Raw genomic sequence first — 144,179 nt, forward strand, 5'->3', positions numbered from 1 at the left:
GGATCTATCTATCTATCTATCTATCATCAGAGAGATATTCAGTATAAGAAAATAGCCCACATGATTATGGAGGATGAGGAGTCCCAAGATCAGCAGTTGGTGAGCTGGAAACTCAGGAAAGCCAAAGTGTAGCTCCAGTCCAAGTCTGAAGGCCTGAGAATCAGGGGAGCCGATGATGTAAACTCCAGTTCAAAAGCTGACAGGCTTGAGATCCAAGATCTGATGTTTCTGAGTCTGAAGGCTAGAATAAAACAATGCCCTAGCTCAACTGGTCGGGCAGGAGGAGTCCTCTCTTACTCAAGGGAGGGTCAGCTTTTTAGCTTTATTCAGTCCTTCAACTCATTGGATAAAGCCCACCCACATTAGAAAGAGCAATGTGCTTTATTCAGTCTACCAATTCAAATGTTAATTTCATCTAAAAACACCCTCACAGATACACCCAGAATAATGTTTGACTAAATATCTGGGCACCCTATAGCCCATTAAATTTGATATGTGAAATTAACTATCCTAGGGATCTATTTGCCTATTACCAGGCATTGGCTGGAACAAGTAGTAAATTATCCTGATAGTGTTGAGCTTTCTCAGGTAGGCATTTTAAGGGGTGGGGAGGGGGGCTGGGATCATCTGAGGGACACAGCCTTATGCTTCTAGAAGCCATGCTGGAGTTCAGTCATTTCCTAGTGCAAAGGTCCAGATGGAGTCATTATGTGTCAAGAATCCTGTAGTACTCAAGCTTTGGAATTTACCTTTCAAATTAATCCATCTGGAATGTGTACTATTTGCATATTTTGAATGTTTTAGAATGTAACGACACAATTATTTTTCACCATAAAGCAATACTGTTTTCCTCACATTATCTAATAAATATTCTCTCCTTTTCCCTACTATTTTGATGCCATTTCCATCACATATCTCTTTGTTTCCAAGTTCTCTCTTCTGATCCTTTGACATAATTTGTTTCTACACCAGTGCCATGCTTTTGTTGTTACTTTGGCTTTTTAATATAACTCAGTGACTATAGGGCAAATATTCCTTCTTTTTTCTTTAAAAAAATTATTTAGTTATTTGTAGACCTTGTTTTTCTTTGTATGGTTTAAAATCAGTGTGTCAAGTACCTGGAAAAAGTATTGTGAAAATATTTATTAAAATCATACTGAATATGTAGAGTAATTTGGAAAAAAAGTGGTAACTTTAAAAACTAAGTTAATACCATCAATGAAAGTGACATAACTATATCTTTTCAGGTCTTCTTTTGCCTTTTAATACTATTTATAAATCATCTTTATAGGAGTCTTGTATTCCTAGTTTAATTCCTAAATACAACCTAATTACTGTTTCTCATGGAATTAGTATTTTATTTTTATTATTTTTTAGGTAAATGACATTGACATAACAGAAAGTGGAGGGTTTTTCAATTTGTCTTGCATCCAGCAACCGTGCCAAACTTCCATATTAATTCTAAGAATTTGTTCTTTGGTTGTGTTTTATATGGGGATGATCTCATTTGTAAATCATGACAGTTTTATCCCTTCCTTTCCAAATCTGATCACTGTCCTCTTTGTCTTCCATTTTGTGTATATTCTGGCCAGGATTTTCAATGGTATGTTGAATTAGAGCAGCGGCTGTAGACTTCATTGTCTTGTTCCCAACTTTAAGAAACTGCATCTACAATGTGACTATTAAGAATGACATTTGATTCACGTTTTTGGTTTTGGTAGATTAAAAATATAATTGAATTCAATGCTTTATTTTTATCTTGTATTTTTTTGGTATGTACCTATTTAATCATGATGTATTATTAAATAATATTTCTTTATGATTTTATACTTATATGAACAATGGGCCATAATTTTCTTTCCTTACTGTTTTTATTCTATTTTGGTATCAAGTTTTTGTACTTTCATAAAATAATTAGAATATTATTCCCCCTTTTTTTCCTATTTTTACAAGTTACTTATATCAATAGATTTATTAAATGTGCTTCACAATTTTGGAGAAAATTTCTCACAAAACCTTATGAATCTGGACTTTTGGTGTGTGTTGGAGCATTTTAAAAAATTTTTTTTAATGTTTATTCATTTTTTTGAGAGACAGAGATGGAGCATGAGTGGGGGAGGGACACAGAGAGAGGGAAACACAGAATCTGCAGCAGGCTCCAGGCTCTGAGCTGTCAGCACAGAGTCTGATGCGGGGCTCGAACTCACAAACTGTGAAGTCATGACCTGAGCTGAAGCCAGAAGCTGAAGCAACTGAGCCACCCAGGTGCCCCTAGAGCATTTTAAAGTTTTGATTACCAATTCAGTTTTCTATTCATCAAAATGTTGGCATTTTGCACTTTAAAAAATATATTTCTTTCATTCATGTTATCACATTTAATAAAATAGAACTGTTAATAATACTCTTTTCATTATGTTATGGAGGCTGTAAATTATGTCTTTTTACCTTATTCTGCTTATTTGGGCATGAATTTTTTTTCATTTTTCTTTAATTGTCTTCCCAAACATTCCCTGTCTTATTAAACTTTTGGAAGAAACATCTTTCCAATTTTAAAATATTCTCTACTTGTTCATTTCTTCTTCATTATTTTTTGCCCTTTATGTATCATTCCTCTTAATTCTTAAGGCAAATGCTTGATGCAGTTGTCTTCTGCCTCTTTTGTTTTTTGAATGAATGTATTTAAAGCTATAACTTTCTCTCTTTTTTTTTTTAAGTTTTTTTGTTTGTTTTGTTTGTTTTGGTTTAGGTCCCAGAAATGTATTATGTTGCACTTCGGTTGTTTAATTTTAAGCATTTTCTGTTTCTAAATTTTATAACCCCCAAATTATTTAGTAATTGGTTCTTTAAAAACTACAGAATAATGCAGGATTTTAAAAAGCTCTGTATTTGTTATTAAGTCTTAATTTTATTATTTATTCTTCGCAATTATTGAGGGTTTCTTTTCCTCAATGAACTGTTCTCTGTTAGATATAGTTTCATATATATCCATACAGGTGCACACACATACACATACACACAGGAGGAAGGAAGGCAGGGGGGAGAAAAAGAGAAGAAGAGAGAGGTACAGGAGGGGGGTGGGGAGGGAAAGAAAGAGGCAGTCCCCTTTTCTGTTACCACAATTTAGTTAAATAACACCAGTCCCTCAACAACACAGCTCAAATTTCAATTACCATGGCATGTTAACTATGAGTAATTGCATAAAGTTCAAACTTCACTGCTAGCTTTTCAGTCCATAAATCACTACGTAAATAACAGATACATAACTAAGTGACCAGTCACATCACTTCTTTCAAAATCTGTCTGTAATTGGTCACTGCGCGTCTGTTACTCAGTTTTCACACAGACGGCCAAGTGTGCAGTTTTGTGTGTTGCCTTCCTGTCTCCCAGTGAAAACCCCATATACTAATACACGCAAATGGATAATCAAAGGAGGGAATTAGGAAACAAAGATAAGCTTGCAGAGAAGAAATGGAAAGAGACGAGGCTGGAAATGAAATTCAAATTGAACATAAGTAGAATTACAGAAAAAATAGGTGGCCATGGGAATGTTTTCGCTGCCACTGTTGGAGAGACTGTGGATACGACGCCAAAGAAACTTAACGAAGGCGAACTTATGGGCGTAAAAAGGGAAAGTACGTCAAAAAGGATGCAGAGACCTCAGAGGAAATGATGCCAGCAAAACTTCACATTAAAAGCACTCTGAAAGATCATTTCACAACATGGAAAGTGCACAAGATAAACTGTTGAAAGCTGTTCAAACATAGGAAAGAGTATGACAATTCTCCAAAGCATAAAAAAGATATTTCCTTCATACCATGTTATGCAATGAGATGAAGGCAAGCGATACCCAAATTACTCTTGATAATTTTTTTTACAAGGAAAATACTAATTCCCAATTTTCTAACGTTTTAAATTACAGTGTACTAAGTAAACATTAGTTTTACTATTTTTTTTATTTTCTATATATTTCCATCTGCCAGTAATAGAGTTCGTAATGTTTTGAGAAAACAAGCCCACATTGGGCTCCACACTAACAGTACACAGCCTGTTTGGGATTCTCTGTCTCTCCTTTCTCTCTGCCCCTCCCGTGCCTGATCTCTCTCTCTCTCTCTCCCTCTCCCTCTCTCAAAAATAAATAAATAAACATTTAAAAAGGAAAGAAAGAAATGTGTTATTCAGAGTGGCTATCTAAACTCGAACTCACATATACAACTGCCTGTTGAAGATCTCCACCAGGATCAGCTTCTGGGACATGTGACCTCTGCAGCCACGGGGGCCACATGCTTGGCTGATGTCTTGCCGTTTTCATCCCGAAATCTAAACTAGGGTCCCACAAATGATATAGCCAGTCCTGGTCTCAACGTTAAATGTTACATGCCCATATCAACTTTCTCCCTTAAGCTTCTCCTTTCCAGTGCTCCTTGGCTCAATAAGGGGCAGCTTTTCACTCTTTGGCCTTCGCCAGAGACCCAGGACTAATCTTTCTTGACCCCTGCCTATTCCTCACACCACAGACCACTAATCTTCAAGGATTCTGGATCTTAGGTCTAGGATCTCTAGACATCTAATTCTTTCTAATCTGTTTGCTAGCACTTACACCAAATGGCCATCTTTCCTTGTCTGCTCTACTGCAATGACTCCACCTTCCTACCCATGCTTCCTGTGCCCTATTTCTCTCTCATACGCAGGTACAGGGATTATTGGTCTTCCGGCACCACGAGGCTTACAACCAATGGGGAATGTGGAAGAAAAGTAACTGTAAAATACGATAGACTGAAATACGTGCTAAACCGATGATTCAATCATATGCTGTAGGACCCAGTAGGAAGACATCTTTAATTGTGACTGATGGGGGAAAGGGGTCAGGTAAAGGAAGATTTTCATTTTAGCATTATAAGGTTGTGATGCATTAATTCTAAAACATATTCTAAAATTTTGATTTAAACATTTTTTCTCCTCAAACTAACTCCATGTTTAATCTAGATTTCTTATTGATAATTAATTTCGCAGACCTGATACCAATTGGTAATGTGTGTTCTTCCTCTAGTCTTTCCCTCTGTAATTCATCCTTACGTTGTTGCAGAGTTTTTCTTTCTAAATTGTAAATTATGCCACTCTCCTGCTGATATGCCCCCAGCGAGTACATAATAAAGCCCTTCCTCTCTAGAGTAGCATGTGTGGTTTTTCACCAGCTGGTATCAGTATCCTTTCTAGCCTCGTTCTCAACTCCCTGTCTGTCCCTCCATTCACACTCCCCATCAACCACTGCATCTGATTGAAGAATGCCCTGACCACTCTCCTTGGGCTATTCTCCAGCCTGGAGTGTCCTTCACACCTGTGTCCATCTGGCAAGCACCTATTGTCTTTTCAATTCTTACTCATATGCTATATTTTCTCTGTGCATTTCTCTTAGCCATCCCTTCAGCTCTTCAACCTCCCACCCCAGGAAATAAATCATTCCATTATTATATATACAGTGCTATTATAGTATTTGCTATATTGTATATATTGTCAGTTTCAAGATGCACATTTTTTTTACACTTTAATATCCCTGAAAACAGATTGTGCCTTATAATGGCAAAAATATTATTGTTGGGCGTAATTTATTTCTTAGTGTCACATAAAATAATGGTGCATCTTACAATTGATAGCACCTTAGATTAGATAAAATATGGCAGTTCTTTATTATGAATCTGCCTCCCTTTCTAGACTGTGAATGCCTTATGTACTGCAATACTCTAATTCACATAAGGCATAATATATATGTATTCCATAAGTAAAAAGTTGTCTAATTGAGTGGGTGGTACATGCACTTCAGCACAGAAGATAGAAGAAATATTAAAAGTTAATATAAATGGGGCGCCTGGGTGGCGCAGTCGGTTAAGCGTCCGACTTCAGCTAGGTCACGATCTCGCGGTCCGTGAGTTCGAGCCCCGCGTCAGGCTCTGGGCTGATGGCTCGGAGCCTGGAGCCTGTTTCCAATTCTGTGTCTCCCTCTCTCTCTGCCCCTCCCCCGTTCATGCTTTGTCTCTCTCTGTCCCAAAAATAAATAAAAACGTTGAAAAAAAAATTAAAAAATAAATAAATAAAAGGTAATATAAAATACAACTAAGGGTACATGGGATCTATCTGTACTGTAATTTGCAACTTCCTGTGAGTCCTGATTTATTTATAATCCAAAATCTTTTTGGGGGAATAAATCCACAGAAATCCATTAAAAAGATGGCATGGTTTGACACCATTGTAGACTGAAATCTACGTGACATATAAGGACTCAATAACTAGTCGCTATTTTACATATTATTGACTGGTCCTTGACCTATCACAATTATCTTGGTCACGTAACTGGCTACCAGAATTTATGGGGTATCTATTCAAGGCCTCTTGTTGTTAATAGACATTCCCTATGCCTTGATGCTATGACCATTCTGTGCCACACACACACACACACACACACACACACACAAAATCTTAACTTCACTTTTAATCAAAAAAGTGGCCTCCTCCCAGTAGTCAAGATGCACAGTCTATGTAATAGTTAAAATTCCAAGTCTCACTTAATGTTAAATTCCCTTCACCTCCACCTCCCACCCCTCACTGGGTCTGCTGCAGCAGACACAGAAGACTGATAACTTCTTTCCTCTCCACTACACTTCTACTCACATCCTTTGCCCTTCTTTCTTCTCAAGATGCTTCAGGATTTTTCTAGGTTGGTGGGGGAGGCAGCACAGGTATTAAGTGGGAACAAAGTCTACTTGACTGGCACCGTGGCAAACAGACAATGGATTCTTCCAGGACTGGAGAGTTTTTAGACTCGACATTCTCAGGGCTTTGCAAATGGGCAAACCTGACTGTCTTCCTCATGGGCACCTTTGTGTGTTTCCCGTGGTGGGAGCTTCCTGGTGGACAGCCGTCTTGGCAAGGGCAATGTCTTCTAAATGCTGAATGTCGTTAGCCCTCAGCGTAGCCCAGTTTCTCTGCTCTGCTGCCTTAAGTGGCTGGCACAGCCTGTTGCCTTTGAGCCCTGATTATGGTCAGCACCAGACCCAAACATCAGGATCATTAGTAAGCTCCTCAAATACAAAGCCCTGCCTCCCACAAAAGTGGAGACAAGGGAGAAGAGGCCCTCCCTTATCCCCTGTTGGGGGTAGGAAAAGAGGGAAAATGCCACACTGTTCCAATATTTTACAAAGTTAGTAGCCTCTCTACTTTCTAACTTTAACCCTTTCATATGTTCAAAGTAGCTGTTTGCTGAGGTTTTTAAATTCGTGGTCTGCCCCCTCCTTCGCAAGTTTTGCCCTGTGTCACTTTACCTGCCCTCCATGGCATTAAGGTCCCAGCCAACTTGGAGGTACAAACACTTTCATGTTTATAGCAACAATTTGTTCTGTGAAAAAAGAGCACGAAACACAGGATATCAGGGCATCCTGTTGTTAATAGCAATGTCTTTTCTGGACAAGGGATTTTTGAATAATCAGGAACTTTAAAAAGATCAAAATCTTTGTGTTTGTTTCCAAATCACATCATGTACTCATTTAAGATATTTAATCATTTTAACATGTGTTCAAGAATATCTATGTTTCTGTCAAATGGAACATGAGAAGTGAGAAAATTTCAATTATAAATTAAACAAAATTACACCAAATAGTATTAAAGACAAATACATATGATAACATAAGTTATCTTTGTACTTTAGCTGAAATTCCACTTCAAGAACTTTTATTGAAGAGAATATGTCTCAACAATGGCACTTCATCAATATTTTGACATTTGAGATGTAAGCATGAAACATACTTTTAAAACAAGTGAAATAAAATCTGTGGACAATTTTGAGTGAGTTTTACATCTGATTCTGCAAAGATAGCAAGGATTGTGTGTATATGAGTGCATGTGCATGTGTGGATACACATTTATACATATATATTATGTATGTGTAATATACATATATATATACATATATATATTACACATACATATATATATACATATATATAATATATACATATATACATGTATATATTATATACATATATATGTATATATGTATATACATATATATGTATATATATAATATACATATATATAATATATATATACACATACATATATATATACATATATATAATATATATATTACACATACATAATATATATACCTAAATAAACTATGATCAGACCTTGCTTCTAATGTATATTGAATTCCTAAGATATCTTTCTGAAGTGGCTTTGTGTGATTTTGATGATCTTGTTTAATAAGGCATTTAAAAACAAAACGACAAATCTGAATAAAATATCCACTCTTTAAAGTCTAAGTCAAAGGCTATACACATGGAAGGCTGAAAAATAACCAGCTTTTAAATTCTGTCCTTTCAACAATACAACTGCACTTTCAAATGTGCTTTGTTGTTTTCTTTTAATTCACTAAAATTAATCTTATAGATGTAGATGCCAGATTTGCATTAATTAAAACTCTACTGTAGAAGCCAGGCTTAATTGCAATCAAATTTGCTTAATTATGCATGGCGAGAGATTCCCAAACGAGAAAGGTTTTAGTAAGGATTTTGGTTTTTTGCATTGACAAAATAAATTGAAATTGTCATTTTTTGTGTTTTATGTAACACTTGTAAATAATTTGTGGAGCACCTTAAGTCTTCTATGTAAAGCAATGTTATTGCTTAAGTAATTATAACAATCTGCATTTTTCATTGTTAATTGTGGGTGTCAGACTCATTAATTTTAATTTACAGACTGTAATGAAATTAAGAAAATTTTATGCTGATCTGCTGAAACTTGTCTTACAGGAAGTTGTTTAATACAACTAAAGTTTGAAAAAGTCAAGACTCATTTTTGTAATTTGTATTTCAACCAATACAATCATTCCACAATAGTTTTTCAGTAAAATCTGGCTTCAATATAAAAGCAGATTATTGTATAAACAATTTTGGTTTTTAAAAATCACTTGATATTTCAAGTACAGTAATAATTCAACTTCTATGTGAATTTAACTTACAACTCCACCTTTGGTCAAAGAAAATCTGCAAACATTACAATATAGTTTCAATTCTATCCTATTTGCTTTCTATAGGGAATCATGCTATTGGAGGGAAAAAGACAAACATACCAAAATTCAATTTAATCATTCTTAGATCAATGGATTATCAGTGCACTATTTAACTTACATTTCAATGTGGCTCACCCTAGTTATTTTATCTCAGATATCTGTCAGATACCCATAGCTTTAAAAACTACAACTGTAAAACTTGATTTTCAAATGTGGATTGAAAACAAAGTAATTCATTTGGAGATTAGTACGGCATACATTTTAAATAAAGAAAGTTAATGACAAGGAAAAATGCTAAATCTTTTTGATTTCATGTTAAGATGTTACATTCTGCTCTTAATGCCTGTTTAAACTTCAAGTGGTATGATTATTAATATAAAAATATAATGGAAACAGAAAGTATCTTTCATGCCTATTTAGTAGTAAGTCAACTCTTAGCGAAATTAGTTAAAGAGCCTTCACCTCAATTATTATTCATCCAATTAAAAATTCTAAAACAATTACTATAATTCTGCTTAAAACCAAGCATGAAAGTTTTGTAGTCAAACACACTTAGGACTGTTGAATGTCTCAAGAAGAAAACGACAAAGCAAAGATCCTTTCATCATTAAGGCTAACCTTTAATTACAGGTCCTTTTAAATCAAGTTATTCTAAAGGGGTGAAATAAATCATCAAAAAGGTCTTGGCGGTGCATCACTGTACACAATACCCTACAACCAGGTATTGGTGGTGGGTCAAAACTTTTTGCCTTTATTGACTTAATAGGAGACATAATAGAGATAAAGAATGCCCAAGGCAACATACCAAATACACAAATAGGTACCAAATACCTAAAGGAGGTTTCCCATAACTTATAAACAATGAGAAATTGTGAGAGAGTGAGAATTCAGAAGAGCACTTTTTCATCCAAGACTTTAGTTTGAGGACTCCTTTTGCATTTTGTTTACCCTGACGAAGGCTTCAAAATCCGCTCATTACTCTTTCTTCATAAGAACATTTGCTCACTATTCCATTTTTCCCATTCTTAATCCCAACCCATTTTCACCTGCCCCTGGGGAACCAAGAAACTCTAGTACCCCAAATACATTTTTCTGTGATTTTCCATATATGTCTTTAGGATATCACAAAGGTCTTCTTTATTGAGATTCATTTGAGAAAAAAAATAGGTAAGATTTAATATTCTATCACTTTTTCAGAGCACTGGTACCAGTATATGCCAATGCACTAACTGAATTTGTTTTCTGATGCTTCTTACACTTCAGAATAATTTTCTCTCCTAATTACGCTTTTGTCTGTATTTGTACTTAAATTTTCATTATTAATTTGCGCTCTCATTATGAAGTCATTTCTTTACTTTCTTGTCTCCCCATCACTCTCTGTTCCTAATTCCTATGTACCTTTTCCAGCCATATTGTCACCCTTCTGTCACTCTTTGTTGCCCATATCCTGTATTCCATTCTCTGTCCCATTTCATCCTGTCCTCTCTGCCCCTGGTTTCACCCAGAGATGCTATTATGGTGATTGATTTACACAGTGCAGAACATTCCATAGGTATCATATTGCTACACAACATACACATCCCATACAACAATAAATCTAAAAATAACTAGCAAACGGAGACGTTGAAGTTGAGAGTTAAAAGTGCTAACAGGGTCAACTGGTATAGTCATTGTGTGGATGGTGGTTTCACTACCTTGGAGACAAATGGGCAAGAGCCAATAGAGCTGGGCACTCATGATGAAATCAGTAATAAATCAGACACAGAGTATAAGCATGAATCAAATTACTATACTCAAATAAGAGCTAGGCACAGACTTGAAAGGAAAATATGTCATTTCCTTCCCTTTCCCACCATCTCACTTCCATCCATCTTTTGTCTCTTTTACTTGATGTCTGTCTTTCTCATTCCCACCTTTGTTTTTAAGTTTCCCTTATTCTATAATTTTGTAAAGCAGCGCAATTCATGCCCTAATCCTGAAATGCTTATGCTTCTTATTAAATGTAATTTGATGTGTTAAGACCAGATTTCAGTTCCCTAAAGAGTCAGGTGTGTAATGATGAATAACATCTGTATATCTTAAGAAGTGAAAGCCCGTTCACTATTCAGAATTGGACAGACATCACATCCAAAGATAATTTGTAATCTTCATATGGACCCTAATAAGAGCAGTCTATCACTTGCGGGAAGATGTCGCTTTTTTGTTCTTTTCTCTTCTGTGCCTAGACTCACCTTGTTTCAATTGTTCCTTCAATCACTCCGTAACCACCCTCCACTAGGGTGTAGCCACAAGTGCCTCTGTGTTAAACCACTTGTGAGACATATTAAGCGTGACCTCAAACAATGCAGTAGAAATATTGATTCGTGGGAAGCAATAGCACCAGACAGAATGAGCTAGCTGTTCTCTTAAATGGGCCACTCACTTGAGGCCAAAACGCAGGTTAGTTTCAGAGAAGAGGCAAAACAATAAATAGACTTTGCCAACTTCTTACTTTTTCCTTAAGTACTTAAAGTTTTTCTTTTTATTATGGAAAAGCCCAAACATATGAAAAAGTGAAAAGAAGAGTAACTGAATCTGTGTACCTATCACACAGATTTACCAATCGTTTCTCCTCTCTCCCAATTTCTCCCGCCACTGTATACTATCTATATGCACAGACATATTGTATAAACCCCAATGCACTTTTAACAAAGTGTTATCGTCTCTTCGGTTTAAAAAAGAGCCTTTTATTGGGGTGCCTGGGTGGTTCAGTCAAGTGTCGGACTCTTGACTTTGGCTCAGGTCATGATCTCACACTTCCTGAGATCGAGCCCCGTGTGGGGCTCTGCACTGCGGACTAGGACCCTGCTTGGGATTCTCTCCTTCCCCCTCTCTCTGCCCACTGGCACTCCTTCTCTCTTTCTCTCTCAAAATAAACATTTTCTTAAAAGAGCCCTTTAGAGGTGCTTGGGTGGCTCAGCAGGTTAAGCATACAACTTTGACTCAGGTTATGATCTCATGACTCATGGGTTCAAGCCCCGGATTGGGCTCTGTGCTGATAGTTCAGAGTCTGGAACCTGCTGCAGATTCTGTGTCTCCCTTTCTCTCTGTGCCTCCCCAGCTCATGCTCTGTCTCTGTCTCTCTCAAAAATAAATAAATGTTTAAATATTTTTTAATTTAAAAATAAATAAATTTTTTAAGAAGAGCCCTTTATCTTTCAAATATCAGGGAAAGCTTACAACAATGCCATGCCATTTCAACTGATAAAAAATATTTATTGGTGCCTACTGTGAACAAAAAACTCTTTGCAGTGAACCCCACCTTTAGAAGTATCTGGTGCCCCTCATTTTGAGTCTATTCAGCATTTTTGAGAGGAAATTAATTTGCATTTGTTGGTTTTTCTCTGATACAAAGGCACAGTTATTGTCTATCTAGAACTCTCACCTTCAACACGCAGTTGGTATCACCTCCACCATTTTATCTTTACATTTTCTTTGTTCTTATACAACTGTATCTCTTTTACTCCTTTATTCATTTTGGTTAATTTCAGGAATAGATAGGTATAAGTTAATCTTTTATGCCCCCACATTAATGTTTAAGCTATTTTTGATAGCACATTCCATGTGACAATAGTGGGACTCTGACTGGCAAAGAGGAGAGATCAGAAAAATTAGATTAGAGAACAGGCATAAGGAAAACATTTCTTATACTTATATTTGTTTCCTATTCTATATCAATTTTTTTCTTTATATTAACAAAGCCATATTCCTAGAACTCTCTCTATTTTGATTAATGATATATTTGCAATTGGTGGAGAGATACAGCAGAGAAGAATTGTATTACATGTTCCCTATGCAGTTTCTTCCTTTTCTGGGAAAATGTCACCTACAAAACATACTGCCCTTTTACACTATTTATAATGAACATTTTTTAACAACATCTGTCTCATGAACATGTAAAGTAGGAATCGTGTATGGGCGATATAACACCATCAGCTGCATAATGCTGGGGAAGAAAAACATGTTGACAGAACAAGCTGAGAGTGACCTATGACTCTATCCAAAGCAGTTGGGACCATTGAGTGAGCCACAGAAATCATCTCTTCTCATGTTTTGTTCTAGTTGTAATCTAATTGATTTGTTTATACGCCGTGGAAAACAACACTGAGTAACTTAAGATTTTTAGAAGAAGGCAATTTAATAGAAGAATATTGGGTGGCTCACAGAAAGAACATGAGACTGGAGAACTCAGCTTAGATGCTGGGCAGGAGCAGGGGCTCCTCTGGGAGACTGGATGCAGGGTCCACTTATCTTTTCCGGCCAACGTCATGGGAATGGTAGAATTCCAATCTTGTCTCCTTTCTTTTATCCCTCTGCGCAAGGTTCTTAGCCCCTAAGGGGCCTCCTGGCTACCTCTTTGTCAGGTGCCTGTCCTTGCCTATATCAGCCTGAGGAGAAACATTTGGCTACAGAGACTTCCAGGGAGCCCCTCCTTCCACCCTGGTTGCTTGCTCTGAGGGAGGACATGGTACCCTAGTTAACGATACTGCCAAGACAACAAGGTCATTGCCAAAAGGAAATGTGTGTGCTGTAAATAAGGGAGGATGGCTATTGGCAAGGCAAAATAACAAGTGATTACTCTGCTCCACTATTTTCTCTTTCAATATAAATCTATTAGTAATCATTGTGAGGATGAGAAAACAGCAGACATTTATGAATAAAATAAGTCGTCAATTGAGTTATTAACTCTTATTTTCTTTAGTCCTATTCTGCCTTGAATAACTACATTCTTAACATCTTGCTAAAATCTTACTGTCTTGTTCTCCCCAAGAGTGAGCCCTCCCCCATGTAGTCTTTCTACACTGCACTTGATCTTCCTCAGTACTCCCTGAAGTACTCTGCACCCGAAGCAGTTTGCTCGTTCTATTCACTATTGAAAACTTGGGATTGTGAGCAAGTGATGCTGTGGAAGCAGTCCATTACTCTTCTCTGTGTTTCTTTTCTCAGCCTAAAGGTACAATATTCAAACTTTAAAAGAAAAAAATCCAATCTAGGAATATGTCCCCCAAACAAGGCATTTCTAAGTGTAAGGGATGATACCTAATAATAATACCTCATATTTATAGATAACACTCTTACTGATTGTCAGAACACTATACACTATATTCGTTCATTCTACAAATATTTACTGAGCTCCTAGTATGTGCCAGACATGGCCGGAGCCTAACTGTGTCTTGAAGGCAGTGCCATGGGATTTGCTGTTAGATCGAACGTGGGGTGTGAGAAAAAGAAATCTAGCATGACTTCATTGAGATGTAGGTGGAGCCTACAGAGGAAAATCAGTTCAGTTCTGAAAAAGTCAAGTTTAAGAGTATTTTTGGATGTCCAAGTATAGATGTTATAAAGACAATTGGACTTTAGTGGAGAGATTAGGTTATATTTGGAAGTTGTCCACATATTGGTAGTATTTAAAAGCCATGTGCTTAAGTGGAATATCAAGGGGGAAACATAGGCAGAGGAAAGATCGAGTCCAAAGTCTAACCCCTGTGTCATCCCAGAGCTATATGAGACTAGGGCCAGGAAGATAGAGGAAACCAAGAACATGTAGAGTGCTGGAAAACAGATGAAGAAAGGATTTCAGGATAGAGAAGTGATGGTCTTTGTTAAATGTTGACAGTAAGTCAAGTCAGAAGAGAATTAAAAAATTGACAATTGAGATTGCGCCACACTGGTGACCACAAGAAGAGTGGAGTCAGCGTGTGTGTTTGGGATAGGGGCGAGGTGCAGGGAGGCTGACTGAAGGAGTTTAAGGGAGAATGAGTACAGAGGAATTGGAGACAGTGAATATTAACACCCTTTTAAGGAGTTTGTAGTAAAAGGGTTCAGAGACATAGGAAGTATCTTGAAAAGAAAGAACCAAAAGAGAACAAGCAAGAGAAGGCACTTTAGTATGGGAGAAAGGATAGCATTTTTCTCTGCTGAAGGAAGAGGTCCAGGAGGAAGGGAGAAGCACTTGCCATGGAAGAAAAAGGGAGAATCACTGCATCAATGTGTTGAGCAAAAGAGAGTAAACAAGTAAAGGGCGTGGTGTTTGCAGGAGAATGGAGCGTCAATCCACAGTAACGGGAAGGTACATAGAGCAAATAGACACAGTTCGGAGGTGGGTATGGTGGTGGGCTTTAGAGAAGATTTATTTTGTGCTGATTCTGCTAACTCATTACAATAGGAGGCAGCGGCATCAGTGGAAGTATTGGAAGGTTTCTCAGAGAGTACTATGTTTCAGTGTAAGATTATAAGGCTGTTTTTTACTGTAATGACAGAATCTGGGATATTTGGGAAGTGACTATGAAGGGTATAGAGGAAGAACAGGAGGAGAACCAAAGAAATGATTGGGAAGCTTTGCCTCCTCATGCCTTCACTGCCAGCTCTCCCTGGATTTGTCCTCCCCCCACCCCACCACACTCCCACACTTCCACCTCCAGAAGGACCACACCAAACCAGAGCACCTCTTCACTTTGCAAGGATCTTAGCAATTAGCTCATTCAGCCATCTGCTTTATTAGCATCCCTTCTCAAGGTGTTTCCTCTCCCTAGAACACTATTCTCCTAGATCTTTGCCTGGATCTTTCATCACTCAGATTTCACTTCTAATATCTTTTTCTCAGAGACCACCCCAGACCACCCACTGTGGTCTAAGTGTTCCTGTCCCTTCAAAACTGGAAATTCATCTCTTGATATCCCTAGGTCTCAGGGGTGGGGGTGTTTTATAAGCAAAATTAGGAGGCTGGAGACTTTTGATCTAATTCTAAGTAATTTTTATTTATCCTTTCAAACATGAGAATGGTTTACAATTATGTGAATTCAATTTATAAATTATTTCAAATTTTATACCCTGTGTCTTCCTGGTTGCTCTCCTTTGGACACACCCTTATGGAGGCTGGGCATCAGCCCTTTGTTCCCAGTCATTTCTTTTTTTTTTCATGTTTGTTTATTTATTTATTGAGAGAGAGAGAGAGAGAGAGAGAGCACACGAGCAAGGTACAGGGCAGAGAGAAAGAGAGAATCCCAAGCAGGCTCTGCACTGTCAGCCCAGAGTCTGATGTGGGGCTCAGTCTCATGAACTGTGAGACCATGACCTGAACCATAATCAAGAGGCTGATGCTTAACCAACTGAGCCACCCAGGCACCCCCCACCACTGTCATTTCTTAATCTTCGTGCTTGTATTAGTTTCCTGTAGCTGCTGTAACAAATCACCAAAAACTTGGTTGCTTAAAACAACAGAAATGTATTCTCTTATGGTTGTCCAGGCCAAGTCTTAAATTAGTACCACTGAGCTGGAATCAAGGTCTACCACAGAGGTCTGCTTCTTCTAGAGAAGCTCTAGGGGAGAATCCATCCTCTACCTCTTCCAGCTTCCAGTGTCTTCTGGCAACCCTTGGCTTGTGGCTGCATATTTCCAATTTCTGCCTCTGTCTTCACATCGCTTTTCCCTCTTCTGTTGAAATCTTCCTCTATCTACTTCCTATAAGGATATATGTGAGCTGCTTTTAGGGCCCATCTTGATAATACAGGAGAATCTCCCCACCCCAAATCCTTCACTTAATCACATCTGCAAAGACCCTGTTTTATTATAAATTACAGATTTTTCATTTCTGTATCTGGAATCATTTAAATATTTTAACAGTCTGATTCAATGGTGTGCTGAAGCTGGCTCATATCAGCTCACAGATTCGATTGTTAATTTTTCAGGCATTTTGTGAATGGTTGTTAAACATAGCCATCATGAAAAATTGAAGTGCGTACATTCCCAGTTAGAGCAATCTTAATAAATAACCAAAGCTTATCAGTTCCTAGTAATTTTACTAGATTTTACTATTTCAATTCTCTTCAGGTCATCCATCGTATATGTATGGTGGAAATAGTGTGTAATGATGTGCTGTGACACATCTCTTTCACACTCTGCATTTAGTGATTTCACGTTAGTGCCTTGAAATTAGGCACGGTGGGGGTATTTACACCATGGAAATCAACATATTTTACAAGTCAGAGCTTTTGTAAAAACTTTTCACAGCACACTCCTTCTAATTACTGTAAGAAACTATGTGAACTTTAAGCCTAAAATTAAGCAAGACTTGAGGAATTGTTTTCAGAGAAAAACATCCTTTTTGGTTTCAGGAGATACCTTCTCTATCTTCAATAAAGAAATTTGTGGAATACCCATTTTCTCCTGGAAAAACATGTCTGACTTTATGGGAACACTCTGATAGAAGTGCTAAACAACATGAATTAGATGTAAGTCTGTTAGAACTAATTCACTGCTCAAGAAAAGAGATCAGCAGAAAATAAAGGGAGATAAAATTTAGGAAGCTAATAAGATGATTGGATTTTCTGACAGGGTTAATTCATTTGTAATAATGAAGAGAATCTGGACTACTGGAGGGGAAACACGCTTTTACTATATAGAAAAGTGTTTACATTACATATATCTATTGCTGGGATTTCAATCTTTCTTTGAAAAAAAACCTAAAGCTTTCCTGGGCTAATCACCTTTCTTATCTTCTTATTCTGCCTAATTAGTAATTATAAATCGCCTATTTTAAAGCAAGATCTAGGACACAATGAGAATTTTTAAAAAGTTAAATCAAGCTGGGCTGAATGCCCAGAAAAATTACAAATTTAGTTTAACACTCCTGGGATTTCTATGTATGTCTATGTGTCTATGATTGGGTTTATTAGACATAACTAATTGAAAATAAAAGATAAAATACCTGGAAATTAAACTTCAAATAATGTTAGTAAGTGATAAGAAAGCATTTTTTTAATCAAAGTTCAATGGACAGAAAAAGGGTCTGTCAATTAACTGAATTCAAGTTTTCTTTGAAAGAAATTTAATGTGTTCGACTTGCCTCCAAGTTTAAAATTAATACCTAAGATAGAAAACTTACTCCCTAAATTCAGTACTAAGAAACAAGCTTAGTTTGTTAGCCCTGACTAGCAGAGTCAGGGCTAGACAAAGTTGTAATGGAGAGCAGACAGGAGTTAAATAATGAAAATAAAAGGACAGGCAAAGGTTCTAGCAAATGGAGCAGAAAGAGAAAAAGAATGAGGAACATATAGGATTCAGATTATCTTTTGAGGGATATTCTTAGGCAATGAACGTCACAGTAGTGTCTCCTTGCCCTTTGAGTAATTTGACTAGCCACGATTCTCAGCTGTTTAAGTGTATAAGATTCTTAAAGACTGTCTTTGCTTTTTCAGAGTGCCTAGCATAGTGCCCTACTGTCAGTGACACCCCATAATTTATCACTCAGTGTTTGTTCTGGAAATGTCAGAGGCTCTGCTTTGGGTGGATCAAGCCAAAAGAGCCAAACCAGCGAGAATGCATACCCTAGAATTATCCATGACCACCACAGCATATCCATATTAGATGCCTGCCAAAAGAAATTCTACTCAAAGGAGAATCAGCTGGAAGGCAAGAGAACCCTCACGTTGGCCTGGGATAAAAAGTGTTCCAGATGTACATGAGAACCGCACTGTGTAGTACGCTAGTTGTAATATAGTTTTGTTTTTGTTTTTGTTTTTAATGTTGTCTTGACCTACTCTTGAGGCCCTGGTGGGAGGCTGCTCAGCTTCTCTTCTCGAGGAGCTGATTGAAGCCACATCCCACCAGGGGCACCTGGGTGACTACGTTAGTTAAGTGTCCACTTTGGCTCAGGTCATGGTCTCACGGTTGGTAGGTTCGAGCCCCACATCAGGCTCTATGCTGACAGCTCGGAGCCTGGAGCCTGCTTTGGATTCTGTGTCTCCCTCTCTCTGCCCCTCCCCTGCTCATGTTCTGTCTCTCTCTGTCTCAAAAATAAATAAACGTTTAATGCATATATATATATATGTACTTAAGCCTCAACAACAAAAGTAATTTTAAAAAGCTCAGCAAGCCGCATCCCTTGACACCACTTCTCAGTGCTATTCTTTCCTCAGAGCCACCAGTCAGAAGAGAGGAGCTCCAGAAGGAAAAACTGATCAATTGCCACAGGGACAGGGCTACTACAAAATTGCCCAGTGCTCTTGTTGTGGCTGTGACTTCTGTATCCTATCTTTAATCTCCCAAAAGCCATCTTAATCTAAGATTCTGGAGGTCAAAGAAGCATTTTGGTTTATTCTAGGAGCTAGAGGTAAGTAACTATTAGCAATGGGGAAGTAACCCCACCATTATATTAAAAAAAAAAGATAGAAATAAAAGAAAATCCCGTAACCCCCCTTAGTTTATCTGTAAAACCTGAATAATGGTCCCTAGGTCATTAGATTAATACAGTTGACAAATGTATAGCCGTTAGTCTAGTTCTTGAAACAATAACCTTTCGCTCATGGTGGCTATATGTCAAAATTAAAATTCTGCTCCTAAATAAATGTTAGTTAACCACTTCACGTTACCTTTCATACCTACGTCTTCCATTGTAGGCTCGTGGCTCTTACCCTAACAAATCCTTTTTACCTCATCAAGCAGCAAACAATCCACTCGGATATCTCTTTCCTTTTGATTACTCTTTGTACATCTTCCTGGTACTAGGGAAATTCCACTGCTTCAACTTCAGACTCCACTTCCTCACTTTCAAGGTTCCAGTTTCCTGGTTTCTTTCACCATTGATTTCCCTAGCTACATATCTGTCCAGTTGTTCCCAGTCTCTGTAACATGCTTCTACTAATGGGATCAGCCCAGCCCCTGCCCTATAGCGCCTTGAAGGAGCCATTCCTAGTCTCACCGCTATGCTTCTTCCTGTTCCATAACATCCTCCTGGAAGGCCTTTTGAAGAAGTCTTACTCCGTCTTTAAGGCCAGTTCAATGATACATTTTCCATAAATTTTCTTTTATCGCATCAAGATTATCTCTACTTGTCTTGACCTCCCCTTGCTTTCTTTGCGCTTTTGTTATGTTTTGCTTGATACTATATGCCCTGGAAATGTATTTTATACCCCCAAGAAAATTATAAACATTATTAAGCAAAAATTATCCCATTCACTTCTCTTCGTGGCTTAGCACTTGGCACTAACAGTGTTCATTAAAAATTTGATTGCCTGAAAATAACATGCCTATAATGAAAGCTGGCATTTATGGAAGATTTACTTTGTATCCAGCACGTGCCCTTTATATGTAATCATTGCCCAAAAGAGCTATTTTGATGGTTATCAATTATTGCCATTTACAGATGAGTAATCTATGGCAGTGTAACATTAAGTCCTGTGCCCAGGACCGTAGCATCAGTGAGCCCAGCAACAGCCATTTACTGAGAGTCTGCCTTTCTCTCTTGAGTCCTCCTCCAAGTATGCACCAGTTGACTGACACATTGGTCTTTCTTTTCTCCTTTGCAGAGTCCAAGTTCATCCCCATCTCGGAATGCTTTCACTCTTGTTCCTTCTTAAAAGGGTCTTCCTCCATATCTTCACATCATTGTCTCATTCTCATGACTAAGCCCTGAATGTACTGTTATCTTTTCAGAGAGAACTTTCCAGACCACCTGAGCCACAGTGGTCCCCAATTAGTCCCCACCATATCATGCTATGTAATTTTCATAACACTAAGGAAAGCCCCAAATTATGTCATTATATATTAGTTATTAACAAAACAAAATCCCTGCCATCATAGAATTCTGTACATTTCACTTAGACTACCCAGGCAAAAGTTTGCTCTCTGTTTAAGAAGTGCTTCTTAAAATTACAAACCTAGGTCAAAGAAATAGTATGACCTATTTTTAACTTAAAAAATCTATTATAAACTTTTTTGTTCTATTTGCCTTTTAATATTTTCCTTTTTGCATTCAAAGTAACAGATTTCTTTCAATTATAAAAATTACTATAATTCATATGAAATGTTGTCTTTGTAGATAGAAAATGGTATAATATTGCAATTTCATACAGTCCAGCTGACTAGCTTTAGAGATGTGTAATCTCAAGACCCCAACTGCAGTTTTCTAGACCTCAGATTGCAGTCCTCTGAGTTATCAGACTTGGCGAAAAATTACCCTCTCTAATAGTTTACTTGTCTGAACAGACTACAGTTGCTTTCCACACCACTCAAAATAAAAGTCGTGTGCTAAAGAGAATTCTGGTTTATTTACCTTTGCTACATTTTATGGTAGTAGGTGTTGTGAAATAGTTAAACATTAGCTTGATTGGGTTGATAAAAAAGGGAAAAACACTTTGAAATAGGCATGGTTAATGGCTCCTTTTTAAAAGCAAAATCTAACTATAGGCACATACACACTGAGACACAGTGCATCCATCAACCTTAGAAAAAGGTTTCTGGTCTGAGTATTGACATGCAAGATAGTGGCAGAGCTCAAGATAATGGAGGAGCTTTATTCCTAGAGTGATGTTTTTAACTGGGACTTCATCGATGTGCAAGGTTTCCTGAGAGAAAATAACAGATCAAAAATGGTTGATTTCCTTGGGTTCACAGATTTTTTTTCCTTGACAAATTATGTGGAATTTTCCTATAGGTCACTAGATTTCACTAATTCTAACTTCAGACAACTTTAAATTATTTATGCAGATTATCCAATTTGTGGGACACTTATAGCATTCATTTTAATTTTTGCCTTGTATATACCTAAAAACTGACCCACTTCTGAATCAACCCTTTCCTGGATATCCACCAGCATGAACTCAGGAAATAGCACCCTAAGTAAATCCAAATTAAGAAGGCAAATCATTCTAATTTAAAAGTCGTATCACCCACTCTAAAATACTTCGATATTTCATATTATATTAGATCATTTGTGAGTATATTCCTTTCATAGGGTGTGATTTACCATCTTTATTTTCAATGTTTTGATTCAATGTTCTAAATGTTTATTTACCATCTTCAAAGAATTACGTGTGGAGTTGAGATACACTTAGAAGTATCACAGTATAAGTTTAATACTGTATGGTTTGGATTATAGTCATGGTTTACTGAAATAGAACAGTAAATTTCTCTACTCATCATTTTTATACAGATCAGAATTAAAATAGTTAGTAGAAGCACCTGAACATGAATGATATTGCCAAGAACTGCATTTAAGAAGTAAAACCTACAGAAATAAAAAAGAAATCTAACACTGATAAAATCGTAGTTCATGGAAGTTCATTGATTAAACCACAGTTCATAACAACTGAGAAGGATTCTTTTCAACTCATAAAATACTTTCAAATATAAGTATTCCCTGAACTTGTTCTCAATCTATGTTTTTATTTATTTGAATTTTTAAAGGCTGGTATTGTCAGGTGTTTCTTGCTCAGCCAGAGGCTAAAATGAATATCTACCCAAGGAGGATTCTTCATAGGTTGAATGTTTTGAAAGCCCGCGTCAGAGACAGGATCTGGTACCTGGGACAGAGAAAACTGTGTGGAACTTCTTGCAGGAACAAGAAGAGAAATGCATTCATAACAGAACTTGGTGTTTCATGGGGAAGGGTAGCAGCAAGGCTAGAAAGACCAGGGGGAAATACGCAAGCTCTGTGGAGCTATGTGCTGTGTTATATGTTGTTATGGGCTGAACAGTGCCCCCACCCCCAAATTTGTATTGAACTCCTCAACCCCAATACATAACAATGCAACCTTTTTTGGAAGTAGGGTCTTCACAGGAGAAATAAAGCTAAAATGAAGTCATTAGGGTGGACCCTAATCCAATATTACTGTTATCCTTATAAAAAAGAGAAATTTGGACACAAAAATGCATAAAGGGAGAATGCCGTGTGTGTACATGAGGATGGCCAACTACAGATCCTTCACTCACAGTCTTCACAAGGAAACCAACTCTACTAACAGTTTGATCTTGGATTTCTGGCTTCTGTAACTGGAGACAACAAATTTCTCCAGTTTGAGATGCCCAGATCGCAGTGCTTGTTATGGCAGCCCTAGCACAGGATGGGAATGCTCTACCTTGTGCCGCCTCCATAACAGCACCTTCAGCACAATTTACATTGCAATCAATTCTTTTAGTGTCAAGGAATCATTTTCAAGGGACCTAAAGAGCTTCTGAATTCTGGATATTTATGAATGTGTAACAAAAAAACCACAAATGGACAGCAGACGCCTGAGGTATTCTACCTTCTCCTCACTTCACGCTACCGTGAAGAAAAGTGCATGATGGAAAGCAAAATATGCAGCCTCTTCTAACCTCCATCTTCTTCCTTTCTACACCCTCATTTCCCTTCTTAAGTTTCTCTACTTCCGTAGCGCTGTGTAGTAGAATGAGTCTGAACATTAAAATTAGATGAGTACTTAAATGCCAGCTCCACCAACTATAAGTTACTTAAATTCTCTGAGTCACAGTTTCATGATGTGTAAACCAGTATAAAACTTGCTTTAATTGTCTTGCTTATTAGGGGTGCCTTACTGGCACAGTCAGGTGGAATAGGTGACTCTTGATCTTGGGGTTGTGAGTTTGAGCCTCACATTGGGGGTAGATATTACTTAAAGATAAAATCTTTTTTTTTTAATTTTATTTATTTGAGAGAGGAAGAGAGAGTGCATGCATGAGTGGGAGATGTGCAGAGAGAGGGGGCAAGAGAGAGAATCCCAAGCAAGCTCCGCACCAGCAGCACGGCTACTCAAACTCACAAACCATGAGATCATGACCTGAGCCGAAACCAAGAGTCAAATGCTCCACTAACTGGCCACTCAGGTGCCCCAAAATCTTAAAAAAAAAAATGTATGTATATAAAAAAAAAAGTCTTCATCTTAAATAAGAGGAATAGAAAAGCAGGCTAACTGACACTACAAGGAAGCAACCAGCCAAATGCAAATTGTGGGATACTCTACAGGGTAAATGGCCAGGTTTTCTTCACAAATAAATGGCATGAAAAAGAACAAAGTGACACTTAGAGATTAAAAAGGGAGAGACATATCAGCCAAACCCTGTGTGTACCACTTACTTGGATCCAGATTTAAGCAAACAAATTGTAAAAAGATTTCTTTTGGTGAACTGGTGAAATTTGAATGCAAATAGATATTAGGTAATGTTAGCAACCTATTATTTGGGGGGTTAGCTTTGTAATTGCTATGGTCTGTGTCATCCCAAAATTAATATATTGAAGTCCTAATGCCCAAAGTAATGGTATTGAGAGGTGGAGCCTTTAGGAAGTGACTAATGATGGAGCCTTCAAGAATGGGATTAGTGCCTTTATAAAAGAGGCTTGAGAGAGACCACTAACCCCCGCCCCCCACTTCCATCATGTGAGGATACAAGAAACAAGGATACAAGTTCATGAAAATAAGAAACAGTCTTCTAAAGAATTCCCAAAGAAAAATTAAGATAATTGGAAATTAATTCCAATGATAATACTACCTGTAAAAACATGGATGTGGCTAACAAAGTACTCATCAGAAGAAAATTCAAAATCTTAAATATTTCTATCATTAAATAAGCAAGAATGAAAATAAAAGAACTATGCAATTAAATCAGAAAACTAGAAAACAAAACAAAAGAAGCCAAAGAAAGGATGTGACATTATAAAAATAACAGCATGAAAGGAATTAATTGGAACATAGAAAAGCAATAAAGTTTTAAATAACACCAAGATTTGATTCTTTGAAAATATGACTTAATTAGAAAAATTCTGGTAATACTAAAAACAAATAACATATGTAAAACATTAAGCACAACATTGGAGTTACAATCATTTATAAAATATTTTAAAGATTATAAATAAAAACTTTAGGCAACTTTTTGATAAATCATGAAAATTTAAATCACCAGAACTGGCTCAAAATGCTACCTGATCCATGGAATGGGAGAAATTAGAATAGTTATCAAAGAACTACCCCTCAAAATGGCACTGAGCTCTTTTTTTTAAATAGATAAGTTCAACTGATTATCCATTCAAGGGATAAATCATTCTTGCCTGCATTTAAAAAGACACTTTGAAAAAATATGAAAACATTCTTCAACAGATTACCCAGTGGAGAAAATATCAGGGAAATAAAATGGTAAAGCCAACTCATTTAGGAACACCCTTTAAAAAATTAACAAATCAAATCCAGCAATATTTTAAAATTTTAGAATACTGTGACCAAGTAAGGATTATTTCCAGAATGCAAAGATGGTTTGATCTTAGGAATCTAGCAATAGAATTCATCATATTAATATGCCAGTGGATAAAAATTATATGATCATGTCAATATATGCACACAAATTCTGTAAATTTTAATAAATTTAATAAAATTCTACAAAAATTCAGAATCAAAAGCCTTAGTAAAATAAGAATATGACAAGTTTCTTACCGTAAATGAACTGAATAATCGATTGAGAGTTAAATGTGAAAATCTACCACAAACCAACATCCAGGATCCTGCTGAATGTTAGGCAGTAGTCTTTCCTATTAGAAGCAGAATACTACAAGGATGCCTACCAACATCATTTTGGAAGTACCAGCAGTGAATTGTTAAGCTGGGAAAAATATTATGAATATTAGAGATGAGGTAGCAAAGCTATCATGACAACTGTCTACCTGAACAACATAAAAGGAAACAGATGAAATCTGACTACAACTAGTAGGGAAGTTCACAAATATGACTAGTTATAAAATTAACCTATGTAACTCAATTCCTTTCCTAGATAATAGCCTTTGGGAATCTGGAAATGGAAAATGATTCCATTCACAAAATAAGCCAAAATATAAAATACTTAGGGGAAAATATTTAAGATATGTAGTATTTTATGGAAAAAAATATAAAATTCACTAAGGAATATAAAAGAAGGTGTGAATACCTTGAGACATCATATATCTAATATAAAGCCTCAATATTGGAGAGATTTCAGGTTTCTCAAAATTGATGTATAAATGTAACAAAATCATGTGTGATTTAGCATAATAGTTAAATGCACAGACTTTGGAGACAGCTGAGTTAGAATTCCAGATCCACATCTTACTGTGAGATATTGGATAAGTTACTTAACCTCCCTGAGCTTGTTTGTTCAGCTTTAAAATAGTCATAAAGGAATATCTACCTTGAGGGTTGATGTGGAGATTAAATAAACACTACATGTAATATCTTCAGCATTGTGTCTATATCATAAAGATTAATAATGTTGGATGGTATTATTATTATTTCACCGTGGCCAATGTGTCTTAAACATTTTCTATAAAGGGCTAAATGATAAATATTCCATCCTTAAGGCTACATAATTCCTTGTAGATATAAAATTCTTTCTTCTTTGTTTGTTTACAACCTTTTAAAAATGTAAAAAACAGGGGTGCCCGGGGGACTCAGTTGGTTAAGCATCCAGCTCTTGGTTTTGGCTCAGGTCATGATCTCATGGTTTGTGGGTTCAAGCCCCACATCAGGCTCTGCACTGACAGTGCAGAGCCTGCTTAGGATTCTCTGTCTCCTTCTCTCTCTGTCCCTCCCCAGCTTGAGCTTTCTCTCTCTCACACACAAAAGAAATAAATAAAGATTTTTCTTTTAAATGTAAAAAAAATCATTCTTAACAAAAGTCTGCATAAAAAATGGGCCATGGGCCAGATTTGGTCTGTGTGCTATTGCTTATAGAGCAGTCCATGTTCTAAACAAGTAAAACAAATTTAATCTCACTAATAATTAGAGAAATGCAAATCAAATGAAAGTTATCAAGTGGGTAAAGATTTTTTTTAATACCCAGTATTTACGAAGACATGAGAAAATGGGCAGTCTAATACACTACTGGTGAATTTATGATTGGTGGACATTTGATGCATCAAAAGACTTAAAAGTATGTATTTTCTTTCACCAAGAAATTCTATTTCTAGAAATATTTCCTAAAGAAATAATTTGAGACATTATTATATGTTTGAATAAAGATGTTTAACTCAGGGATGGTTGCAATATTGAAAAATCAGTGACTACTTAAATATCTAACCATGGGGATTGATTAAATAAAATATAGTGCTTCCAAACAATGTAATAATATGCAGGTATTAAAAATAATGATGGGGGCGGGGGGGCTCATGGATGGATCAGCTTGTTGAGTGTCCAACTCTTGATTTTGACTCAGGTCATGATCCTAGCATCGTGGGATCAAGCCTCACATAGGGCTCTGAGCATGGGATTCTCTCTCTCCCTCTGCCCCTTTCCCCAACTCACACATGTACTCTCTCTCTCTCTCTCAAATAAAAAATTTTGAAAATTAAAAAAAATAATGATAGAGTATATACAGCCTTTTTCAATTGAAAAACAAAGACTAAAATCATGCCATAAAGGGGCACCTCGGTGGCTCAGTGGGTTAAGCAACCGACTCTTGATATCAGCTCAGGTGGTGATCTCACAGTCGTAAGATCGAGCCCCAAATCTGGGTCCACCCTGAGCATGGAGCCAGCTTGGGATTCTCTCTCTCCCTGCCTCTCTCTCTCTCCCTCTCTCTCTCTCTCTCTCAAAATAAATAAATTAATTTAAAAAAAATTGTGCCATCTAAAACCAATGCAAAGGAGCTGGTGGAAAAGCCAGGTAAATAACTCTGCATTGAGAAAACATCACCTTGGGATGACTCTGGGTGTCTCTATGAAAGGTTGGGCATCACCTTCAGTGCCTACAACAGAAGAAAAACAAACTAAAACAACCACAAAGTAGAGTAGTGAGTCTACCAGGAACAAATCCCTTCCTTTTTTTTTTTTTTAAGGCATCGTGCTTTTTCAAAATCTTTTTTAAATGTACAGATCCAATGTAACTATTTTTTTAGATTTTCTTAAAGACTCACTTAATAATCCATTTAAGGCTAGTGAAAAACACATAGAGTTCATGGAATAGCATTACCCTTTTCTAGGAAACTCCTTCAGTTTTCCGATCTCTTTATCCACAACATATGCTCAGAACTTTGGATTTGGGTGAGATTTCTTCAAGACCAGAAAAACTGTGAAGTAAGCAAAATTTATCACCATCTATTATAGTAATCTCATTGACATTTTTGCATGACTTCCTCGGACTACATCCATTTTCTAACCCCAGTTACTCAGAGGCCTGCACTATCAGAACTAGCCATATATTTTATTGTTTAATGAATTCGTGCCACTGCGGACAAGTAGCATGTTACTACCCCAAGGTAACTGGTGAGATTTTAAACTTGGCTTCCAGGGACAAAGGACACGCTGGAAGCAATGCCTTTGTTCAGCAGTTGGATCTGAGGCACCTTGGCAGGCTGTTTGGGTAGGATGACAAAAAGGCCTTAATGTAGGATGCCTACATGGAAGGCTTCATTGGAGAGAAATCTACATTCAGGTATAATAGGTGAAGTTAATACCATTAAAAGACCTTATAAAAATTTATATCTTAATAGGCCCCTCTGCAACCTACACCTTGCCCTGAATAATGAGATAAAATTGTGGCTGAAATTTCCCATCTAGATTGCCAGTGAAAATTTACAGCTGTTTCATCATGTCTTTTTTTTTTAAGGTCCTAGCATTTGCTGAAGTTGTTTTTAGTTTTCTTTTTTGAGAGTTCCCTGCATCCTTCCCCTTTTCCACCTTCCCTTCCCCCCATTCCCCCACCACCCAGGTCCTCCTTAAGCAAGGAGAAAACAGAGACACCCAGGCCCCTAGGGATTTTTTTTAATTCATCTATCTAACATAGTGAATGCACTAGAGGTTAATTAGATGAGCACATTTTACGATTCAAAAGAATAAGAATTTCAGAGTAGTGCAAGGACGAAGGGGGTGAAGAAAACCCGTCAGGAGGATGGTAGGAAAAAAGGAAAGGAAAAAAAAATGCAAAATGAGCAAACAGAAGTGGTAAAGCTACAAGACCTTTGGTATGATTCTTTGATGAGCAATTGTATGCATGACCTTCAGAGGAAACTTACCTATTTCACGATTTGTTGACAGGCCGGTGTGTGACATTTTGACTAAAGGACCTAGTTACATTGTGAAGAGAGGAAAGTACCCTTTAGGTAAGGAATATAAACAAATGTCTTCAACTCAGACATTTTTGAAAGAGCTCAAGAGACTCCTGCTAAAGTGCGTGCGAATGACATCCTGTCCTGCTTTCAGAAAGAAAGACATCTCTGAAACAATGTGCTCACTGCTAAATCATTTTCTCAGATTGAAGCAGGAAAATACAGGATATAATTCGGTCATCTAATACAAGAATGAGAAAAATGCAGCTACTCTAAAGGAAGTGAATTTGGGAAACAAAAAGGCAAAAGGAGTATGAAGGGAAATTTTACATTTCAACCTGGCTTTCTAATATATAGAAGCATCCTTAAAATTTCTAATCCAGAATAAAGATAACAAAGGGAGGTTGATATTTCTACTCATCTCTGCTATAAAGGACATTTGGAATGTTCCTGCTTCAAAGGCACTGTTTAAGAAAAATTAGAATATTTGACAGAGATTGAAATCTCTAAGGAGAAAGTTATGAAACATCTTGAGAAAATTCAAGCTCACTAGAACAGCAGGAGTGGATGACATTTAGCAATTAACTCCAAGGAAATAAAGAAATGCGCAATAGCAAAAATGCTGATAGGTTTTGCATAAAACAAAGTAATCTATTTTGGCCTTGAACAGCTGTTAAAAGTTCCTTCAAAGTCACTAACTAACTAGCAACCAACCGCAAATTCCTATCATCTATGCGCTTCCTATGGAAAAAAAAAGAAAAAAAAAAGAGTGAAAGAAAGAAAAACGGGCAAGCTTCACACTTTACAGAGCTTTGTGAGAGGGGAAAAAAAGAGGTATTTTTCTTAGTCAAATTTTAATAAATGATCCTAGAGAGGGCTTTGTAAGCGTGGCTTTTGGTGTTTCTTCTCCAAAGGTAATGCACTTGCTGCATAATTCTATCCAGCACATAAACCTTTCCTTGAATCATCAGGTCCTGCAAGATGAACATCCTGGACATTTATGAATGAGATGCTCTAATGGGCATCTCAAGTTCTCGTGCTAAATATTTTATCTTATATAAAAGGAAATTCATTAAAAGTATGTTAGGCATTCTTTTAGTAGAATAATATTGGATAGTTGATATCAAAGAGGAGCTATACTTTAAATGATTTAAATTCTTTATTGCTCTTTACAAGTGAAAAGTCATTATCAACTAGCTAAGGGTTCCATTTAATCACAAGTAAATATAGTAAGGCAATCACAAGCATCAAAGAAAAATCAAGCTTCAAACAGAAGCCCACAAAAAGTTTCTGATTGTGAAAAGTTAATACACTCTAAAGAAGGTTTTTGACTTATCTTGATAAAAAGCATTCCATTGCTGGGGTTAAAAAAATTCCATATGTGTCTTTGTGAATATTACTGACAGGGTTAATTATGTATTTTAATATCAAAGGTATAATTATTGTCTATATATGAATAAAAGTATATATTTACATTTGTAATCAATGTAACCTAACCATTTTCTTCTATGCTTAGGCTACCAAATGCGTGGAGTTGTACCAAGATTGATCTAACAAGACTAAATAGTGAGCTTTTTGTAAGATATGAATAAAACTAAGAAGATAATGATCGTTTTTATAAAGCATCTATATCAAGTCATTCCCTCCTGTGCTGGGTCCACCTATTCAAATTGCCAACTCTTTACTCTCCACTTAGCTACCCTTCAAAACAATCTCAAGTTCACCCTCCAATTCACAGTGATCTCTCTTTTCTCTGAAGCCAGGCGCTTAAAATTTATAGCACTCATTTGGTAATTAATCATGTAATGACCTGTGATATTTCTTTAATTGATATTATTTAATCTCTCTCTCTCTTTTCTTCCCCTTCCTCTACCCCCTGACTTTCCCTCTCCCTCTCTCTCTCTCTCTCTCTCTCTCTCTGTCTCTCTCATCTTTGAAACTACATTTTAAGCTTTTATGGGAGCAAGTGTGCAGTAAACTGCCACGTATGACACATTAATGCATGGCACACAATACTGTGGCTTGCATTCTGTAAGTGCTCAATAAAAGTTTGTTGACTTAAAAAGTGAGTGTAAAAACTTAACCTTATACTGGAGGCCTAGAGGTACCTGCAAAGACTTGATTAAATTGATGAGCTATGATCTGAAGGATGAGACATGATAGGTAGCTAGACCATAGGATGTCTCCAGGCTTAGCAATCTTTCAGAGATGTGCCAAATCTGCATCCCGCCACTCCTTCCCAAGGTCAGGTGCACGCCAATGCCTTTGGGAGAAGGAAACTTTGCAGAGTCTCACAGATCATTTACCCACCTGCTCCAACGGAGGCCACCGTAGTATGAAACAGCTTTGAGAGTCCCTTAGCAAGAGAACAAAAATGCCAAGAACAAAAACCAAGAGCTTCACGGGTCCTTTGGTGACCTAGAGTCACGATGGAGGGAGAAGAGGGAACATTAAGAGGTTTCTTCTTATATCTCCATGTTCCTTTTAACATCTGAGCACTCTAAAAGCCTAAGTCTTAATTATCAGCTAAGAAAGCACAGGGCTTTTCATTTATAATCAAGTGAAAGGATAATGAGACATGAGGGAAGGAAGAGAGTTTCTGAGAGAAATTTGGTATCCAACAGACTTCTTTCTTACATTTCGCCCATGACATTAAAAATATCTCAATACTATCTCAGACATGAAAAGCAAAAGGCATTAAGAGTTTTGTGTGAAAAACAAATCAGATTGAATAAAGAGAAACAGGACTGGCAGGGAAAGATAAAACATTCCCTCAAACCTTTAGTTCTTCTAGCTTCAGCCAAGTTATACAAGTAGAAAGCCTAATGAAAGGTTTACTGGAAATTTAGTCACCAGTGGTACCCAGTCAAATCTAAGAATACAGTAAAATATCAAAATCTCAATGTTCACTTTCCAGAAGCCTAAGTAGATTCTGATAGATCTTGCATCAAATGTTTGTAAGTTTTTTTAATTATTGTTAATGCTTATTCATTTTGGAGAGACAGAGAGAGACAGAGCACGAGTTGGGGAGGGGCAGAGAAAGGGGGAGACACAGAATCCAAAGCAGGCTCCAGGCTCTGGTCTGTCAGCACAAAGCCGGACCCGGGGCTTGACACCACAAACTGTGAGATCATGACCTAAGCCAAAGTTGGGCGCTTAACCTACTGAGCCACTCAGGAACCCCCAAATGTTTGTAAGTTTTACCATAAGTTTAAAACCATTGGAAACCACTCTAGTATTCTGAGGTGGAAAGAAAAGAACCAAAGCCATAATTTTAGAATAATAATTGAATGTAGGGATATATAGAACTATATATAATTGTATAACTTTGTCCATGACTCCTCTGAAAACAAAAGATGCATTTACCAAAATATTTAACATGAAATTTCAAGGGATTCAAAGACCTACAAGTATGAAACCCAAAGGAGCCTATAAACTTCAGATTAAAAATTCTTTTTGCCGATGGAAAGGCCAGCCATATGGAGGCTGGTGAGAAAGCCACTGGAGTTCTCCAGACTTGTGATATCTTTCCTATATCAAATATTGGCTGTGACAAGGTAGTTATTAGAAATGGTGTAGATGCAATAAGTTTCCTTTGACTGAATATAGGTATGATAGGCAGAATAATGCCCCTTCCACCCCAAATCCCTGGAACCTGTTTATATTGGCAAAGGAGAATTAAGGTTGCAGATGGAAATAAGATTGCTAGTCAGACAACCTTGAGATGGGGAGATGATTTTGGATTGTCCAGGTGGTTCCCAAGGTAATCTCAAGGGTCTTTATTAGTGAAAGAGGGAAGGAAGAAAATCAGTGTCAGGATGGTGTAGTGCGAGAAAGACTCAAACTGGCCATTGCTGACTTTGAAGATGGAAAGGACACAAGCCAAGGAATGCAAGTGGTCCCTAGAAAGCTGGAGGAGGTAAGGAAATAGATTCTCTAGTAGAGTCTGTGGGAGGAACACAGTCTTGCCAACATCTTCATTTTAGCCCAGTGAGACCCATTTCAGAACTGTAAGATAATAAACTTGTGTTGTTTTAGGCCAATACGTTTGTGGAAAACTGTTAACAGCAGCCACAAGAAACTAATACAACATGCAAGAAGAAATGGAGAAATTCTCCTTTGGTGGCTAGCCTGGGAAGCCAGACAGATTGGTAGATGAGTCTTTTCTAGGGAAGGTTCAAAGAAAGCAGAGCAGATCAACATTCCAGAATTCTAAGAGGATTTGATCTGAAACCTGCTCATTAGGAAGGGAAAGTTAAATATAAGTAAGTAAGTAAATAAATAAATAAATAAATCCAAGATAAATCGATAGCCCACTTCAATAAGCACTTATTAAACACCCGCGGCCTGTGATTCAAGGTAAAGTGCACAAGATCAATGCAGGTGGGAAAGTCCCTCCCTGAGTGCCAGGGAGGAGGCTTGGCTGGAAAGCTGCTTTTTGATGGCAGAACAGAAACGGCAAAGATAGAAATCAAGATGAAAAAGTGACTATCTCCCACTTTTCGCTCTTCTCTTCCACAAGTCCGTGCATCAGCTGATTTCCCACCAAAGGTAAGATATTTGACTATAGGTACGGCTGTAAGAATCAGAGCAACTGCCCTTATGAACAAATGCATTTCCCGTAAACTAGACAGAAATCCTAGAAGTGGTTTTCTACATTACTCAGTTTGTTTTCCTCACACACCAGTCTCCTCTGTATCCCTCCTTTATCTTTGCAAAACTCAATTTGACATTGGCACCTACACTGGTAGGTTCTAATAAGCAAGAAAAAACATAATTTTTCCCCCAAATCCATAGACAAACATTAAGTGTCAAGGGCAGATTTTTTTCCCTATAAGTTTTGAGGACCACCTACAACAGCCATGACAGCTGTGCTAATCGAAAAAGCAAACGAGGCCACAAAGGACTGTTCTTTGACCATGTAATCAATTTTCCACTCAATGCATTGTTCATTCTTGGAGACTTTAATGCCAGAATTGATTTTAACAGCCATTATAGAAATACTTAAGTCAAAGGGCTTGCAACCTTTTTTAGCATGACCAATGGAATTTTTTAAATAGATATGTGAATAAATCATTGAGTATGATTCATATGCTTTTTTAAAAAGGTTCTTTGAGTCACTGTCCAGACATATTCTTTACAAGTAGTCAGGTGCACTAAAATCCCATACTGAGAAACAGTGCATTAGCTCAGTTTATGCTTATAAAATTATGTTTGAAACATTTGTATACCATTTTCAGCAGCTCCCAGAAAATCCAATAGGTAATCAGTTAGCATATAATGGATGATCACTATTCAACATGAAATCTGAGGAAGAAGTTGTGTAAGCAGTCTTGATGACAAAATGCGACCTTAATTTGTGTGCAAGGCAGACAAACCTTGGGAATGAGGAGAGATAATAAGGAAATAAGTAATTGCTGCTCAAGGTGACCAAGTTAGGAGCTCTTCCATATGAAATAAAATGTTGAAAGAATTAATTAAATGACTTTATGTATTTTTCAAATATCCAAAAAGCAATATAAACTAACTAAAATCTCTTGCTTATTCACATTGCCTCTGACTAGAGTTACTTAAGGACATTCCATGTCTGGAAACGGAAATGTACATAAGATGAAAGCTAAGTCATAACTAATGTAAAAAACAAGCAATCTATTGGAAAAGGGTGCAGATTTACAGACATTTTACATGTGGAAGTTTTTATAACAGATAGTAGAGCTTCTAATTTGTATTCTCATGGCAGACAAATTTCTGATAAATTAGTGTGCATTTAAATTATCAAAAACAAGGTCACCCAATAATAAACTGTTTTCTCCAGGACTTTACAATTCTGTTGAGTTTATATTTGGCTGAAATGGCATAGAATTTACACCACATTATTGGAATATTGACAGCTAAATCTCATGAGTAGGACCCATCTATCTTACTGTCTTACAGACACGCACCAGCTTCCAAAAGACCTTTGATCCTCCACGGTGCAGTATATCAGGGTTCAAACATTGTCATCAGAAGGTGTGTGCTCGGAGTTTGTTCGGCAGACGGTTATTGTTCAAGGAGTGAGCAGTGTTGTTATAGCACGAGCAGGCATTCATCAGAGTTCTCAGCACCACACCCGTTCTTAAGGAGATGTCCTTAGGTGTGAAAGGGTGCCCGAGTGACACAGGCATGACATCCATGTTAGCAATCAGCATTTATCTAGAGTTCTGCATGCACCATAAAGCAGAGCTTTAATTCCATTTTTGGTTTCAACTAGGAACAAAGAAGGTGGACAAAGGATGATGTCTTTTCTCATCTTTGTTCAATGTCAATGTTGAGCACCATTCATTTATCTTTCAGCTCAATGTGCCTTCTTCCTAGGTTTCCTATTCAATAAAAGCAAGAACAAAAAAGATATCCAGTGTAAAATCATTTCAGTTTCATTCCAACAAAATTTAGAGTTAAAGTCCCTAAAAATGTTCATTCTTAACATGCGCATAATCCCATGAGGGGGGAAACAGTGTATTTATTGATTTAATGGTCAATAAAAACTCACAAGTTGAATGCACTGTGAACTTGCATCTGATATTGTGAAAGTTACTGATATTAAAAGTGCATTAAAAGTCATTTATAGAAGATATTGAGTGAAAATTTCAGGGAAGGTAAGAGTTTGAATTATTTTCTCTTTGAAGATCAAGAGAATAAGTCAGCTTGACTGATAATATTAGATGATTTAGAGTCATGAAAAAGATCTATTAGAGCATGCATTAAAAATGGCCTCACACCCCTCCACAGGGCCCCAACCGACACAGGAAGCAATCTCAAACTGGAAACTTTCAGTACTCTTCAGGGAGTTGACTTGGTAATTTGTAGTCTTAACCCTGATTGTATAAATGAAATACATTTAGAAGCCTCTTAATCTTCATTTGGGACAAAGTGTGTTCTTCAAAAATCCAAATGTGTTTTTCTCATACAATATTCCCTTTGTACACCCTCTGTCATTTCACCCTGAAGGGCAACGTGTATTTTTGACTGAATCTGCAGAATGCTAAATATAGGTTCAGCCATGTAAATATTCAGACATTTCTGAACTTTTTGGTAGTTCGGTCAAGTATTGAAATAGCGGTAACGCACATTTCTGCATTGGGTGGTGATATTTTGGATGGAACGAGTTATGTTCTCTTGTTCTTACATCATCTTAAAAGTGATTTGTGTACACTGACCTATGTTTCATGAGCTTCAATAAATACTCGAAATTTTAAGGTTACAGATGTGGGGAATATTCAGGACAGTTATCTACAGGGTTCTCAAAGAATCTTTGTCAGCCAGATGGTTACCGACTGAATGCCTTATTTCTAAATGAGAAAGCACCAACATCAATGATGTATAAACTTCCTCTTTTTTATAAGCAGGTAAATGCCCAAATTCTCGCTGACAAGCTTGCTGGATTAGTGATCCATGCAGGCACAACAGCAAATAGTACAATACTTGGGCTACTGTTAGGAAATAGAGCACAATTAAAGATACAAAGGCAATTCCCTTAATTTATACCCCAAGATGACCCTGCACTTCTTACCCTTTTAAACAAACTCCTATGGATAAGATTACTCCATGTACAAATCTAAACTTCATTGGTTAATAAAACTGCAAGTTCAATCGTAATTGCTTTGCGATGCTTTCTACATGATAAGCGCTTTCCATATCTGATGTTTTTAATCTTCGTAACTCTATGCACCTACTATCGTCATCATTCCCACCGTGCAAATGAAGAAACAGAAGCACAAAGAGGTTCAGTAACTTGCCCACAGTCTCACAGCCAGTAAGTGCTAAGTCTGCACTTCCAGTCCTGCTATGGACTTTTGTTTTTTTGTTTTTGGGTTGTTTTTTTTTTTTTTTTAGAGAGACCTTGAGTTGGGGGGAGGGGTAAAGGGAGACAGAGAGACAATCTTAGGCAGGCTCCACGCTCAGTGCAAAGCCCAACTCAGGGCTTGATTCCATGACCCTGGGATCAGTTGAAATCAGGAGTCGGATGCTCAACCAACTGAGCCAATCACGTGCCCCTGACCTTTCTTTTACTGGCCAGTCTTTCTTCTGCTTTTGCTTCCAAAGTTGTATAAAGCTGTTGAAATATTGGTTAACTTCCAAAGAGATTGTATTAATAAGCACCTAGTTTAAAATCCTTTTTCCTGATCAAACTGCTATCTACCACCACGAACAGACCTGCTTTACTTCTCTCATTTCTTGCTAAACCAAACACATCTCTCACTTAAAGATATCTTATGCTTGCCCTGCATGACCTTGAGGGTTTTTTTAAAGTTTTATTTATTCAAGTAATCTCTACACCTAACATGGGGCTCAAACTCACAACCCCGAGATCGAGTCAGCCAGGCACTCCTGTATGAGGTTGACATTTACTGCCATTTAATCCGAGAATTATGAATAGTGACAATAATATATGGTTTCCCATTCTTGTAATTAGCATTTTAGTTTGAGTCTAAAAAGATTTTTTTAATAAAGTTTATTTTTAGTTAGTTTTGAGAGAGAGAGAGACAGACAGAGAGAGAGAGAGAGAGACAGAGAGTAATCAGGGGAGGGGAAGACAGAGAGGAACACAGAACCCCAAGCACTGACAGTGCAGAGCCCGATTCAAGACTCGAACTCAGGAACTGTGAGATCATGACCTGAGCCAAAATCAAGACCCAGACACTTAACCAACTGAGTCACCAAGGTGCTCCTAAGAGAGATTTGTTCTGTGAAAATACGTTAAGGAAGCCTAACTCAAACTTGGCTTCGGCAAGCCACGAAGGGAGGGTTCTCAAGAGCGCCACTGGTACCACTCTTTGCAGCTTCCAGAATCCAACCAGAAGAAGGAAGGGTTTCTCTCTACCCAGCAGGAGCAAGTTGCCCCCTCCTCCCCCGCAGCAGCCAATGAGAAGCCACCACCACCTCCATTTCTCCTTTTCCTCCGAGAACTTTTGTTGAAAACAATCCTCCCAAGGGGCACCTGGGTGGCGCAGTCGGTTGAGCGTCCGACTTCAGCCAGGTCACGATCTCGCGGCCCGTGAGTTCGAGCCCCACGTCAGGCTCTGGGCTGATGGCTCAGAGCCTGGAGCCTGTTTCCGATTCTGTGTCTCCCTCTCTCTCTGCCCCTCCCCCGTTCATGCTCTGTCTCTCTCTGTCCCAAAAATAAATAAACGTTGAAAAAAAAAATTAAAAAAAAAAAATCCTCCCCAACTTCCCCTTTTCCTCTGTAAAAGGGGGCTCTCCTCCTTTGTTCTCTGGCCTGGCCTGTGGCTGTCCCCAGTTGCTATTCCTGAACAAAGTTGATTTTGCTGGCTGAATCACTCACCTTTTTCTTTTTTTTTTTTCTTTTTTTTTTTTTTTTTCAACGTTCATCCATTTTTGGGACAGAGAGAGACAGAGCATGAACGGGGGAGGGGCAGAGAGAGAGAGAGGGAGACACAGAATCTGAAACAGGCTCCAGGCTCTGAGCCATCAGCCCAGAGCCTGACGCGGGCTTGAACTCCGGGACCGCGAGATCGTGACCTGGCTGAAGTCGGACGCTTAACCGACTGCGCCACCCAGGCGCCCCACTCACCTTTTTCTTTTTAAAGGTTAAGAGTTCCTTTTTCTTTCCGGGGACTCTCATTTTCAAATGATCTTTTTTTTGTTTCAAATCATTATCTGGACTTGAGGATTACCATCCTCCAACTTGGAGGGAGCAGAGCCGGGTAGAAAGGGAGATATTTCCAAAGGCTGCCCAGCACCTGTGTATTATACCACAGTCAAAAAGCGTCTCCGTTTCTCTCCTTTGTGACCAGGCCTGGCCCTGCCTCGTTGGGACGTCAGGGAAGGAAAAAACGGTGAGCAATCTTAACTTCTGGCACACACCCAGGCAGAAAGCCTAAAGGTCTCATCTTTAAATCAGCAGTGAACGGTGCCCTATGAGGCAAGCAGCATTAGTAATGCAAAAGCTTTACTTTAGAAAACCGTTTAGGAAAATGAATGGTGCACCTCAAGAGTGGGGGCAAGTGTAGAAACGACTCCTCCTACCGAGGCCAGCCACGCCCACCTGTCTCCAGCCACGTCCCTTCTTCTCACAGTGAACCCCGTCTTTCTTAACCACCCCCCTCCAGATTTTCCCTTTTGTTCTCAAGACTTTCTCCCCAGTCCGTGAGATAGAGCACATAAAATCACAGAAATCACTAGAGCGGATAATCAAGATAATAGTTTGTCCATAGACGTTAGTCCTAGTTTATATATTGTTGAAAATGTTGCAAGAGGAGCGCAGCCAGGTGTGGCTTCGTGCCCCAGGAGAGACGAGGCGAAGGCTGCGGGTAGCTCTACCGGCTGGGTCGGAGTCCAGCCAGGTTAGAAGAGTACTTCCCTCAGAGCAGAGATGAGGGACTGATGGCCTAGCAATCGAGACTGCTGTGCAGGCAGATAACTGGCACCCTGCACCATAGCGCGCGGCCTCCCAGCCAGAGCACCAGAATAGGACGGCGTGTTGAGTTGATAAACACCACTGATCACCAGACAGGCTCTCAGCAATGCCTGTGGACAGCGACTTCTTGAAGTGGTCAGCTTCCAGGCCTCATTTGTTCCATCTGGCAAAATCTGAACCATACTGATAGAAAAGGATTGTGTGCCCCTCACTAAAAAAATTGACCATAGTTCCTGTAGGTTTTACAAGATATATATTATAAAGGAGTCCACACTGATCTCACTTACAAAGTAGACATTTCTGCAAGAAATACATAAACCGGATCATATTTTTAAAACTCAATGTCTCTTGAGTTTCAACTTTGCTGCCTTAGTCTTTCAATGCAAAGTATTTTCTTTTTCTTTTTTAGTGTTTTTTAAGGTTTATTCATTTCTGAGAGAGAAAGAGACAGAGAGAGAGAGCAAAAGGAGGAGGGGCAGAGAGAGAGGGAGACACAGAATCTGAAGCAGGCTCCAGGCTCTGAGCTGTCAGCACAGGGCTCAAACTCATGGACCTCCAGATCATGACCTGGATCACCAACTGAGCCACCCAGGTGCCCCAATGTAAAGTATTTTCTCAGGACTTTGTGAACCCTTTGGTATGACTGTGTTTGGAAAACTGGGGAAAAGAAAAGACAGTCCTATTAAAGGGCCACAAGCACAGAATTCATTTCATATTAAAACGTTACGATGTTTAAGTAAAGACTTGTTACAGGAGGAAGTAAAATATGTTTAATTTTTTACTGTTCTCCAAAAATAGCAAGTGATTTTGGTTGTGAGATATCCTCTCTGAAATGCCTATAATAATTTTTACTAGCATTGCTTGCTTTTTGCTTCAGCATATCTATTTCCTCATATATTACATTATTAATATTAAATTGCCAAACACATTTTACATGAATTTTTCAATCTATGTCTTAAATATTTGGGCAAAATCATATAACATCTGTCCCAACTATTCTATACAATAGAAATTATAGAAAAAGCACTCAGAGTTGAAATAAAGGCAGCATAAGCTTAAATTATAATCACAATGTGAATTGTGATTAATTCCATTTGGAATATAATGTGATAGGTGTGAAAATTATGAAGTATAAAATCTTTCACTGGAAAACATTCTCTTGAATTTATAAAATAGTCAAATTAAGAATTCATCTATCTATTTCTTTTCTTCATTATGCTTTTCTGAATTGTCCAACTTTTACAAAACATAAATACTTCTTACTTTTTAAAAATTAACAAAAATATCAAACAAATAAATACTTTGTAATGTCCCTCTGCCTTTGAAACCTTCAGCAAAGAAAATCCAAATTCACATTTAAAGAGACCACTAGACTTCCATTTCTGACCATACAGTAGACTGAGTTATATATATATATATATATTTTTTTTTTCCATGTATGATACATTTACTAATAATAGAAACCTATCTCTCACTTTCATCATCTTAAAAACTTGGTAGTAAACTTTAAGCCACATCCCCCCATCTTTAATTGCACAAAGTTGCACAAACCTTTCTTTGCTGTGGTTTCTTATTCTAAATTACAGGCTCTCTTGAACCTTCCCTGATCCTACTCTGTGAACAGGTTGCCTTGATCACTATTACTACCACATAATAGAATCCACATAAAACCTGAATTGACAGGTGGCTTGCCTCAGTTTCATGTGTATTTACATTTATTCCATCAACATGAGATTTCCAAAGAAAATAAAATTAGAACTCACCCCAAACTCGAAATTGCCTTTCCGTTTCCTATTATTTAAATAACTTGAAAAGCACTATTCAGCAAGGAATTTTGCTTACAACGAAATGGTAGAAAACACAGAAACAAACAGCTAGCTATTTATTTCAGTCTTCAGCTTGCTTTCGTTTTTAACTCTTCCATACGGAGCCCTTTCCAACTCTCACTCAAAAAAGTAAGCAGCAAAAATAGACATCTCATCTCTGTTTTAAATGAACAAATAAATAGCTTTGCTTCCTTTCTTATCATCAATTATTTCTTTTAAGTTCATCAATGGTCTGACTTTTGTACTTTGTACACGTAGCAAGATCGCAAAGGGACTCTCTTTCTGATGCAGACTGCCATCACTCGTCACTGTCATCCATGCAAGTAGTTGGCATCCAGAACAGCTTTCCATATCTTTCCACTTCATCAAATCCCCATCATTTTCTAATCACACATGAGAGCATCTTTTTTCCATTTCAACTATTAAATTTTCTTTTCTTCTGTTCATATTTAATTCCAATATTATTTTAACTCTGAAATGTTGTCAGTTGTAGCATGCATATAAAAAGCTATGTAAATGAAGCATTATTGTGTAGATAATGCATGTGAATAACCGTGCAGAGGCTGTGCAGCCAAACCAGAGATGCCTGTAAGGGCACCCCATCCAAAAAGGACTGGGAGTATCCATTCTGCCTAACTTCTGACTGACCTCTCTGCTCTGCAAGTTGCCTTTACCTGTGTAGATGAACATCGTTAAATGACAAACAGAGTTATTTTGATGATACACACAAATATTCAGAAAGGAAGTGCTTGCAATACACTGTTGCCCAAACTGAAGAACTCCTCTCTGTGAATAAAAGTACTTAGCAGTCCTATCAACTGCTTTGTTCTTATGCTAAATCATTTCTGCTACTTGCTAATGGGTCAGTTAAAATCACTTTCATTTCTACCTAGCCAGCAAATTCTAGTTCCTCTCTGCAAATGAGACATTGGCTATTTGACCTCATAAGAAGAGTATCATGAGAGTTTGGGGGCAGATGATTTTCTAATGTTAATGATAGGAGACCTAGATTTCTAATTGATCTCAAGCTTTATTTAGTGAAAATACATATTTGTATAGGAATATAAGGACTTATCAAATGCTGAATTAAATATTTAAACATAAATCTGTGTTTGCTGTCTCAAAGTGTTAGAAATTCTTTTCCCTTTACTTACATGGGTGCCATAAATTTTACTTTGAAGTGTACAGGTACTCTCTTTTTCCTACAAATGAGGTCATTATTGATTGGCCTAGGAAATGGACTCCAGAATGCTCATTTAAACTCCACTCCCTTAGGAAATTATAGCATTTTCATAATAATAATAAAAATAAAAATACTTTTAATACAGACTTGCATGTTTCCTCTCCTCTGTTCTTTTCTGAAAGTGTCTTAAGCATAGCCTAGCTTTAAAAAAAAATTAAGAAGACTTGAGTCAAAATAATCAATTTTGAGGTAGTAATATCAATTTCCTTGGCAGAGTTGTTGAATAGAGTATTTATTGACTGTGAATGTAAGTTACTAAGAAAAATTAGTGATATTAGCAAATGGTTGTACTATACAAATCCCTATGATAGGACAATGGCTCATCATTCACAGGACAGTCATGAAAAACATTTTTGAACAGTCTGAAATGATATGCATTGTTTCTTTTTTTATATATTAAATATAATTTACTGTCAAATTGGTTTCCCAGTGCTCATCCCAACAGGTGCCCTCCTCAATGCCCATCACCCACTTTCCCCTCTCCCTCAACCCCTCCCCATCAACCCTCAGTTTGTTCTCAGCATTCAGGAGTCTCTTATGGTTTGCCTCCCTCCCTCTCTGTAACTTTTTCCCTCCTTCTACTCCCCCATGGTCGTCCATTAAGTTTCTCAGGATCCACATATGAGTGAAATCGTATGGTATCTGTCTTTCTCTGCCTGACTTATTTCACTTAGCTTAATACCCTCCAGTTCCATCCATGTTGCTGCAAATGACCAGATTTCATTCTTTCTCATTGCCAAGTAGTATTCCATTGTAGATATAAACCACATCTTCTTTATCCATTCATCAGTTGGTGGACATTTAGGCTCTTTCCATAATTTGGCTATTGTTGAAAGCGCTGCTATAAACATTGGGGTACAAGTGCCCCTATGCATTAGCACTCCTGTATCCCTTGGGTAAATTCCTAGCAGTGCTATTTCTGGGTCATAGGGTAGGTCTATTTTTAATTTTTTGAGGAACCTCCACAATGTTTTCCACAGCAGCTGCACCAGTTTGCATTCCCACCAGCAGTTGATTTGCATTGTTTCTTTCCTTAGGATCTTGACTTTGAAAAATCTCAATTGACTTAAAAATGTATTCAACCTCCTTACTACTATCCTTAGTTTAAATTTAAAGAAAAAGATCTAAGACTTCTACATTAGGAACTGTAAGACATTCTTCTTTCCTCTTCCCATTTCACCAACTGCATGCTGAAGGTGACTCAGCAAACTTCCCTGAGGCCCTTACACTTGGGCTCTTTATGTTTGAGAACCTGAGTTATGGGAAAACTTTGGTCTAATGGAAATCATTTGGCTTACTATTATCTTACATTAATTTACATGGCCCCATCAGTGTGCCTGCTGATGGCAAGTCTCTTTTTGTGCTAAGTTACCAGTATCTACAAGATAGACAGTTTTTATTATTCTTATCCTTCTCCTTGCCCCCTCTTCCAAAATTACTTTCATTCACTCCTGGAATTTCCAACGTTTGTTGTAAAATCCTCCATGAAAGCATTCTTTTAAGAATCTAAACATTACCTGGTGAACATTTAAAGATATTCTCTTTAAATCACTTCTAAAATGCCCACCATGGGGTGCCTGGCTGGCTTAGCCAATTAAGCATCTGACTTTGGCTCAGGTCATTATCTCACAGTTCATGGGTTCGAGCCCAGGGTCTGGCTGTGTGCTGACAGCTCAGAGCCTGGAGCCTACTTCAGATTCTGTGTCTCCATTTCTCTGTCCCACCCCAGCTCAAGCTCTGTCTCTGTCTCTCTCAAAGATGATAAATAAACATTAAAAATAATAAGATTAAAATAAAATAAAATAAAATAAAATAAAATAAAATAAAATGCCTGCCGTGCCATGATTGGCCACAGTCAAACTGTTCCTGGCACTACGGTCAGAGCTTGGTGTCAGAACAAAATTGACCATGCTACTTCTCAGACTAGGCTTTTTCAATGACCCCCCTCTACCCTTAGGATAGAGCAGCAAGCTTGTTACTATAAAATGTAAGGCTGTTCAAAACGTGACCTTCTACTCAAAGGTTACTAACTATTGGCAACCTTAACTGATACTTCCCACAGGCTTTAGTACTCTTCCTGCCCACAGCAATGTATACATACTTCTGTCGTGCTACTCATAATTTTGATTCCAATATTCAACAAGTTGTTCTCTCACATCTTACTGTTATCTCTAGTAAGTTATTCATCTATATTGCTTCAGCAGCTAGAACAGTGCATGGCACAGAGTAGCCATTCATTTCCTGGTGGACAGAATCTGGCATGCCAACATCATTTGTCGACCACAAATTTTGCTGCCAAGTCACCGTCCTTTGTTCCTTTCTTCCTTCAGCCAGCAAAACGTATAGAGTGAAAATTTATTAAGAATATTTATTTCTTATATAATTGATTGGTATTTAAACCCTTTGTACCACTTCTACATTCTTTCCCCCATAGCAGTCATTTTTAGTCTTTTATTGGTTACTTTTATAACGTTGAATAATATGTAAATGGCTTTACTTCTTGAGTCATCAGTAGGCCAATTTCCTGACTCCCTGCAGTGAAAAATAAGGATACCAGACCTCCTTTCTTTACCTGTAACTTTCCTTTCCTCCTTTCAACTTCCAAGTTCAGCCATATGGGCTTTTCTTTTAATAAGAGTAATGGCATTTATGTTCTGTACTGTAAAGCATAATTATGTCCCTCAGCATAATTTTTGTATATACAAAAATCAATGGCTCTATTGTTATGACTATGTAAATATTATGCACTATATAACCAATAATGTACTACGATTGCATTTCCTTTTTTGCACAGATTTATCATTTTGCTTTGTTTTTCTGGGTTTTTTTTTTTTTTTGCTTTGTTTCTGGAGTTTCTATGTGAAATTTTTTTCTTATATTGACTGTCCTTATTGCTTCCTTAAATTGTTCCATATTTTCAAGGATAACATTGAACAGAGATAAAGGTGAATATCTGGGATTCTCTTTTTTTCCCAGAAACCTCTCTCTAGTCCCATACCCATCTGAACTCATCACTCTCCAGAGCACCACTAAATCTTGAGTCAACCTTCAACATGCTTCTAGATTCTACATCTTCCACTTTCCTGATTTAAATGCCTGGAATCTATCTTCCAGGAACTTCTAAAGAAAAGGAGATAAATCTGTGTGCCTTTCAGACATAAAAATATGTCTCCCCTAGCTTCAAGTTTCATGGAGAGATTAGCTAGGTATGTAATTCTAGATTGAATCATTATTTCTCAAACCTTCAAATGCATTGTTGTATTAATTTCTTGCATCCAATTATGCAGATGTGCCGTTGATGCTAATCTGTTATTTGTTGTTTTATAACTGAACTGTTTCTTTTTGAGAAGCTTTTTAAGTCATTACATTACCCTTGGTGTTGTGACAACCTCACCATTATGGGTCTACGCTTTTCCTCCCCCACACAATGTTATGTTAGGTATTGATGCTTCTGTTTAAGGAAATTGTCTTTTATTACATCTTTTTCTCTTTCTTAAATTGGTTCCATGCCCAGTGCAGAGCCCAATGTGATGCTCAAACCCATCACTCCCAGATCAAGACCTGAGCCGGGATCAAGAATCAGACATCCAACCAACAGAGCCACCCAGGTGCCCCTTTTACTATATCTTTGATGGTGCTATTTATTAGACATTGGCTTACCTGCATGGATTTTGTAAATATATTATCTCTTATCTAATATCTTTGCCCTTTTAATTTACTTCTCACATGGTTTTCTTGTTTTTTTTTTTTACTTTGTCGAAGCTTGTGTTAAAATTCTGATTTCTGCAATCACATTACATTTCCAAGATCTCTTCATGTAGAGCCACCAGTTGACTAAATAATAAATAATCAAAAAATGAATCTAGATAAATGTTAGCATTGGAGTGTAATAAAACATTACAATGTTTTATATAGCATAAGACAACTTCTCAAATTTCAAGTAAAGTGTAAGTAGAATGGTCACTGACCATACTGATTACTTTTAGTTTGCTATTACTAAGCATCGGTGGACTGGTGAAGTAAAAATAAACTCAGAATAGTTTATCTTTATAATCTAAATTTAATCAAGAAAATACATTGTGAATATGTTTCTACTCTCAGATTTATTTTCTTCATCTAAAACATGATAACTAACTATTACCTAGCCCATTAGTTATGGAAAAATCAATTTATATATTTATGAGGAATTAAACATTAAAAAAATTGCCTTAATCTTTACATCACTTGAATTATATTATCATACAGTTATCAGGCTTATAAACTTTACAGATCTCCTATTCACTAATCCACTGACACTGTTTGGATATTGAACTACTATTAAGTTTAAAAAGGTTTTAACATTCTAGCAACTTTGGAGCTAAAATTTCCGTGATGTTTCATTATGTAGTTAGGTTTATCCAATTTATACTCTACAAGAAGAAATCCATTGAAATCTACCTTTATTTCATTGTTTATTTTTTACATGCTTATAAACTTGCCCTTTCCAAAGATTCAAAGAATGCAAAATCGGAGAAACAAAAGGAAATTGATTATATTATGATTCGAGCCAGGTGCCCAAAAGTAGACACTGATTTTTTTTTAATTATATTCAGTGCAAAAAGAGATAACACGATCCCTATTTACAGTAGTTCATCTTGGCCTTTAATCATTTGTTTATCCACAAGACTATTGATTGCCACTTCAGCAAAGAGAACCGCAGTGACACAGGGGTAAGAAGAGAAGCAGTGTAATTCGGTGCTGTTGGCTGTTGCACGCGATGAAACTATAATTCACAAAGTGATAGATAACAGAAGGTAATTTTATGGTTACTAAGAATGAGTTTGCATTTGTTTGTGTAGTTACTATATAAATTTATAGATGCATTTTGTTTGTATCGCATTTTAAATTTTAGTGGCTGAGCAGGAAGAGGATTGAAGTAGTACAAGGAGTATGTTCATGAACTCCTTTAGCAGCCACTTGTAAAGGTGGACTGTAATTCAACATGAAATAGGTTCAGAATGTTCCCACAAACTCATTATAAATCAAGCTGCTTCGAAGGTATGGTGTTATTAAGTTTGTTTTTTGATTTTCTCTTGCCCTTCCTCCATCATCTTATCTAGAAAAAGAGTTTAAAGGCAGGAAAAGTAATTCAGCAAGGACCTACTTTTAGTGGCTGAAATAAAAAGAGTCTTGCTAGATACATTTCACTAAGCCATAAATGCAGTTCCAAGAGTCAGGGATTTTTTTTTTCCCATATCATTGACTGACTTTGTCATCTGCTATCTAGCCAAAGTTTGATAATGAAGCAGTTAATTTATGCACGCAAAATTAGACGTGTATTTTGGACGCTGTAGATTGTTGGCACAGGAGTGCAACTATAGTGATGAACCTCAACTGATTCCAATAATGATGCTGCCGGTTGCCTTTTGTGCATTAAGCCCAGTTAAAATATGTCAGGAGTTATAGAGGTTTACTTTTTGTCCTTGTATAGATGCTGGAAAATCATTTAATATAGATCATTATGGTTTATATGTGGAAGCTTCACGTCTTATAATAAAAAGTAGAATTGAAGCTGGTAAGAGCAATCTCAAATCTACATTTAGAAAATTATCCAAACATCACACCGTAGGTCCTCTTGAGACTGAATTGCTTGAGGACAGGAATTATGTTTCACACATTATAATGGTTGGCACCCAGTTGATTTTCAATGTATGTATATTGAACAGGACTGGACTAGACTTTGGAAAACCTGTTTCATGTAATGAATGGTTTTCCCTAATGCTTCTTAAATTCTCAGTGCACATTCTTACCCGGTGAACAAGCTATTTCCTCATTCTGAGGTGTCCTCCACATTAGTCACCATGGAAATTGGTTCCCCCTACATCTTCCAATCTCTATCCTAGAACCTGGCATGAAATAGGCATTACATACTTGTTTACTAAACAAAGAAGAATAAATGTGAAACATTTGGTAGCCATAAAGTATCAGAAGTCTAAAAAGTTAGAGTAGTGGAGAATTACACACTGTAAAAGCTGTCTTCATTTGAAGCATGAAATCCTAATTATTGCTCATTCAGCTAATTACTTAAACATTCTTTAAAAGTAGATTTAAAAGATTTCCAACTTCAGCAATCCCTATGCAAAGCCAAATGAGCAAATGACTACATAAAGATCTGAAGAATAAAACTGTTGCACAGATGCTAAATATTATTAGGAATAGCTTTTATGCTTAATGAAATTAAACAAATCAAATATGTGTTTATTGAGTGAATATTATAGCTTTAGCCCGAGCTGCATCCTTAGGACATTTTTTTAAAATGTGGCATTCCCTGCTTCTAGAAACTTTGAACACAGCTATAAGGAAACAGTCTAATGAAGCAATTACAGATCAATGACAGATTAAACCATGACATACCAAATGGGACTAATCACTCTTCTCTAAATGCAATCAACATTTTCCTACCTCCCTACACTTGAACACAATATTCCCTGTACCCAGATTGCCTTGCACCCATTTCTGCACATCCCAAAGTCTAGTCTTCCTCCTCAGTTCATGCCACCTTATTCTAAAGCCATTCTTAGTCACACCACTAAGAATCACTGTGTCCTTTCTCCACAACGTCACTACTCTTTGACCTATAACCCACAGTTGGCATAGTCTCCTTTACATAACAAATTTTCTTTTTTTTTTTTTAATTTTTTTTTCAACGTTTATTTATTTTTTGGGACAGAGAGAGACAGAGCATGAACGGGGGAGGGGCAGAGAGAGAGGGAGACACAGAATCGGAAACAGGCTCCAGGCTCCGAGCCATCAGCCCAGAGCCTGACGCGGGGCTCGAACTCACCGACCGCGGGATGGTGACCTGGCTGAAGTCGGACGCTTAACCGACTGCGCCACCCAGGCGCCCCTACATAACAAATTTTCACATTGACTCTTCATACCTAGACTGAAAGCCCCCTAAGGATCAGAACTTACATACGTGAGAATGCCAAGCAGTGTCTGGCACCTAAAAAATAATAATAATTTCTGTCCTCCTCCTTTTCTTCTTTGCTTCTTTTGCTTTAGTAGGCATTTTTAAATAATCGCTATTGAGTGGCGTAATAAGTTGAACTCATACCTGGTATGATAGAAGTATGGAAACTAATATGGAGTAGAAAGATGGGAGTTGTAGTGATCAAAGATTATTTCATAGAGAAAGTCCAACTTCAGCTGGAATTTAAGGAAGAATAGAGGCTATACAGAGTGACTTGAGGAATAATAAACAAGATCTGCAAAAGTATGAATGCCAGAGGTTACTTGTGTAGGGAACTGGAAGGCCAGCACTATTTAATGTCACATTTGGGAAGGTTGCTGGAAATATGGCTGGAGATGGGGTAAGGTAGATGTCAGAGGAGCCTGATAGTTGGGCACAGTGCTTTGAACAGTAAGGTAACAGAAAGATACTGTAATCTCATGATCAGAGGAGAGAAAGAAAGAAATTAGAATTTTCAGGAAGCCTAATCTAGCAACAGAGTGTGGCACAGAGTAACCAAAAGAAAAAAAAAAAGGATAGATTGGATAAGACCAGCTAAAAAGGAGCTATAGTAATTAAGAATGAAATAGTGAGTTTCTAAATGAGGGTTACAGCCATATAGATGGAGAATTTAGAGATCAGTCTGAAACAGATGAGATAAATGGAATATGAGATCAGCATATCAGATAAGGACTTGGTAACTTTTTATATAGAGAGCAGCGATTTCCTTTCTTTCAAATTTATTACCATGTAAACATTTTTACAGGACTGACACAGTTTTTGTGGAATCTTGTTTTGCCAAGTAAGAACATTAAAATAACAAGGCAACACCTACCATTGCCATGTTTTCATGAAAAAGAAGATATTTTAACACTAAAAGGCAGCGAGGATTTTCCTGTATTCTCTGCTACAGGTGTTTGCGCGCGATTTTCATTGCCCTGGAGTGACCCCCATACTCTTTGAAATTCCACTTATCCTTCAGGACCACCTCCAGAATCACTTCTCCATGAAATATTTCATGATAAGCATGTAGAGACAGTGGAATGTGGTTACTTGCCCTATTGTGCATATCACATTCTTTCTCATATTAAATGTATTTATTTGCATGATTGCTTCTTTTATTACAATGTAAGTTCTTTAAAGACATTCACCTTAAATTATTCCTCATTGAGTAGTTGGCACAAAATGGGTGCTCAATACTTTTGAAAAGGATAAAAAGTGATGGAAGGACTTCTAATCTCAGAGCAGAAAGCAGATAGCAGTAGTGAGAGAAATGGGAAAAGGAGCTGGTTTGGAGAGGAGGTGACAGGGGTCCATTCTTGATTTGTTGGATTTTAAGATATGGATTAATAACTGGGATAGTAACAGGAAATATTAGTAATTTGAAGTATGAGTGAAATTCTAGAAACTGTGCTCAAGTATGTTGTTATCTACCTAGAAAGAATCTTTGAAATAGATAATACCTTGCTGGAGTAGGACTGAACAGAGAAGAAAATAAAATATGATGAGAATTTTTGGCGACTACCTGTCGCCAGGGGGGGAAAAATGAAGAGAAACTGATGGAAGATATGGAAAAGAGGAAGAGAGAGGGAGACCAGTAAAAGGCATTGTCCTAGAAGCCATTGAAGGACTGGCTTCAAAGACTGGAGGTCAGTACTCAAACGCTGAAGAGAGTTACCCTTCATGATTTCTACAAGCAACCCTGGTGAACAAAATAAATAGTACTAAAACTGACTGCAAAGTCTGACTTACAGCCACCATTAAGTTATGGCCTTGAGAGAAAAAATCAAGTAAGAATACATTACCTGTTGGGATGTTACAAAAAAGAAACAGCTTCACAACAGCTACAAATTGTAGAGTAGATGCTTCACAACACTATGTCAATGAAAATAGTTCATCAAGAAAGGTTATATATAATTCTGGTTCAATGTACACTAATTTATTTTTCATTCCATTTTTAATGAATTCGCATTAGAGAGGTTCTTTTGAAGTCGTAATGTGTTATTTTTAATAATTTATTTCTGAACTTTAAAAATTAATAATATTTGCACAGGGCCATTTTATAATCACAATATGGTACTTCAAGGTGTGAATTATGGTACAATAACTCATAACTTGTGCATTTCAACAAGCACTCATCCTATGGCCTCATTCTTAGCAAAGCAAAAGGTATGAATTATTATGCAATAACTCATGCTTTGTCACATATTATTACTTAATTATGGAGGAAGAGGAGAATTTCAACTAATTTCAGTCTTAAAAAATCTAACATTTTATCCTTAAGAAAATCTCAGATGCTTATTTGACACAATTGAATCACTTTACGTCTTTTTCCATTCAGACCACTCTGTATTAACTTTTTATAGCACCTTGCCCTACTTCTTGCAAATCTCGGGAAATCTGTAATAGAGAAATTGAAGATCCCTACATAGTTCTTTAGCCTATCTTTAATAGAATCGTTCATTTAGAGCCAAAAAGAAACTATATTACTTCAATACTTTTTCAATGTATTACAAAGAAAACAAGCAGGAGATAAGGGAGGGGAGGAGAGGGGAGGGAAGGGGAGGGAAAGGAAGGCAGGAAGGCAGGAAGGCAGGAAGGAAGGAAGGAAAATCAGGTTAAAGTATGAATATCTATTAACTATGATGATTTTCTGATAGAATTTTTAAACAATTGAAAATGCCTTCAAGATAGTACAGAATATACTTGTCTCTAATCATTAGAAAAGATCGTATATAATTTCCAGAAAAGGATATAAATATTCTTTCAGGACCGTATCTCAAATAGTCATTGGATGATAGTGAAAGTTTCCCTTGAAATCCAAAGCAATGAAATTATTTAATGCTTCCTCTGGTGTTAAAGGATTTCTTTTTCTGCCCTTAAGAAGTTTACAGTGTAGAAAGGGAAATGAAAACAGAAGACTAGACATATTACAAAAGACAAATAGCAGTCAATAAAATAGCCTAGATACCAAATACTGTAAAGTAGAAGGGCTCTAATCTTTCAGATACGTCATTAAAGAATGATGTATTAAAAACTTGTACAGTTTGTGTATTAGAAAAATGAATAAAAACTCAGAGAGAAAAAGATCATGTGCCTGTAGAGAAAACCACCATTGCTACTGACCAGCTAATGCTGATTGATCGATCAGTCTATCTCCATTACCACCAGTCAAATCAGTCAACGAATTGATGTTGGAACTTTGTTACATAAACTTTTTCAGAAGCTAGTCTTTTCTCCTACGTTACCTATGATCTCCTTCTTATTTGCTCTTTTTATGGTATTTTTTTTTACCTTAAAATTAAAAGTGTGAATATCAGTGACCTAAGCCTGGAGATCTCATACATTTAAACTTTACGGAACCTCAATCAATATAAAGAATTTTGGTGACACCACTAAGAAAACAGCAGGATAACACAGGGAGCAAAGCCATGCTTCAGAGCCGCTGACTTGCTTGACTTACCTTGAGCTTTTATGCTAAACCATTAACACCTTCTAACAAATCTTTCTCTCCTAAGGGATACATTGGCCTCTCATACTTCAGTTTAATGTTCCAGTGATGGCTATATAATCTGCCAGTATACCTCCAAAGTAGCAAAACAAGGTGAGTGTTTTCAATTACTTTTTAAGATCTCTGATGATATAGCAGCACTGTCGGGTATCAGCCCTTGGTCTCTTTCAAGCTGGTTTAAACTCAGTTCATCCCTGTTGTCCTGATTTGTGTATATATATAATGTCATGTGCATATGGTCATGAATTACCAGGACCCAGGAGGAACCAGGATACATGTTTTTATATCATTTGTGACATAGCCAGTGATTATATCAATAGACTTAATAGAGTTCATTGTTAATGTAATACTTATTAAAATAGGACTTTGATATTAACCACTCACGTAATGCTTTATGTAGGTTTTGTTTTAGTTAGGTTATGTGACACAAAATAAATTTTGTATGTTTTTTGGTAACACATATACCCAAGATAAAGCAGTATACTCCCGTAGTCACAGATGTCTTCCTTACACGATAAAGTTATTTTATCTAGAGTATTCATAAATCTTTTGAATTTTTATTTAGACAAAAAATTGATAAACTTAAGATAATCATGGTGATCACTACTTTGCTTAAGGTCCCACTCTTTCTGTGTTCATGAATGCTTTAAAAAAAAGCTTTCTTAAAGAATAAATTATTCATTTAATGAGAACAATAAAAATAAGATGTTTTTCTTCATAGAATGAGATAAATTCCTAATTAGTTTTCTGATTTGCTGAGGTCTGGATCTCATTTAATATTTCCTGGTTCTGAATGCAATATAGTTTTATATACTCTAGTTAAAGAGCTATGACAAGGAGTTAAATGCCACAGCAACAAACAATTAAGAAAATTAATCTTTTTAAAGGAAAATAAGGGCAGAGCAGTGAGAGTTCACCTCAGAATGGCAAACATTGGATGAGGAAAGCAGATTACTAAAATCATATTAAAGTATAATCAGACAGTGTATAACAACATTTATTGTTGCCATGTGTTTCTACCCCATTCGCTTAGCAAGATCTATCACAGATGTCCCTACTAAGTCCTCTTCAATACACATACAAGATTGAACTCATGGACCCACACTCCCTATGAGAACTTTCCCTGTCACGTAGAGAAAAGAGCTTATTCGTAACGCACAACAAAGTTACTCCTGCAGGTGTGGGGAAGGACCACTGGCATAGACCCCAAAGCTGCTTCATCTCATCGTCTCCTGTTCCCATCTGAGACAAATCCTTGTCTCCAACCACCTTGAAAATGAATTGGTGAACTCTCTGATTGGTACAATTTATCTGAGGAATAAGCTAGCTAGCTGATCTGCAATATAAAAGGTAAGCTGGAAGAGCAAGCGATGTTTGGTGACTTTCCAAGTATTTCTAGAACATGTAAAGAAAACGACCAAACTAAACAAACAAAAATGTAGCTCATGCTCTTTTCTCTAAGTTTGTCCAGTTAGTTAGTTTGTATTATTTAGGTCTTTGTGGTTATTTTTCTGTGTTTATCACCTAATAGTTTGAATGCCTCTCATAGAAGGAAAAGATAATTCTTGCAAGCATTCTATCTTCTGTGCCTCTAAATAAATAAATAAAACTGGTTAAAGAGTAAAACCCCAAATATGACTCAATTAGCAATCGCCAACACTTTTTGAAAATTTCTCCATAAAACGGGTTACTTCATAAGTGCACACGCCATTTATTTTTTTGAAAAGAGCTATGAAGTCAATTATTTTATAGTACAGTAGCCTATATTCCTATAATCTAGCTAAAACTTAGCAAGGTGGTTTGTTATATCCTTATAAATGTCTGCCCTTTTAACATGCTGTAAATGCATTCTAAAATTTGTGCTAGGTTCTGGTTGTTATGGGGAAGAATTAATGCATTCTATTAAATTTAACTTTTGCTGAAACACTCTTACATCAGCTAAAGCTTAGAGCTGTAACTGGAGACTAGCTTCCACAGCAATTAAGGAATAAAATACCTGGCTTTTATAATCCATCTTTTGTTCTGGGAAATGCCTATACTTAAATCAGTATGGTGTTAGACAAGGACTTGTGACCACTGAATATTTAACTTCATCAAAATCCATCCATACTCAGTGCTTTGACAAGTCCGTTACTAGGTAGGTTATTATTTAAACAAGCGGGAGCCTTTCAGTTAAGCGTATACTGTAATCGGTCAAGGGATTAAACTATATGTTTGCTCAGAAACCTACTATACTCCACAACATACAGAATGAAATTCTTCAGCCTAACATGATGGTCCAGCCCACCATCCCCTAAACCTATGTCCCATATTTAGCCACCTTCATCTCTTTCAAAAGCAGCGGTCTATTCCTATCATTCTACTCCTGGAATGCCCTCTTCTTATTTAAATTCTTCCAGTTCTACAGCTTATTGTAAATGCAGTGTAATCCAGGATATCCCCAACTAAAATTAGCCTTTGGATCTTCAGTATATAGCCCCTTTTCCAGTCTGCCTGCTTCTGGTGCAAGTTATATGAGTGCTTACCTCTCCACTCACACCACATCTAAGATGTTAAACATCTGTTCAATAGAAACACAATTTGAAATATGTTCTTAGGTTTTCTCTGTAGCTCAGTACCTTGGACATAGCAGGTGCCTGTTAAATATTTACAGACTTGAGATAGACAGTAGAGTGTCCCTCCATTAGACTCAGGTTAAGAGGGACTGCTCCCCTCTGTAGCCCTCATGCTTTAGGGGTCCCTGCATATTACAAACACACATGCAAAACTAAATATTTTTTAAAAACACAAAGGTACTTTTATCATTAGGATCCATCACTTACCTTTGGCACAGCATGACTCCTAGTGTTAAACATCTGCTCTGTATCTAATAGAGCTCAGGCCCCACAGAAATACTTCTCTGTGTCTCTTTGCCCAGTGTCCTTACAACAAGACAACTGTGTTACAGTGTCCTAAGCTTTGTAGGTTATGCAGTAACCAGAAGCACTTAGGTTACAAAGAAGACATATTAATTAAATTAAATTTTTCTTCTCAAAGAACATGAATACAATATTACATGGGGAGTATTGTTCCTCAGTAATGCTCATCAGCTTTTTTCTTGTTTCTAAAATATCAAATTGAGATTCAGCTTTGTTTAAATGCTTGTATTGATATTCGTGAATAACTTGTATTCTTACTTTCAATAATCAATAATTTTAAATTGCTAGAAGAAAATAAGTGTTTATAAATAGAGTACATTTAATTTTTTAATTTTAACTTTTTGTAAGTATATTTTTGTGAAAAGTAAAATTAAATTAAAAATTCAAATTTTATACTATTTAGTGATTGCAGTGGCAAAATTAAGAAAGGTTTTGTTTATGAATTTTTCTCACTGTTGTATTTTATAATAAAATATTCATTTTATTATTTGAAAACATGTATACAAAAACATACATGTATAAAAGTTACCCATAACTTAATCACTTGCATTATTTAAGATTTAAATGGAAACTGGCCAGTGTCTACTACGGCTAAGATTTTTGTGCATAGCCTTCTAATCTTTCCAGTGTATTTTCCTGATCTTATACAGACATATATTCATACCAGCACATATGCATTTTTGAACAAAAATTTGACTTTTGAAATATACATTCATCTGCCAACACAATACCTTCAAATTTCCAAAAGCAAAATTTAAATGGAGATTATGAAAAGAAAAAGAGTTTTTTCTAATTGCTCTAACCTTCTCCAAGTCATCAAAACAGAATCCTTTGATGCTAAACTCATCTGGTTTCTTTTCTTGCCTTCCTAAATTTACTATAGTCTAGTTTTCTTTCTGGAATTGAACGCCCTTACTGATACACTTCCATACACTACCTGTCCCAGATTACTCAAGTCCTTTTTTGGAAAACAACTGATACACAGAAATTAACCCCTATTTTTGGAGCCCCGTAAGTAGAAACCCTAAAACCATCTACGGAATAAAAAAATTAATTCCCCCCAGTGGCCACCAACAATGTCACCTAAAGTCAGTGGCTCCCATAAGAGAATCAGTAGACTTCTTAAAACTAGAAGATGGATTTTCAGTTTTGAATGAAAAGGAATGACCATTCTGGAGTCTAAAACTCTGTCTTAAGTTCAGACAATGGTTGGACTTGTCCACAGTGCTCAACTGAGGGAAATGCGAGAAAAAAGCAAATGGCCGAGGTTCTCCTGCAGGCCACGAGTCACTTTCACCATCAGAAGAGAGGACGGGGAGGATTTCTGGACAGCTATTTCCAAACGGAAGATTTCACCCTGAACTCCCTCCTACATTTAATCAACTGCGTATGTTGTTTATTGCTTCAGTGCCGTGAACATTATCGCTTAACTAAATTGTTTCACTCTTTGTCATAAATGCCACATCTCTTTAAAGCCATGCTTTATTTAGTTAAAGTTTGTTTTATCATTCACAAAAAGTATTATTAAACTGAATGGGTGACTATTTCAGCTCAGGTTAAAATCAATAATATTTAGTTGGGCCCTAGGTGCTAAATTCTGAAACCCCATGTTTTGCACTTTGCAGCGGCCCTATATCTAAACATCACTGACGGTTCTTTCTCCTGTATTCATCTATGATTTATGGCTGTTCTAGTAGGTGGGACGAGGCTTCAAGGCCTCCTGCAGTGTTTAAGCTTCCAATAATCAGCGGAGTTTTCGTTTCCTACTCTTTTTGAACTGAGACTGTCATTCTCAATTTTAGAAACCCATTTAAAAAATAGAATTTTTAAAAGTTCAGAGCTTAATCTGTTTTCTGAAATGGTTAATATCTGACTTTTTTGGGGAAAAAAATGTACTCCTGTAAAATAGGCCCTCGAATTTCACATAAAATAAAGTCAACTTAGGTCCTTGAATAAAGATTTTTAGCTCTTTCTTAATTCTTCTTTACTCCAAGATAATCCAATGAGAGATGAAGTCTTCAAATGCCTTTAAGCGGTTTCAAACATTAAAATTTTTTTAGCAGCAAACTTCTCATTCATGAAACTATAACTCACGCTTTAAGGAATGGTGTTTCTATTTTCCTATTTAATTTACATAATGAAAATAGTTATAAATAACATTATCACAGTACTTAATATCAAAGCCTAAATGATTACTAATCGCTTAAACACGGTAAAAGTTTGTCATTCACTCACTATAAAAATTATTTTTCATTATGTTGGGCATGTTGGAAACAAATAGCAAAATTTTACCAAAAGATACCCCCCAAAAATGAGACCTATGTTTTTAAAGAAAATAAATTTGCAATCTAAATTACTGCTAACTTAACAACAACAACAACAAAAATCACCCAAGGACTAATTTGAATTACTAAGGTGTATTTTGCCAGAAATCATCTTTAGAAGGGGAAGCACAAATATTCAGTTTCTGTAGCTGTATTACAATGTCAGCATCCCTTTCTATCAACCTGTCTTAAAAAAAATAATTGGTTTTTAATTATATTAGGATTTGTTTATTTGTTGAAACACTGATAAGAATGAAATTCAAAAAGTCCTTAGTGATTCCTCTTAAGTGCTTTATATTTTTAAGTCATTCTGTCCATTCAAGTTCAATGTGAAAAGAAGTAAATGCAAACACTACAAACATACTACTTAATACTGAGAATGTGAAGTATGTGCTTTAAACCTATACTTTTACCTGTTTTGAAATATAAAAAAATTAGAGAACAAAGGGTTTACTTTTAACAACTCTGTAGGTCATGTGATGATTGTACGTACTTTGAATCTTTCATTCTTTTAACTAACAGACTTAACAACCAAAAGGATAACTTACGTAATTATTTTCATTTATCTAAATGCTACTCGGCCGTGCGAGTTGTGTAAGAAATTCCTAAAAAGAATTCAAACAGATAGTCCAACTTGCCTTAAAATTAAAGTCCTGTGTGAAAAAATCTGAGGGTGTATACGGAGAATCTGGCCTCCTTGCAACACAGTCTCAGAAGAATAGAGACCAAGTTCCTGAAATATTGAACCCGATACTGAAATACTTGACTACATCATTTTAATTGTCATTAGTAAGGATTTACATCTAAAAAATCAGAAACACTTTAAGATTATTGACTTATACCAAGGGATGTTCAAAAGTCTCCCTTCCCTTTATTTTCAAACTTCTATTTGTAGGGAAAGGAAATAACCTTTACTGTATAGTAGGTATAAAAGGAACCAGATGATTCATCTCTGTGAATCTGCTTGTTGAATTTGATGGATCATTCTTAAAAGCGACGTTGCTAATCTTCAGGTTTTCTTTTTTAGGTTATTCACAGATCAGTAGGTTTTCCAGCTAATACAGGTCTGATGCTCTTCTGTCTTCACACATGGTATTCATCATATCTTGACAAGAAAAGACCTTCAGTCTACAAATAACCTTCACTGAAGTAAGACATGTAAGTGGGTTTCTTTATGAAAGATAGATTTTATGGCTGAATAAAAAACAACTGTAGTTAAAAAGTGTCATTGCATGGCCTTATTTGAAGATTTTTCCTTCAAGGAACTTTAATGTTTGTTATTGAAACTACTAATAGAGCAAAAAAAAAAAAAAAAAAGAAAGAAAGAAAGAAAAAAAGAAGAAGAAAGAAAAGAAAAAAGAAAAAGAAAGTATTAAATTACTTTATCATTAACCACAAACGCAACAGGAAGGGTTGATCAGCTCTGTATTTTATCATTCTGAAGCGTTCAGCCTTTAAAATATTTAAGCATCCACATTAGTTCTTGTCAAACTAGCACAAAGCAGTGCATAATATGACCCACATGTAAGAGCAGAACAAGATAAGAGGTTACAGTCAGGGTGAAATTTCCACAATGGGATCGCCCTGCACTATAGATCATAGTTTGGCTTCTTGTTTCCAGACAATTACTAAATGAGGTTGAGTGTTTTCTTTATGTTTTCACTTGGTCATGCTAAGAGTTTAGTTGATATTGAACTTCCAAGGATGAAACAATAAATTTGAGGCATCCTACACACCCTGTATTATTTCATATGGCCAATTAGAAAAACAAAGTTGATCAAATTTCATGGTGTCAGATAGCGTGATAATCTGGGTTCTCATGGTACAAATGACAGCTTTAAAGAAAGTATTAAGAACTATTAAGGTGGGCAAGCACCAAAATGATTTCTCACTGAAACTACAGTGTCTGAAGAATCCCTTTGCATAGATCCTACTGTGCACTGATTGAAAGAATAGCTGAGACAATTCCTTAAGACACTCTTTAAATTCTGTTATTTTTCTTTAACTATATTAACAAAACCCTATATAAAACAAAACATATCAAAATATGATTGTCAGTAAAATTAGTGTAGGGCATTTAAAAGCACAAAATTTTGACCCTACTATATGGAATGAGGGAAGGTAAGGAGGAAGAGGTTGCCAGGAAGGGGTTAGACAGTACTAAAAATAATAATCCTACCAAATCTTAAACCTCTATTTCCCACAGACATTTATTAGATATCCTGTCCTTGTCTAGCTTTTAATACAAACAATGGTCCTGGGGGGAAAAAATACCGTTAGTGACATATAAGGAAATTTCACAGCAATAGGGGTATATCTAGTCAATCTACCCCAACTTTTAATCCAGCATTCATTCATTCAACAACCACTGAATTCCTGATATATATGAGTTGTTGGAGAAACAATGCTTAACCAGACAGATAAAGGCCCTACCTTCAAGAAGCTTATATTACAATGGAAGAAAAACCAATGAACAAAAATTATATATAAAACAATGACTGGCTCTTCATATGCAATACATAAAATAAACCAGATGCTGTAACGAAACAAATTAGTTAGGGCAGGTTTCTCTCAGGAGATGATATCTAAGCTAATACCTAGAAAGAGAAGGGGTTGGCTGATTATCTGAAAACTAGGAGAAAGGCGTTTCTTGCTAGAAAACAGTAAGTACCTGGAAAATTCTAGAAACAGAAATTTAGAAAAAGCCGGTACAACTGAGCATTAATGACTAAAACAGAGTGCACAAAATAAAATGGGAGAATCAGCCCCTGTCTGCTTAATAAATATTTGGGTGTCTATACCTGTCTTTAACATTGAACATGAATAATTTAACACAGTAACATCTCTCAGTTGTAGATAGAATTATTACAAATTTATAGAAATTCTTACGGGAATACCATAAATGAAAACATCAATTGATAGACTTGTGGTAGTATGTTTTTAATTATGCAAGAGGACCTGAGGAAATAAAGAGCATTCAGAAAAATGGGTGAAATAAGATATATTTAACTTGAATCCAAAACAGTATTACAGATATGATACTGATATTTTAAAGTATTTTGTGACAAGCATATATAAAGGGCATAATGATTTGGACCTCTTTCTAAAATAACTTCACCGGTCCTAACCCTCTGATTCTGCTTGCCAAAGCTTTATTTTTTTTATTTTTATTTTTTTTAATGTTTGTTTATTTTTGTGAGCAGAAAGAGCTCAAGCAGGGGTGGGGCAGAAAAAGAGGGAGACACAGAATCTGAAGCAGGATCCAAGCTCTGAGCTGTCAGCACAGAGCCTGATGCGGGACTCGAACTCACGAACAGTTGGATCATGACCTGAGCTGAAGTTGGATGCTTAACCGACTGAGCCACCCAGGTGCCCTGTAGCTGGAATAGTACTTACCTTCCCCATACATCGTTGAAGACCAGCCTCAGCAGAGAAGAGGCCAGCCTAAGATCTACTTTGAAGTCCTAGAGACCGCCAAAAGCTCTGAGAAATTTCACCTCTAGTCTCTTTCTTCATTTGTTCATTCATTCGAAAGTTCTTTATTGAGCACCTACTATGTACCAAGCACTATCCTAGACATTTGATACTCATCAGTCAACAAAACAACAAAATGCACCTGCTTTCAGAAAGTGTCCTATCTATCCGCAAGAGACAAACATTAAAAATTAGCCATAATAAATGACTAAATTATATGGTACTTTAGAAATGATAAATGCCATGGAAGAACGGGTTACAAATTTAAGTAAAATGACGGACGTGAGACTCCTCGAACGGGGACTTGAAAGCAAAGACTTGACTGGAAATTGGTGAGAAACATCTGAAGGGAAGCACACTCCAGGCCAGTCCCTGAGGAAGGTAGGCCTGGCATTTCGGAAGAAGAGCAAAGGGCTCTAGTGACAGTGGCTGCATGAGCAGGGGAGAGAGTAAGTTCGTCCTCTCTGGTGCCTGGTGCCCGTGAAGTGGAAGCCCAGCATTTGAATAAAGGAAAAAACCTGAAGCAGCAGCCTAGAAGAAAGGAATGGTGGTAGCAAGACTTAGTTTGAATTTGCCCTTTGACAGCAAACATGATGTTTTACGTAGAATTCTGGTCACAAATCAATACAAACATGAACATACTCTAAAGATCATTTTATTCAAAATCATCATCATTATCACTCTTTAAGGGTGATTCCATCACCACTACCCCAGTGACCCCCGACATGCTCAGGCCTGGCTCAGTCTTTCCAAGACTGTGCATCTATCTGACAAACTAATACTGGTCATGAGACAACCAAGATTCTTTCCCTGATCAACCTCTAAGCGGCTCCTTTTTTCCACCGAGTCCTCAACATTCGGTCTTCCTTTGTCATCTCCGCATTGTCCGCTTTTAGCAAGAGTGCTGTGAAGACGGTTTACTCAGAATCTCTCACTCTCCAGATCCGGGCACTCTTGATACCAATTCAGGTTCTTCATCCTCCACCGCCCCTGGGTGATGTCTGATTACACTGACCTAACTTCAGCAAGTATCCTGTCAGCGAGCCAGAATCCCTGCTTCCCCGCACATTTCCTCTGAGTCGTTTTCCATCCACTGGCCCCCTCCCTGCTCCTTGGCTAGAAGTTTCCACTCTTCCTTGTTGTGTTCAGATTCGAGCCCAATCTCTCTCCCACTTATAAGACCCCGTTGCAGTGGTTGCTACCCCTATCACGATGCCCTTCCCTTCAATAAAATCTGCCTTGCCACTCTTTACCAAGCATCTTCAATAACTCTCTACCACCAGCCGAAATGATAGGGACACCCAAGAAGCTGACCAAATGCTGGAACAAAAATATGCATGGTAATCCTTTGAAAAAATGTGGTAAATCCATGAGGAAATACAAGGTTGTTTAAAAAAAAAAAGTGCATTCAGGCACATCAACTGTCAAAATGGCACAAATGATTAAAGAGAAACCATGCAAATAAAATCCAACGTGTAAAACAATCTGTCTCGTCTATCAATGGGCAACACTCTATTTTGATTTCCTTAATTAAATTCACCCATTACAGTCAAATTTGGGAGGAAAAAGTGTTACTGTGTTTCAATATTTTTAAACAAAGAGGAAATCTTTTCACAAACGGTCGACTTGAAATACTCCAAAAGACAGTAGATCGTTCCATGAAGCAAAGTGCTTTTCTCAACAAACCAACAATATGTGTTTATTGCACTGGAGCCCAGGACCACCACATACGATTACAGTAAAAGCTCTGCATTATTTCCATCTGGCAATGAGAACACAAGATGTTGTATAAACTACCAGAAGAGCTCTATTTCATTGTAATTAAAATTTAGTGTTACACTTAAGCAATAAGGCAACTCCAGGAGATGTGATTATCATGAGATAATGACCTTGGGGTGTTGCAAGGCATACAAGGAACCAAATGCCTCCAATCCTCTAGGGGGCAAGATTATTTCTACATAACAATCTCCACCTCCTCTTCCTTACCCTCCCCTGCCCCTGAAGCTGTATGATCGGTGAAAGAGGAAAGCTAGGGATTAAGAGCACCAGTATGATTTCTGCAAGAAGAGGGCATTGGGGACTGGTATATGACAAAGTTAGCATTGTAGAATGCTGAAGCAGCAGTTTCAAACGAGTTGTGTTGTTTGTGCAATAATTATGCAATGGCTTTCGAATTCTCTGGACACAGATAGAACTGTCAGTGATGTCATAGGCATGTAAGTAATCCCCAGCAAGGGCACAGATCTAACCTTTTCCCCCTGTTTTGGTTTCGTGATTTCCATTTCATAATAGCAATAAGGTATGACAGGTGGTGCAGTTCTTGAGGGTTTATTACACTTCTTGGGTGGTTGAAGCCACTCAGCCTTTGGCCCAAACCTCTCAAGACATCTGAGATGTATAATAATTCCCCCAAAATGCAATGCCTGTCATGTCGTATTGCTTAATTGCTTTGTACTTACCAAGTAATTCTTTTTAAAGTGAATGCAGAAAACAGTGCTTACTTTAGAGTTTATCCTACTGGAAACTACTTCTCTAATGGGATAATATGAAACAATTTCTACTATAATGGATGAAGGAATATTCCATTATGCTGTTGTTATAAACTTTAATCTGAAAGGTCATTTGAAGCTACGGAAAATGTTTATATTTTATAATGGTTGGTGGAAAAAAGGATAAACTAAAACTCAAGAAATTAATATAAAATAAGACTATCTTCAATGACAGCTCATGTTGAAGAGTCAAGTACCTCAATGATTAAAGAAAAATACCTCAAACTCTTCCATGTCAAAGAGGTGACAGTGAAATTTCATTTATAAATAATGTATTTTTAACAGTTTTTTTATCTTTTTTTTTTTTATTTTAGAGAGAGAGAGAGAGCACAAGTAGGGAAGAGGGGCCGAGGGGGAGAGAGAGACAGAGAGAGAGAGACACAGAATCTCAAGCAGGCTCCACACTCAGCATGGGGCCCAGCTCAGAGCTTGATCCCACGACCCCGGGTTCATGACCTGAGCCCAAATCAAGAGTCTGACACTCGGGTGTGCCTGGGTGTCACAGTCAGTTAAGCCTCCAGCTCTTGACCTCTGCTCAGATCATGATCTCACAGTTCAGGAGTTCGAGCCCCACATCGGGTTCTGCACTGATGACTTGGAGCCTCCTGGGATTCCGTCTCTCCTTCTCTCTGTCCCTCACCTGCTTGTGCTCTCTCTCTCTCTCTCACTTTCTCTCTCTCTCTCAAAATAAATAAATAAACTTAAGAAATTAAAAAAAAAAAGAGTCTGACACTCAAACGACTGAGTGGCTCAGGCAACCCTTATAAATAATATTTTTAATGACAGAGCTAGGGAGACCAAAACAAAAGCATTAGATTTTTTTTAAATTTTTTTTAATGTTTTATTTTATTTTTGAGACAGGGAGACACAGAGAATGAACAGGGGAGGGTCAGAGAGAGGGAGACACAGAATCCGAAGCAGGCTCCAGGCTCTGAGCTGTCAGCACAGGCCTGACGCGGTGCTCGAACTCATGAACCACGAGATCATGACCTGAGCCGAAGTCGGCCGCTTAACCGACTGGGCCACCCAGGCACCCCCAAAACAAAAGCATTATAAAAGGGAACACTGAGGACAATGTTTTTAAATAGTAACATAGAAAGAATTTGTGTATGTAAATATATACATATTTGTACAAAATAACGTAATGCATGGGCAAACTGAAATGATAAAAGAGTAGAGACATAAAGTATTAGGTACTTTTTTCTGGGTATGAGACAACCTACTAAATGGGGATGAAATTTAGACTTTCTTTGCTCTCGATGTCATTTACCTGTGTATAGTCATGTCCCAATTAATACATTAAACTCTCCACTTAAGTCACAACAATTTTTATTTCTGTTGAGGCTGGATCAAAGTTCACACTAATATATGAATCTAGAATACTTTGGGGTGAGCCTTTGCATTCTTGAAATTCAGGAAATACTATGAAAAGAAGAAATACTAATTCACATGGCAAAAATGTGAATTACTAATTCACATAATATATTTATACAAATCAATGAATACAGCTCCGTATAGTAATACTCTCCGAATTAATGCCTACATCTAGTCTACGAAATGGAGGCATGTGACAAAATAATAAATTACATTACAGAGTCTCAGTCTTGGTGAATTCTCTCAATGCCATGCCCTCCAAACATTTTAGTCAAGTATGGCTCAAAGTGTGGGTGGCAGACTCAAGTCTTCTCAGACTTGGTATTTGCTCCAGGTCTAGCCCTGAGCTGGACCCCACATTGTCTCCAATCCATCCTTTCCTTGGAGAACCCACTTGGAACTTCGACTCTCATCTCTTTATTGGCAAATCCTATAACCTTGGCCTACATCATTAACTTTCTCAGTCTAAATTCCATATTTTAAAAAAGAGATGTCAACACCAGCCCTATCACAGAATTTTGGGGAGACAAGTGAAATAGGGTATGGAGAAATGTTTTATCATTTAAGGGCTAGTCAAAACCATTTCAAGTATGTTGGTGATGATTGTTTTTGTTATTATCACTTTTGCATTTGATTGAGCATGGAAAATTGGTGACAAGCACATTTAGGGACCACTTGGGGAAACACCAAACTAAAGGGGTAAAGGAGGATGGGCTAAAATAGGAGGTCCATTCTTTTTTTTTTTTTTTACATTTTTTTAAGTTTATTTATTTATTTTGAGGGAGAGAGGGAGAGAGAGAATAAGTGGGGGAGGGGCAGAGACAGGAGAGAGAGAATTCCAAGCAGGCTCCACACTGTCAGCGCAGAGCCCAACACGGGGCTTGAACCTATGAACTGTGAGATCATGACCTGAGCCAAAACCAAGAGTTGGACACTTAACCAATTGAGCCACTCAGGCGCCCTTCTTTTTTTTTTTTTTTTTTATTTTTGTTAATGTTTATTTTTGAGAGAGAGAGAGAGAGTGAGAGTGAGCATGAGTGGGGGAAGAGCAGAAAGAGAGGGAGACACAGAATCGGAAGCAGGCTCCAGGCCCTGAGCTGTCAGCACAGAGCCTGATGTGGAGCTCAAGCTCACTAACTGTGAGATCATGGCCTAAGCCAAAGTCGGATGCTTAAACAACTGAGCCACCCAGGTGCTCCAGGAGCCACATTCTTATTTCTAAAAGTATGAGGGAGGGGGATGGAAAAGAATAATTTTAAGAAGTTATACTAAGACAAATCTTTAAAAATATAAACAAAAAAAAACTCTGATTACTAAATTTCACCTTTGTTGGAGGGTATTTGCTATTTCTTAGTATTGGGTTCTTCTGTGAAGCCTGTCTTAATTGAAAAGGAGATAACAAATGTCTCTTGGTATTATCACCCTGTGTCAGTCACTTACTTTCCTGCTATTTCTTTACCTATACACATTTTGCTATTTTCATTGTTCATTATTATATTGGCCTAACTACTGTGGATTCTGTTGTGTGCTCAGATCAATTCTATCTTGTGTTATTAACTAAAGACAAAAAAAAAAAAAAAGATAATTATCTCAGATAATTATACTGAGAAGTGTTAGTAGGTGTTTTGATGGTAAGGAAACAACTTTTTATTTAAAAATTCATTTGTAACTACTGTTAGTTAGGAAACCTACATATACAGCACCGAAATTTATAAGCTTGCTTGTTTCTCCTTCTATATATACAAGGAAGTCTTTTTTTATTTATATTACAATTGTATGCTTTTTGTCAAGTATAATTACTTTGTTCCTCTTTCTATTATGTCTAATTTTTACCTACTACTAAAACTCTTTCTCGAAGGAACTTAAACTGTAAGTGGTGATTTATTTCAAATTCCTTGTTTAAGAAGCATTCTGAACATGAAGTACAAGAACACGGAGGAAATTCTTCACTCTGTCTAGGTAGATCAGCTAAACATAATTTGGAAATAGATTTTGGTGAAAGCAAAGTCTTTCTTCCATTCCCTCTCTTAGTGTATTTTTTCACTATCAATAAAGAGTTTATCTCTCATTTGAGTTCCTAAAATTGTTTCCTTCATTTTTTTTCTTTTTTGAAAAAAAAAAGCTGGATTCTTAAGTCAGACCTGCCAAGACAAAATAAAATTAGAATTATCGAATTAATGAAGACAATTTATAAAGCAAATTAGTATAATTCCAACTTTCTCAAATCTTTTTTCTTCAATGATATTTGTATCTATTAAGGTAAGAGGGACAAATACGGGGATTTTTCTAAATCAAGTACACCCTTAGCAGGAAGTATTTATTCACTTCTAGGAACCATTCAAACACAGTCTTTTCTAATATCCACCCAAGGAAATAAACAGGACGATTTTTCTACGGATCAAAATTGTATTGCAAAAAGAAGCCAGGTGAACCTGATCTAGACAACTAATAGCCAACACATGTCTGCCGACTATCTTTCTATCTTTGTCTATCTATCTATCTATCTATCTATCTTTTTTTAATGTCATCTGGACAGAACACTGTTTAGAATGTGACAATTCATTCAGGCAGGAAAACCACAGCTCAGGTTCCATCTGTCTGTTCTGTCAACAACTTAACACACACGTTCAACACCTCATCACATCCCCAAGGTGATTATGACTTCTTGGCAACGATGATGGTGGTGGTATTGCTGTGCAGTTGCATTACTGATGTAGTTGTGTCGTGGTTAACCATGATTCAGTAATTCTTGAAAGGACTGTGCTTTCTAGAATGCTCAGTTCTTTCGTGCACTTTCCAAACAGTTTCATACACACATTCTGGCCTTTTCATTTAATTTTTCATACCACTGGTTCCCATTTTCTATCCCACATCTAACATGGTGACAGGTAATAATTACACATTTGTCATGGGATAAGAAGTTCTTCAAAGATTTCCCAAGAATTCTCATAATAGCTGCTTGAAACTTCGTTATAGTCTTGTACCAGACGGGGTTAGTATGAGATTTCTTCTCTTAAGAGTCCACCTGCACGGTGATTCCTTAAAGGTCAAAGATCATTCAGATATACTTCTTTATTTTTTTTTTATTAAAATAATGAAATGTGAGGGCTTAAACTTTAGAAATACCTTTATACCTTGAGGTCTTGTCATTGTTATGCAGTCTACGTAATGCAAGATCTTGATGTCTGCTATGAATTCAAACAGTGTAAGACTTTTAGGCAGGGAGATTTAGAAGATTTAGGAGACGTTTATAGGATTGCCAACATGAGGACAGGTACTACTCCATATTTACCTTTACACTGAATGGAATGGCATCTGGCATTTTAAAAAGCTAAGTATTTGTAACCGTATTCACTATGTATGAAGAAAACAACAGCAGATTTAAGCCCCAACCCCCCCAGGGTGACTGTAGTTCACCTTTGTCATCCAGAATTAGATGGAAATCTTTTTTGGCTCGGAGTGTGATAAGCGCTCCCGATAAAAAAATATCTCAGTCCGTAGCACCAGTGTTTTTCTTCCACTTTAAATATGTTTTCTATAGAAAACGATAGAGTGAGTCTATCATGAAAGGACCCCCTTAGTTGCTACACTAGTGACCTGCCATTCTTATGCAGGACACAACCCCCGTATTATGACACATCATTCTTATGGTTGGCACGTGCTGATTTACATATGTATTCATTAACAACTACAGACTAAGCACTTAGCCATACTTGAGGGATATAAAGAGCCGAAGATTCAGTCTGAGCTCTGTAGAAGTATATTTTCTTTTTGCATGATTTCTTTTATGTCCCCAAATGGTTAACTTTTTATAGACAGCCTCATTATGTAAAGTAAAATATAAATAAATAGTAAAAGTCTAGAAAAAGAAATGGCAGAAATAAACAAATACTTTTAAAAAAATCGAGCCAATAAAAATGACACAGATCACAAAACATTTTAACTGAATTAAAGTAATAGAGTACCACAAACAAAATATATTCTCTGTTATCCAAGGCATTGACAGAGCAGAGACTGCAAAAATCAATGCACCTATAAACCCAAGACATTTTTTAAGCAACTGTTCAAAACTCAAGTCTCATTGAGTCATGAATTCAGATTGCTCACAAATAAAAAAATTGGCAGGTTGGGGCTTCATCTCTTTTTACTTCTCTTCAACTTCACAAACTGTGAAAATGTAAACTAGATAAGCAGTCAGAGACAATTAATATCTTAGCATAGTCACAGATTTTTGTTATTAGCATCTAAAAAATTGGAAACAGATCCAAAGGTGATTCAACAGCAGAATGTAATCTTAACAATGCTGATCTGAGCTCCTACTATGTGCCAGTCACTGTCTCACTGGCATCTGCTTCAGCAAGTTGAGTTCAGTGGAAATTGCATCTTCCAAGTCCTCACCTTCAGCTCAAAGAACTAGGTCCGTCCAAAATGAATCTCTACTTATAAAAACGACTTCCTCGTTTGCCTCGCTGAATAAGCGTAGTGACAAATCCAAAAGTTTCTTGATGAGATCAGATCACATAGTTCCGGTAAATTAGCACATACCAAATGTGGTATCTGCTGAATCCTCAGTATTCAGACCCCTGTCCATTGTCAGAAGTAGAAAATGACCTTCCAGAAGGCTGGTTAAACTAAGGCTCCTGGACTTTAATTGAGGCTGTGACTAGACCCAAAAGTCTTGAATCTCTGCCCCACTACTTCACAGCAAGGCCCTGTGTCCTCTCTGACTTCGTGAATCTATTTATTAACTGTGGAGAAGTCTTCATACACCAAAAAGTCCAAAAAGACTTCATGCTGCATGCTAATGTTCTCAGGCTTCCCTTTGCTGCAGCCTCTAATTTGGAACCACAAGTTGGCAGAGGCTGAGTCACAAGATTCTTCAGTGGCTTCAGTGCCCAACCTGAGCCCCGGGTCCCTGTCAACATCTTAAAGTAGCTTTCTTGGCTCAAAAACTTTAGGAAAGAAGGGAAAGAATATTGAAAATCATATGTAGAATAAATTCTAATAAGGGGGAATTTGTTCAGAGATTATGAGGTACTTCTTTTTATTCTTTTTCCTTTTTTTTTAACTTTTTAAAATTCCAGAGTAATTACCATATAGTGCTATAATAGTTTCAGGTGTGTAATACGGTGATTCAAAAATTCTATACATTTACTGAGTGCTCATCATGGTAAGTGTGCTCTGAATTTTGCCTCATGCACTTCTATATCATTTCATCTGACCTCACTATTCAGCAAAAGCCTGTTCATTTGTAAGTAAGCATTATATGCATATTGCATTACTTAAACAATATATATCGTGTATATCTATATCTATATCTATATCTATAGATAACAAATAGAGAATCTAGGTAAAGAACATATGGGAGTTCTTTATATTTTTGTGTCTTTCTCTAAGTTTCAAAATATATCATAATTAAAAGATAGCAAAACTAAATCCAATGCATGATCCTGAATTAGATGGTAAATGAGAGAAAAAAAATGCCCTGAAAAAAAAATTTTGGTGAAATTTGAATAAAATCTGTGTATTAGAAAATGTTACCGTATCAATCTTAATTGCAAGATCTCAACAATTGTGCTGTGTTTATATTCTTATTATTACTCTTAAGAAATATTTATGGGTAAAATGGCATGATGTCTTCAAGTAATTCTCAAATAGTTTAGAAATGCACACACACACACACACACGCACACAGAATGATAAAACAGATGTGACAAAATGTTAAACATTGGTGATTCTGGGGGAAAGGTATACAGACGTTCTTTTTTGAAATTTGTACAACTTTTCTGTAAGTTAGAAATTATTTCTGGGGGGCTTGGGTGGCTCAGTCGGTTAAGTGTCCAAATTCAGCTCAGGTCATGATCTCACAGTTTGTGAGTTCAAGCCCTAAGTCGGGCTCTGTGCTGACAGCTCAGAGCCTGGAGCCTGCTTCAGAGTCTGTATCTCCCTCTCTCTCTGCCTCTCCCCCATTCCCTCTCTCTCTCTCTCAAAAATAAACATTAAAAAATGTTTTGATTTTAAAAAACTTTAAAAAATGAATTATTTCAAAATAAACCATAAGCACATAAATTTATGTCAGTCTCTTTCTTAAAATTAGCTTGAAAATACAAGATAGTCATACTCATGTCTCATACAGCTTTCATGTTATGCCAATTTACCATTATGAAAGATTTTAAAATCTCTCTTCCCACTTGCCCAAATGAAAATGTTTGCCATTGTGATTTCCTATTTTTCATAGAGTATTAATGTTTGTATAAAAGGCACAGATATTACATTTTCAGAGGTGCCAGGTGGATTTCCAAACCATATCATTTTTGTTGTGGCACCGTATCTTAAGAGGGCAGTCTGCAATTACCCCCTCTCAGAATACTTAGCTTCTTTCAGTGTTCTCTTACTTGTGAAGAAAAAGGGAAGGAATAGCAATGCTGTGTACTGTTGTGTAAGAGTCCATTGTATTTCCCAACTTACTTGTCGGGAAATTTCCTTGAATTTGAGAAAATTCTTATGAAGTCCAAGTATCTCAGCTGTAATATGAATAAAGAGCTTTTCAATGTAATACAATTTAAACTGTGGAAGTACAATACGGAGACAATAGATGTCTCCGGAGAATATGAGGCCGAAATCACATGGCAGCATTCTAGTGTTTCATACCCCGAGGCTCCACTAGTTTAATTTCTCTGATAGTTTCCTCTTACCTTATTCTCAGCCGACGTGGATGCTGATGGAGTAAGAATGGAATCAGCCAGACTAATTTTCTTTAATGAAGGCAAAGAAATCAGGACGAGAGTAAACAATATGCATGTCAACAGCCACGGTTGGATATTGACAACAATACCGGGAGTAGCACTTGACTACAGCCTCTGCTCTAAAACTTGGCTCTACAAAGAGCTTTAAATAACGTTTGGTAGGAACCTGAAAAGTTAATGTCAGCTGTTTTACTTTTGGGAATTCAAATGCTGATATGCTTTGAAAAATTCTGCTCACAAACAAGATTAAAGGTTCAGAATAATATCCGATCGCATCCCTGAAGCTCTATGAACTCCAAACAAACACAGTAAAAAGTTCTCTCAGTGAGCCTTAATCCTAGAGAACACTGAAACGTGGTGCCTTGCAGACAGAAGATCTTGGTTGGATACTTGCATCTGGAAAAAGATGAGCTCTATAAACTGTTACTAATGACTTTTGAACTTGGTAGCAGAAGGTATCAGAAGTACCTTTCCATACAAAAAGATACTATCTAATAAATTGTAGTAGGGGAAAGACAAGGAAGCATGAGATGGTCTGCAAAGTTCCTGCGTCTTGTCGTCTTGTTTTCTGTCTGGATATGCAATGCATGCTTTTACATTAATATACAAATACTATTTCTAACCAAAAATAAGGATATACCCTCTTTGTTTTAATTGGATGTTTTGCTCACCCCCGTGCAGGTTGCAAATGATTGTTCCTTCAGAAATAGTCATCAGGTCATGGCCACTGCATGCCCTAGAACAGAAAGAAGAGGGGTGAGGACTTAATCAAAAGAAAAGACTTCAGTGATAGCTGAGAAACACTGTAAGTCTTACTCAAATACTAGTCCCACATCCCTTAGAACAGCAAGCAAAAGGGATATTTTTGAAAACCCCTTTGGATAATTTCTGCCTCCTTGAATTCTGACCATTTTGTCTCGCTGCCTTGTAAAAGAATCAAGTACTTGGCTGAGAAAGGATTCTCCCTGGACCTTTACAAGACTCCTTGAAAGGCGTATTTCTCACCAAAGATCTTGAGACCATATTTCTAGCCTATACCAGGAGTCATTGCTCAGAGATTTACATTTCACAAATGGGATCGACAGCCCTAAGGAAGAGATCGCTGTTTGCACTGCCGAGCCATGCTACCTGCTGCATCACTAGCCTCTTAACTGCTGCAGTAGAATTGCGTGTACATGGGGTTTACGTAGAGTGCTCCAATGGCACTTCCCAACAGAAGCAAAAGCACACGTGTGTGACAGTCCAAGAAAGCGACTTCAGCATTGAGATGGCATTGCCTGCATGCCCTCAATTAAAGAAGTTGTCTCAAATAAAATATATGACCATAACATAGATGTTGTGTATTGTCAGAGACAACTCCCCTGACCGCCTACCAAAAACAAACCCTTGTCCTATTTCTTTTTCATCCTGACACTCACTATTCTCTAGAATTACATCAGGTGTTTGTTTCCTTGTGTGTTGCCTCCCTTCTCCACCAGATACAAGCCCCATGAGGACAGGGATTTGTCTTGTTCGCTGTAGCAGCCACAGCATGAGAACTTGCCTGGCCTGCAATAGATGCTTCAAAAGTATCTTTTGAACAAATGAGCGTTGGAACATCCTCAGCAATGTAACGGTTAAACACAGAACCTAAGTGCACCAGAAGATGGGTAGGTAGGTTCAGACATTCAAGTATCTGTCTTGAATGTGAAGTGCACACTTGTGCTTCCCTTGTAAACTCAAGGATGAAGGTCACAGAATCCGTGACAGAAAGGTTTATCTTTCCTTTTTTTTTTTTTTTTTTAGTGTTTATTTATTTTTGAGAGACAGACAGAGCCTGAGTGGGGGGAGGGGCAGAGAAGGAGGGAGACACAGAATCCGAAGCAGGCTTTCAGGCTCTGAGCTGTCAGCACATAGCCCGATGGCGGGGCTCAAACCCACGAACCGTGAGATCATGACCTGAGCCCAAGTCAGATGCTCAACTGACTGAGCCACCCAGGCGCCCTGAAAGGTTTATCTTAAAGTGAATCTCAGGACCATTATGACAGAGCACTCTCCCATGATCTTCACTATGATTTTGCAATTTGGGCAGATCCAGAGAGAAGGCTCCACAGCACTACTGAATTTATAACAGGGCTCACCCAAATTATAGGCTACTGGTGGAGACAGAGTTGAGTTGATGCTAGTCAATAAATCAATGAAGACGTCTTCCAAAACACTCTTTCACAGTGACCTTCACTGAAGTGTTGAAATCGCTGTGAGCTCTTCCAAATTATGGCATAAGTGCTCCTAGAAGTTGCATTGAGAAAGTGCAACCTAGTTTTTCATGGGACTGAAAAAAAATACCAAACACACCCTTTAAAAGCTTATCTTCAACAAGGAAGTGGGATGGAGGGATGCTTCCTGGAAAAGAATATTCTTCAGTCTTTAGGTTTACCCTTCATGAAAACAGATAATAGACCCTCAAGGAACTTTGTATCTATCAGACTCAATGTTTACGGAAACATCCTAAAATAGCATTCATATCTGAGGAGCTCACCTCCATGAAACCACAGAGAGTCTGCTAAAACCTAAGAAACAAACAGCTAAAAAAAGGTTTCTGAACCATGGTACATTTTAGAGTATTCTGAACAGAAATGTTCTACTCGAAGGGTATGATTTATGGTCCTCCCTAAATCTGGTCTCCAGAGCTGACTTAGGCTAATTTCTAGATCCTACTGCATCTACTTAGATCTTATTCCTCATATATTTTGAATGCTAAATGCAAAACATGTACACTGTTGGTGGCTATATTTTAGGTGGGGAATGCAATTCTTCCCCATAGTGGCAATACAGCATCCTCTCAGTTATAAATATCTTCACTTCAATGAGAAAAGATGATGAAATTCTTTTTGAAGACTCTCAAAGGGCTTGCAGATTTTTAAAAATATTACCGCCACTTTGTTTGGAAGAAATACAGTTTGGTCGTAAAACCATCATTTGTGATTGGATTTATGAACATGACACGCATTTGCATGCTGTGCGTGAAAACTGTGCACCAAAGAGTGATTTCAAACAAGGATACTGTTGCTAGTCAGAATTTTCTCATCTGTATTACCATTAGCAAATTTCAAGTTTCCCAACCTGTTGAAAATAAATGTAATTCAAAGAATCTTCCTTCACATAGACACAGTCTATCAACTTCAAAATTCCTCACCCACATTGAAATTTTTCCAATTAGAATGGGAAATTCCTTTTTATTTTTGCCCCAAAGCTTTCTCTTTTAATGTTAGCTCAAGAGAAGAACATCTTTCTTTTTTCAGTTGTTCTCTTTGTGCCCTTATGATCTATCTGTAACTTGTGTAGAACATTTTATCATTGAGCATCGATCTTAGGAGCCTGTTAATAAAAACATAGTTGCCCTACCAAATCTAACTCCCTTATTGAACAATCTTGATTAAGCACAAGAAACTGTATGGGTACTAGATTTCTTTTAAAGTAAGAAAGAAGCTGAATTAAAGAAGCTCACTTTTGGGGCACCTGGGTGGCTCAGTCGGTTGAGCGTCCAACTTCGGCTCAGGTCATGATCTCACAGTACGTGGGTTGGAGCCCCGCATCAGGCTCTGTGCCAACAGCTCGGAGCCTGGAGCCTGCTTCGGATTCTGTGTTTCCCTCTCTCTCTGCCCCTTCCCCACTCATGCTCTGTCTCTCTCTGTCTCTCAAAAATGAATAAACATTAAAAAAAAAAAAAGAAGCAGCTTACTTTTAATGTTCCTCTGCTATGAAGTAGAAGGAAATAAGGGCTAAGTCAAAGTACATGTGATACTTTACCCTAAAAACGTGTCACAAGGGGCCATTGATTAAGACTTGAGGGATCCGGTAAAGCTTTCTGAGAAGTTGTCATTTTTCTTTGGTTTGAATGATCGGTAGGATGTTGATAAGGGGAAAACCAGGAACATCTGAGGGACATGGAAAGCTCAGACTCACTGATTCAGAGCATTCTCTCAAATTCAGTACTGGGCTCAGATCAAAATTTCATAAAAGCAAATGCTTCAGATTGATATTGGAGATGTGAATTGAAGCCCAAGGTTTAATGTACACTCCTCAGTAACCACAGTAAGACAACCATTAGTAATTTAGTGGTTGACTGAATCATTTGTAGTGAAATAGTCCCCATAGATGAGATCCCTATGTTAAATATCCAACGTTTACACACAGAGAAAGTACAAACTAAGGTTACCTATTTAGAACATTTTTACTTTACTCCTTAAGAGAAACAAGAATTCCTTTATGAAATAAAATGCAAATGAGAATGCATTTGGCAGGCTCACTCCAAGCACATGTAAAGAAGCAGCATTATCACACTAGCAGGTGCTCTAGTCCCAGTGTTTTATCCTGTCAATAGGAAAATCCTTGATGTGCTATTGAATACACAGTTATCTTGACAGCCATCTTCATGTAATATTCAAGATAGCTTTTACAAAGTCTCAGTTATAATATTAGCCTGAGATCTAATGCTTGCTCTTTATTTAAGGGATGATTAACTTGATTTGATGCTTTCTTTGCTGTGAGCCAACTCAGATTCAGAATTCTCCTGGGCAGATCTCACTACCTTTAACTGACCGTAAATATATGATGTGCCTAGCCCAAACCCTATTCTTATCAATTACTGTTCTACACCACCAGTTTTACCCTGCTTTAAGTCAAGAGCTATTTGCATCAGCTTTCCACCATGTATTGGGCCTGACCTTTGAAATATTGTAGCCACTGAATTCCTATTATTCAGAACAAGAAAGAACTGTCTTGAAAGCTCGATTTTGGTTCAAGTGGGAAACAAACAAACAAACACTATTCTATGACATTAACTGTCTCAAAACCCTTTTATTATTGCCAATCTACAAAAGAATGTTGAGATGGAGTTTACCTGGTTGAAACTCATATTTAGAAGGAAAGAAAGAAGGGAGGGAGGGAGGGTGGGAGAAAAGAAACTGAGCACTTACAAACTCTAGAAATAGAATCTAAGAGAATTCCTGCTTCTCGGCACACATAGACATGGCAGAGTATTCTAGTTATCACAGACTCAGAAACTTTGATTGGGAATTGACACATCCCATCCCAATTGCTTACCCTTGGCAAGCTCTATATACAAAAGGCAATATGCATGAGTATCTTGTCTGGGGCTAAAAGGAGGCGAGAAGTTTCAGACATGGAGACACAGGGAGATATGAGGGTAATAAAGAAGAAGTGCCATATCCTTCCTCTCTTACAGACTTCCTGGGCTTGTCTTGAGCTGTGGTGGATTTACTAATTTAAGCATACTTAACTCAAACATGCAAAGAAATATAGCGTTTTTATATTTTCTACGCCTATCTGAGCTCACTTATAAGGCCCAATGACTTAGGTAGCAGGGAGAGAAAAAACAACTACACTGAGTAGTTAATTAATTAATTTATGTCAATCTATAGATTTCACCTTTTTTTTAAAAGGTTCCTTAGCCCCCCCCCCCTTTTTTTTACATAAATGTCAACCTGTCTGATCTCTTCCACCACAGTCTGCTTTTCTTCAAGATGGCCACTAGGCATGTGGAAACGTAGAGTCTAGGGGGCTTGTGACAGAAAGAGGTAAGGGGAATCACACGCAGGTCTTTTCACTGTCCTCGGGCAACAAATCTCACAGCCACTTCCTCTCCGCCATTAGTATCTGTAGTCAATTCTCCTGTCATCTGGCCAAGGTCTGCAGTTGTCCCTGCTGACCAGGCTCTTAGTCCCAATAGGTGTTGAGTAGCTCTGAGATGTGGCTGCGACTTCCCCCTTGGTCCTGGTCTGGTGAGGTGTGCCCACAGCCCACAGCAACTAGGCCGTTTCATCCCACCACCATGATTTCCTCTGGGAGCTTCCCATTCATCCATCCCCCTCCATCATCCAGTCCAATCCACCTGGGTACAAGGTACAGCTCGAGACAGCTGAATTCACACTGCCCTCGCCAAGGTATGCTGGCCCTCTTGTGAGGTTTCTCCCAGGGACAGCACTTGATAGAGGCAACTCCCAAAGCCACAAAGTCAAGACTTGGCCCCAGAAAGAGATCAGCTATATCCCTGCTCTACCTCTCTTAACTTGCTCCTCACCCTATTTTTCCCACAATCTCCAAGGCTGGCAAAGGCAGCTCTCGTCTACATTTTATCTGGGACATCCCCATAGAGCCAAATGTAGTTGAGGCGTCCACACAGTGGGATCCAGTGAGCCTCGCTCAGGTCTGCAAGATCAAAACCATTTTTAAAACACTAACATTAACACGTTATTTGCTATTTTCCCTCTCATTCTTTTATAAGTATACAGTGGGGTTTTCCAGGAGTGATGTGGTATGTGATTCCATGAAAGAAGAAACCCAGAGACAGATATGTGACTCCAGCTGTCTTCTGTTAAACCTGACATTTGCAACAATGTTAAGCACTCCCATTCTTCTCACTACTTTTTTCTGGCTTGGGATAATATCGTTTTTTAATGAAGATATGTTATGCATGTTAACATCTAAGGGGTTTGTTATTGACATGTTAAATTGAATATTTAAAGAAATATCTTTAAAATTTGTGTTTTAAGCTCTAATAAGTAAATTTCAATAATTCACATAATTGAAAGCTCTCAAACATCCTTAATTATTCTTTTTTTAAATTTTTTAGTATTTATTTATTTTGAGACAAAGAGAGAGCAACAAGGAGGGGGGCAGACACAGAGGGAGAGAGAGAATCCCAAGCAGGCTCCATGATTTCAGCACAGACCCAAAGTGGGGCTCAATCCCATGCACCATGAGATCATGACCTGAGCTGATATCAAGAGCCAGACGCTTAACCCACTGAGCTACCCAGGCACAGCATCAATTATCCTTTAAGGGTGAAAAGGTATCTTGAGACCAAAAATTTGAGTCCTGCTTCTCTAGTCTCTTCTGCAAAGCTGCAGCCTCGTGAGGAGCTCAAAAACAAAAACAAAAACAAAAACAAAAACAAAACGAAGTTAATATAAATTCTGTCTCCAGGCAACATCAGGATTTTCCATCCCTGAGCAATAAGCCTGTGGTTCACACCTGAAGGTGAAATATTGAAATGTTGGCGACAACGTGTTTCAAAGGGAAGACTTTAAAAGTGCCAGTTGGACTCGTGCAAGGTGCTTCCTATGATACTCTTTGGGAAGACAATAACCAGGATTCTGGGCTCCGGTAGTGTCCTATCGGGGGTCCCAATGACAAAGAGTGACCGAGAGTTGGGGAGCAGACATTCTTGCTTTAGGAACACTCCCAGGGGCACAACTGGAGACAGCTCCCTAGGGCTCCCAGACTGGGGCTTTAGTGGAACCTCTTGACGAAGAAGCCCAAATAGTAGAACATGATCAAATCTTCCTGACACTTGGGGCTCTCAGAAGAAATGCAAAAGAGTGAGAGCTGACAGCTTGGGTCAAACATGTGAGATCCAGACACAGAAGTCAACTATTACTCTTTTTTTTTTTTAATGTTTATTTTGGAGAGAGAAAGTGCATGAGTTGGGAGCGGATAGAAAGAGACGGAGACACAGAATCTGAAGCAGGCTCCAGGCTCTGGGCTGTCAGCAGTCAATGCGGGGCTCGAACTCACCAGCCATGAGATCATGACCTGAGCTGAAGTCGGTTGCTCAACTGACTGAGCCACCCAGGCACCCCTCAAAAGTCAACTATTATTCTTGATAAAAGACACTTCTACCTGTGGGCTGGTGAAGCCTGGGACATAAGTAAGGTTACATACCTATGATCAAGTACTGATCCACCACAAGTTGTTTTAGGAATGTAATACAATCTCTAAATTGTAGTTTCTAAGACAGGCAAAAAATTGGAAATCACTTATGAACATAGAATTCATACTTATTTCAAACATGTTAAAGTTAAAATAATAATTAGAATTAATGTTTCTTGAATGCTGAGTATTATTCAAAATGCTCCTACTGAGAGCGAATCATCCAATTGTCTGAAATATGGATCTTACCATTATATCTAATTATTATTATTGTTTCAATTTTGGAGTTGAGGAAACTAAGAGCTTTTTCTAAGGCCACATGGCTAGAAAGGGTTAATAAAATATGCTTTAAAAATTTTTTGTCTCCTCAAACCTACTTTAACTGTAAAACTCAGGCACTCCATAATGATGCCCATTAACATTATGCTTCAGTGTCTGTTTTATGTATAAAAGAGCCACCCCTCAACTCTCCACCGCACCACCCGCTTGTCACAGATACCCATCTGAAACGGTCCTGAGGAAAGCAATCTGGTTCAATTTGCTAAGGGGACAAAAATTCCTCATAAGGTTTAGTGATTGCTGCAGTTGGAATGTTCTGAAACCAGGACCATATTCCTGTCATGGCAAATTAGGTCACCATGGCGAGACATGGAATCATGGGATGACGGAATGTAAGAGTACATTATTAACTGGTGTCCCCTCCGTTTTATTTTTCCTCGGTGACACTTAACAAATTGAATGTAAATGTTCAGAAACACAAAATGCTCTGTTAGATGGTCAAAAAGAGGTGGGGTGGAAGAGGAAGTGGCACAGAAACTGGCAGGCAGTACAGTAATAGGACATTGACTACGGTAAAAATTTCTGGAAATGTTATTTTTCTATGAATGCCTTTTACAAGTTACCTTTGAAGTAGTCCAGTAATTTTTGCTCAAGCTACTATTTTTTTTTAAAGTTTGGCAGAACTGATTTTGTTAACCTCTGGTTAGTAAAAACAAGAAACTTTAAACCTACAATCTTCTAACTGTATATAAGTATGCCGTACAGGAATGAATAAAAATATGAACCCGTGTAACCTACCGTATTGAACATCTCAGAATGATGAACTTTTTATCTTAAATTTTGTGGATTTTGTACAATAGGTGAGCCAGACAGGCACGACGAATTCATGGCTACACATGTGGGCTCTGATGCCAGACCCCACATTTGAAATCCTGGCTCTATCATGTGCTAGCTGTGTGACCTTGGGCAAGTTACTTAACTTGTTTGCAACTCTATTGCACAGGGTGAACATGAGCTTAATAATAATCACATCGATCTCATAAGAAGATTTTTGTTGTGATAAATAAATGAGTCAACATGGAAAATACTAAGAAAACTGCTTGGTACATATTAGGCACGCAATAAAGGTAATTATTAATATCGTCTTACAGCCCCTTGACTTTCACTTCTGTTCTAATATAAATATCTTACAGATAAAACCCAAATGAAGCATGATGATTTTCATCAGTGCTAAAACAACACACAGAGATGTATTGAAAAGAAATATAAAATATAATATAAACATAAAATATAAATGTATTTTAAAATATAAAAATTCAAAAGGCCTGAAAAGAACTTAGATTTTACTGACAGGTCTTTGCAGACACAGAAGTATTCACAGCAAAAATTCTAGCATGTGTACTTTTTGAAATAACATTTATATTTGCCGCATCTATGTCTAAAAAAGCATTGTGGATATTATATAGTCAAGGAGGCTACAACAAGGGGATGGAGATAAGATTGTTGTAATTGTCCAAGGAAAAGATGAAATTGGAAGGGACTACAGTCAGAGAAGCAAAGATGGGGAAAAGCAGAATTTCTTTAGGAAATATCTAATAAATGTAACTTGGGGCTGCTCCCTCACAGATACAAATGATATAAATACAAAAAATAGTACGTGTTGGCTAGGATATGAAGAAATTTGAAAACTCATATATTGCTGATGGGACTGAAAACGGGACAGCCACTTTGGAAAACAGTTTGGCAATTCCTCAAATTATTAAGCATAGACTTACCATATGACCCAGAAATTCTACCCTTAGGTATATGACCAAGAGAATTAAAAACATACGTCTACCAAAAACCTCATGCACAAATGTTCACTGCAACTTTATTTACACCAACCCAAAAAGTGGAAACAACCCAAGTGTTCACCGACTGATGAATGGATAAACAAAATGTGGTATATCCATTCCATGAAATATTATTCATCATAAAAAATAATGAAATACTGATAAATGCTACAACATGGATGAACCTGAAAAACATTGTGATAAGTGAAGGAAACCAGTCAGACGCATATTCTATGATACGATTCATAAGAAATATCCAGAATTCGCAAATCCATAGAGACAGAGAGTAGATTAGTGGTTGCCAACCCCTGGGAGGGAAGAATTGAGAATAAGTACTTATGCGGATGGAGTTCTTGCTGGGGTGATGCAATGTTCTGGAATCAGACAGTGGTAGTGGCTGGCCAACTCAACGAATACACTAAAAAACCCTGAATTGTACACTTTAAAATGGTAAATTATATGGCATTTAAATTATATCTCATCAAAGCTATTACCAAAAATTATAGGAAAATGAATTTAAATAAAAAGATAGACGGGGAACTATTTCTTTACCTTTTCAATTCGGAAGATTCGATGGTTCTTAGAGGATATACTCAGAAAGTTCTCATGGGAAATTATGTTTGGAGATAAGGAATGGAAACTTCTGGCAATGTAGACCAGCAATGTTAGTTATCTTCTGGCAGACGCACCCTGTAGTCAACAGATATTATTTAGTGGTGCTTTATGCAAAAGTAAGTCGTTCTCAGATCAACCATAAGAAGAAAGAGTCAACCACATCACCAAAAAGTAAGTAAAAAATTTTATAGTGCTCAAGCGGAAGGGGGGTAATTTAGGCTTGAAAATAAAGTATATTCCTACACCATTAGAATGATCACCCAAGAAACTATTGACATAAAGTCTAGTGCAGTAAAAGAGGATGGTGATGTTCTTGGCTTTCTAGGTCATCTTTCAAAAAATTAGTGGGATAGGAGCACCTGGGTGGCTTAGTCTGTTAAGTGTCTGACTTTAGCTCGGGTCATGATCTCACAGTTCATGGGTTGGAACCCCTCAATGGGCCCTGTGCTGACAGCTCAAAACCTGTAGCCTGCTTCAGATTCCGTCTCCCTCTCTCTCTGCCCCTCCCCCGCTTGCACTGTGTGTGTGTATGTGTGTGTGTGTGTGTGTGTCTTAAAAATAAACATTAAAGGGGTGCCTGGGTGGCTCAGTCGGTTAAGCGGCCGACTTCGGCTCAGGTCGTGATCTTGCGGTCCGTGAGTTCCAGCCCCGCATTGGACTCTGTGCTGACAGCTCAGAGCCTGGAGCCTGCTTCAGATTCTGTGTCTCCCTCTCTCTGACCCTCCCCCGTTCATGCTCTGTCTCTCTCTGTCTCGAAAATAAAATAACGTTAAAAATTTTTTTTAAATAAATAAATAAAATAAACATTAAAAAAATGTTTTAATCAGTTGGATAAGTTAACTAATTTACTCCTTTTTTTAAAACCAATTTACTCTTAACACCCTCCAAGTTTTTTCTTTTATGATCTCTGAAGCTTACATGCCCTTGAGGTTTAAACGAGAGGAAAATGCACCCAAACACTTGGAAGTTGAAGAATAAGAAAAGATTTTTAGCTTTACGAATTGCAGCATTGTAAAAAATGCTTCTTGGAAATCTAAAAATACCTATAGGTATTTTAGTAGATACTTTACTTAATTCATTTACCTTAGATAACTAACTTTGGATATATTGCTGTAGAAGGAGACTGGAATATTCCTGCCTTTTTTATTCTAGGATAAAGTACATAAATACCCACAAACGCACCAAAGCTCATGATACTCTCCATTTGGATTAGTAGATGGAGAACTATACAGTAACCATACAGGAGTCAAAGAACTAGATCTTTAATTTTTTTTTTTAATTTTTTTTCAACGTTTTTTATTTATTTTTGGGACAGAGAGAGACAGAGCATGAACGGGGGAGGGGCAGAGAGAGAGGGAGACACAGAATCGGAAACAGGCTCCAGGCTCCGAGCCATCAGCCCAGAGCCCGACGCGGGACTCAAACTCACGGACTGCGAGATCGTGACCTGGCTGAAGTCGGATGCTCAACCGACTGCGCCACCCAGGCGCCCTAGATCTTTAATTTTTATGCCTATGATTTTTAGTCTGTTTTTCATTCAGTTGTGGACCAAAAAACTCTCTATAATGGTTCTGAATCTGATCAAGATATTTTTTTCCTTTCCAAATTGTGGAGAAGATAGGCAAATAAAAAAACAGGAAAAAATTACATTCTGCTACAGGGGTCACATCTGTTTGTGGAATATAAAGATGTTCCAGTTAAATGTACCAGGTTATCAAGGTGGTAATTTCATACTTGCTCTGAAATATTGAAAAATTCAAAATTTAGGTGTTTGGCTAAAAAAAATGAGCTGGAATCAGTCCTAAATACTTTTTGGCAGAGAGTAAGAAATTGCTTCTTCAAATCTTGAAATGATGCCAAATGTTGTCTCCTCCATTGATTTTTCATTTAAAATATTCACCTTCCAAGTGCAAAATATATATATACGTACATACATACATATGTATATATGTGTGTATATATATAATTAAATGTAGTGCAGCAAATGCTGTATATTTTTTCTGAAATTTTAGCAACAATGATTTCCATGCCAAGTTGTCTTAACCTTCTTTGCACTATGGAAACAGAACTGTATTTTCTATAATCAGTTAAATGAGTATAAGCTAAGATAATCATCTTCCTTAGACCTAAATAAATTTTTGAAGGATTTCCTTTTTAAAGTGAAGGATGTTTTTCCTCCCCCCCCCCTTTTTTTTTCTTTCTTAGGTACAGCTATCACATTTTCACCACCACTTATCACACTGTATGTCTAAACAATGTTCTTCTAAGTATTTTGAACATATGCTATCATACTTGGTCTTCTAATTGAAGAATTCTATGGGACACACAGGCCTGAACCACAAGTTTGTAACTTCAAAAACAGGAAGTAGCACACAGGAGAACTGATAGCTAAATTCTCCAAATGCAGCTACCTGGAAGGTATGACGTCCAGGGGAAAACGTATGGTCTCTGCATTTAGGATAACCGGAGGCCAAACCCTAATATTCACAAAGACACACACACACACACACACACACACACACACACAAATACATGCACACTCACATTGCCATCTTACCAGTTTTATGATCTTGTTTCATATTTGAGCACAAGTTACTTTCCTTGGTCAAGAAAACAAGAAAATATTTCTACAAAACACGTTAGCTCCTTTTCCTCCTTTTTTGAGGAGGTAGAAAGTTCCACACGAGAACCTGTGCAGCCCGTCCCCCTTAATGCCTCACATGGGCTCTTATTTATGCCTGCTCTCTGCTAGGTTTCAGCCTCGCAGGCCTGGTTCTGTGTCTTCACAATCTTCTAAGCATTTGTGGTATTTGCTATCATATCTGATCCTTCATTTTTAAAAAGTGACCCATTGAAAGCCACCTGGGTGGCTCAGTCAGTTGGGCGGCCGACTCTGGCTCAAGTCATGATCTCGCTGTTCGTGAGTTCGAGCCCCGCATCAGGCTCTGTGCTGACAGCTCAGAGCCTGGAGCCTGCTTCCGATTCTGTGCCTCCCTCTCTCTCCGCCCCTTCCCTGCTTCTCTGTCTCTCTCTCTGTCTCAAAAATAATAAACATTAAGAAAAAAAATTTTTAAATGACCCCTTGAATATTTATATACTTTACTTCTTACACTATTTTTTCCTTATTTGTAGAAATAATAGCATTATTCTTTTCCCAAGTACAAAAACATGTAGAAACTACACATTTTTGGTTTGGTTGTGGTTGGTGTTTGTTAGCTCTGCTTCCTTTCTATATGGTGGCACCTTTCCTTCTGTATGACATTTTTATGCCATGTGCAATTTTCCAGTATAATTTAAGTGTTGGTGACAACTATGCTAAGGACATAATTCTATAAAAATGTGAAAGGACAGTTATGTAAAGAAATCTATATAAATGAAGAGGGAGCTTTCTGATTAACTCTAATTTTAAAGAGATATATTCAACAGTGAAGATAAAGCCCAAAGAGATGGCTGACAAAGGTTAGCAAAAGGACTTCTGTACACAACTTTCATTGGATCAAGAAGGTCAAGGAAGAATAAGTCCACTATTAAGATCATCGGTAACAAGCTCTTAAATTTTCATTATTGTGAGCAGAAAAATCTCAACACTGAAAATAATCCCGCCCAAGCCTAAAGCTCTGTGATTCTATGACTTCTATCCTATCCTCAGAACTGACATGGTGCCTGCCACAATGCAGACACTCAATAGAATGTAGAATAAATGTATCAATGACCAGGATTAATATTTTCAGATCTACTTGCCTTTGAAAAGATACAGACTGAAAGAAATGTTAAACCCATTACATTAAGAAGTTCTCAAGGGGTGCCTGGGTGGCTTAGTCAGTTACATGTACTAATCTTGATGTTGGCTCAGGCCATGATCTTGCCATAGTGAGATGGAACCCGCGTCCACCTCTGCACTGAACGTAGAGCCAGCTTGGGATTCTCTCTCTCCCTCTCTTTCTGCCCCTCCCCCACTCAGGCACATGCCCTCTCTCTCTCTCTCTCTCCCCCCTGTCTCTTTCATAATAAATAAATAAACATTAAAAAGGTCACAAATATAATTAAAGTTGAGAAAACTAAAAAAACCCTTAGAACAAGGATCTCAAAGAAATGACACATTCAATGAGGAAAAGAAGATTTTCAATTGATAAGATAAACATGATTTTAACATCAGAAGATTCTTTCAAAAGAATCATATCCCCACATCTACAATTTTAAGCAAGGTAGGAAGAAATCTATTCAAAATAACTTCACCTTGACAAGGAGGCACAAATATACAGTAAAGAAAAGACAATCTCTTCAATAAATGATGCTGGGAAAACTGGACAACTACGTGCAAAAGAATGAAACCAGACCACTTTCTTACACCATATACAAAAATAAACTCAAAATTGATTAAAGACCTAAAATATGAGTCCTGAAACCATAAAACTCTCAAAAGAAAACATAGATGGTAATCTCTTGAACAACAGCCATAGCAACATACTTAAGGGTCTGTGTCCTCAGGCAATGGAAACAAAAGCAAAAATAAACTATTGGGATTAGACCAAAATAAAGAACTTTTAAACAGCAAAGGAAACCATCAACAAAACAAAAAGGCAACCTACTAAAATAGGAGAAGATATTTGCAAATGATATTTTTGACAAAGGGTTAATATCCAAAATATATAAAGAACTCATACAACTCAACACACACACACACACACACACAAAAACAAACCAACCAATTTAAAAATGGGCAGAGAACTAGAATAGACATTTTTCCAAAGAAAACATACAGATGGCCAATAGACACATGAAAAGATGTTCAATATCACTAATCATCCATGAAATGCAGATCAATGCCCAAATGTGATATCACCTCACACTACTCAGAATGGCTATTATCAGAAGGAGAAGAAATAACAAGTATTGGTAAGGATGTGGAGAAAAGGGAACTCTTCATGCACTGTTGGTGGGAATATAAATTGGTGCAACCATCATGAAAAACAGTATGGAGTTTCTTCAAAAAATTAAAAATAGAAATTCTATGTGATCTAGTAATTCCACTACCGGGTATAATGAGTATACTAATTTGAAAAAGATATATGCACTGCCATGTTTATTGTAGCATTAACAATAGCCAAGATATGGAAGCAACCTAAGTGTCCATGGATTGATGAATGAATAAAGAAGATGTGATATATATAATTAGTGTGTGCATGTGTGTGTGTGCATGCGTGTGTGTGTGTGTTTGGTGTATATGGTATATATACACATATATTTAGTACATATATATTTGGTATATACGGTGTATATATAGTGTGTATATATATGTGTGACATATATATATGTAGTATGTGCCTATATTATATATATGGTGTGTACTTGTCTACACACACACACACACACACACACATGCACACACACCCTGGAATGTTACTCAGCCATAAAAAGGAATGCGATCTTGCCATTTATAATAACACAGATGGACCAAGAGGATATTAAGCTAAGTAAAATAAGTCAGACAAACACCATCTGATTTTACTTAATTGCAGAATCTAAACAACAAAACAAATGAATAAACAAACAAACAAACAAACAAAACACCCTTAAATACAGAAAACAAACTGGTGGCTGCCAAGGGGAAGAAGGTGGGAGGGTGGGAAAAATAGGTGAAGGGAATGAAAAGGTACAAATCTCCAGCCAAAAAAACCAAACAAACAAAAAGGTCAAAATTAAAAACAACCCCACCTACCTCCAACTTAACCAGAAATATCTCAGTTCCCATATCTTATTTCTGTGGACTTATGTTTGTGATTATTTTGGTTTATACTCATCTCCCTATGACAGATCAGAAACAGTATATACTTGCATTATATCATTGGTATTTAGCCCACCAGGTCTTCAATTTGCTGAATAAACAAGCAAATTGCTAAGCTTTTTTCTAAATAAATCTTATTTTTCCCATTTAGTCCAAAAATATTATCAAAGATCTATTCCCACAGGAAAAAGTTCCCAGGGAACGTGGGAATTTCTGACGAGAGAAAGAAAGAGGATAGCCTCTCCCTTTGACAAGAGCCCTGTCCTAAGCCATTAGGAACTTCTAGAACAAGCAGTTCACTCTTCATACGGTTTTGCATTTCTTTTGGAAATGGGCAATTTCATCTTAACATTTGACATACTCCTTCCCTTCCGCCTAGCTCTGTAAGTCCCAGGACATTCTCCTGTGCCTGGAAATTGATTCTGTTCACCACCTTTTCCATCATGTGGATAATAAGATACTAGGAGTTAGTCAACAAGCTCCCACTCTGCCCTCCAAACTGCCACCTAATATATTGCCCTGCAGCCTGAAAACTCTATAACTTCAATGTTAATATAAAACAGAATAGTTCCTATTTTGCAAGTTCATAAGTTAACACGGTCATCAATTTGGTTTGTTTATAATGCGAAGAATGAATGAAAATACAAAATCAACAACACCTTCTTTAGCAGGTTGATTTGCATCCAGCACCGTAGCAAAGTGTCCTAAGACATCTGCATCGTACCGGTATTTTGGGAGCCCTTACTATGTATAAGGCATGGTAACTGGTGTCATAGGAGGAGTAAAATAGTAAAAATGTCTCTGTACCATGAAATGTAAAATCTAATTGAAGAAATGAAGCCATTGAAAAGTTTTAAACTTGCATTTAAAAAGACACACTGTATTTTTTTAGAAGTAGAGGACTAATTAAATGAACGAGGCAGGGAAAAAAATCTGTAATGATTCAGAGAAATAAAAAATTAGTTGGGCTGCACTGAATTGGGAAGGCTTCACAAAGAAGAAAAGACTTGTGTTACGACTTGAATGATGGATGGGATTGAGAGAGGCAGAGAGAAAAGAGTGCAATCCAGGCCAGCAGGATCGGTTTCAGCAAAAGCATAAAATCAGAAAGTTCAAGGCAGCTTGGGGCACAGTTTAGCGAGAGTACAGCGCCAACGAGGTGGATAGTTAGAGCTGTCGGCAAAGGTTGCAGCTCAACGGTCAAGGTCTTACATGGTCAGAATAAGCCACTTGGACTTCATCTGGTAGGCTGTGGGGAGTCACTGAAGTCTTTGAGTCGGGGAATGATTAGGTTGAAAGAGTGTTTTATGGCCAATTTGTCGGCACTGTGAGTGATGAATTGCCAAGAAGAGAGACTGGAAGTAGGGTGAATAATTAAAGTTGAAAAGCTTCTAAAATAAGAGAAATAGGGGAAGATGATAAAGTTCAGAAAGAATAGTGGTTCCGCTAGTGGGAGAACTGGGGAAAGAAGTGGAACAAGGGACATTGTGAAGAAAACCTGGCAAAAGTTGGTGACTGGTAAGATGTGGGAGACAAGGAAGAGCATCCGCGACGTTAGATTTTCGAGCCTGGCTGACAAGACAGAAGCATCTTGCACTTACGTCACACACCACAACTAATTTGCAAAACAGGTTCATATTGGAAAGAAAGACATGGAAACTACCGTAGTAAACTTTATCCCTTTGGGGGATGATGCAAAACTTTCCTTTTTACTTCGCAGTAGATACTTGAAGGGTGCTCCTCGGCTCATGTTCCCCTGTTCAAAATGCCTCTTCACAGCTCATCAGACTTACATCACAACATCCATCCCTCTATTGACCAAGCTTATGCTGACCTGGACTGAACACTAGAGACTACATGGGGCTATTCTGGGCCATCCAACTCCAGAACTTGGAAATGAAATCTCAGAAGACTGACAGCTGCAGGTACTGGAATCTTGAGGTGATATAAATTCAGGGCTGAGAGCACCATTTTGAAGAATCCAGGAAAGGGCGATATACAAATGTAATAAAGGAAGGAGTCTGCTGAAATGGGCAGAGACACAGAAAAGAAAGACAGCACATGAGAAATTGGCAGATAAGCAGAGAAGAGTAATGACAAGTCATGTTAGCACTAGAGGTGAAGGAGAGAGTGTCTACCTTGGTCTGGCTTACTCACTGATTCCCGACTCCCTAGTGAGACCCAGCAGCACCCGCTGCCTAAGTTGGTCAGGTATGGTGTATATTTCCTCCAGTGTCTCCTTTTGCTTAAGCTAGTTTGAAAGGAGGTCTGTCCCTTAAAATAAGATTATCCTGGGGCGCCTGGGTGGCACAGTCGGTTAAGCGTCCGACTTCAGCCAGGTCACGATCTCGCGGTCCATGAGTTTGAGCCCCACGTCAGGCTCTGGGCTGATGGCTCAGAGCCTGGAGCCTGTTTCCGGTTCTGTGTCTCCCTCTCTCTCTGCCCCTCCCCCGTTCATGCTCTGTCTCTCTCTGTCCCCCCCCCCAAAAATAAATAAACGTTGAAAAAAAAATTAAAAAAATAAAATAAGATTATCCTGGCAAAGAAAATTTCACTCTACTTCCTTAGAGTATCAAAAACTGAAAGAGAAAAGCCAAGAGAAAAAGCTGATTTTAGGAGGAGACAGCAGGGAGATGGGGAGTAGAGCTTTAAATACATCTATGCATTGAACACAGCACTGAAATAACAGGCGTGAAGCTAGGGCAGGGGGTGGAAATGTTGATTTAGTCACTTAAATAAAGATAATGGCTGAAATTCTCTCTCCAGTGAGCATGTATGACAGAAGACACAGACCCTTGCCAGAAAGGAGAAGAAAACCTGGTAGAACTGGTCGAAGAGACTGCCAGATTTCCAGTGAAGGCTCTCTTAAAAAATGAGCTGACCTGGGAGGGGAGAGGGGTCAAGCTTATCCTAAGATCTTTCTTTACTCTTTGTTAAAGACACAAGCACATTTACTTTGAAATAGAAGAGACTTATGAAACAAATTTTATTAAAGTAAATTATATTTTTAATGAGGACAGAAAAAGCAAATGTGGGTTAAATTTCAGCTTCTGAAAGTGAACTTTTATTTTGACTATAATCTTTTTATTTCTATAAACATCTTCAAACCTAAAATGGGCATATCTCTTTTTTTCCTTTAAGCTGAAATCCCTCCTTCTCCATGAAATCTTCCCAGGGATAAGACTAAAGTCATGAAGTCTGCAGTCTTAAACCTGAAAAAAACATTTTCAAGACTGCCACAAGTGAGCATATTTTTACATTGGAATAGTAGAGTCTTAATTGTGCTTTTTTATGCAATATTTTCAAGTATTACCACTAGACAGGAACCGGTTTGACATGCCAGTCCACAGGAATGTCACTCCATCAGCCATATTCATTGTGCCTGCTGTGTGGAGTGGGGCGAGGAAAACAGTGAACCCATCCTCAATCCCAAGAAGCAGGATTGCTTGACTAGTGCTTAGAACCTAGCACAGTGCTGAGAGTGTGCTCGTACTTTGTGATTCTGAAAACATACAAAGACAAAACTCTCTAAAACTATTATTACACTTAACCTGAAACCCTGGATCTATCTTTAAAAAGTAGTTTGTTGGGGTGCCTGGGTGGCTCAGTCGGTTAAGCGTCCAGCTTTGGCTCAGGTCATGATCTCACAGCTCATGAGTTCAAGCCCCGCGTCGGGATCTGTACTGACAGCTCAGAGCCTGGAGCCTGCTTCGGATTCTGTGTCTCCCTCTCTCTCTGCCCCTCCCTGGCTCACACTCTCTCTCTCAAAAATAAATAAACATTAAAAAAATGTTTTTTAAATAAAATAAAATATAAAAAGTAGTTTGTTTTCGGCAAGTCCTTAAGAACTATATAGAGTTCAACTCGATCGGATGCAGTTCTGGTCCATTACATGCACTTTGGTGAAGGTATTTCCTCTCTAAATAGAATTATATTGAACTTTAGCTCAGACAAAGTCAAAATTTTGTTAAGTAGTATCAATGAAGTTCCCGTATTACAGAGGTAAAAAGAAGCTGTTTACACCATAAAATAATCAAAGAGTTCATCTTGTTTCACTCTTACAGGAGTAAAACCCACTGGCAAGCTTTAACTATGTTAATTTTCAAACTTTCAAGTCTGTACTCAAACCACAAAGCCAGCAAACTAAAGGTAACCAAAGGAGCTGTTTGGTAAAGACAGAAATGAACTATGCCTTTTGAAGTGTTTCCAGGGAAATGTGTTTGGAATATTTAAGTCCCAAGTGAGTTACAAAGGTTATTCATTCACAAGTGAGATAAATTCATAGCTGTCAAATTGTCTGGATTCTCTGTGTGATCACCAGGGCTTCAAATCATTTATTTTTTTTTCTTGAAAAAGTTCAATATTTTCACAGCTTCAAATTTGATCGTACTTTATAATTTGGAAATAAAGAATTGCTTCTCTTCCTTACCTACTCACTGAAGCAATAAAAGTCTATGAGTGTATTAAAGCAGTTTTTGTCTTCCCTTGTAGTTGTATTTTGTTTCTTTTAATAAAGCCAAATGTTTCTAAATTGGATGTTTCTCCCTGTAAACTAACTGGATATAATTAACAAAGTGTCTGGTTTCACCAAACAGATGGGGGAAGGGGATGGATTATTGCAAATATAAATTTTACTGTGTTTTATATTCAGCTACATTTCCTTGAATAATTGTGAATGAAATTGTTCAAAAGTCCCTCCAAGTAATTTTTTTTTTACTCTTTTAAGAGCTGATGTGGTTCAGAAAGAAAGAAAGGAAGGAAGAACATTTTAATTGCTTAGTAAATTTAAATTAGGAGTTAAGAAAAGAGTAAGAATCCTTAACAAGGACAACAAAGGTAAAAAAAAAAAGCAATTTTTTAAACATTCTTTTTAAAGTTTATTTATTTACTTTTGAGAAAGAGAGAGAGAGCACAAGCTAGGGAAGGGCGGAGAGAGAAAGAGAGCGAGACACAGAATCCCAAGCAGGCTCCAGGGTCTGAGCTGTCAACACAGAGCCAGACATGGGGCTCAAACCCATGAGCTGTGAGATCATGACCTGAGCCAAAGTCGGACGCTCAACCGACTGAGCCACCCACGTGTCCCCTGAAAGGCAATTCTTGACAGAATACTTCACAGGAGACAGAACGGAGCTTTGGCTACTGGCCTGGCTAACCTTACATTCCCTTCAGGTCAGAAAATAAAGAGATGGCTCTCGGGAGCAGTGTCCGGCCCTGGTGTCCACTGCTCAGAGAGGGAAGCAAGGACTTCAGGGGTTCGGCCCCACTGTGATAGAGTCAGGGTGCTCAGGTAAGCCATCTGCAGAGGAAAGCCAGCCAAAGCAAGAAGCTGGTCACGATGGCTCTGTGAGTCCAGATATGCCTGACTTCAGTGAGAAGGCAGTATCATTGTTACTCACGTCTTATTGGTGACCTGCTAAGTAGAAGGTAAAGTGAGAGGTGATCCCTGCCTTCAAGAGACACACCATCTGTTCGTACAGTTGGGGCATGAATGAAAAAGGCTCAGTGAAAGTGAAAAGTGGATACTTACTAGAGTATCAATAATTATTGAAGGATGTGAACATGGAGGCTCAAGGAAAGAGAACACTGAGGAACCTGGAGAAAAGAGAAGGGAATTACAGACAAAGCAGAAGATTCGGTGAGGTTGGGCTCGCTGGTTTGGGACACGGAATAGACAGTTATGTTTCAACAGAGGATCCGTGTAGGGGCATGGTAGGAAAGAAGGTGGGGAAGTAGGTAAGACCAAAGTTCGAAGAGAAATTAAAGAGTTTGGAGGACGAGCCAGAGCCCCTGAAAACCCTTTTTCGAGGAATGTCTCCTATAAAGTTGTATTTTTAAAGTATTCTTCTGGTATGTGTCTATAGGATGGAGGGGAAGGGATCATAGCAAAGGAGATGGGTGAGAAGGTTATAGTAGACACAAAACAATAATGGTATAGATGTGAGGTGTGCGATGAGAAGAAGGACATGAATACCTGGTTTATCAAGGATTTACGAAGTGCAAGACACATGGCTAAGTGTGGTAAAATGTGTAAGTGGAAACAAAGGACTTCAGACTGACAAAAACCTTAACAGGTAAGGTGAGTCTAGGATCACTTTATGAATAGTGACACATTCCACATGTAAGAGAGACACCTTTGAGAATGTTGGAACATCCATCCAGATATGTCCACATTCAAGTAGGGATTTTAGAGATTCGGATCATATTTCATTTTCTATCAGTGATACACATACACACCTACGTGCATATATATGTACACATATGTATACCTTTTATAGATATGTGGTATCTTGTGTATACACACACACACACACACAATTTTGTTCCATAAAACAAAACAATTTACACAGGTTTTTAAAAAGATCAAACATTATCTTTTGACATATTTCCTAACACTGGCCAACAATAAGTCAGGTTTCTCACACTTCACTGCTATGAATGTTCTTCAGCTCTTTATAAATCAAATGATATTTTGATGATCTAAGGAAGTTAGTTTTTTTAAGAAATCCTGTTATGAATCTATAAATTGTAACAACACTCTAAACTGAAAGAACTTTCATGATGTGATTTTGCTTACTTTCAGAAATTGAAGTTTTATAATAAGGAAAGAACCCGTACAGTCTCATAAGAAACTGAACGAATTTGAATCCAAAGGAAAAAGAAACATTTTTATTTTATTGATGATTACTGAGTGATTGATTTAACAGTGCAGAGTGACTTGAAATAAAATTTTATGTAAAGGCAAGATCACGTCTAAAAGGCTGCTTCCAATTTGTAGTTCAAGAATATCACAAGATATTAACAAATGCAATTAACAAAAAAAAGTAAGGAAATGGAATCATAATCTCTGGAATCGATTTTAAAATATAGTAATGAAAAATAACACAATTATGCCCATAGTACTAAAAAATGCTGAAAGTGGACATAGAATAAGAGGCAACAGATTTGAAGAGGAAAAATTGACAGTAATGACTTCCTAGGAAAAATATAAGAATACATACCATTTTAGAGAGAGTATCAAGGAAAAACAGAAAATCCTGGAAAAGAAATCATCATTGCAATAAAAAAATTTTCAAAATAAGCATTTGTCGGGGCGCCTGGGTGGCGCAGTCGGGTAAGCGTCTGACTTCAGCCAGGTCACGATCTCGCGGTCCGTGAGTTCGAGCCCCGCGTCAGGCTCCGGGCTGATGGCTCAGAGCCTGGAGCCTGTTTCCGATTCTGTGTCTCCCTCTCTCTCTGCCCCTCCCCCGTTCATGCTCTCTCTCTGTCCCAAAAATAAATAAACGTTGAAAAAAATAAATAAATAAATAAGCATTTGTCTCCCGCCTTATTGAATGTCTCATAATTCTAATGTATTAAATGTCTGAAATGTGCCTGAATATTGTTTAGGGTAGGAGACAAGTTAAGTAAGGACACAGGCTTAGCAGTTAGCACTAACTAGCTATGTGAGCTCTTTAACTTCTTTCTACCTTAGTTTCCTCTCCTTACAAAATGCAGATAATGAGTATCTACCTCGTCGGTTTGTGGTAGGGATTTAAAAGATCATGCATTTAAGCACTTAGCACAGTGTTGGGCCCACAATGAGAATTCAAGAAATATAAGTTAATATTGTTCGCAGAAAAAGTTAATAAATCTCTCTAGTGTCCTATGAAATTACCTTTCAGTAACAGATTAACTCCTTCTTATTGAAGTTCTACTTGACTTCACATATCTCATCTACCTTCATAAAAGGATTTGAGGTCACTTACAATTAAAGATATGTGTTCAGTACTGTTGTAAAAATACAAATAGGACAAGTTAACCTACAAGGTAGGAAATGGAGGTTACTGTAGTTGAATCCTCTCTCTGTTTCCTGGCTGCAAGAGAAGGAACTGTAAATATTAAACTCTAATGTCATAGTTTTAAGATATCAGTTCTTTAAAAAGAAGAAGAGTGATAACATATTTGGATTAACACTTTCCAAAATATATCTCCCTACAAAGTTTCATTGGATTCTCACAAAAATTTTGTGAGTCCACCTATGATAACCCAATTTTATATATGAGGAAATTAAGGCCCAGAAAGGTCACACAGCTAAGAAGGAACATAGCTAAGATCTGAATTCAAGTATGATAAAAAGCACACGCACAAAAGTTAGTTTAGCCCTGAGTTCCCTACAAGTAAAGGCAAAAATGGAGGGGCAGGGGGGAAGGGAGAAGGGGACCTACCTCCTGTTATCTGATAAAATATCTAATAAAAGGAAGCATGCCTTGGGCCAGTAGATACAAGCTTTTACCTTCCATTAAAACTAAGAGAAATTAGTAATATGGATATTTATACAAGGGGCTTTAAACCACAAAGTGAACTCTGATTTTAGTAGAAGTCTTAAACAAAATGCAGACGTGTTCTTTATATGTGCCTTTATTATATAGCCTGAGGGAGTAATTTTAAATGGGTTTTGTGAAGGAATTATCTTTAAACAACAGATGGCTGGAGTAATATTTTCTAAGTAAATGGTATTCCTTTAAGAAAGATTTATTGAGAGCCTACTATGTGTCAATATCTACGCTAGGTCATGAATATTCAGAGATGAATGTTAGGATTCCTGCCCTCAAAAGTCTAACAGTCCACTGGAGAAACTCATTTGTCACGAAACACTCCCCTGGTGATAAAGGTTTGTACAAAGACAGCAACCTTGATGGCTGACCTGCCGGCTGAAATATGCAAGGTTGCCCCTGGGGAGTCACAGACCTGAAACTGGGAAGAAATTTGCCAAGTGGTCAGCAGCAAAGCTAGTGTTGCAAACAGAAAAGGCATGTGCAGGGAGGTGTTCACAGAAATTAATCAGTTCCATGTTCCTGGAGCTTCCATAAGATACAAGAGGGTGGAGTTGAGAAAAGATATTGAAGCAACACACAGTGGACAGATGTGGCTATTTATATTCTGCAAGGAGTCTGGAGTTTGCCTGCAAGTAAAAGGAGTATCAAATGAGCAAGGAACGGACATGGTCTGACAAGGACAGGAGTGAGGACCCCAGGTATTATGTCAATTTGCTGGGTAAACCAGTTTGCCAAATGACCAATTTGTTAAATTCTCAGTTCTACCAATTTGCCAACATTGTATTTCTTATAAAGTTTATAGGTTTGTGAATTGCTAATTGGCTTGTTTTCATTTTGACTTTATAGCAGCATTTTAAAGAATGTGCCGTTTGCATCTGGTGCCGGGATACAAACAAATTAGGAGGTGGGATTGAGACCATAGGCCTTTGCCAGGAAAACAGAGAAGGGAAGTAGGCACACAGCACCCAACACAGCCCAGACTGCCCGCCCAGGACAGACTTTCCTAAAGAGTGGGGGCTGGGGAGGATGGGCTCGAGAGGACACCAGGGAGAGACTAAAGGGCAGAGAGAAGAGGCTGTGGATGGACAGAGGACAATAGGGAGAAGAAACTGGAAAAAGGGAGGGTCAGAGAACAAGTCTGGAATCAGCAAAGGAAAGACTGAAGGAGGGGGGCAAGGGCCATGGGGCTATCACTGGAAGGAGGTGCAGAGTAAAGACAGGATTGGATTTTTTTTTCAAATGAGACACTTGAGTAAATTCATAGGTGATGAGAAAGAGTTGATAAGTAAATGTACCAAAAGAGAAGAATTTTTTGGGGGGGAGAGGGGGTTGGCAGGCAGACGGAGAGAGAGAGAATCCCCAAACGCACCCAGGCTCCGTGCTGACACAGGGCTCAATCCCTCGACCCTGGGATTATGACCTCGGCCCAAATCAAGAGTCGGAGGCCCAACCAACTGAGCCACCCAGGTGCCCCAGAAGAGATACTTTTGTAGCAGAATGTTCCAGTAGTTGCTGATGTAGGCTTTCCCAAAGCCTAGTGGCTTGATAAGTGATAACATTTCTTCTGTTTACAAATCCGCAATTTGTCCAAGGGCTGTCAGCATCAGTGCCACCTGTGCCACCTGGGGTCAGCTGGAATGGTTCAAAGGCTAGGGACCAAAGTCAACTGAAGTCTCTCTTCTTCACATGTCTGACAATCAATGCTGGCTTTTGTCCGGGGGTCTCAGTTCTCCACACGACACTCTCCGTGTGGCCTCTCTGCGGACCAACTGGGACATCCTCACAGCATTTGAATTGAAACATACACGTCTCAGCAGAAAAAAACAAGCACAAGGTATCTTGTATTTTCTGACCTGGTCTCAGAATTCACACAATGTCACTTCCACTGTATTCACAGGCCCACCCAGATTCAAGACGGAACAAAGACCCCATCTTCTAATGAAAGACCATATGCCATATTGCAACATCATATCGTATCACGGTGATTTGGGGTATATATGTATATGGGGTGTATACATATATATGTACATACATATATATGTATTGGGGGTATATATGTATATATTTTATTTGGAACATAAAATCTGTCACCCAAACTCACTTGAGGTGGCAGGAAAATAATAATTTCCAGATCCCAGCAAGGTGAGAGCCTTGAACAGTCAAGAATATAAGCTTTTCTGTTACTGAGGAGGGCCAGGTCAGGAATTCAGCTGATGATGAGAACGAGAAGAACAGGGAGAATAAAGAAAGCTATGCTAACAGGTTTGGGCTTTTTTCCCCCCATCCAAGTTTCAGATGGTATCTCAGTGCTGCAATCCCTCCTTTACCTTAAAGTCAAGTGCAGGGGGTTTCAAGTTGCTGCATTTTGACTACAGTTTTAATCACACTTTAAAATACTTGATCCTGAATTTCTCCTTTTTTTTTTTTATTAGCAGGCCTAAAAGAAGACGTAGCATAGGTGTTTAGGAACACTAATCTTTACCATATACAGACTCATCTCAGGAAAAACGAGAAAAAGAAGTGGAGTGGAGAAGAGCAGATAATGTAATAAAGTTATCATGTCAGTTCCAGTCTGCCCCAGTCTTTCTTCAGGGTCAGCTGCTGAATTCTAGGAGGTGCTGTATTCTAGCTGCTGTATCCTTTGAGGTGCAAGAACCTGCCACATCTTTCCAATGATTAAGAAAAACCATCCTTAAATAATTGCATATATAACAATACCTAATGCTTACTAGGTAAGTATTGTCAGAATTTAAAAACTGCTCACAAGTTGTAACGCGGATCAAATTTTTTCCCTTTAATCTCTACTGTTCTTACTTTGGAAATTATAAAGAATGTTTTCTAGGCTAAATGATTTCTGGAACATCTCATCCACTGCACACATTAATTAGCGTGCATTTATTTCTTTACCCTGGGGTAAAGACAAGAAATGAAATGTTGGAGGAAAATGTAGATGGAATAAGGAGAAATATTATTTGCCGTATCCGATAAGCTTGGAGAGAACTAAGAGCAACCTTCTCTTAACCTGCTGTGGAAGGTCAAGGCCAGCAACTGTGCTAATGGGTCAATCGTTGAACTTTTAGGAAAGGTTTAAAAGTGCAGAGGTTGAGGGGGTTGAACTTCCGGAAGCCATATAGATCTGGCAGAATTTCTGAGGAGAATGAGAGTGTTAAAAGGGGAATTATGAATGATGACATGCAGAGCACTTAGAGGGAGCGTTGAGGTTTGATGCAATATTTGGCTACCAGAACACCCAGGAAAATTCAGGGCATGATTCTTTTCCAACCTAAGAGGAAAGTTATTCTACATCAAACAGATTAGCGAAATCTTTATATAGTCCACAAATCTTCTGCAGCTCTGTCAACTCTTTTTTCCTCCTGTTGCACCAGAGAAAATGGCTCTTCTACTATCAAAGATCTATCCCTCCAGGAAAGCTCCAGACCCCTGCCTTTCTCATCTTATCAGAACTTATTCTTCAAGTACCTTCCTATATCTCTCCTGCATCTTCAACTTCTCCATCTAGAACAAGTCACTACTTTTCAAAATTTTTTTTATTTATCCATTTATTTAGTGCCACTATGATGAACATACAGTGTTATATTTGTCTCACGTGTACAGTATGTGATCCAACAATCCTCCACGTTTCTCAGTCCTCATCATGACAAGTGTTGACTCTTTAATCCTCTTGAGCTATTACACCCATCTCTCTCCCCCCGCCCCCTCTGGCAACCACCATGTTGTTTTTTATATTTAAGAGTCTGGTTTTTGTTTCTCTTTTTTCATTTGTTCATTTTTTAAAACTCCACATGTGCATGAAATCATATGGTATTTGTCTTTCTCTGTCTGAATTATTTCACTTAGCGTAATACCCTCTAGGCCTATCCATGTTGTTGCAAATGGCAAGAGCTCATTCTTTTTTATGGCTGAGTAATATTCTCTTACGTATGTGTACCACCTCTTGAGCACACCAATGCGTTCTAGCATTCTCACTTATGTAAAAAACATCATTCATCCCTTTCCAATTGCCACTCCTTCGGTCTGCTCCCTATCACAGTCAAATGTCTTTAAAAACTTGACTTTGAGGATGCCTGGGTGACTGAGTCCATTGAATGTCTGACTTTTGATTTCAGCTCAGGTTGTGATCCCAGGGTCATGGGACTGAGCCCTGCATCAGGCTCCGCACTGAGCATACAGCCTGCTCAAGATTCTTTCTCTCTCTCTCTCCCTCTCTCTCTGTCTCTCTCCCCACTCATGCTCAATCTCTCTCTCTAAAAAAACTAAAAATTAAAAAATAAAAAAAACTTGAATCTGCAAACATTGAAGTTCTTCTAGGCACTGTGTGAGGCATCTTTCCTTCTATACTCCCTTAAGTGATTAAGATTCCCAGCACCATATTTATGTTGACAGCTTCTGAAACTTTCATTTCTGGTTTAGACCATTCTGCTCAGCCCAAAACTTCTTTAGCCAATGGCCTAGGTGATATCTCCACTCCTCTGCTTGGATAAGCATCTAAATTTAATGTGCCCCAAGCTAAAAGTCTATACATTCTCCTGCCTCCAAATGTTCCCCTCTTACTCTTTCCTGCCAGGAGATAGTACTATGATCCATCCAGTCTCTATAAACAAATCGTTGACATTTCTCTCTTTCATACCCATATCCAAGCCCTGTTCATTCTGAAAAACATATCTGGAATCATTCCACTTCTCGAGGTCCCCTTCTTTAATAAAAACATAATCACAGAAAGCTTTGCATACATTTTATTCTCTTCTTTTTCCCATGTACTTTGAATTCTTGAGAAGAAGTCAAGGCTATTTGAAATAAATTAGTTAAATGAATTTGATGCAACATATTGCCCTTAAAGTTTTGGTTATTAGCGTTTCTTTTTAAAATTTTTTATTTATTTTAGGGGGGGGGGACACACACACGTGCACACACGAGCAGGGGAGGGGCAGAGGGAGAGAAAGAATCTTAAGCAGGCTCCACACTCAGCCCAGAGCCCAGCGCAGGACTCAGTCTCACGACTGTGAGATCATGACCTGAGCTGAAATCAAGAGTTGGATGCTTAACCCACTGAGCCACTCAGGCACCCCGATTATTAGTGCTTTCTATATGGGGAACTTTTCAAACTTCAAAGCTAATTTTTTAAAGGAAGATAGAGCTTTTCATAGAACTCCAAAAAATTTGTCCTGGAAGTGAAGGAATGGTTTAAGGGTTTTTTTGTTTGTTTTTTTGTTTGTTTGTTTGTTTTTGTTTTAATTTACATCCAAGTTAGTTAGCAGATAGTGCAATAATGATTTCAGGAGTAGAATCCAGTGATTCATCCCCTACATATCATACCCAGTGCTCATCCCAACAAGTGTCCTCCTTAATGCCCCTTGCCCATTTAGCCCATCCCCAACCCAAAACCTCTCCAGCAACCCTCAGTTTGATATCTATATTTAAGAGTCTCTTATGTTTTGTCTCCCTGTTTTTATGTTATTTTTGCTTCCCTTCTCTTATGTTCATCTGTTTTGTCTCTTAAATTCCATATATGAGTTAAGTCACATGATATTTGTCTTTCTCTGACTAATTTTGCTTAGCATTAATACCTTCTAGTTCCATCCACATAGTTGCAAATGGCAACTTGCAAACGGCAAGATTTGTGTGTGTGTGTGTGTGTGTGTGTGTGTGTATACCATATCTTCTTTATTCATCTGTCGATGGACATTTGGGCTCTTTCCATACTTTGGCTATTGTTGATAGTGCTGCTATAAACATGGGGGTGCATGTGTCCCTTCGAAACAGCACATCTGTATCCTTTGGATGAATACCTAGTAGTGCATTTGCTGGGTTGTAGGGTAGTTCTTTTTTTAATTTTTTGAGGAAACTCCATACTTTTTTCCAGAGTGGCATCACCAGTTTGCATTCCCAGGAATGGTTTAAGTTTTTAAAAATTCCTTGCTTGATTTTTCCAAAGAATAAATTTTAGTTTCAATGTCTCTTCATTCTGTATAGCATGAAGGTTATATATTACTCGTCACTACCTGAAGCTTTCTGCTAGATAAAATAAAAGGTCATTCACTGGGCCCAAAGTAAAAATGAGCCCTGGAGGTCAAATTCAGTCCACCTTTTCTCCCTCACCCAGTGGCCAGGAGACTTTCAATAAAAGATTTTAACAAAGAAAGAAGGGAGGGAAGGGAAAGAGTGGGAGGGAGGAAGGGTACAAAGAAAAGCAAAGAAAAAATAGAGAAGAAATGAAAAACAAAGAAATGTTTCATCTAATTAGCACTCAAAAACTATTAAGATCTAATGGCTTGGAATCTAAGGAATTTGAGAAACAGAATTTAAACAGGAAATGTTAAGTTCAGGTAGCACCATTAGGCACTTGAAGTGAAAAGGAAAAGAAAGGTTTCAGCAATTTATTCAAGTCAAAAAGTGAGAATGGCATGTTCTGCTTCCAAAGCACTGTTGTGCTATGAACTGTGCAATTCAAGTTCATTGCATGATGTAGAAGTGATCAAAACTGAATTTTCTTCCTCGTATGCTCTAAATCATAAAGGGTTTATGTACTTCTTAAAGATAAAGAATTTGGACTTCTTTTATTGTAGTGCATTCAGATGACTGAGTCAGAAAAACTTGTTGAAGATATTTATTGAGCTGCTACCTCCGATGAAGGACTTTTTGGAATTAATAGGCTCTGAGAGACCCAACTTGTCAGCCCCCCAGTGGCTCAGAAAGCTGTACATCCTTGTGAATATGACAAGACGTCTAAACACCCTGAACCTGAGACTGCAGGGGAACAAAAGAGCATTGCTGATTTGTTCAAAGTACGAATAAGCAGATTCCATGTGGACATGTGGACTGAGCAGATGGCAACTGGGGATGGTACTCGCTTCCCATGCCTGAACTATCAAAGCTCAAAATATTCAAAGATTTTGAAGAATTGCAGAATTAATTGATGGAAATAACATCATAATTTTAGAAGAAATTCATAGAGTTTACTGAATACAAATCATGTTAATGTCTGTGCTGTCTTTTGAGGTAATATCCAGATGTGTCTACACTAGCAAAGATCTACACTATGAGGCATCATTCAGTTTCACAAGAAAAGGTTGTATGGACAGCGCTGCCCAGAAAATAAAGTATCCCTGAAAATGTAATTTATCTGATATTTCAATACATTTGGTCAAATTTTCTATCTTGCTCTGAAAGTATATTTCTTGCTACACTGAATGCTGCTCATGTCTTGGCCAGATCTCTTTGACCAGGACTGGTGTAGCCATTCCCTAGTTGGGGCTGTTGGTTACTAATGGCATAAACTAAAATCTTTTCCAGGTAATTGACCTCAACCAAGCAAGAGTTGCCTGATCTGAGAGATTATGTCACATCTCCACTCCTGGGAACAGATAAGCCAATGACTCTCTCTGGGGGCAGGGATGGGCTAGCTTCACGAACCAGCTTGATGTTGCAATTCATACCCCAGAGCTCCCGATGGAATAGTTTAAAGCTACTCTCCATCTGGACCTACATCCTGTCATAAGTGCATTCTACTGCCTACCTTGTTTTTCTCCTCTTATCCCCAGAAAACAAATAGTATCTCTCTGAATCCCTGTCTCAGACCCTGCTTCTAGGAAACATGACCTAAAACAGTTGGTACTGGGATGCTCCTTGGAAGCAAACTTGAAGGTTAAGATCTTGAAGTTGAATCACTTGCCAGCCAGCTGGGCCTTCGCATTTGAGCCATATGACTCAGCAGACTGGATGGTTCAAAAGGAATCTGTACCAGGAGAAGGTACCATGTGGTATCACTAGCAAGCCCCATCAGAAACCATCAGATACCATCAGTGTGGTATCACTAGAAAGCCCCAATAAGAAGGTTCCTAGAGTTCGAAAGTAAGACAACACCATCTGCAACAGAGAACTATACACCATTCATAGTGTTCTTGCCATGCTACTGGGTCTTAGTAATGAAGGAGCATCTGACCTTGGGACATCAAACAGCCATATAGCTATAACTACCTAAAATAAGCTGGCTATGCCAAGCACACGAAGTCACTAGATCGGCTAGGCTGAGAAGCACCAGGATCAGGCTCAAGCATGTTCAGAAGACATAACTAAGCTGCACAGAGAGACAAACAGATGCTCAGACTGCCCACCACTTTGCAGGGATACCACTTGCTCAGGTCACAGCTGTGGTCTCATGGGGACTTCCTTGTGACAGCTGACAGAGGAAGAAACAACCTGAGCATCGTTCACAGATAAGTCAGCTCAGGATATGGGTGCAATCCCCAAATCGCCAAAATGATGACTGTTTAAACTACAGGGTGGTTTTGAAAGACAGCGGTATAGGAAAATCCTCCTGGTGGATAGAACTTCAAGTGCATACCTGACCCTCTACCTTGTGTGCAGAGAGAGGGAGCCCAAAATAAGGAAGACTTTGACTTATGGGCAGCGACAAATGGCTTGGTTGGTTGAGGAGGGATCTGAAAAGAGCAAGATGAAATACTGGAGACAAGAAGATCTGGGGAAGAAACATGTGGGTAAATTTATGGGAATGGCCATAAGATGTAAAGAATTTTGAATCGATCAGTACATTATTGCACATCCGAGAATAACTACTGCCGAGTAGACACCAAATAACCAAGTGGAAAGGTTACGGGTCAGCCAGTGGTTATCAGCCAAGGTCTGTCTTTAACCAGCCTAACGGGCTCACAGAAGAGTATTCAAGGTGAAAAGATGGAGGAGGAAGGGCACAGATTCTCTTTCATCAAGGCTGATCCAGCTTTTCTGCTGCTGCTGAATGTCTGACCTGGCAGCAACCAAGACCAAGGGTAAGCTTCTAAGATGGCACCATCCCTTGAAAACACTTCTTTGTGTTCGCGCTCACTTCAAGTTAAATGTCCTCATGGTACAGATGTTGGTTGTTTCCAAAAATGCCTTTAACCTCTAGCACTGGCTACCTAATGTTTTAAAAGTAATTTTTTTCCCCCACTCTTTTGCTACACGCTAGAAGATAAACATAAAAATCTATGGAACAAATATGTAGGCTTTCTAAACCCATTATTTAAGCTTGCTTTGACCCCTTTGGTTCTACTTCTCAGTCCTAGATATTTTAGGAGTTAAAAATATAAACTCATTTTCCTGTTGGTCTAATAAAAGGGAACTCATTTACTTATTCATTCATTTAGTTAGCGAATATTTACTGAGTGCCTAATAAATGCCAGGAACTGTTCCTAAGACTAGGGACATGGCAGTGAACAGAATCAAGAGTGAGTCTGCTTTGAGACCATGTTTTAGCATGGAGTTCTCTGTTAGCAGAGCTTAAAACAAAGGTTTGCGTGCAGGTTATTGGTTTAGAACATTATCCCAGGAAGTAGAAGTAAGATATAAGGGGAAGGACAAGGAAAGGAGATAAAATCAGTTTAAGAATGCATTATTAAATGGGCCACCAAAAAGAGTCACGAATGCTTCATGCTACAGGGCCATCAACTGAAGAGACTTGGGAACTGTTTCTCAAGAACTATCTACCTAAAGGTTGAAAAGGGAAGGCATTATCTTTTGGCTTTCATTACCCTTTGGTCAAAGGTGGCCACAAGGCATTCACTTCCCTGAAATTGCGGGCTGAGCATGTGTGAGGACTGAATGGCTTCCTACTGAAGTGAGAGGTGCACACACGAGCCCAAGGTGAAGTACTATCAGATTATACGTGCACAAAGCCGATTAGAAGCCTGCACAAGGATGGTCAGAATACTCACAGAATTGATCACCCCAGAAGTAGTTGAGGTAAAATGTGGGGACAAGTGGATCTATTTATGCCTGCCACAAAATCCAATTTGTCACAAAGTCCCTCTTATGGTGTGGCCTACTGTATTTTATGTAAGGATTGAATGCAAGAAGCCATATTGAACAAACTATTATCCCCATTGCTGCCTCTGGTCCTGAATCTGTAATTCTTCTTTCACCACACGCTCTAAATTTTCCTCACTCTTTAGCAGCATCTTGGTGTTGTAGATTGTGTGCCTGGGGGAGAACCAGACTGTCATCCCTAAGAAGTATGAGACTTTGCTTCACTGGCCCGTGGTAAGGTTGCTTCAACTACTTGCTGGTTATCACCAGGCATGGGAACTCAAGGCAGTACTTCAGTGCACCTTTTCTTTCAGGCACACCCCTCTCTGCCCTATCGTGCAGCAGCAACCTTCGTTAACTCTTCACAAAAATAAGATTCGATTTCTCCTGCCAATATCATAACACTTTTTTACTGCTAGTTCTTTGGCATGAAGAGTCCCAAGCACCCAGCTGGTAGTAATAGTTTCAAGTTCACCATGAAGGAAGGGTTCCCCCATCCCCATCAGAAAGCAGAACTTCTAATCCAGCAGAATCAGTTTACAAGGATAGGAAGTACAAATTCCACAATGAGTCACTAGTCATAATTGGGAGAGGAGCCAATTTTGCTTTTACCTGTTGGCTTCCAGACTCTTACATTCTAACTACTGAACTCAGAACCAAATTAGGGGCTCAATGTACATCCCACCTCTTGGAGGCTGGTACCCTGACTCCAGAAGTGCTATCCCTAAGCTGTCACCTTCACCAACTGCTTCCTGGGCCAATTCCACCATTTTGCTGCGTTGATGAGGTTTAGGTAAGAAAAGTCAATCTTGTGCAGAATTTCACATCTCTTTATTGCTATAAAACAGGCCACTTACTCTGAAGTAACGTTGTATAGCATATAATTTTTATATATCAGCCATTTTGTAAGTCTTCTTAAAGTCTGGTGTTTCTGAGAGATCTTGTGCAGGCAAGGAAGGGAAACCCGTGTCTACAACAACATCCTGATAAGAAGGAATCACTGCCATCCTTTAGGTTGAAAGAAGCCCGTTGTAATCAATGTAGCACCAAGTAATTGAGCCCCTTTGAATACAGCTTGCTTTATAATTTTGACTTTGGAAACAAGTAAACAATATATAGATTTGTAAATCAAATAGAAAAGGAAATTAAGAAATCTCTAATGATCAGACGGCAACCAAAACAGAGGAATATGAACGAATTACATATTGAATTAGAATGACAATCACACAGAGAATAATTATATCACAGGGTTTTAAACACATCATTGTGACTGTACATTCTCCGTTGAATATATCATATGGACCAAAAAAGGCACAGAAAAATCTTAAATAGCATTCAGTAGTCTTGCCTATTACTGGCAATATTGTTATTATCTAAACTATTACATAGATGGAAGAATCAAACAAATAAGTTGTATATTCATGTCATTGTCAAACAAGATTTTCTTCTAGGTGTATACGCCAGAAAGGCCTGGAAACCATGTGAACTATCTCAATCACTCAGATTTTGGTGTCTATACACTATTTCCTACTAAAATAAGCCAGAGCTCCTTGGAGAAGTGGTTGGTTGCCATTCTAGGGCTGCTAAGCTATGTGACTGTGCTTAAAAGAAAAGAATATGTGGAATATGTGACTGTGCTTAAAAGAAAAGAAGTTATCAAGGACCAATGAGGCCATGTTTAAAATGGCCATATTTAAAATGACAAAAGTCAGCTTGAAGGTGCTCTCATTAGCCAAAGATGGAACAATTTGAACATCAAACAGAATAATAATCACTACAATGAATTAAAATGTTAAAATGAATCAAAATATTTTAAATCCCATGAGGTTCACAACAATGTTTCTTTTGAAAACTCATGGGTCAATATTGCAGGTAGATAGGGCACCAATTTATTATTCTAAAACTTGGTAAATAAAAAGAAAGAATTGGGGCACCTGGGTGGCTCAGTTGGTTAAGTGTACAACTCTTGGTTTCAGTTCAGGTCATGATCTCATAATGATCATGAGATGGAGCCCCTCATCGGGCCCCATCCTGAGCAAGGAGCCTGCTTGGGATTCTCTCTCTCCCTATCTCTCTCTCTGTCCCCTCCTCGACTTGAGTAATTGTGCTCCCACTCTTTCTCTCTCCCAAAATAAATAAATAAACACTTAAAAAATAAAAATAAGAAGAAAGAAGCAAGCATTCATTTGCTTTTCTTGATTGTATTTTAGGGAAGCCAAATAGTTAATGAAGTTATATTAGGGGATTTGGAGAGATATGACATTTTTATTTTACACGTAAAATGTAAAATCTTTATTTTACAGACGAAGACACTAACGGAGGTTAAGCAACTTGACCAAGGTCCCTGGCTAATAAGATCTCAAATACACATTTGGGATCATACATATGGTTATGTATAGTTACATGTAGTTACAAGTTTTGTATCTTCCTTTTTTTTTCTTAGTTTATCATGAATATTTTAAATGTCATTAAATGTGCTTGATAACATAGTTTCTAGTAGTAGTATATTTTTTTTTATCCGTTGGATATATTTTAATTTAACTCAGTATTACTGGCTAAGTTGTATTAGTTTTCTATGGCTGTGTAACAAATTGCTGCAAATTTAGCAGCTTAAAACAATACTCATTAATTAGCTCACCATCTATAGGTTAGAAATCTGGCATGGCTTGGGTGGGTTCTGTGCTTAGGGTATCTCAAGGTTGAAAGCAAGATGTTGAGAAGACTGAGCTACCATCTGGAAGCTCTGGGGGAAAATCTGCTATTCTAAGATCATTCTTATTGTCAGAATTTGGTTCCTTACAAGTTTAGGATTGAGGTATTCCTTTCCCTGCTTGCTCTCAGCCAGGGGCCTGTCTCAGCTCAGAGGGGCCACCTGCACTCCTTGCCACATGATACCCTACATCTTAAAACAAGCAACAAGGCATTGAATGAATGGTTCTCTGCTTTGAATCTCTGACTTCCTACTCTGTGACCAGCTGGGAAAAGAACTCTACTTTAAAAAGGCTTTTTGGATTAGCTTAGAACCACCTGGATAGTCTCTCCATTTTAAAGTTAAAGTGCCATAAAACGTAACCTATTCATGAGAGTTAAATCCATTATATCCCCAGTCCCGGAACTGTGCAGAGTGCATAGCTACATGGGAAATATCTTCCTCTCGGCCCTTTTTCTCTTCCCTTGAATGTAGTTGTGTGAGACCATGGTTCTTGGTTGCGGTCATCTTGCTACACGGAGGCAACAAACCTAAGGAAGAAACGTAATTCCGGACCATGGCAGGGCAGACAGATGTCAACAGCCTGGGTCTTTGAACGGCCCGACCTGATCTGGAATAGCCCACCTATGGAATTCTTGATCTGTAGGATAATTACATGTGCTTAAAGCTCTTAATGCTGAAGTCCTGTGGCTTGAGTTTGATATTTGAGTATTCTCTAACTTACTGCTGAATAAAACCTTTCAAACTCATGAACACATTGTATCATTCATTTGAAAATTAAAAACACTCAAAAACTTTATATTTACTTCAGAAAACATACATAAGTAGTAAAAGTATAAAAACACACATAAGAGTGATACATACCTACTTCAACCTGATGGCTCCTGTAGGTCGAGGAAAATTCAGAGAGTTGTACAAAAGGGAGCCTCACCTCTACCTGCAATGTACCGTCTATTTTCTTAAATCCTGAAATAAACATGCCAAATGTGAAATGTATCAAAGCTCATAATAGGTGGGGGGCATTTATGCATTTATGCTCTTTCACTTTCCTTTTCTCTGTGTCAAATATTTTAAAATAATAAAAATGTAAAATAGGAGAAAAAAAAAAAAACTGAGGCAAGACATGAGAAAATAGAATCAGAGTCAGGAATTCTCTATACTCCCTGGAGGAAAGGAGTTTACCTGCCCAGCCCCCACCCTTGTGTCATCCCTCCTTCTTCCTCTGTGCCCCTTCTGGGGAGAAGGACAGGGATAAACTGTAAGGTCAAAGGATGATCTGACTAGAAGGCAGGCAGCCTACTTCCTAAGGACCACACCAAGGAGAGAATTTTGGGAGCAAGCAACAATCCTTCCCTTTATCAGGGAAAGTGCTAAGAGCCACAAATTCTCCTTCTCCCTGGACCACCATTTGCCTAACAGGCCTCTAAATGCTTGATTTAACTATGCAAAAACACTTCTAATTATATTCATTTATGTGACTGACTTACCATTTGAATCTAATTGCCATGCAGCAAAATAACTGTTAAAGCATATCATTAAACAACTTGAATAATTAGAGAGAGATTTGCTTGTTCTCCTGATTTAATACTAAACTTTAGGGCAGGGACTTCACCCCTCTACCTTTTCTATCTTAAATTAGCTGGGGAAGAAGGCTGTGGAAACACTGACCAGCCCTCCATCTTGGCAGAAACCCTGGGTCTTACTGAACAGCCGGGGACTTCTAGCAACAGCTCCACAGCCCTGCTTGGGTATATTCATCACAGTGGACATTTTTCCTCCGTTTCATTTCACGTCTTTCCTCAGGGACCTCCACATGTTAAACTATCCACTCCTGCCACTCTAGACCTGGTTTCTCCCTCAGCCACCCTCCCCCCTCACTCTACTCTCCCTCAGCTCCTGCCTGTTGTCCTTTGAGACCACAACTCAACTGTGGGTCCACTGTCTTTTATCTGATCTCACTTCTCACATTTTGTCCCTTCAAGAACTTGACTCCTTTAAGTCACAATATCTTCCAATGGCTTCTGTCATGAAGACCATCTTCTCTCAATATCTGGCAGCTCAGAGTAGGGCCATGGGGGGACAAATGGGGGTTGCTTTCTCTTTTATTAGGGACACTTCCACAGCTATATCACAGAGCTGGATACCTTTTTTTTCATAGTTTTAATGATTTAAATTCAGTTTATCTACCTCAAATTCTTCAAACCATACTCATTGTTGGTTACCTCTTCACCCACAGCTCATATCACCAGATTTATTTCTTCTGTCTTCCTTGGCCTCTGATTCACATTCTTCCTCTCCACTGCACCATCTAGTTTTATACTTAGCAGATCACCATTCTTACCGATCACCCTTCAAACTCCTTGACATTATTCAGCCTCATTCTCCTAAACGTTTTGAAACCCCTGAATGCCAGATGCTGTGCCGAACACTGGAGGTATAGTGATGAGCAAGGAAAACATGGCCCCTGCCCATATGGAGCTCCACAGTCTAGTAGAGACAACACAAATGTAAACACACGTACACACGCAATAGCAGTTTTCCTACGTGTTGTTAAGAGATACCACAGAGTACTGCAAAAGCATGTAAGAGAAAGATCTAAAACTTACTCTTCTAGGAAGGCTTCTCTGAGATATGACCTGAGATGAGTAGAGGAGAGCCAGATGGAAAGGTAGAAGAGCATTCTGAGCAGAGACCAGCACAGTCTATCCCAATTTTCCTGATGTCTTACCATCCTCTTACGACTACTCTGGACTTTCTTCATCCTCGGATCCACAGTTAGGTGTTCTAATGTGGCTTCTTGAGCAAGCTAGATGCCTTTACCTTTTCTAAACCCACCCAGTTATTCTCAGTTATACATTCTAGAGCACCTCCACAATTCACTCTCTTGCCTCTAGCTCTTAGAGAAGCTAACGGTATGAGATCATTTTTGTAGGTCACAGGCTGATAAATATCAGAAATTTCATATGGTTTAAACTAATACGTTACCAAATAAACCTACTTGGCAATCGACAGTCATTGTAACCACTTCTAGCTAGTGTATTTCCCTTTAAATGTTTATGGAAGCCATGCACTGAATGGCTAGTCTCCTGGGTCATTAAGATTTGCAGGGGAAAAGCTTTTGTAATCAAAATAGTCACCCATCCCATTATTTCATGACAAATAAACTCTTTTTTTTAAGTTTATTTATTTATTTTGAGAGAGACAGAGAGTGCACACAAGTGGGGGTGGAGAAGAGAGAAGGAGAAACAGAATCCCAAGCAGTTTCCCCACCATCAGCACACAGCCCGATATAGGGCTTGAACTCACAAACTGTGAGATCATGACCTGAGCCTAGATCAAGAGTCAGATACTTAACCAACTGCACCACCCAGGCGCCCCAATAAATTCTTTTTTTTAATCTAACCTATTCCTCTCTATTGCTCCTCAAAAAATAATATACCAAGAAGGTGTTTTGTTCTCTTCTGTGGACTAGCCCGGTAGATACTGATGAACTGTTATTTAGTTATTTTTTCTCTGTCATTCTTTCCAAAACAGCTACTCGAGAAGACTCCACTAGTACTATTTTTGTGGCTTCTGCACAAAATGAGCAAAGAAGTATATAAGGTAATAAGATTTACATAAGGTTTTCACATACTTTATCACATTTGAGGCACAATTCTATAAACTATGTAAGGCAGGTAATGTCCCCATTTTATAGTTGGGAAAACTGACTTTCAGAGATTTAGGTGACGGTGATATAGGCAATTAGCAAGTGGTAAAGTCACATTAGTGCTCATTTCTTCTGATTTTAATTCTGTGGTCTTCCCATGCCACTTCACCTCCTTTTTGTCTCTCTTGCAGGAGGGATGAGAAGGACAGGTGAAAAGAGTCAAGACACCTTATGAAAGCAAATTCTTTGGTTTGCTTGGGTAGGATAGGTAGACAGGGAAACCAGGACTTCTCAGAGCCCAGAAGCATTTATACCTGTTCTCTGTTCCCAACCTCCAGCCTTTCTAACATCATTGCCCTTGCCCTAGCTCCCTACTACACTCGTCAACCTCGTATTGCTCTCCGTATTCCTTAATGACTTCTTAATTCTCCAAGGAGTGAGTGGAAGGCAGGAATTTGGAAATAATGCTGAGTCAAGGCTCATCCCCCCAATAGTGAGGCAAATACCTGCAGAAAGAACAAGCTAAAGGGATGGTGAAGAGCACAGTGTAACAGCCAATGACCCAACACACAACTTGTTCTCGGCCAGTTTACGCCCCTTCGCCTTGCTCTGTTCCTCCAGAGTCCCGGAGATTTAAAAATCTCTCTTGCACACATCTTGCATTCAAAATTTTCAGAGCCTTCTAAAACAAACAGCTCTACGGCCCCATAAGGGTAGTCCCATGTAAAAATGAAGACTTGCAGTCTTTTCAGACATTATGAATTGGGGACCCTTATTATACATCCTACAGCTGTGATCTTTGTTCTACATTTTCAGAGGCCTGGGACATGCTGTAGGCTTGAGAAAAGGAAATGAGTAAGTACTTAACTAAATCACTATTAGGTGCCAGGCCCTGTGCTAGGAATTTTACATAGAGCTACACTCTCCGGAAAGTAAAAATAGGGAAGTGGAGGAGGAAGAAGTGAGGGAGGAAGAGAAGAGGAAAAGGTGGTGCTAGTGACAGTGTTATTTGTTTCATTAGGGGAAGAAGAAGGGAAAGGTTTGTTTTATTTTTAGCCTGTGTAAATACTGTGTAGGGATGTGTTTTTCTGAAGACCCATATAGTGACCAGGTGGAATATGGGACAAATCGGGACAGCTCTCTGAGCTGGAGAAAATACCTGTAATTTGCCACCTCCCTTCACCCTCTTATTCCACCCTTCCTCCCCTCCCTCCCCTAAGATGAAATGATCTGGGACAAACTAATTGAGAAAACTAGTAGTGCATGCCTTCGGGAGGTTTTATTAATGGAACCAGACACACTGCTATAACAGAATGTACGACTGCTCTTTTACATTGATCTAATTAGAACATTTACATACTGAATGCCTCCTGGACAATTCCCTACCAATGACACTTAGTGTGCACCGGGCAAGACTACTCTTTAGGTGAAATTGAACAAAGAAGTCATCAAGTCTCCTTTTTCTCTAAGAAAAGTAACATTGTCAAGGTTATTAACAGTCAATCAACTGTCACATGCTCGACATAGATGGGGATATGGGTTTCCTTGTGCTTACGAAAGACGGGGAAAACAAAACTTCGTCACCCCCATAAGGAAGACACCCTTGGAGCAGAAGCTCTATGATTTTGAACAAAGAATGAGAGTAGGAAGAGGGTCATGTTATGCAGGTTAACTGAGAATAAAATGTAAAAACATTAGATGATTTCAGTAATTAGGATATGCTTAATATTTCATGATTGTGTGGTATTTTATGACTTAAGTATTTTCACAGGGTTTAGCTCTTTTTATAACCCACACCATGCCTGTGAAATCAGTGATTACTTTAGAGTAGATGTGGCCAAAGTCACCCAGGGTGTTAAAGATGGAGTAGGGCTGGAAACACAGGACATCCAACATTCTTGTTCAAACTCTAATACATCTGTGTGGAAAGGGATACTTTGCATGTTTTGTTTCTCCACCATTTCCTACACACTCCTCCCAGTAATCCTGCCCCCCCTGCCCCTCCAAAAACACATGTTTTTGCCGTTCTTTATTGCCTGAACTTCCATGAGGTGGAAGATGGAATCTCTGTGTAGAATCACTACATCATAGACATTCAGAACACATTGGTTAATGATTTAAGATGGGGGCTATCTGAAAAGGGACCTGAAAAAGCATAGGTAGGGGCGCCTGGGTGGCGCAGTCGGTTAAGCGTCCGACTTCAGCCAGGTCACGATCTCGCGGTCCGTGAGTTCGAGCCCCGCGTCGGGCTCTGGGCTGATGGCTCAGAGCCTGGAGCCTGTTTCCGATTCTGTGTCTCCCTCTCTCTCTGCCCCTCCCCCGTTCATGCTCTCTCTCTCTGTCCCAAAAATAAATAAACGTTGAAAAAAAAAAATTTAAAAAAAAGAAAAAGCATAGGTATTTTCAGAATTCCCTTCTTAAAGGGAAATTAAATCAAATGCAGCTATTTAGATGACATCCTTTAAGGGAGCTTCTTCTATGCCTTAGTTTTAGACAAAGTTTCAAGGTTCTATAAAGTTCAGAAATGTGATGATGAGTAAAAATAGAAACCTGCATAAATCAGTATATGCAATGCTAAAAAGGGAAAATAATTATACATTTCTTTGCCTTCTCTCTCCATTCTACCTCATTCTCTTCTTTATTCCTCATCTCTACTCACAAAAGAGAGGAAACCAACCCACTTAAAATGCGATTGAGTCAAAATTCTTCATAAAATGATTGAAGCACCACCTTGCATCCCGAAACTAAAGAAACAGCAGGCATCTTGTGTTGAGCAAAAGAAACAGCTCACAAGTCAAAAGAGAGATCACTACAAAGATATTTCTCTAGTCAAAGGGCATTAGTATGCAAAATATATTAAGTACTGGAATCACATTAAAGAGATGGGAGACCTAATCCAAACAAGGCTGTTTATATTGTTGACCAACAGCTGACCGAACATTGTTTCTGACAATGATGAGGTTTTTATGGATAGTCAATGTTCACAATGGTGAAGAAACAGATCGTTCAGACGCACGCCAGACATTTACAGAGAAGTCATTCATCCCAGATGCTCTTATTTTCAGATTGGAATTTTCCACCAGTGGCTCAATAATTATGCTGTTGCATATACTCTGCAAGCTAGACATATGTGTTCCTTTATAGGACCTCGAGGCCTTGTCTGGGCAGCACATTCAGTTGGCCCCCAGCCTAACGACCTAGTTGTAGAGACTCCATCCCACTGGTCTCTCCAGCTTTGTTCCGGCTCAAGGAAGGGCAGTTCCTCCCAGTTTCAACCCACAGAGAACCAGCAACTTTTGAGATGATTAAATTTTCTGCCCCATTACATATGTTTATCACATTACAATTCAAATATGCAAGGAAAACATGGCTCCTGTATAACTGATTTGATTTTCCTCATAAAGGCTCCAACCAATCAAGAAATGGAGGGAAAATTAAATTTAGTCCAATCTGGATTAAAATGAAGCTTAAACCAATAATTGGAAGTCTCTCCATTCGTTTAAATCAGTCTTTGGAAGATGTTCAGTCATTGTTGCCTGCTTCCCTTGCTACATTCCAAAACAGTGTCTTGGTGTATGGTGAGAGACATAAAACTGGAAGGTGTTGGGATTAATGGGATCCTTTGGCCTTACACTGGCTCTTGAACATGGATTGTCTATCTGGCATCTTCTGTGGAATGGTTGGCTCTTTCCCACATACCGGCACTCATTTATACTCCACAGCTAATAACTGCAGATCATGAACTTGTGGTTCACTCTTTCTTCGCTCAGTCATCACCTAGTGGCCTATCTTATGGACTTGACCTCTGCTCAACTCCTCCACTCTTGCTGATGCTACAGACAACTCCCACTCCCTGAGTCTCTGTCACATCCTCTATCCAACTCCTAGCCTCCAGGGTCCCTCTCAGTCCCTTGGACGTCAAGCTCCAGGGTTGCCCACTGCCTCTCATCTCCTTATTCATACCATATTGTAACCAATGGAAGTTCAGGGGTGCAAACTAAGCCCTCTTTCTGCCTGAGCCTTCTGCTTTTCTACCTTATGATACATGGGCTGCCCCATATGAGTGAACAGGCTCCTTGCACTCTTTATAGCCCCCACCCACCCACACACACACACCCACGCCTATCAAAAAAAAAAAAAAAAAAACCAGTGGAACGAAAGTCCTTCTATTCTTTGTTTGCATCTTAGCCTGGCTAATTTACCTCCTCTCTGTTCATATCTTTGAGGCCATAAAGAGAGAATGTTGGAACACATTTCTGATAACTTTCCTCCCCTAGACCTTTCCTCATCTCCCCACCAAATCCTCAGATCTGAGATTAGGGGAGTTGGGGGAGAGAGGAGGAATTCACCTTGTAAGGAATTCATCCTTACAAAAATCATAGCCCCTTTCCCTCTTAACCTGGACCCACTCCTGATAGAAGGAAATTTGTTTGTTGTTAAGGGCATATAAATCAAGAAACTTATGACACATTATCCTTCTTACACAGAGTTAACAGAAATCTCAGAGGCAGAAAAGAAAGAGGGTAAATTCTTTCAGAGCCCAGCATTTGACCAGAGGTGGATTTCCGAATAAGTAGCAAAATGCTATATACCATTTGTTTTGTCTCAGAACCTTACTAAACTGCCACATTTTACAGTCTTGTCCTAAGGCTTATTAAGGAAGACTACAATGGCACTTTTGTCTCCTCTTCTAACAATCTGTACCCCTCTGCTATGAGCAATTTCTAGATAACAGACCCTGCACGGGCTGACAGAATACCCTATCCTGTTTTCATAACCTGTTTATTCTAGAAATTGTTTTCATAGTTTCAAGGACAAAGTGAATACATTTCTGTTTTATGGTTCCCTTTGGTCTCTGGTGTTTGATTTGTTTGTTGTCCTGTGTTTGACTTGGATGGTCCAAGACCTTCATAACTGTTGGGTGAGGGGGGAGGCTGTACAAATTCATTTTTATGGTTACTAATAATACCACTCTTTCCGAAAGAAGAGATTATCTTAAGTATTTGGCCAACTGGAATAAAACTCCGTATCACTGAGGTAAGTGAGGAAAACCCCAAAGGTTAAGTAGACTAATCAATCTTACATGCTTTCATTGAATACATTTCCTCTTTTCTTATCTTTTCCATCTTTTCCCCTAAACAAAAGCAGAATTTTTAAAAGCAGTTTTATTTTTACAAGAAGGAATAATCTCTTCTCAGTGTTCCACTTTAGGGTCCAGCAGCCAGAATCAAACTATCCTTGTCTCTTAAGGAAAAAGCCTATTCTCTTCCAAGCTGCACTAGGAAAAGAGAGCAGCAGGGGGCTCCTGGGTGGCTCAGTCAGTTAAGTGTCCAACTTGCCAGGTCATGGTCTCGCTGTTCGTGGGTTCAAGCCCCGTGTTGGGCTCTGTGCTGACAGCTCAGAGCCTGGAGCCTGCTTTGGATTCTGTGTCTCCCTCTCTCTGCCCCTTGCCAGTCCACACTCTGTCTCTCTCTCTCTCTCTCTCTCTCTCTCTCAAAAGTAAATAAACATTAAAAGAAAAAATTTTAAGACAGCAGTAGTTGCTGTACGACTTCCACAAACTGTTTTCACCAGCACCCAGCTTTTGCTCCCACATGACTTTTTAACAGATATACCATTGAAATAAAGGACATGATCCCCATGCCCTGCCTCCTCACTGAGTTTGCAGTTATGTTTGGCATCCTCTTGGGATTTTTATGGTTGTATTGTTCCTGTGTTCTTCTGATAGACATAAATAGCCAAACAAACAAAAACTTCCTGGCCCTCAGAAGCTATTTGATACAACTTACACTGATGAAGGTAACATGTGGGCAAAGTTAACACGTGGGCAAAGTTCTCGTCTGCAAATCCACAGAGCTTGACTGATTTAATTGAGTAAAATAGCCTGTGGTACATCTCAAGATTGCCCCCAGATCCAGAAGTTAGTATAGCATATCTGAGAACTCCAAGCCAGCATCTCTGAATCTCCGTTATGTGGTATGCAAGGTTTTCCTGACAAAGATCTAGCACTGTTGGCTAACCCAATGTGTTTGAGATGCCACCTAGCTATTTGTTGTTCTTTTTCAGTGTTGATCTATCAAAAATCACAGTCTTCCATACCCTACTCTATATAAAAGACTTGTGAGAGGATTTACTTGTGACCCAAAGAAATGTTTGCCTTTCATGTTCCAAATCATATGCATAAGCAATGTACTCTCAAGTGTGAATTCCTCAGTTCCCTAAACAGCAAAACTTATGGATTGTGAGAATCTAGCATATATTTAACATATTCAATTTTGCAAGTTAGAGCACACAGATTTTCCCCCAAATAAATACTTAGATAATGCTAAGAATTCGGTGAGGGTGTGATTTAAAGCATCGTTAAGGATTTCAGAATTAAACCTTATATTCTCAGTAGCTTTCATGTAATTCCAGTCCAAATTTCATCCAACCATAAAAATCATTTTGAACTAATATGATAGGAAATTAGATGAGCCATAATGTCTAGGCAAAATCAGCTAAGTTTAAAATGTAATGGCATATATAAATGTATATATTATAAATATAAATGAAACAGATCACAGGGTAGTCAAAAAATGACAGCTGCTTTAATTCGTAGGAGTTTAGACTTCCAGCCCCTCTGGAAATTACGAAATGAGGAATAACAAAAAAAACTACCCCCCATTATTATCCAAGCACAAGTGGTATAAGATCATTTATCTTGATGTATGTCACCTTAGAGCACATATTATCCCTATCTCTCAAAGTGTTTTTTCCCCCTTATTTCATCTCTGACATTCATTGTAAATTTAATGATCCACATACGATTTGCTGGTGTCTCAGTCTGGTGTTTTGAATCATGAAACTAGTGCTAAATTTATGGCACTGCAGTACCACTTAGTGAATCATTAAGCAGTACAGTGATTTTAATGATTTGGATCATACTGGACCTCATCACTATATAATGAGGTTCCATTTAGTGTAAATTTTATGTAAAAATTCAATTTGCAAACCAACAACATGAAACTACAACATTTTTTCTAACTTGACATTGTATTTATTTATCATATATTTCTACTACGGTCTACTTTTAAGTTCATTAACGGGATAATACTTTAGTCCATTTTCTTTTCATTAGCATAATATTTAAACGACCCCAAGAATGTAAGTGACCAGCAACACCTTAAACCACCTTAAACTCTTTCAGTGTCAAGTTTGCTCGACTCAAAGATCTCATAAATAATTGCAAACTTTTATATGGCTTTATGATCTTTGATGCTATACATTCATCTCACCATTCATAAACTAAATTGCTTTATCACCTATCTTTCATTACCAGGACTGATTATTAATGCAGAAAAGAAACAATGGCTACAGTATGCCTCTCTCATCTCTTTCATTTGATATAAGTCCTCGGTCTTCAACAATTATGCTTTTTCTCCCAAGGAAATAAAATTTAACATTCTAAATGAAATTGAATTAAAATTTCAACTACAGTTCATCTATGCCATATCAAACCGTGAGTCAGAACTTTGCCTAAAAATAACATTTTGGCTTCAAAAAGATACACTGGTTAGCAATAGGGATGGCAATAAACCCTACAGCTGAAATTCACTTAGTGCTAGGTTTTTAATTAGCAGAAAAGGAAACTGAGGCTAAGAGAGGTTACAGTTATGAGGACAGGGTTATGCAGCTCTTATGCAGTATCGAGAAACAAATGCAAGTTCCTGGGCTCCAACTGCTCTCCCCCTCCATTCACTCTAAAATGGAAGGGTAACAAAATAGCATAGTCGTATTATATCTGCAAAATACATTTCTGACTTTGTTTTAGATTTCAGTTCCTTCTGCATCATTGATAAGCGTGTCTTTGTAGTGAACTGCTTCACCCTGTATTAAATTATGGTTTTAAAAACCTAGTTCTAACAAGCATAGTAACAATACTAAGTTCATAAGGTACACTAAAACTGAATTTTTACAGTCTGCATGGGTAGTAAAGTATAATTTTTTAAAGTAGTTCCTTGACCTTAGCAAATGTTATTCAGAGGGCTATACCCATGGATGATGTAGAATTTATTTCCGACTCATCCTGAATAATGCATGTTTTAGGGGGAAAAAAAACTGAGAAGGGTTGAAGAGAAATCAAGTACCTAATTTAAATAGACCCAGGTTTTCAATAGAAGCAATAAGCTACGTGGTCTTTAAAGTCACAAAGAAGTATGGGGTCCAGCCTGTCTAAATTCACACTTAGACCTCAATCCACTGAGGACCAAAATAGATCAAATGAAACAGCCACTTCAAGACTTATTTCTGTGCATCAGAAAGCACAGTATGTCTCGTTCCTATATTTGTGTTGAAAGGTTTAGGGTGGATAAGAGAGGTTTTAAAACTCCTTCTTCTCAGGTAAAAGAGGTCACAAAGTAACTGGAGACACTGACTATTGAAAGGTCCCTGATGAGCAGTGCTCAGCTGGGCCAGGAGTTGTCACATGCCCCGGGGACCCTGGCAGCTTAGGGCATTTTAATCATCTTGGTTCAGGCTCTGTTGTTGTTTTTTACCTCGTTTGGTCTTCAGCTGCCATCTCCTCTGAAAGGGTTCATACTAGAGCATGAGAACAAGTGCGAATTAGAAGGTAGAAGAAAGGGGCTCATCAAGCAGAACATGGCAGGCCAGCCTAATCTCTATTTGTCCTGACTTCTTCCCATTGCTTCTTCCTACTTCTAACGACTCAAATGCCTAAATTTTACATGAACTTCATTAAGTTTCTCAGAATTACTAATAATCTCAAAAATAAAGGCATTTACTCTTTTGCTTCATTCCTGTGTAGTCGAGACACTTGGTTCAGATTTACCACAATGTCATCAAGGCACAGAAGCCCTCAAAGCTGTACAGTCTCAGTGTCGTCACTCAAAGATCCTAACTTACATGGGAAGATGTTAGTCAAACCCATATTTAGACGTACTAAAATGTGGGAAAGTATAATTGGAAATAATGCTTCAAAGGAGATTAGGTTCCGATTGTGGCAACGAAACAATGCCCTAAAGAAAAAACTGTAGACTTATTTTATGAAAAACATTGAGAAAGTCTGGAAGGGATTTGGATTTAGGCGATGCAGGCATCGCCCTATGGGAATGTCTTTTTCTATCCCACTTCCATAGAATCTTTTTTTTTTTTTTTGTATCACTTGGTCTGTGCAGCTCCAGTCTTGGTGCCATATTAGATAAGTGCTTATATTAGATAAGACTTTCAAAAACACTTTCCTTGTTTTACTCCAGGGTCTTCTTCATCACCCACATGGATCCCAGCAAACTTCAGCAAGCAGAGTCATTGTGAGAGGTGTTTTCTGGTCTTCAAGACTCTTGGCCGCTCTTTGCTATTGTCTCAACCTGAATGTTCCCCAGTTGGGAGAGGGAAGGATTCATGCTTGGCTGCCAGAGCACAGGAATTCTTACAGAACCTGGAACCCTAGCAGAAGCTCAACCCTTGGACTGCACCATGAACCTTCCCACCAAATCCTGTGCCTCAGAGAAGTCCCCAAGAGTACAATACATTCCTTCTTGGTCTTGAGGACCCACTCCCTAATTCAGATGCACCCACTTTCATCCCTCTTTCTCCAAGCATTTTTCTCTCCCCTTGTCCCCTCTGTAAAGTCTGCTATAATGTTCTCTTAACAGCAGTAGTAAATATGATGTCGGAGAAGCAGTTTAGCAGTATCTTCAAGCAAATTCCATTTTTTTTGCTCTGCAAAACAACAGCCTTAAGATAAGGGAACAGAAGTTCTGGTTAATTTCTTTACATAAAAGAGAGGGCAAAATAAATTAAAATTTAATTTCTTACTGAATTATTTTCCTGCCAAACAGATCAATCATAACAGGATTGACTGAGTATTTACTGTGAACAGAGATCTGTCCTCATTTCTAATAACAAGCATTTATTGAGCATCTAACCTATGAGGAACCAGATGCAGTTACCACAGTTCCTGTCACTGGGGCATTCGCAGTCCAATGGGGGTGGTGGTGGTGGCAGTATTTATAATAGGAGGGGTTTCTAAAACAGAGACAGATGGATAATCTATCATACCTTAATTAGCATAGGGTTATGTCCATAAAGTGCTAAGAAATCACCATGGGTGATTAAGTGACCAGTGCAAGAGTCTCAGTTATGTTAATTATGTTAACAGTATTTTGTACTTTTATCCTAGTTCACTGAATGCCATCCACAGCCAACTGACTACTGCCTTGGGAAGTAGGCAGCAAAAATTATATTCACAATGCTATAGATGGAAAATTAGCACAGAGGAAAGAAATGGCTGGGTCAGGCCCTCCAATTCAGTTGCAAATGTTAAATCTCAACTCTTAATTTATTAAGTTCTACTCTGCTCATGGAAATGCTTAAACCTGAAAAAAAGAACTTCAGTCCATTATCACTAGACTCATTGACATCTCAGTGTGATGTCTCTTCTCTACTGGCCAGTTCATTCAGGTTTAAACAAATGTGAAAAATAAAGACCTATGTCCAGTGATACAAACTAGAAAACTTCTCAATTTATAACTATATCAAAAAGTTAGTAAACTGCACCACTTTTAATGCCTGTTAAAAGTTCCTTAATAAACTTAAAACAGTAATTTAACTGTATTTTAGTGATCAGAAGAGTATTTGACTTCATATATTTTAGACTTGTAATTATGTCCCAATGGGTTGGCCTTTAATGCTTTTGGTGAGACGAGGATCAAGAGAAATGAAACGATATTTAAATGTCACTAATTAGACTACTATGTTACAAACCATTAAGATGCATAGTGAACCCTTACCATTGTATGATCCTCTCTTTTTTACCCACTAATGCCAGTTTTTAAGAAAGTTTCCCTTCCACCTCTCTGTCCTCCTCTAAAAATCCTAAGCTTGAAAAGTTCTATTAAAAGTACATAAACTTAGGTTTGACAAGACTTCCTGTAATTGCATAACACTAAGACTTCCATATTCAGGAGTCTTGTGTTCACCGTTTTCACTTGTTTGTATAGCATTTATTGTAGTCATTTCCTAAACTCAAGGAGTTAAATTCTAGTTATTCTGGTTTTAGGACCAGGCTCTAATCTGACTCCAGTCCCTAGCATGAAGCAAGCTTCACTGGTAAAGTTCCTTAAACTATAATGGTAGAACTCTTTTGAGAAAAGTGTGTGTTCCAGGTAAGCCAACACGTGTAAGTACTGATGAAACTAGTATTTTACAGCAAAGACAATATACAATATTTACAGTCTAAACAATTCATTGCAGTGTACTTTTTTTTTTTTTTTGACAGAGAGCGTGAGAGAGAGAAAGAATGTGAGCAGTGGGAGGCAGAGGGAGAAGGAGGGACAGAATCCCAACTAAGCTCTAAGCTCAGCGTGGAGCCCAACGCAGGGCTCCATCTCACGACTGTGAGATCATGACTTGAGCAGAAGTCAAGAGTTTGATGCTTAACTGGCCAAGCCACCCAGGTGCCCCCACTGCAGTGTTCTGAGATAAATTTTTAACACGTGATAGCATTCTTAATTACTAAAACTTTATGGAACACGAAACTTTCCTTTTAGGATTTTTTTCAAGCTTTCAAAGTAAGTAATGATTTACCAGCTAAAGGAAAAACATACTTAAGATCAAACTTGAACAGTAGTAATATCTTCAGGATTTTTGTCATGTTTTGTAGGTCTCTAATCTAGGTCTGGGGCAATAACAGAGTTAAATAACACGTGCTAGACAGAAGAGTCCCAAGCCTGGCTCAGTCCTTACAACTTCAGGGGGAAGAGAGAGAGCTCAGGTGCTCCAGAAGCTCCAGGTAAGCTCACTTTCTCCCAGTAGTGGGAGTGAGAGGGGACCCAGAGCTCCAGGGGCCCATGACAAGACCCTACACTTTTGTCCCCCAACACCCATCACCTCCCACCTACTATCTGCCTTGAGATCATTGGGATGAGTCTCCACCCTTATTCTTGTTTACATTGGTTACGTGAAGCCCAGGGCTCCCAACTGGCCCCTCATCCCCTGCACTCCAACCACCATCTGGCTCATGAGCAGAGAAGCAACACAAGCCCTACCCACACACCCTGGTCTACTCTTGTCCCCTTCACTGCTGTTCCCTTCATAGCATTTATCATCATCTGAAAAACTATGTTTATATTTGTCTGTTTCTCTCCACTAGCATGTATGGTTAGTGAGGGCCTGTCCGTTTTTTGCACTGTTGTAGTCCAAGCATTTAAAATAGCTCACAGCAGGGGCGCCTGGGTGGCTCAGTTGGTTGAGTGTCCGACTTAGGCTCAGGTCATGATCTCACAGTTTGTGGGTTCAAGCCCTGTATCAGGCTCTGTGCTGACTGCTTGCTCAGAGCCTGGAGCCTGCTTCAGATTCTTTCTCCTTCTCTCTCTGCCCCTGCCCCGCTCACGCTTTGTCTCACTCTGTTTGTCAAAAATAAATAAAATGTAAAAAAAAAAAATTTTTTTTTAAATAGCTCACAGCAACTAACAGTTGCTCAATAAATATAGGAGTGGATGAATGAAATACAAAGAAATCATATGAATTGAATTAAATCAAGTTATATTTATCATGCTTTTAAGCATGTCAGGCACTTGGATGACTAGGCTGCTATAAGTTAAGGATTAGAGACGTAAAGATTAAGGGTAAAAACTGGTGCCTTCTTTCCACATCCTTCATGCCTGATATTTGCCTTCATAATGTGTGTGTGTATCTCTCTCTCTCTCTCTCTCTCTGTCTCTCTCGCTTTATATATACATATATATGTGTGTATGCATATATATGTATATATGACTCTGAAACCAAGCCCTAGAGAAAATATTACCAATTTTGAATATTAATTCCATCTGCATAAAAGTAAGAAGAAAAAGCACAGACATGGTACTCCCTGTCGTCATCTACAATTTTTGATATGTAGTTATATAAATTTACAATATTACAGGGACTATTTAGTGAGAAATGCACATTTTACAACGACTTGGGTCAAATTTCCTTATCTGGCAAGAAAAAATAATTTGCCTGAATGAGAAATTTTCAGTGAGGGAAATAAAGCACCAAAAGACATTGAAAGTCAGAAGAGAAAACAAGGTTATTAGTAGGCCTTTATGCAATTTATAATCACCTACCTCTGGAGGGGTAAAAATGGTCCCGTTTCTCATTGTTGGCAATTCTTCTCAATGACCAATATGTCTACCAACATTTTCTTCTGGAAAATACAGTCAAAGTTGTAACAGAAAATCACAGATGCAATCAAATTCATACTAATGGTTGAAATGCACCATATGTCCTCTGATACCTATGCACAATAGGGTGCAGGTTTAATGACTTTCTTATTGTGCCCCTGTTGTAATTAGGTATTAAAGGACATATGGTATGTTGCCGTTTTAACAGTGAATTTCCTTGTTTTTTATTGTTTTCTATCAGAAGCTTAACAGTCTTTCAGGGTAGTATTAGTAGTGAGAATTAAACCACATGTTGATTTCATTTTTTTTTTAAGGCTTGGAATCTCATCTTGATTAGCCTTATTAGTGTAGTGCCAAAGAAAACATCCAAATCAAATCTATTTTCAGTTAATATGGAGTAAAACATGTTCGAATTGGTAAGAAAAAAAGTGAAAACTCTTCTAGAAATACAGTCAGAATACTATATGTAGACGTTTAGAAATCAAATAATAGCTTATTTGTCCAGAAAGTCACCAAAAGTGTGATGACTTGGAAATTCTTCAACCCTCTGGCAAACCGTTTATTATCAAAATCATTTTTTGAAATTAAGCAATGACCTTATAAGAAATCGCTGTATAATTGGTAAAGGACACAATAAAATCCCAAATATACTCGTAGCAAAAATCCAACTGAAAACAAAAAGTCAACAGAATAAGAGCTATGAGTTATGACGTTCAGTGTGTTCAAACACTAAGATTTTTCAGACCCAAAGAGCATGATAGATGCAAATTCAATAAGCTGGAAAAAAATCAGATCAGCTCAGAAGACTATTTTTATTACCACACAAAAATGAATTAAGGGAACAAAGATGTGATAGCAAACTACACTATTTCAAGGCGTTTCAACTCTCACCTTAAACTTAAAACTAAATCTCTTCTCAGATTTTAGCATATATGCCAACCGAGCACTGAGTAGTTTTAAAATCAAGTGGTTCTTAGCATCTAGAAGGAATGTTACAGATTCCGAGGAAGGCAATTTTCGCTGGATTCTACAGCATTCCACTCGAGCTTTCCTAGATTTCTGCATTTCAGGTCAAAGAAAGGGAAAGATCCTATCATGCAAGTTGATATTCTTCAGTCGTAAGCATGGCTACGCATCCCTGTCCCAGTCAGCACGAGGGCACATTACAAGATAGCCAGCCAGGCTTCCAAATGAGCCATGAAGATTAATAAAATACAATCTCCAGCGGATGTTGGCACCTCCCTGTCAAGCTAGCTAATGAGTACTGTGTTACTGTAAGAGTCAACTGTCACATTATCTCTGGACTAATAAATGGATTCTAAGACAAATAACAATACACAACTAAAATTCAGTCTGAAAAGAGCTTTTCATTTATTGCAGCCTGGTGCAGCCCCAAGAGGCTCTCTAGCTGTCGACACCATAAGCAATGTCACTTTTTATAGGAAGTATTCAATAGGGGTGAAGTCAGTGTAGGAAAAAGAAATCTAGGGTTGTTTTTCCAAATTCAGGGTTTAAAATTAATTGTTAAGTTTCACTCATATAGATCTGAGAAATTTATATTTAGAGAAAAATGTGTCTAACTAGTGAGTCTGCCAGGAATGTAGTGGACAAAGCTTGTTTGGGGGAGATAGTTCACATTTGGGAAATTTTTAATTTAAAATAAGAATCTATACCTTGTAGTGATACATTTATTAGAAATGAACTTCACCTCAGACATGAGATCCCACTGCAGTCATTTTGTCTATATGTCTTTCCAGAATCTGTACCAGAGGAAGGAGGCTGCACAGGAAACTATAAATGTCGACATCACACACATAATTCTGTTTCTGCCAATGCAGTGTCAGTATCCTCGAATTTATTCTGATTAAGAAAGTATATGCGTAGTATAATAGTAAGAAATAATTAGTTACAAAAACAATAGTTACAAAAGATCCAGTTTTGTGAGAATTGTGGTAAACATAGTGAAGGGCATGACAAGGAAATCATTTTATCTAGTTTGTAATTGCTATGAACAGAGAAAGAAGAACTCAAAGGAAGGGAAGGGGAAGGAAGAGAGAGAAGAAAGAAAGAAAGAAAGAAAGAAAGAAAGAAAGAAGGAAAAGAGGAAAAATAAGGGAAGGAGGGAGGGAGGGAGGAAGGAAAGAGAAAGAAAGGGAGGAAAGGAGAGGAAAGAAAGGAAAGGGAAAAGAGAAGAGAAAGAAAGAAAATATAGGAAGCACTCAGTGTCTTTGTGCACTCAAAGATGTTATTATTCGTTTTAATATTATTCGTTTTAACCCATCCATGTTTCATAATGTCCTCCTGATCTATCATTTATAATAACCTAATAAACCAGAACTCGACATCAGAGAAAGTGTGCTTCTGAACATAGGTGGTAGAGGTTCATTTACTCACTAACTTCTGGGAAAATTGCAAAAGGGAAAGAAAGTACAAAAGAATTACTTACATAATGGGTTGGATGTCTAGTCTCCCCAACCCAGTATTCAAAATTATGGTAGTAGCTTAGCACCTGTATTGGGGAAATGCTTGTTCCATTCGTCTTGAATTTCTATTGCTTTCGTGTTGTAAACTGGACCCCAGAGACCTAAGAGATCTTCATCCCTCACTGTATACACACACTCATAATGTACTCTGTGCAGCACCGGCACATAGTAGCTGCCTAAGAAATATCAGTCTCTCCCTCCCTTCCACACTAGCTCTTTTTCCTCCCTAACTCACTCCTTCTCCCTACTCTGGATTTAACTTGCAAGCACTAATTGTCCAGAAGATGGAATTCAGTTGTTCTGAAAGTGTTCATTCCACAGTTCTCCGTGCCCCTCCCAGCTCCATCAAGATTGATACCAGGTAAGACGCTTGCAAAGGTTTTTTATACTTAAAGAGTTCAGTTTTTTTCATTTCAATACTGGAATCATTCCACAAAATTTTAGTTTAGTTTAGGAAGCACACGAGATTGTGATAATGTTAGCTACTGTTATTGCCATGACTATATTATTATTGTTGTTATGATGATGGCGAGGATGGTGGTTGCCAAGAAATTTACTATTTTCTTCAAACCATGTCACCCCTGAAAGAATGAGCTCCCCGGGTTTACCTCCTTCCATTTGAAATAGTGCTTCCCTTTATTTGTTTCTTGTATTTCCTACAGACCTGTAGAATAAAGGTTCTACACCCAAATTATTAGGTATTTATATCGTTTCATGCTTCGAAGAATGCTTTCTCATTCTCGTCCACGTCGCCTTATCATCCTTTCACAGCTCTGGAGATCTTTGATATGTATGATTTAGTTATTATCACTAACAAACGTCATGGGGGTGGTGCGCATAACCTTCAAAGATTTCCGCGTGGAATAACATCATTTCTTAGACTTTTACAACAAACCTGTGAGGCAGGTATTATGGTCATATGCATGAGAAGATTCAACATCACGAGGAATGAAGGACCTGCCTAAGGTCATACTGCCAGAATGTCGCGGATTAACTGAAATGCAGGTCCTCTGAGCTCCGTGCCGCACCCCCTTCCAGCCGGGCGTTATGTGAATACATATCTCTGTCCATCTCATTTTTAGAGGAGGGGCCTTTAACCTCGGCCAGGCTCCAGAACAGTTTCAGTCTTTTTGGTCGCCTTCAGATGGCACTCCTTCCCACATACAACATCCATCATCGTCACTATCTTATCGGGGCTTTCTCCCTCACTGTAGGTATGCAGTTTTTGAGGTACATTTATACTGAGATGTAGACACTTGATAGTTTTACCCCAGAGAGGAAAAGAGAAAGGAAAAGTCAGAGGAGGATAGCAAAAGATGAAGAGAAAAACTGCTTACAATAGACTTCACTACTCACTGCATAAATGTGCCCTTTTCTTATCCCTCAGGCTACCACGACAGGAAAGAACATTCTCTGAGATCAGAGCTGTGTCCCTCAACTGTCACATATGTTGAGGACACTTCCGCCAGCCAAGGATAGAGGAGGATGGTAGGATCTCGCCCAGTGTTTCCTTTCATGCAGTGCATAGGAGGGCGGCAATAAATACAAAGATGAGATCTCTGTGCCAGGCACTTTGCACGTTATTCAATTCTCACAGCAACTGAAAGCGAAGTACTACTGTCATTTGATTCTGAGGATGGGAAAACTGAGACTTTGCAAATTAAATAACTCGACTAAGGCGACGCACAGAGATAGAGCAGAGGTGGGATGCAGACTCAGACTATCGACATCCCTCCCATAAGAACATTATTCCACCACCAAAACGAAACCTCCACTTGGGCATCTCCCTGGGAGGGTGTTGACTGAAGAAAGCATTATGATGGATATTTGACATTCTCCCTTTCACGAAGCAGCTGTCCCCAGGATCCCCAGACAACCGCCCTAATCTTATTCAACTCTCTGTTTAGGGGCTTGTCGAAACAGAGGGAACAACAGTCACACAATCTCAGCCCGCTGACACAGTGGTTCTGCTCAAATGAATCACTGGTGGGCACAAACGGGAAGAGCCGCCTAGGAAAGATGTTTCCCTCTACCCCCCAGTTCTAAGCGACGCACTATTGTGTGTTCCAGGCCCAAAGAGAAGATCTGCAGTAAATTACACGTGTCAGTAACATTTGTGGGCTCTTTGTCAGGGCACAGGACCCCAAATGACTGAGCCAAAAGCCTGAATTAATGGGAGAGGCTGTTGGTTTTCACTAAGCAGGATCTCTAGGCAGTGTCAGAAAAACACAGTCTTTGTTGTATCTTCTTTGTGTAGGAACGGGACGCTTTTCCAGCCGAGTCCGTTTCATGCCAGCTTGGTGGGCCTGCAACTTTTTAAAAATTCACTTAAAAAAAAAATAAAGCGCATGTCCAAGAATAACAAATGAGAAATTTAGATCTTCAAAATATGTAGATTTGAGATTTGTTTTGGAAAAAAAAATGCACAAGGCTCTACTGAGCATCTGTAACAATGATATATCTACACATTATATGGCCAGCTATCTTTAGTTTGTTTTTATATCCTGTGGAGTGTGACATCTGTGCAAAAATTATGAACTGACTCATATACATGAGGTGCTTATTCAGAGTTTGAAAAATGGGCCTATTCTTCTATAGTCCAATTATTCATGAAGAAATTAGAAAGAAACTTTAAAATCTGGGAATCTTTTTCTTAATTTATTTGTGTGTTACTCGAGTCAGCCTGATCAAGCAGAAACTATCCATAACGAGGGTGAAGGTTTTTCTAAGTGGGTTAATTATATTTATTTTCATGGCCACCAGTCCCTCATTTGCTTTTTATAAATTACTCAGGGCAAGGGGCTAATCTCTGTGATCGCTCTCAATCTAGACGTAACAGCTCAACCTTTCACTTGAAGTGGATCTTTTCTATTACAACCCTTTTATGAACCACCTGTAAAAGGAAGGAAGGCTATATCCACGTGGAGATATAGATATATGCATATAAAAATTTATAACTATTCCCTAATCACTCAGACGTGTAGGCTAAGCATCACTTATGATTACTACACAGATACTATTATACAAAGAAGTACATTTATATGGAAAACTAAAGAAAGCTTTTATTATAAGAATAAATGTTCACTGATGCTTAACTCTAACTATCCTATTAATGCAACAATAAGGAGATTCATTCATCTTTGTCAGTCCATATTTAAGCCCCCTTAAGTATGTCTTCAGGCAACCAAGAGAAATTAGATGATTCTCTCTCTCACTTTGCTATCCTTGCATGAAATTCTACCCCTACTCTCCCCCTTCTACTCCTTTCAGACTCTTCTACTCCTAAATAAATTTTCAATCAGCATTCCAGAATGGAAAGTTAATCCTTTATTTATTTGAAATTCTTTGCAAACAGCTGTTTGCTCCAACTGTTTTGACATCAATCAAGACAGGGGTTGGGTCAGGATATACAATGCACACATCCAGAATAACTGACTTCCATCTCCCGGCCAGGGCACTTTGAAAGTTGAGTCCAGGGTAGGGGATGGTGAGAGAGGGAGAGTAGGAAGTAACAGAGAGGAAGGAAGGTAGAAAACTAATTTTCCTTGGGCACCTGCTACGTGGCAGGCACGGTACACAGTACGTTCACGTATGTTATGGAAAGGGATGATTTCTTCCCAGTTTCTCAGGTTTTTGGAGTTGACTTTGTAAAACATGAAAGCGACAGAGAGTTGGAAATTTATGAGCTTGGAGTCAAATTTCCCTTCGGCTTCAGGATCTTCTACGTGTAACACTAGACACGCACATCCCAGAGTCAGGGACTGACCCTGACCCTCCTAAGACCTTGTTACTCCTTGCACGGGGGGGGGGGCCCAAGCCTGTGTTCTCCGGCATGCCAGGGAGCAGAAAACTCAAGTGCACACCTTTACAAATGAAAGAGATACCTTCTTCTCTGCTGTCTTCAGAAAAACGTTAGTTAGCAACACCGTCATCCATAAACTGTAACCCCACCACACATCACTTTACCAGTGCAGTTTTGTTTTTACATTCTCCAAGATTCCCTTTTTAAATCTATACATGGGGTCATGTGTTAATTCAGTATTGGGCGCTACCCCATTTGTCAGTTAATAGCCTAGCAAGGGTCAGTGAGAGATAACCGGTGCCTTTGAAATATGAGACAAGAGTCTGAAAGATGACCTAGGAGTCCAGTCGAGGAAAAGGGTGGATGTCCGGAAGGGAACTCTAAAGAGAAGTAAGTGTGCTGGTATGTGGGGACGAAGGGACAGATTGATACATAATCAGTATTGGCTAGCTGTCTACATGTTGCTGAAGTGGCGTATGGAGTAATTGTATAAAAACACCGAAAAGAAATAAGGCCATGTCGATAGCTATTTTTATAAATTCAATTGGTTATTTTGACTTTTAAAAACTGTCCTCATCATGCAAATTCAGTCTCTCCCACCAAAAAAGGAAAGCTGTTTCTTGGTCCAAGAGGCACTAAGCCTATATGAACGATTGCGTGAAAAATCAGTAAAAGCAGCTGTGAGAGGAGTACGAATGTCATTTTTGCTTGCCGGAGAATCTCTGAAAGCAAGATTGCCAAGGAGTGGGCAACAGCGGCTTGTGCAACAATTCTCTACTATTGATTTTTTTTTCCTTTGTAAATACCTTGTGATAAAAGATTTTTTTCGGGTCTCTAAAAATAAAAAATAAAAAAATCAAACTACAGAGACAAGTCCTTTTTAATATTTTGCAAGGCTGACAACATCATTGTTAATAAGGCATTTATTGGGGGCCCACTGAGCACGGTGACATTCCAGCTCAACACTCTGGCTTCCCACCACCGTCCCCGCTGGACGCCAGCCTATCCGTGCAGTTAAACGTCTGCGATGCAGCTCTCTTCGTTTATTGTTAATTAACTTTAGGTCTAGATCCCATCCACATACAACTTAAAATACAAATTGTGTGCACTTTGAACATGGTCTTTGAACGTTCCTCACTAATTGTTTAAATGACGTGCGGATTTTGTCTCTAGCAGTTGGTTTCACTTTAACCTTTGGACAAATTGAAAACTTTTTTTTTTTTTTTCGTAAAACTCCATTCTTCTTTGTAGTCTTAATTTTGTACCACAGGGACTGTTTAATAAGCAGTTTGCAGGTAGAAAAGAAAGACCTGATGACCCAATATTCTCTGTTTTCCCCAGTGATTAGATGTAGAAATTAGTCAAAAAAAGAAAAAAGAAGAAAAAGGAAAAAAAAAAGGAAACTGGATTATGATTGGTTACATATATACAGGAGCAATTCCCTGAAGTCGTTAAGGGAGCAATAATGAGAGAAAGTTGTTGCTAAAATTGATTTTAGGCGGAAGCCGGTTTCATTTCCCTAAAAAATCTTTTGTATATTTATTTAGTAATTGCTCATGAAATAATGCTTTAGACAGGCATTTTAGAAAGCATACCTCCTGTTTAATAAATCTGAGACTTTGATAATTATTAATGCACAAACGCCAGCAGAGAGATGCTTTATTCCCCATGTCATAGTACAGCTATTAATGATACTCAAAGGAGTGAAAATTACCATTTCGGAAGTGTCCAAAGCAGTAAACTGGTAAACAAGCCGGCAGTTAGGGCTATGGATGATGTGAATCAACAAGGGTGAAAAGATTTGGTTACTCTGTGTATTAGTGTTAATAGGAATAGATTATAGAGGAATATTTGTGATGTGACCTTCTGTGCACTAATTGAAATAGTATTCAGAGTCAGCATTGGCGTAATCAAGTTAAACACGGAATCATAAATCATCATGAAAAGTGCTGTCACAACTTCGCCGTTAATGCCCTGGACTGCTGGGCAGCCTCGCGAAAATATCTGCTATGCCGATCTTTAGGTTAATAGGAACAGAAATGGCATTTAAAGACTATTTGGATCAAATCTGCTCTGAGGTTGAAAGTGTTCCTCTGTTAATTTACTGGTAATTTGAAGTGATGTAGTTAGGGTTAGAAGGAGCACAGCTGAGCCCCTTATAGCAAAACAAAGGGCTGTGGGAGTTTCTTCTAATATTTATTTAATTGCTTTAGGGTACAATGCTAATCAGTTTTAATATACATGTGTAGTTTCCTTTGTTTCTCAGATATAAAACAGTTGGCAAGTTGATCAAATGCGTATCATTAGCTATATAGCTTCAGGTGATGCATTTGACAATGACAACTTCAGCATCCTTACATTTACCAAACAGAAAGGTTTTATTGTGTACACATGGAAATATTTCTGACAAGTTAAACTATGATGTGTCCTGAGAAGGAACAAGAATTTACTAGCAATATTTTTCTTATGAACATTTTTTATTGATTGAATAGAATCAAACTAGCAGGCTTCAGAAAAACACAGAGGAATTTGTTAAGAAATGATATATACTACTGCCAATAACACCCAGTGTCCCAATGCAGAGGAAGGTTGTGCTAATTTCACCAGTTACTCATCAGATCATGTAGACAATAAGATGTATGATTCTAAGAAGTAAAGGGCTTGTTTATTGTAATTTTCCCCAAATGCTATAAATTAATACAAGTTCCAGCATGCAACGGATAATAGAATCTTTTCAAAACGACGGCATTTTACTTCAAATCTGAAAACACCTCAAGTCTATCCAACTTTAAATAATGTATTTAAACTCAGTAGGCAAGTTGGGTGGATAAATGTAGTTCTTTTAGGTGAATAATCCTAGGGGAATATTTCTTCCTAATTGTCATTCACATGAGTAGGGAGGGAAGGGAAGAAGGAGTTACTCACCTGTAAATGCAGTAGGGTATGTTTTTAAGCCACGATAAAATTTTGAACAATCTTACAGTTGACCCGCACGAAACAAATAGATGTTGTAGAAAATCGGAGTTCAGGTTGCGGTTCAGACATGCTCGATTATTCCTTTTAAGAGAAGATTCGTGATTTTTGCAATCCTCCAGGTTACTTGAGTACCATTTTCAAGATCTTGGCACTGGAGAGTTGCAGAGCCCAAGCAGCCCATCTCAGCCTAGATTCGGTTTCTAGGTAAAACAACTGAGGCTCTGGGGTGAAGTAGCTGGCCTACGTTCCCATAGCCAGCCGGGGATGGCGGCATTTAATGATAACTCATCAACATGGATGTCCCTAAAACAGTACCCTGAACAATCTCACTTTAGATTCCTATCAGAAAAGGTTTTTCTCTTTTCGCTGATACTTTGCATCTTTTACCTGCAAGACTTCAAAAACTTTTCTACCTTTGACAGTACTTAGTACTTTCAGATCCTACTCTCCAGACCCAATCAGTTGCTGGCAGTTAACAGAGTACCAAATATGTTTTCGTACAATTAGCAAGTAGCAGAAGTGATTTCAACTACGAAATGACTAAAATACCCGCTGACAAAATCTATTTGCCACTTTTAAGAAGTGGAGGTCATTTTAGGAAAATTACTTAACAGAATGTTGAAAAAAGTTTCAATCACCATATTTAAATGGGGGTGTTAGTCATGGTGCCACAGGCTGATGACATATTTGCATTGATTTCTCTAACAATAAAAAGAATTAGTTGTCACAACACAGGGAATCATCTGCCCTTGGAAGACAAAGCTGGTTCTACATCAAGTAAGCAGGGTGAAAAAAGGAAGGAGGAAACTTTACCCTGTGTGAGAAATTGTGCCTGCCCTTTCTTCCTTTGTTACTAGAGATACAAATATGAATGAGAAAGAGTTAGCTGATGTTGGTAAACTCCCAATCTGTTTGGGACACACTCCTCGTACCGCAGAGCTCCTCGTACACCAGAACTCCTTGAAGAGTTCTTAGCAGATTCGTGGCAGGAACAGGACTAGAAACCACTTCTCCAGACTCCTAATCCTGTGGTGTGGCTTCTCCACCACTGTGCCACTCACATCCTGCTTGGATCTGCAGCTCTGGAAGTAAGTGGGAACCAGAGAGGAGAGAGGCTAGAGACAGTACCCCTCTCCCCCCGTGTATCTGGGCACCCTATGAATCCATGCATGAGCATCAATCAGCACTGACTGCAGTGGGTTTCACTATGGATTGCTGTACCTCAAGCAGAAAATCTGAAAGGGGGCGGCAACTAATGACTAGGTGTTTCTTATCTTCCAGAGGTGTGATACCAATTAATACATAAAGCAAATACATGCTCTTAAGGCATTTTTTTTTATTGCTCTCCATTGTCTTTGGGAAAGGACACCCGTTCTCAATTTCTGCTTTTCTTTCTCCTTAATACTTAATAATGACCTAGAATTGCACCTGGCACATAATAAGTACTACATACATATTTGTGAAATTTTAAAAGCGATACAGGTTCATTGTTTTACATGTGTGCTTTGTGGCCATGACTTTAGGTTTTTAAGATTTGTGTTCATAGATTTCTTAAATGGTGGGATTTTGAGAAGTAGAAGTGTGAATGGAATTGACATCTAAGTGGAGATGTTGTACTTCAGCGTAACAATTCCACATCTGACACTAATTTTAAAATCTTTTCTCCCAAATGCCTGCTCACTACCTTGGCTTTATAGGCCGACCTGCCATCCGTGAGCATAGCTGCGTGTCTCCTCCACTTGAAGAGCCCCATGAGCATAATATAGTCAGTGGGAGTGCAGGACAGAAAAAATATACACTGCTTTGCACACAGCCTGAAAATCAAGGCATAAAAGAGGAAAAATAAATCAGTGTGCCCCATTCGGCCTTTGCATGCATAATTCATCAATAGAAATAAGTACCCAAAGTGTTTTACCAGTGAGTGTAGGACAAGTTACTTTATTTTTCATTAATATCTGAATCGTAGCTACATTCCAGACAATTCCAATATAGATCATTTGGACTACATAAGCTATATATTTAAGATAAATAAACACCATCAACTTGTTGGTTTTAGGATATATACATATTGTCTTGAAGATATAGTCCATCCAGTGTTAAGGTTGATCTATAAAACTGAAAATAATGCAAACCGGTTAGCTGAAAGATAATCAAAATATTAGTGCCTAAGATTATGAATGGGAATTAACCTTTACTGAGCTTGTACATTTTGACCACTATAGTAAGCCTGTTCAAATACACTATCTCATTTAATCTTCCCAGTCGTCCATGGGATTAGTGTTGTTTTCTCCATTTATAGGTGAAGGCTCTGAGATCCAGAGAGATGGAGTAAGTCACCCATGATCACACAGACTAAACAGTAGAGTCAAGATTTCATCCCAGGTTTCTTTGATCTAAAATCAAATTCCTTTGACCACCCCCATGCTATTTCTCTAATGGGGTTAACAATTGTATATCAAATAAGCTACATACTTGACAAGAGATGCATGTGTATAAATACTCATACTTAGTAGGTCAGTGAGAAAATGGATGGCAAAACGTTAAGACCCAAATTTGAGGTCTATTAGCTCCTTTCTCCTTCTTTGTTCAGCAGGTATAGCCCTGCCAATCCCTTGCAAACATTTGCTACTTTATAATTCCTTCCTCCAGCCAGAAGGGCTTTGGGGCAGTTGGGGTTCATGAGAAGGTGGGTGGAGGGAGTTTTGACTTCTAGGTAGTCTTTTATCTGACTTAGATTTTTCTTCTCTTTTTCTTTTTTTACTTGAGAGAGAGAGAGCTGGGGAGAGGGGCAAAGGGAGGGAGAGAGGGAGGGAGGGGGAGAGAGAGAGAGAGAGAGAGAGAGAGAGAGAGAGAGAGAATCTTACACAGGCTCCACACTCAGTACAGAGCCCGATGAGGGGCTCAATCCCACAACCCTGGTATCATGACCTGAGCAGAAATCAAGAGTGGGACGCTCAACTGACTGAGCCACCCAGGTGCCCCTGCCTTAGATTTTCTATTGCAATCGCAGGCATCCAAAGGAATCACATACATCCAGAGATTTGCATGGCCTTAGGGAATGAAGGGAAAGGGACTAGGATCGATAAATAAACACAGAGCGACAAGTAGAAGACACAGAATGTTGGGGAGATTTCCTCTTGAAGTATGAAGTACCACTCAGCATTGTCATGAGAGTCCTGACACCATATTTTACCCTTTCCAAAGTCTCCTGCACAGGAATGCTCCCTGGGGTTAGGAGAAGAGAAAGGAGAAGGATGTACTTTACCTTCACTGTCTTAAGCTGGGAGCTCCAGGCCGAGTTGCTGGTCTGCCTGTGACTCCTGTGCACGATGGTCCCTGCAGAGGTATCAACACCCCTGAGCCTCACCTCCTCCCAATTCTAGGGTAAAAGGGAAAATTACAGGTAAATGGATCTTCAACCACCAAAAGTCAGGTACAACATTAGATGTGTTTTCTAGATTACAGTGTTAAAGATTTGAATATGTTCCCCTGCAGATAAAAAAGTTATTATGAAATTCACCCTAAGTCCACTTCATCCCATGGTCTCGAAAGAAACCTATAGCCAAACCCTAGCTGACATTTCATATAGCATCTGAACATCAGCAGTACTCTTGGTATGAATATCATGTAAATTGCATTAAAAGCCACAAATTTACATAAAAACTATTGCATATTTAATATAGACAAATGTTATCACATAGTTAATTTTTTTAATCCTCAAAAATTTGGAAATACAATTATTCAACATATGAAATAAATAAATTTAACACATATAAATACATTTATATAAGCATGGTCAATTTCACTGCATTTTTCCTGGTCTAGTTTTCCAAGATAATTTGTCTCTATATTCACATTATGAGCTTGCAATGTCTGTACATAAAAAAGCCTAATTGCATTTTTTAACGTTGAATTTTGACATAATGATTATAATCATCTTTTGCGACATTGTCCTACACTGAGTCCTTAAAGATTTTCAAATTAACTTGTTCAGTTCTAAAACTCTAAGCATGACTATTTTAGTTGAGAGGCAAAAAAAAAAAATGCTTGAAAGATGAATTAATAAAATTCTATCCCATACATTATCCTGCTTGGCAATGAACGGAGTGCTTATAAGAGAAGGATAAATCTAATTTAACATTATAACTCTTTTAATAATAAAAATATATAGATTCAAAACCTCTTCAGTGACCCTGTCTCACACAGTATAATTCCCTAAAACTTCTAAGTCACTCAATGATAAGAGGCTGATCTAAACGCTTCCACTGCATTAATCAAATACCAGGTCTAATTAAAAGAGCCATGCACAAAGCTTTTTCAAAATGTTGCTCAGGTATTGCAATAATTTCTGATCACCCAAGCCTGGAAGACAAATAATTAGAGCTGCCAGAGCATTCTGATGAGTGATGTCAGCATCTCCAAGTGACCTTCCCTCCACTAATTAATTTTCATCTTAAGAAAAGAGACCCTGTTGTTGCACATTATTAATTGAGTTCACTAAAAGATGCGCCTGATTAATTTTTGTTGATAATACTTGTCATTCTAGGCAGCGGCTGTAATCATTCTATTGGGTTTTATTTTTTTAAGTTGATCTAAGTCCTTTGCAATGTGACTGATATATCTGATACAAAATATCATGCATAAGGGCATATCCTATAATGTGTCTGGGCTATTTTTCATTGCAGTTGTTTGCCAAGGTAAAATGAAATGGCAGAGTGGAGTTTTCGGAGCCGTTGGAAATGATAAAGGTATCATTTCACTTTGCCCTCCTTGTAGTTTAGTGAGGCCACTAATTCTCAAGTCCCCCAAAAAGATCACTACACCCATCTTGTAGCCTCCTCTGGGGTTTTATGGCGAAATATCCATTCCCCGGTGAAAACTCACCGGAATCTCACAGGAATCTTCACTGCATGTCTGTTATTATCCAAAGGTTTCTTACAACTTCCTTTGTCCTTGAGTGGGATGGATAGCCTGCTAAGTACTTCCAGCCTTCCGACCCTGTGTGAGAGGCAGAAACTAAGCCCAGAACTTGGATTGTTGCCCTGTTCATTCATAAAATATTAGGATTAGAAAAAATAGAGAGAGAGTTATATTAAAGTATTTATTTCATTAACCTAAAATTAAACAGGAAATTCGGTCACACACCTAATGAATATAAGCTGTACTCTAATATGGGAACATTCGCATGTCATTGAATTTCAGGGCCCTTATTAAAACCATAGTTTGTTTTCAGCAGAACTTTCTAAGTATAGAATTAATTTCTTGGAAAAATATTGTGTTTCAGCTTCTAAGTGAAAATATTTCATTTGTATTGGGAAAACGAACTCACAAGGCTTCTTAGGGGTCCTGCTAAGCACATTTTGATGACTTAGTCTAAGTCAACAAAAAATAATTGCGTGGATAATATGCTTAACAATTAAGAGAAAAATCCTTGCTGAAATGTCTTTTATTCTGTTTTGTTTTGCTGAGTCCAAAACCTTTGTAAAGGATCTTGAGTCTTTGTTGAAACGGACAAGGTTAGGCTTTATCATCCACACTGTATGCTATGTGCTTAGAAGTTTAAAGGAATTCATAAACATAGTACAGACGGAAAACAAAACTATTCTCTCAAATCTCTTTTGAGGTAGGCTTCTCTGCTGTTGTAAGCCTGTTTCCTTGTTTTATTTCCCATTGGGTGAATACAAGATGGCCTGAAGTTATCCTAAATCTAATATCTGATAAAGTTGCCCTACTGTTTAAGCCAAATTCACACCTCTCCATGAGAGGTCTTCAGTGGAGAGAAATGTGGCACTCATTCTCTAACAGGAGTTCAGTCTCACTGTTATCCGTCAATAAAACCTAAATATCTGGGGCGCCTGGATGGCTCAGTTCGTTAAGCCTTCCACTCTTGGTTTCAGCTCAGGTCATGATCTCACAGTTCATTGGATCGAGCCCCGCATAGGGCACTGCACTCACAGCAAGGAGCCTGCTTGGGATTCTCTCCCTCTCTCTCTCTCAAAATAAACAAATAAACATTTAAAAAATTAAAAAAAAAAAAAGAAACTATCCACAAAGAGTTAGGCACTTTGTGTATCTTCTGTAAAATTTGGAAGACTTAAAGCTGAGAGATTCTGTGCCTTGCCAACACTGAGGAAAGAGAAATTGAAACCCTAAGATTTGGGGATAAAGGAAATTATTTTGTGAGATGAAAGATGAATTCACAATGCAAAAAAAAAAAAAAAAAAAAAAAAAAAGAACAGCATGTAGAGACACCAAACCTGATGTTTCAGAAGATAGTTTATGGTCACAGTATTTTAGAACAAAAAACAACTTTAGACCTCATCTGTCCAACCCCAATATTTCACATATAAAGAAACCAATCCCCAGAACATTTTGATTGATTGAATAACAAGAAATATAATCCTTTGGATTAAGGAAATGAGTAGAAAGAACAATGATAAACACTAACTTGTATCTAGTCAGAACACCTTTATTTAAAATCATGAGCAATGCATATTTCTCATGAAATAGTACACAGTTGCTATAAAGATTGGCTTAGGTACCTGTGTGTATCACAGCATATACACTTAGCAGTGTTGATATCTTTTTTACACTATGGTACTAAGGGGTCATACATGTTTATTCTGCTGTACCTATTCAGGTTTTTGCCTTTTTCAGCTAGGAGGTTAATAAATAGAACATAGGGGATAGAGCTGAAGGGGAAGAAAAAGAAGAGAGGAAAGGAAAATAAAGGAGGGAGACCAGCACATGATCATTTGGTCCCATTTTAATATTTTCTCATTATTCTTCCAAATTTTAACTCACAAACCTGGAAAAGATTGCCTCCATCTGACAATTTGTGGGTAAATGCAACATTTTTCCATCATGAAATAAGTTCAAATATTAACCAAGTAGAAAATAATAAAATTGGGAAGGTTTATATCATAGTATCCCTCACAAATGCACTTTGCATAACTTCTGCAAGGCCAGGTCTTACGGACAGCTAGGCAAATCTCAAGAATGGATCGCATATCTCTAAAACAATGTAAATGACACACATTATGGTATGATTTTTATCATTGGGGAAAAAATTAAGTCATTTCTTTTTTAATTGGAAGAAAGCGTAATGATCTTGAGGGGGCACACTTTGGGACTTTAGGGAAGGAAAGACAAAGACAAATAGGTACCAGGATATCTTCCTGAGGACAAGGAAGAGAAAAATGGAGTGCGATGAATCTAGGTCAGTGTAACTGAAAGAATACCGAACCTTAGGAGGGGTCCTTCTTATGAGTGAGGTGATCTAAATCAATATGGAGAGATCATCTTTGGCTAATATATCTGACATTAATTTTCTAATCAGATTTCACCTATAGGCTGTCAGCATCCCTTTCAGAAATCATCAATATTTTCCTTGGATGAATACATAATAATCTTTTTACTTCCTCTTGTGATTTTTTTTCCTGTTTTAATAATAATTCATTTTCATAATTATATTTAACCAAACTAGAAATTGAAAAAAGAGGTTCTCTGAACTTGGATTCTGACTTTTAGCTATGTCATCACTCTCAATGTCAAGTGGGGTCTTTTTGATTTTGTACACAGAACACCTAATAAGGTAGATGTCATCGAATAATGTTTGGTCCTAAGATGTACAGCTATCTCAGCCAATTAATTTTAATTTTCACTACAATTTACATTGACTGAGTTGTCCTCAAGCCAATGAATATTTTCCCAGTGATTGAATGGATTTAATCTGTAGTCACAATATGTGTGAATATGGCATCTCCAGACACCCGAAGGCATTCACATCTCTATTCAATGTGAAGGATATGCAGGCAGCGGGGCTCAGAGGAATGTGTATAAGATCTGGGGTTAGATTAATTTTGAGAGTCAGTATGGCCAAAAATCAAAACACGCTCTGAGAGATTTGGAGTCAAACAACTTTTGCTTGGCATCTTCTTTCTTAGAGGACTTACTTAAACTCTCTGAGACTTGATTTCTGTATCAATAAAATATAAATACATTTCACATTTGCCTCAAAGTATTGAAAGGAAATAAACAAAATAATAAATGTGAAAGCATCCAACCCAGTGCCTGACGCATTGTAGGAGCTCAATAAAAGTTATTTTACACCCAATCTAGGTTGAGTTGTTCACTTTATTCAGGGAAAGATTCTGCACTTTGGTCTTCACACTGCTTTTCCCTCTCAAGCAAAGGAAACATGAAGAAATTGACTTCTCTGGGATCCTACCTGAGCCCAACAAAGTGAGCCTACTGGTCAACCTAAGAAGTAACGTTTCTAAGACTAATCAATGTTGCATGATGCTGGTAGAATCCCAGAGTTGTAGGGCAAAGTTCAAAACCCTCACTCAAGGTCAAACTTGTTAGAGAGTTTGAAATCATGTATTGAGAAATTTTTCATATTCTGCAGATATAAGATGGGTTGTCCAGAGTTTTTGAGATGCAAATAAGGTAGGGAAAGAAAAGCCACTGGCAGTGAAATTGAAAGTAACAATTTGACTGTTTTTCAACCTGATTTGGAAAAAGAGTTTTAAAGCTTAAAAGGCTGGCAAGCAACACATGATAATCTATGGTAGTTTAACTTCTTAAATGGAGTTTCACAGACCTTACTAAATTTTGACAAATCTCACATCATTTAATTTTTTAAGAAGTGTGTTTGACCCAAGGTTTTTGAAATATCTTTATATTTGACCTAGAAGACACCTTCAGCTTAGCCTCTTCTAAAGATATTTTTGACAGAAAGTTAGCTTTGGCTAGTAGCCACACCACCATAAGTTTTGACCTT

The sequence above is a fragment of the Prionailurus bengalensis genome, chromosome A1, assembly GCF_016509475.1.
Source record: "Prionailurus bengalensis isolate Pbe53 chromosome A1, Fcat_Pben_1.1_paternal_pri, whole genome shotgun sequence".
NCBI lineage: Eukaryota > Metazoa > Chordata > Mammalia > Carnivora > Felidae > Prionailurus > Prionailurus bengalensis.